This window comes from Anastrepha obliqua, chromosome 2, assembly GCF_027943255.1.
Source record: "Anastrepha obliqua isolate idAnaObli1 chromosome 2, idAnaObli1_1.0, whole genome shotgun sequence".
Taxonomy (NCBI): Eukaryota; Metazoa; Arthropoda; class Insecta; order Diptera; family Tephritidae; genus Anastrepha; species Anastrepha obliqua.
Window position 1 is genome coordinate 12406717 of NC_072893.1, and position 144179 is coordinate 12550895.

Genomic DNA, 144179 nt, shown 5'->3' on the forward strand with positions numbered 1-144179 from the left:
TATTAGAATTAAAAATTTGGGTAATATTTTTTTCCAAATTGTTTTTACTATAAATTTTTTAGAAGAAAAAATTGTGAATTCATATTTTTGCCAAAAACAATTTTTCTTAATTTGGCTATTTTTTTTTTGCAAATATATTAGATTCAAAAATTGTGTAAAATTTATTTTCGAAATGGTTTGGTTCTAAATTTAAAAAAAAAAATTAATTTTCATATTAAAAAAAAAATTTTTTTTTGAATTTGGAAAATTTGTTTTTTTTGCAGATATATTAGATTTAAAAATTGAAACACAGTTTTTTAAGAGATTTGTCAAAAAAAAAAAAATTTTTCATTTAAAAATTTGGGTGATATTTTTTTTCGAAATTGTTTTTACTAAACATTAAAAAAAAGAACAATTGTGAGTTCATACTTTTTGACAAAAAAAAACTTTTTTTGAACTTGGTAAATTTGTGTTTTTGCAGATATATTACATTTAAAAATTGTGAAAAATTTGTTTTCGAAATGGTTTGGTTATGTATTTGAAAACAACAAAACAAAAAATCTAAATTTTTATATAGCAAAAATTTTTTTTGAGCTTTAAATAGATATATTACACTTACAAATTTAAATAGGTATATTACGTTAAAAAATATATTACAAAAAAAATTGAGAATTCATATGTTTTCTAAGAAAAAACTTTTTTTGAACTTGGTAAATTTTTTTTACAGATAATATTAGATTTAAAAATTGAGACACATTTTTTTTAAGATGACTTGTCATATATTTTTTACAAAAAAGGGAATTTTCATATTTAAAAACTTTTTTTTGAACTTTGTAAATTTTTTTCAGATATATTAGAATTAAAAATTTGGGTAATATTTTTTTCCAAATTGTTTTTACTATAAATTTTTTAGAAGAAAAAATTGTGAATTCATATTTTTGCCAAAAACAATTTTTCTTAATTTGGCTATTTTTTTTTTGCAAATATATTAGATTCAAAAATTGTGTAAAATTTATTTTCGAAATGGTTTGGTTCTACATTTAAAAAAAAAATTTAATTTTCATATTAAAAAAAAAATATTTTTTTTGAATTTGGAAAATTTGTTTTTTTTGCAGATATATTAGATTTAAAAATTGAAACACAGTTTTTTAAGAGATTTGTCAAAAAAAAAAAAATTTTTCATTTAAAAATTTGGGTGATATTTTTTTTCGAAATTGTTTTTACTAAACATTAAAAAAAAGAACAATTGTGAGTTCATACTTTTTGACAAAAAAAAACTTTTTTTGAACTTGGTAAATTTGTGTTTTTGCAGATATATTACATTTAAAAATTGTGAAAAATTTGTTTTCGAAATGGTTTGGTTATGTATTTGAAAACAACAATACAAAAAATCTAAATTTTTATATAGGAAAAATTTTTTTTGAGCTTTAAATAGATATATTACACTTACAAATTTAAATAGGTATATTACGTTAAAAAATATATTACAAAAAAATTGAGAATTCATATGTTTTCTAAGAAAAAACTTTTTTTGAACTTGGTAAATTTTTTTTACAGATAATATTAGATTTAAAAATTGAGACACATTTTTTTTAAGATGACTTGTCATATATTTTTTACAAAAAAGGGAATTTTCATATTTAAAAACACAAAAGAAAAATTTTTGAACTTTTTCTAAAAAATGAAGCATGAACGGAGCTATCCAATTTAATTATTGTTAACATGAGTTTAATTATGTATAAATATGATTTTATGTACCACTTTTTTTCTTCGCTGAGCGTGTTTTGTATGAGTCGTTATAAAAATATTTACGATATACCTTTTTTCATCCAAATTCGTTATTTGGTAATCTCTCGAAAATTATGTGGCAGAAAAATAGTTCTGTGGATGTTCGGACTCAGCGACCGATTACACCAGATTAAGATCTATGTAGTTGTTTTTTGAAGAACTCTTCCGCAGGAAATCTTAACAGACCGCCTAATGAAAGGAATCACTTTGCGCTTGAGTTTTACTTAGCTTATTTACTTTATTTCTAAAGCCTTGCTGTATAGCCCGAACAGTGCCTTTATTGAAAAGTAGTACGGCTTAATTAGTAAGCAAATCTGCCGCATGTAAAGATCGGAAAACTCGCACGTGATCGCCAAGAAACAAACGCATTTTCTGAGAGTCATGTTGTTGCTGTTGTTGTTATTTTCATGACACTATATATATAGAGAATGCTGCTGGAGTGATGGTCCTTATATATATATTTTTCCCCCCCCACAGTTCCTAGGAGGAACTTAAAGCCTCAACAAAAAGGTAAAGTGAGGTTTATTTAGTGCTATAAATTTTATTTGTCGCCATAAAGGCCTGCCTGAAGCGCTTTTGTTTCAACTAATCGCGTCTACGTGATGATGATGATCTCCCGCGGCTGCGACTTCCTTGTGAGCATCAGTCTATGGGTGCTTTCGCAATATCTCTTTGAGGCTTCCGAAGTGTATGCCCAATCCATTTACATTTTCGTAGCCGAATATCAAGATAAACGGGAACCTGCTCCGCCAAGCTCCTGAAGTCAGTGTTGGAAATAGTGTTTGACCATAAAACGCGCACCATTCTTCGGAAGCAACGACTGAAGAATGCTTGCGGAGCTTGTTTCGTAGCCATACGGAATGACAGACTTCACGTTTGATGCGAAGATTCTTAATTTCGTACGCCTGGATAAATACAAAGATCTCCAAACTTTGTCTTCCGTGCCAAATACAGCGCGACCTTTTGCTATTCGATTGCGTAGGTCAGCTGCCTGCGCGCCAGTTCTGCTAATGATGCTTTGGAGATAGCAGAAAGCGTCGACTTGTTCGATGCTAATACTGGATATCTAAAAGATTCGTGGTTCTATGGTGTTGAGGTACATCACCTTTGTCTTGTCTCAATGTTAATCCTTAGGCCCAACCGCTTACTGCCTCCACCTTTGAGTGTTTTGTGTGAATTTGTGTGACAACAGACAGATGTCATTAGCGTAATCTAAGTCTTTCAGGTTGCCGTTCAAACCGCATGAAATACCACTATTAGACACTGAAGGTTGGCACATCATTTGGTCCCGCACTAGGTTGAATAGAAGCGGGGATAACACGCATCCCTGCCTTACTCCTGTTTTCATTTGGACATCCATTGCTCAGGATGTTTTCATGTCTAACTCTGCCATTTAGACTGCCCATCCTTGGCCGGATATAAATCCGGATCGCTCGGATAGCATAGAATCGATTGTCATGGGATCTCCAGAAACTGGTGGTTTGATGCAGTTTCTAGAGCCGTGGCGTCATTGGCCCATTTTGCTTTGAAAATACCACATTTCGGCCAACGGTGAACGCTACAGAGGTATGATTGACCTTTTTTTTTTGACCTGAATTGAAGACATGAATTTGGGTGATCTTTGGTTTCAGCAAGATGGCGCGCCATGCCACACAGCCCATGTCACAATCGATCTTTTGCGCGTCAAGCTCGGTGATCGGGTTATCGGCCGCCTCAGTAATGCCAGGTGGCCATCTCGGAACTGCAATTTGGTGACATGCAATTTTTTTCATAGAATGCGGTGAAGTAGCGATGTTGTGTGAACAATTCCTTAGCGTTTCAGGTGCTTAAGGCGAATATCTATTCGAGATGTAAAGCAAAAAGCCAACACCAGTGTCTGGGATGTGCTGCTGTGAAGCCACCCGAGGTGGCTCCATGAATTAAATCGTGTTCCATAAATTATGATAATATTTCCGCTTTCGAATACATTTTTCGAATTTCTTTATTAATTTTTTTGAACTCTTGAAAAGAACTCACGACATGGTCCACTCTGTACAGCGTCCGGCACTCGAAGTGTAATCAATTAAAAAGGAATTTATGGCCTTGTTTGGAAAATTTCTTTTATTGAATTGAAAGTAAAAAATGTCAGAAAATAATATAAAATTAACTTTTGCTCGATATGAGCACCTTTTCCCTTGACTATTGCCTTGAGACGGGCCAGAAACGAATCGCAAGCACTCTCGGACAATGGCTTTTTTCAGCGCCTCGAGACTGGTGAATCTTTTAGTTCGGCCTCGCTCTTCAAAATGGCCCAAAAAGAACTCATGTCTGAATTTGAGAGCCATCGTGTGGATGTTATGTAGTTCAGAACGTTGTTTCTTAGCCATTCTTCGTTCACTCGAGCTTTTAGACCGCTTTGGGCCAAACTCTGTGAAATCTGACTTGTTGCTGCTTTGGTGTGAGATCATACGGCAATATGCTTCCGCGCGCTTCTAAACAATACACGGGACTGTAATTTAGTCAACTAACACTTCGAGTACCGGACCATGTACATAGCAATTGGCGTGTCTAGTTCATGGTTTTTTGTTTGTTTTTTGTTGTAAATTCGTGTTTTCTGACACCTTAAAGAAATATGCCAACTATTTCCTGATGACACATTCATAGTCCGATTCTCTTAGCCAAATATTTTGCAAGAAAACCATGTAACTTGAAATTGCTGCTTAAAAAAAGTGGAACTGAGGAATTATTTTCCCACGCCAGCTGTGCAAAAAACAAGACAAAACAACACTAAAAACCATAGCTTCGCGAACAAATGACAAATGGGCCATCAACCAATAAAAGTTCCGCAATATGCCACAGGGCCAGTATAAGCCATTGGCAGTGTAGAAATACATATCCATATATGTATGTATTTATTACTCATACGAAAAATAGCTAAGAAAATAATCCGCTGAGCAGCATGCGCGAGCACTCAAAGAAAACGCCGACAATTGGGTTAAATTATGAACCCATTAAAAATCGCATAGTTCAAAATAAAAATAATGAATAAAATGAATGTGAATGAGCTGCATGGAGTGTCGCAAATGAGGTTGCAAAAACATACATTGAAACAATAAAAACAAACACGTTAATAAGTCTATGAGCGCAAATTTTTGATGTTTATGAATGGAGTAAAATGAAATGAAATCGGCGCAACCGCAAAAGCGAAAATATTTTTTATGATTTACAGGCGTCTGCTATTTGCCGGACATGTAGCGGAAATGCCAATGAAATTAAGTAATTACGCACGCGCAGTGGGTGGCATGCATACTAGGGCGGGTCGATTTAAAAATCGCTCATTGCTCTGTATTCTAGGGATCAAAATTTAGAAACTTTGCCGAAGGAACCATGCCTCTAAAACGAATTCTAATGTCCCCCAATTTGGGTCAAACGAAAAATGTATGATCGACCCCCACTAACTTTGCACCGCCGATCCACCCATGCCAGTGGCACACCCCCTGGAACTCTCCAGGGGGGTTCCTCATACAATCATTTTATAATATCACCATTTTTGGCCATTACATGAGAAAAGAAACTAAAAAGTTCGACCCAAATTGGGGGACATCAGAATTCGTTTTAGAGGTATGGTTCCTTCGGCAAAGTTTCTTATTTTGATCCCAAGAATATGATTTTCACAGAGCAATGGGCGATTTTTTTGCCTCCCTACAAATCGACCCGGCCTAATACACATATACACTTGCTCACCCACACACACACACACACATACACACATGAATATATACAGAAAATGTATTAATCACATATAAAGTTGATTACATGCAAAATGGAGCAGTTTTTTGGTTTTGTTTTTTCCCTCAACTAAAAGCCACAAAATGCACTGCGCTCGACCTGCACTTTGTCTGCACACAAAAGACTTAAGACACAAACGCGCTATGCGATGCTATCTGCATGCCTGCCGGCAATGGATGGTAGTGCAATTTTGTCACAGAAGTCATTGACTCTTGCAAACACGAGTTGGCATTTTGAAAAATTGACAGCATCAATGCAAATAAACAAAAACAAATTAAAAATGAAAAATGAAAAAAAAAAAAAGTTATAAGACCTGCATTGCCGCCAAATCACAGGCGCTTGTGCTGCTGATTATCCTTTAACACGTACGCCTTTCAGCTTTCAGACGCTGTTTCGGACACTTGGTTGGTGGTACACGGCATGGCGTGGCTCGCTGGTGTGGCTGACGCAGTGCTCCTTTTATTGCCAAAAAATACAATGAGCATGTAAAAACAAGAACAAAAACAACAATAAATACAAAATATAAAATTGGGTATAACAGCGCAAAAGTAACAGATTAAAAGCGACAGGCGGACAGACGAGAAGACAAAAGTCTGTGAGACGCGTAACCAAACAAATGCAAATAATAAAATAAAAAACAAAAACAAAAAATAAACACCGCAAAAAAGGAAAGAAAAAACCAAAAGTGATACCAAGTCACCGCCGACTCATCGGCTATGCCGTTAAGACGCACTCGACGGTTTAATCATTTAATAAAAGGCAAGAGTGAAGATGCGAAAATCCGTGACTTCCTTCGCTGCAGGCCAAAAGCGCAGTTAAGTTGTGCTAGTATGTGCTGTTGTGTGCTGGCTGCTTGCTGTCAGTAGGTATTACCAAGCCAACACTATTGTTATTTTTATTATTGTTGTGGCTTTTGATGTTGATGCTGATGCTGCTGCTGCGGCTGTCGCGGCTACCTCCTTAGCTGTTGATGGCTCATTGACTACATACATACGTATGCACATACTCGCATATGAGCATGTGAAGAATTGCAATAACTACCAACAACAATGCCACAATGGCAATGGCAGTGGCATTGGCAAGGCAGCCAAGAGGCAGAGTAACTGCCGGTGGTGTTAGCGGCATGGCGGGCATCGAAGACGACAAAAGGCCACCTCCCGCCATATTATTAACTTATTTATAACAATAACAAGGCGTTCGCCAGCAAAAGAGACCAAAAGGCGTGCATTCACACACAACAACACACACACACACATATTTACATACGTCGAAAGAGGCGAACATTACTTGCCGTGTGTTTCTGTGTGCTGCTGCGCTGTATGTCTGTCCGCCTATGCGAATGTGTTTCCCACAGCTATTAAAGCTGCACCACTCAGCAGAAAAAAAGAAAACATAATCAACACAACAACAACAAATAAATGATAGTAGGAAGCCTTAAATGCGTATGTGTGAGCGAGCGCCGCGATTTGAGCAAAAGGAAAAGTGTGAAGCTCTGAGTACTGACTCTGACTACAACAAAGTAAGCTAATGTTGGTGCACTGATGCGGCCTTCGGCGGTTTTTTTTACCGATCTGCCGAGTGCAGTGTTTTGCAAATGTGCAATCGCAAGGCAAATGTGGGAGCACAGCGGATATTTGAAGAAAGTTCGATCCTATTTTTATTAAACAATTAAAGGGCAATAATGCGGGGTCTTTCAAGTTTGAATCGGTTTTTAAAACTGCAGTAAGGAATAACAAAAACATTGATGAAAATCTTAATTTTCTAAACAGTCCTCTGGGAGGGTGCTGCTCACACTTACCCAGTTGCCCAAGGGTGATATTACTAGAAATTTCAGATGAACTTCACAACTGAACTGGACTACTTGGTCCTGACATAGTTTTATTAAGTTATTTAACATAAATATAAAAAAAGCCTTTTAAACTTTCATTCTAAATGGTCCCCTTTTGCCTATACATAAGCCTTCAAACGATTAAGCTATTCGTTCACCCATTGCAGCATGCACGGTTTCCATGGATATTAACGTCGCTGCTCGAACCCAAGATTGTTTGAGAACCTCAATATTTCTGTGAGATCTTCGACAGGCCACGTTTTCCAATTCTGACCACAAACTTTAGTCCAATGGATTCAGATATGGACTTACAGACGGCCAATATTCTGCGGCTATGAACCCAGGAATATTCTTTTTAAGCACTGCTGGATGGTTTTTGCCTTAGAAGCTGGAGCGAAATCTAGCTAGAAGATCCAACGCTTTCCACTGAAGAGAGTACTGCTCAACTGCTTTACCACGCCTTCTAAGACATCCACCTGGTACACTTTTGACCCTGTCTTAACACCTTTTTCGCAAAAATTAAGAGGTGTAACGCCTTTAAAGGCACTCCCCACACTCCCGCCATTACGGAGGCTGGGTGGTGGCCACGCTGAACCCTTGACACAACATTTTTTGCGTCTTTAGAAGTTTTAGCATAGATCTTTAACAGTGAACATTTTCTCATCTCTGAAAAGAATATTTTCATGGCCGTTGGCCGCGTGCCACCAAAGAAGCTGCTTGTATCTGTCGAGTATAATTTTTTTCAAGCGCGTTGTCAAAAGATGACCAGTTGAGCAATGGAAGGCTTTTATGTGGAGGTCATCTTCAATTAGTCTTCAAATGGGTCTGGTCGATACATTCATTTCCCTGGACATGAGTTTCTGCTTTCTAAGAGGATTTCTGCGCATTCTTTCTCGAACGGCTTTTATGGCTGCACTGGTTCGAATCCCGAGAAGACGGCCACTTCTCTTTCTGTCTGTTACTTCAGAAGTTTGAGGCAAACGATTGATCGTGCGATAAACAAATATTGTCAAAATTTAAGTTTTTTCAACAATTCGTAAATCTCACTTGCACTTTTCCACTTTTTTCTAATGCAATCATTGCAATGGAATTTTTCTTAGCTCCGCACTCCATTCTTAACAAGCGAAATTTGCCACGAAACTAAGTATAATTTATGAGTAGTCAAGGCATGTGAGCAGAATCAAAAATAACAGAACTTTTTTCTATGAATTTGTTCTCGCCGTATGTATTGTAAAATTTGTCACAGAATTTATGGCAAGACTAAATATACAATAAATAAACTCTCTACTCTAACACCTTCAGGGGTTTCCTGCAGATCTGCCAATATTTCAGTTTCCTTTAAACTGCTGAATGCTAGTACTGTTCTTCAGGCCTTTGTGGTCTTGCAGGCTAGCAAAGTGCTTAGGGATCGCTGTTGGGAGGGAAACAGAAACATTTTTTTCGATAGTCAAGCTGTGATCAAGGCCTTGTCGTCACCATTTTGCAGCTCTCTTCTGGTCAACTCCTGTAAGGAGGGGATCAAATGTCTTGAATGTGGGGGAAACATTTTTCTTATCTGGCTTCCAGAGCATAGAGACATACAGGGTTGCCCATATTCGACGGACCCGACGGATTTTGATGACTCTTTGGGCCCATTCCAGTCGACGTGGCTTGTCCGCAGACAACAATCTTTGCGTCAATTGAATCTTATACGGGAATAAATGCAAATCGATGCAGATAATTCGTTGTAAAGTGGTCCGAGCAATGCCCAACTGCTGAGATCGGCGATTTTGAGATGTCCTTGGCGACGCCTTGGTCGGTTTTGATTTGACCTCTTTGGATTAGAAAGAGCATCACCAGTCGAAAACCGTTCGTACAAACGTTTAATGGTGTTCTTAAAAGGTGCACTTTTCACATTATTTAATTTTTTATACGCACGTTAAGTTTTCACAATTTACTTCTTTTGTTGAATGTAAATTTCAACAACTTTGGAGCGCTTGCGTGGCGTGTACTGTTCCATGGTAAAAATCTGCTTAGACTGCCGCTTCCAACGCGGTATGTCATTAAGCGATCTGACGTTTCTGTCAAAAGATACAGGGTTGGTAGATGGGTCCGACGAATATTGGCAACCCTGTAGATGCAAATGAAATTGCCGATGAGCTGGCCAGGTAATGGTCGACAGCACCGGTTTAAGTTGGACCCATCTCAAACATCGGTGTTCGCTTGACCGTTCTTAAAAGCAAACTGCACAATTTCCTGCTCAAAAAAGCACAGTTGAGTAACTAAAAAAACACAACCATCAACATGAAGAATAAATGTTTAGAAGCTCCCCGCGTATATCCTCGCTTTTTTATCGATTATTTGTTGATTTTGGTGAATTTTATAACAACGTTTAGACATTATCATTAAGAAGGAGTGGATGGGGTACAACATTTGGAGACAGGGCATGGCAAGCATTTTCACGGATGGCTCGAAGCTGATGGGGAAGTTAGAAGGAGCTCCCCTTCAAGCTCAAATTTAGGCTTCCGGACCACTGTAGTATTTTCCAAACGAAGGTGGCCACAATTAAAGAGCCACTTTAAAGGACGTAAATAGCTACTACGACAGCCAAGCGGCAATTAGAGTCTGGGGCTTCTTATTTGTGCGTTCGAAATTAGTTGGGTAATACCTGAAATCTCTTTCCATTGCATCCGAATACTTCGATATTGGGTTCATTTGGGTTCCCACAACGCCATAGAGGAAAGCTGCCGGGCTGATTAGCTGCCTAGAAAGGGGACCCTGCAGACGGTTTCTGCGCAAAATAAGAGGATTGGTATTATCTTGAGAATCTATAGTCAGCTCCTTAAAAAATGGGACTTTGTAAAGTTCGCAAAGCTTTTCACGTAATCTCAAATCTTAGCATTCGGATTCGAATTTGGATTCTCCGGGTACGAAAATCTTGTCATCAGCATGTCCCACCTTAGCAAATTGTCGAAGCTGCGTAAGGTTATGCCTTTCCCCAACTTGATAAGTGAAAATCGCTCAAATGAGTATTGATAAGTTAAACACGACTCTGAGTCATTTTAAAACTTAAAATGCTAAGCGAAAAGATCTTATCAAATATTAGCAGATCGTTCTACCAACAATTTTTACTTATCATCCATCATTTTGCTAATTTTAGCAGTCTAAATTAATAAGGGGTTTATCTCGGGATTCCTATTATAAGCCCACTCACGCTTAGCGTACCTAATCCGGAAGATCGCGTATCAAATGAACTCATCCAGAAGGTTTATCAATTACCAGTTTTTCTTAAAATTGATCAGATTTTGATAAGTATAAAGTGCAACACTTATCAAATTTACTTTTGAAATGTAAAAAAAGGTTTATTTAAAAAGTGTAAAGTGACAAGTCATAAGACTTTGGCACAATAAGTCTCTAATTACATTGGCTATTGAAGGCTATTAGATTGCCAATAAGCTCGCAACGAAGAGAGTTTTAGAGTCAATCTTGAGGGTATGCAAAACAGCGTCGTCCACTCTTACGAAAGAAAAGGAAGAGGCTGGTATTGGAAATTTTACTGAGTTAATTGGAAACTAGCAACCGTAAATGCGTGAAGGTTTATATGGAAAGACATTGGAAATTTACTGAATATGAAATTTTTTCTAGTGAAATCTGCAGATTCTGTAGAGTAAAGAATAAAATTTCAGTGTCACAAACCAAATACCCTGCGTGACACAACCGACTGTACAATGTATTCCAGAGACTTAGGCTCCGTTCCAAAGTGCGGAGGCAGGATTCAAGAATATGTTTCAAATTTTTGAAATGAGCCTTACACAACGTGAAGTCCAAAATAAACAATTCTGAGCCAAAATAGGAACTACAAGAGCTTTGTTCTGACTACTTCAAGTTTATTTATTCAAAATCACCCTTCATTCAAAAAGTTCCCTCTGTCCTCGAAACACTGTTTTGTGCGATATAAAAGCTAATCGAAAGAGTGTTTCAGGTCGTTGACCGGAATGTCCTTCAGAGTGTCGGTACAAGCCTTTTGGATGACCTCTACGGACGCAAACGTTTTTCTTCCATAGCCAAATGCAATTTCCCGATTAGGTAGAGGTCACGGTGAGTGATTGATAGTTAAAATTTGATTTGTAGTCAAAAAGTCAGTCACAAGAGTGAATCGATGAAATGGTGCAATATCATGCAATAAGCGCCAGGTTCCTCCTTCGCGGTATTCAGGACGAATTCGACGAAAGCTATGCAACAAGCGCCAAGGCAGAAAATTGCATTGACGGTTTAGACCATTGTCCTTGTGGGCGATTCTCTGGGAAACGTAAAACAAATGGACATCGACTTGATTTTTGACTTCTCCAAAGGCGAATTTTTGGGTGGTGGCAGGTCTGGAGAATTCCATTGGGCACTTTGACACTTAGTTTCAGGTTTATGTTGGAAACTCCATGTTTCATCACTAGTTACAGTGTTGTTAAAGAAGTTCTCGTCTTTTCTCGCCTCTTTAAAGAGGTCTTTCATATAATGAATTCTAAGAAAATTTTGGCCCTCAGCTGACTTGTGCGGAATGAAACGTGCACAGACCTTTCGTAAGCCCAAATAATCAGTTAAAATGCAATAAATCGATATTTTCGAGATACTCAACTCCGATTCAATGAATTTTACAACCATCTCTGAAATGTGGTAACCACTCATAAACTCTGACAATCATCGCATAAAGTTTTTCATCAAATCAAATGTTTCGGTAAACGTTTTACCGATTTTAAAACAAAACTTGATATTAGCTTTTTATTCGAAACTCATTTTTGTACCGATGTCACAAACATACTGACACTTTAGACGCAATAACTTCGCTTCTACTGAACCGAATATAACCAAGTTTTCACTAGAAGTCAGCTAGGGATGTAACTTCCAATGCACTAACTCATTAAAAAGATGCCGCGATCAAAAACATTTTTATGAAACCAGTCTTCTTTATTGTGTTCTTCACCTTGTAGATCTTAAGACTGTAGTATTCTATCCCCAAAATAACAGTAATTATAATATGCCATAATTTATTGAACCTGGAATGGGTTGGGACTGATTAACTTGGCTGATCAACAGGCATCCCGTTTAAACCAGGACTTGTCTCCCTAGTGTTGTCATTGTTTAATGAAAATCTTGATGAACTATTCCACTTGCACTGGCCCACAACAAATAATACCATAGATATGTATTTGTAAAGCAACGGCTCTGTTTAAAAATCTGGAAAATCCCAAAACAATCGCTGCGTTTTCAAAACACTGTAGCCCATCACCGACACCGATGGTGGTGCCACCGATGACGGTAGCGAAGGTGGTTTTGGGATTTGATGCAGCCAACCAACAACTAACTAGCCAGTTAAGTATGCAGCAGCTCTACTCATATGCATATACACATACATATGTACGTGTGTGTGTGTGTGTGTGTATTTTAGCCCTTTGGCACATGGGCTGGGCATTGATTCGCATCGTCAATTGCGTTTCTACATGACATGTACCGACATGCACCCACACACACACGCACATGCATATGAGCTTGCGGGTGTTTGTATGCATGCGCTTGTGTTTGCATGCGCCGCTTTGCCGCCTCTCTGACAATGATGAGTTCACACAATACGCGCCACTAAATTGCAGATTTCTGGCGTCTTTCCTACATACAAACATTGCTTTAGCCATAGCGCACTTTTTTCGCCTGCGTTTTCGGACATCAAATCTGTTTTTGGTGTGCGCTTATTTTTTTCAAAATCCCTGAAGCTGTGCTTTTTTCGCTTCAGCGCCTCAGCATTTTTGCTTACTGTTGCCTTTGCTGTGTTGTTTTGTTTTTGTTTTTGCTTTTGTGTTTTTGGTTTAACTTTTTTGATGGTTGTATAGTTGGCGGTACGGTTTACTTAATTCGGCTTCATCAATCACCACATTTTATGGAGATGGCGGCAGTGTCGGTGGCGGTGTTCACTCTTCTTGCTATTGTTGTTGTTGTTGTCTTCTTGTGGCTGCTTTGTTTGCCTGCAATCGCGCCAGCCAGCCATTCAGCCATTCAGGCATTCAGGCAGGAAGGATGATGTCTTGCAGCGGTCGCCACCACTCGTGGAGTATCTTCATCGCACCAGCGCCAACAACAATTGCTGCGCATTGTGGCAATGAGAACGTCCAGCGGCAGCTTAAGCAAAGCAGTAAAATTAATAAATGGGTTTTGCGGTATGTTTTCCCTTGTTATAGCCGCTCAAAGCATGTTGTTATACGAGTAACTTTGATGTTACTGTAATTGTTATTGTTGTTGCTCTACTGCTGGTGCTGCTGCTGCTGCTGCTGTTGATGTGCTTGGCCGTCTTCCTGTATGCATTGCCGCTGACACGTTGTTACTGCAAACGAAGTTGCTAATTTTTTAATCACCGCCTTCTTCATTGCCGCTTTATTGGCAAAAATTTTGCAAACCATCTACCAAAAAAATATAAAAAAAAATTTAAATAAAAAAATGAAAAATAAAGAAAACTACAGTCGCTTGCTCAAAGCTAAATAAATATGTTTCAGGGTTAACTGGCGCTAGTGTTGCCTTTTTTGGCTGCATTTTTACGTTTTAATCTTATTAATCTCATATTTCAAATTTCCTCTTACTCAGCTGCGCGGGGCATAAAAAATATTTTATGTTGTATTTATATTCCTCGTGAATGCAAGTTTGTATGTTTGTGTGTATGTATGCGCGTATTTACATTTGTATGCGTATGCGTTGGCAAATTATTGGCAGTTATTAATAATTTCAATAATTTTATGGCCTTTGTGATGATTTGTTGGCATTAGTTTTCGCTGTGGCATTAGTTTTCGCTGTGAACGCCCACAAATGCGGTTAAGAAATTTCAAATTGGAATGTGTGGAAACTATTTGAATACCGAAAAATATTGCAAATTAAAGGTTGCTAAATTTCAATACAATTAGCACTGTGAGACATAATTCTTAAATACTGATAAGAGACGGGGATGAATTCGTAAGAATTTGGGAATGGGAATCTGTTCGCAGCAAGGCTTCAGAAGGAGGACCCCTAAAAGCATGATTTTGCAACGGACAGAGTGGCGCCGTATTTGCTGAAGGGCTACTTCCCATGATCTGGGTTCCAAGACATAGGAACATAGAGAAAAAATAAAAATGCTCATGAGCTTGCCAGGAAGGGAACTGAACTGGCCTCAGAGACCTCCTATCCGGTCATCGGCATCCCCTTGACAGTTGTCAAAGGGGAACTGCACAAATTATTTTTCAGGAAAGCGCAGAAAAGATGGAGCTCCATTTCTGCATGCACTATTTCGAAAACCCTTTGGCCTCAATACGATATACGAATGACTCAGAAAGTTCTTTGGACTCCTCGTGTTTACCGGTCACTGGACGATCGGCACACACGCGGAAAAGCTAGGGTTACCATTCAACCCCCATTACAGGAGCTGTGGGGACCTTTCTCTGTAAATGTCCGGGTTTGACAGCTGTAAGACTAAGGTCACTGGGAGCTCCTTTCTTCGACAGCCTGGGGCAGTGCGCCAACCTAAGTCCCATCAGACTTCTCCAATATATCAATAGCTCTGGTTGGCGTTGCTATCATTGCATTATGTGTTGCTGGGTTCACACATCTGCGGTGTATATAAGATATTATATTTATAAAACAGGTCCTAGTACACTGTCCTAGTCACCCATGAGTCACTGGTAAGATATCGGAATACTCGACTTCAAATCTTATATAAAATTTTCGATCTCTTATGTAGCTCTTCAAAAGTTCATGTTAATTTTGTGGAAATACTCGTTGGAGTTTGTGCAAAAGCCCTTTATGCCAAACTTTATCAAATCCTTTTGTAATGTCCAAATATACAGCTCCACAGTATATTTTGTTTTTGTTATTGTTAAGTATTTTGTTGATTTGTACCCTGTTTATTTGTGGGACTGTGGAGTGTTGCCAGCTAAATCCGAGCCATGAGGCTTTGTATCATTTTTTTGTCGTTAAAATTGGTTCTAGACGGTCAAACACTTTTGAAAGTATTGACAATTAAAGCTGATGGGTCGATATGAGGCAATTTCGACAGCATCTTTTCCGGGTTTGGGTATGACGATAATTTGAGCAATTTCCCAAAGTTGTGAGAAATATTTAGTCTCCAATAAGCAGTTAAATATATTTCTTATGAACTGCGATGCTATTTCAGATAAGTAGGTAGGTAAGATGGCAAGAGTACCCCAGATACACTTCAAGTAGTACTTACGTGCTGTTTTGATACCATAATGTGGACCACTACCTGTGAAAAGAAAGATTTAGGGAAGAGAAAAACCATCTACAGTCATCCAGTGCTGTTGATGTAGTGGAGGAGAGAAAAGGGATCTAGGCTCGAGAATTTCTTCAAGTCATCCCCAAAGGGCACGCTAAGGAATCTCAAACGCTTAGCCGCCAGAGCTGGACATTTGCAGAGAAAGTGTTCCACAGTCTCTTTCTCTGCAGGATCCCCACAGCTTCTCCAATAGGGGTTGAACGGAATTCCAAGCTTCTCCGCATGAGTTCCGATCACCCAGTGGCCAGTGAACACCGCAATGAGTTTGGAAATTGAATGGCGGGGGATTCCCATCACCTTAAGAATTCTGTTTCTGCCGTATTGAGGCCATAGTGTTTTTAGAAAGAAATTGTGTAGTTTCCCTTTAACAACGGGCAAGGGGACACCGATGTCAGAGAAGAGGACAGTTGAAACTGGTTCTGTCGACCCCTTCCTGGCAAGCTCGTCGGCAATTTCATTTCCCTCCATATTCCTGTGCCCAGGAACTCAGATAAGGGAAATGTTTCCTGCACGTTCGAGACGTTTGAGTTCCTCCATACAGCAGTTCACCAGAAGAGAGCTGCAATACGGCGACGACAGGGCCTTGATCGCAGCTTGACTATAGGAAAAAATTTTAATGTCTCCCTCCCAACAGCGATCCCGAAGCATTTTGCATGCCTGCAGGATCCCGAAGACCTCTGCTTAAAAAACTCTACTTGTTTCCGGCAGTTCAAAGGAGACCGAAATGCTGGCTGATTTAGAGTAAACCCCCGCTCCCACTCCAGATTCCATCTTGGATCCGTCAGTGAAAACAGAGGTATTTATATCCGTGCCGACTCTCCCCTCTTTCCAATTTTGCCTGCTCGGATCAGAAAGATAGCCCTAGCACAACCCTCAAAACACAGTTTGCGGATGAAGAGATCAGTGCGAAGAACAGAGAAGGAAGGAGAGATCTGCCTCAAGATGCTACTATGTCCTACAGGGAGTTGTTTCCAAAGGCCAATCTCCTTCAACCGAACAGCGCTCTGAGCAGCAATGGACTTAACCTGCAGATCCACAGGAAGTAAGTGCAGAATAATGTTGAGTGCAGCAGGACGACATGTTCTACAAGCGCCAGTGATGCCCACACATGCAGTTCTCTGCACTCTCTCTTGTTTAGAGGTGTTGTAGCCCTTCTGAAGAGCTACCCACCAAACTAGGCAACCGTATATCAAAATTGGCAGAACCACTAAGTTGTACATCCAAAGTACGACACGTGACTTGAGACTCCATTTTTTGCCGCACATAGATTTACAGGCGTAGAAGGCTATATTGGCCTTCTTAACTCGATTTTCTATGTGCAGCTATTTCAGGTAACTCTTTCAAAAATTTCCCATTTAGTAAGTCCTGGAGCTTTTTTATCGTTTAACCTTCTTACTTGATTTTTAATTTTACATTTTGAATATCGCAGCATTTTTAATGTATGCATAAAGAAAAAAATATTGAAGGGGAAAAATAGTATCCCTACCGCATACAGCTTTCTCTCGCACATATCGATTGTTCACCGACTATTTGGCGCCAAGAAAGCAATAAAAATGCATTTCAGCTATTGAAAATGAAGTGCTTCAGTTTTATTATTTTACAATTTTCAACAAAAAAGAAATTCTATTGTGTACAATAGGCGAAAATCATAATTTTATTATGTTTCTCAGCATTCCAAAATGTCGAACGACAGGAAATGCGCAGCAGCCGCACCAGATAAACACAGGCTTACAAGCAAAAATGGGTAAGTGTGTGTGTGTAGGTTTGTGTGTAAGCATTTGTGTAAGTATGCGTGTAAGTTAGAGTGTAAGTATGTATGTTAGTATGCGTGCAGCTAAACAACTTATTCACATGATCTAATAAAGTCTGTCAAAATACACTCAAAAGGCATGAAATCGATGGGAAAATATTTATGTTGGTCAGATACACCTATAAAATCACACTCACATGCACACACTTACACACATGTGATTATATGCATGTATGAGCATAAGGAATTATAAGTATAACAATAAAAATCAATATAATCCTTGGCTGACAATTCACAGTTATGTATGTATATTTTCACTTGTGAACGAAAGCCAAAAAAAAAGAGAAGTACAAAAAAACATCCTGAAAACAAAGGCGAAGAAGGTGAGCATAGTAACTATGCTCGCAGGACAATGAGCACCAACAAAGTAGCAGCAGCAGTGGTAAAAAGGAGCAGCAGCATGACCATGCGAATCCTGTTGTTGGACCCTCAGTGAAGACGCTGTGGGTGCCATTGATTGTGTCTTCATTGTGTCGAGAGTTGGTTGCTAGTGTGCGTGTGTGAGTTGGTGTATTGGTTTATTGGTTGCTTGATTGGGGTGTTGGCATTGGTGTTGGTGTCGGTAGCGGCGGTCGAAATGAAGACATTACAATGAGTGAATTATGGCCTTGTCTAAATGCGTGTAAAAACCTGTATTGCCGATAAGACTTGAAAGATTACATTGTGAATAGAGGAGGCAGAACGATAATGCACAAACCGTGTTGGCAGCAGGAGCAGCAGCAGCAGCAATTGAAGTGCAGCGAGTGAGCCAGTGAATAGCGAAGCGTAACCAACCAGGAAGCGACTGTCCTTAAGAATGAATGCGTTTGCTGGTGTTTAACGTTTGCATCCGCCTCCGCAATTGTTTGCTGCCTCACTACTAGCAGTGTCCTTTTTTCTGCTTCTTCTTCTTATTCTGCTTCTGCTACTTTTGGTTAGTTTTTTTTCACGCACAGCCGTTTTGACTGCCAATTCAGCTGTGTTCGCCTCTGCGATTGAAGGCTTTCACACAAAATGAAATTTTTTGTTGTATTTTTTTTTTTTTTTTTTTTTTTTGCTTTTTTGGTTTTGGTGTTTTGCTAACCCTCTTGTGTTTTGCCATGTTTTGGTATGTGTGGCGGCACGCCATTTACAAGATGAAAGCGTAATTATTGCATTTCAGCTACGCTTTGCGCGCTGCGTGGCAATAAAGGAAAACAGCAGTCAAAAAAAGAGGCACTTTAAAGGTCCCACAAAGAAACACACACACACACACGCACGCACACACATTCGTGTGGGGAAAATCAGTGTGACAGTGTTAATGGCTTTGTTTTTGTTATTGTTGGTCTGCCTAACTGCATGTTGATCGTGCAATTGGTAACTTGTTAGCACCGACGGCCAACGCCGATCAGGGTGGCAGCGAAAATAAAGTATATTTTTCGTTCCCTGCTGCTGTGTTTTTTCTCCTTCGCCTATTAGTTGGTGTTACTGTTGTTACCTATTTGTTATCTTGTGTGTTCTTAATTCCAATGAAATTTTTCGGCTTCTAAGTGGATTTTGTGTAGCAGTTTTTCTAAATTTTTTTCTTAATTTTGTTTTTTTTTTTTGGTTTTTTCTCTTTTAAATCAAAAAGAAATTACTTTTTCTTTATGATGCTCTTGTGTCCTCGGCTATCCTGGGAAATGGGAAATGAAATATCTGCGCATGTGAACCTGTGACTTACAAACTCATGTTCTCTACTATGTGTTTGTGTGTGTGTGTGTGTGCATGGGTATTATATAAAAATCTCAAATTTTATTAATTGGCGGACTTTTACTTGGCTGCACAACATCATCGTATTACCATGATATGATGCGTCTGTGGCTGAGACGTGACAGGAAATTTTAATGTCAACAAGATGCCAATAAATTATGCGCCCGAAGCGAGTTAACCATCTGACTAAGTGCGGCTACATAGGCGTATGTATGTATGTATATGCATATTTTGTGGGGTTTATCTGAAAGAAAGCGGAGTAAAATTTGAAACAAAATGGTGTGCTTAGATCACGTACAATACTCGAATAATCAGAAGTGCATAGATGCAAGTCATTTTTTTAAGTAAATAATTTTACTATACATATTTTTTTAACGCTGCCTTTTCGCTTGATAAGGCACTCAAATAAGCCGTAGATTACAAGCCGAGTGAGCAAACGCATTCAAATAATTTGTATATATAAATATAGGTTAGGTTTTTGTTTTTTTTTTGGCGGTGAGGTTGGGTTAAAAATGCCTTCGCACCATATAGTAACCGTCGCTACTACGTGTATGGTGATTCCACTAAAAATATCCCTCCTCTTCTCTTGGATTTTTCCTTCCACCCCGGGGCTGCTTCCGCATTGCTTCGAGGTAGAGGTCCAAGACGGCGTCCTGAGAAGAACACTTACTTACTCACCCTGCGTCCAGGGTCGCCTCTTTTGAGAAACCTATGCTCAATGCTCTTCAGCATAGCTTTCCATTTCGCGCTTCTTTTTCCGGATAATATACTCCACAAAATTTGTGAAGGCATTCCATTTTTCTTCGTCTATCATCATTTTCTCGATAATTTCTTCAGGTGTAAATACACCAATAGCTCGTTGCAGACCTGTTCTCTCTACGTTCCACCTCTCGCATTTAAAGAAGGTGTGCTCCGCATCTCATACTCAGTATCTCCATATATGCAGTTTGGTTGGCTCACTTTACCCATTCGCCACAAATACTTGCGGAAGGAACCATGTCCGGACAAAAACTGTGTGAGGTAATAGTTAACCTCGCCGTGATTTCTTTCTACCCACTTTTTTAGATCGGGTATTAGTTTCGCTGTCCATCTACCATACCGTTCAGAGTTCCATCTTGCCTGCCAAAGTTTGAGCGTTTGAACTCTAATATCGGAGAAACGTGGTACTGGGATTCCTGTTTTTTTTGCCTCCCATCTCCGTTTGAGCTCTTGTGCTAGAATATATATAGGGATGGTTCCGCTGATAACTCAAACCTCTAACCGCTGCTTCAGATACTGTTCTGTATGACGAAGCCACTCTGAGAGCACAGGTGCGTTGCACAGATTGCAGAATTTTCCGCCGGCATTGCACCCTTAGCGAATCTGCCCATATTTCGCATCCGTATAAGAGAACCGAGTTCGTCGTGTCCATTAAAAGTTTTCGCTTGTTCTGCGTTGGACCTCCAAGGTTTGCCATGAGCTTACTTAACATGCCGCTTACTTTGGCAGCTCTTGTGGCAGCATGGTTTATATGCGCCCAGTAAGTTAGCCTTGTGTCTAATTGCACTCCTGGGTATTTGACCACTCTTTTTGTCGATAAAGTGGCATCGAGTTCTTGTATGTCTACTTCTAATGGGATGCGTCTGTTCGTTAGAAGGATTAGCTCTGTTTTATCTGTGGCCAGCTTTAATGCATGGTCTTTTAGCCATGTCTGGACTCGGATCATCACCTGATTTAACTTCCTTTTGGCTTCATCGGTGTTTCGGGCGATTATTACAGCTGCAATGTCATCTGCGTATCCAAGTAAATGCACATCCTTAGGCATCTCTATTCGAAGAATTTCATCGTAGCTTATGTTCCACAGTTCAGGTCCGAGTATTGATCCTTGGGCCGCACCTGCTGTTGTTTGTTTAGTCTTACACCCTTCTCGCGTTTCGTATAAGAGCACGCGATTGCTGAGATAGCTACGAATAATCTTGAATAGATTATTCGGGATCTTGAATTTTACCTTTAAGGCTTCAATTACGTCGTCCCAGCTTAAACTGTTGAAAGCATTTCTAATATCCAGTGTGGCTAGTAATACTAAGCGTTTGGAGTATCTCGATTACCTGCCTGGGCATGTTCTACGCTAGCTATTACATCTTGGATGGCATCTAAGGTAGATCTGCCACTTCTAAAACCATGCTGCCAGTCGGAGAGGCCGCCACTGTTCTCTACGGCTTCGCTAAGCCTATGCTTTATCAGTTTCTGAAAGATAGAAGATTCTATAAGCGGACGCTAATGTTGGGTCTCCCACCCCTTACTGATTAGTACCAGTTTTTGTTTTTTCCATATTTCTGGAAAAATTCCTTCTTTTAAATATAGGTTAGGTTAGGTTAGCCTGGTTGGCATTAAGCCGACCTCTATGAATACTGAAAGTAGACATCATGTAGGATGTCAGCGTTTTTGGCGAATCTAAGCAGAGCTGGGAGATCCTTTTTTGAAACGTCCTTCAGACCCTCAAACAGTGGGGCTCCCAGGCACTGTAAACGCGTTTTTATCCAAAGTTCCTCAACATCCTCTCTGCATTTCCTGCATTTGTGCGTATTAGCAATCCCTATCTTGTACGCATCTGCAGCCAATAGATTATGCCCTGTTAGCATACCTATGATAGTTCTGCAGTCTTTTTGCGAGAGCGAAAGTACGAATTGAGGCAGTTTTTTGTCGTTAGTTCCATAACTTTTGCTGTTTTGCATGTGGTCCGAGTAGTCCACCTAGCTTCCACTTGCTTTTTCATGTAGTCGTCCATTTCGTTGTATACTGCATTTAGCGGTTTTTGCATGTCGTTCCTTTATTCAAATGGTAGTATAACAGCACTTTTTGCTATCTCATCTACTATTTCGTTACCCATAATGCCTGTTTGCGGCTACCCTTTCTATGATCTCCCTGCTCCGTCGAACATTTTTGGACTTAATACAATATGAGCTTATTGCTTTTATTGCTGCTTGACTGTCCACGTATATATTAATTATTGAGTTCTTTCTTGTTTTTGTGTAGGCTAGCCCCGCGCCTTTCCGCACAGCAAAAACTTCCATTTGGAAATATGCTCCGGTCTGGCAGCTTGATAGGCTGGCTTATCCCTAGTTTTGAGCAGTAAGTGTCCGCTCACACTCCGTCTAAATTTTTACAGCCGTCTTTGTAAATGTGAAAAGTCCTACGGCCAGGCTTTAGGCCTTTGTGCCATCCCTCCTCTTCAATTGCAGTACGAAATTTCCTCTCTCAATTAAAGAATGAAGTCATGTAGTCTGTGCAACCTGAACTCCACTTTCCTATTAAGCTGTGCCCGAAGGTTCTACAGGTAAATACTCCAGCAGCCACTAACCTTTCCGCAGATTTCTCTTTCAGATTTTCCGCCATAAGGTCAATGGGTGGTTGGCTGAGTATCATTTCCAGCGCCGCCGTTGGAGTGGTTTTCATCGCTTCTGTTAGGCACAGAGCAGCGGGTCGCTGAATCCTTTCCAGTGGCATTAAGTATGTCAGTTTTCTTGTCGCAGTCCACCATACTAAGGCCCCATACAGCAATATCAGTCTAATTACTGCCGTGTAGCACCAATGCATCAGAGAGGGTGATAGACCCCAAGTACCGCCCAGCATTATTTAACATGCCTTTTTCACCCTGTCCTTAACATTGTGCTTCCACAGCAGTTTACTGTCTAGTATTACTCCGAGGTACCTCGCATGATCTTTGAAAAGTAGCTCTTTGTTGCCTAGCTTCGGGAGGTTCCACGCCGGAACTTTGTACTTCCTGGTAAAAAGTACCATGCCCGTTTTTCCCGCGTTTATCCCTAGCCCTGCACGAGATGTCCATTTGTGTAACGTTTTCAGTGTGTTGTTCATCGCATTACTGGTGTCCAGGTACTTTCCCGTTTCTACTATAGCTATGTCATCTGTATATGCCACTAGTTTTGGTGCACCTCCGTCAAATTTCTTGAGCAGTTCATTTGCTACAAGTAACCATAGTAGCGGCGATAGTACCCACAAACATAAATAAATCTTTATATATATAACACATGGGCTGAAAAGTCCCTGGCCTAATAAAGAAAACACGCTTTTTTTTTGGTTCAAAATTAGCTTTCCCCATCAACCTAATTTCCATCAAGAACAACGCAAACATTCCAGCGCCCGCCGCTGTAACATTTCAATTCCCAATTTCTTTTGGAAGAACGTTTTATCTTTTGCCTCAAAATAGGTCTCAGTTTCAGCGATAACCTCTTCATTCGCGCGAAATTTCCGACCGGCGCACACTGGGGATTTAGCGGAAGAAAGTCAAATTTCCAACATACCACCTACGCAATGTTTAATGGTATTTCTAAATTTCAGAATAGAACCAACAATAAAATCAAAAAGAATTATTATACTCCGACTTACAGTTTTTTTTTATAGATATGTCAAAAGTATAATTTTTTTATAGTATTGAACTGACTAAGAAAAAACTTCAAAGCCCAAGGTGGTTTTTTTTTCTTTTGCTTGAGCCGACTTCCAATTTTTCATTTTTTATTTAGGGTACGATATTTTTATATATTTTAGCCGGAAGAACAAAGGCTGTGAAGCATTTGATAATCTATTTATATTATAATTAATTTTACGAAAAAAAAAAATCATATTCCTTCATATTCTTGGATCTGCAAGTTGAGCTACATTTACCAACGGTCAGAAACTAGTATCAACGTTTTGCTTAATAGCGTCTCTTTCAGTTTTAATCAATTGCAGGTGCCACCAGGCGCCAATGATTATTTTTCGGCAATGATAATAACTAAACGCTTTCTAGTGTGTGCATAATGATAACGAAACACTTTTAATTTTGTTTTGACATTTTGAGGGTAATTCAGAATTATGAACTTACATGTATCCTGTGCGTAAATATTGCCTGGCTTATATTAATAAAAAAAAAAAAAATTAAAATTTATGAATTTTAAAAAACATTGTTTTTTAAAATTTTTTTAAAAAATAGTTTTTAAACATGTTCTTTTCATACACAAATATATACAACTTCGTTAGTAGTAAACATGTAAATATTTTTTGGGATGTATACTTTTTTCCGCATCTCTGTACAAAAATCCCCAGTGTGCGGCGTGCATATCTTTTAGGTCTGCGAGCTAAGTCGCTGAGAGCGAAATCTGGCGAATGCGTTGGATCTGGGTGCAATTGCAATATTTTCAAAAATACTTTTAGAAGAAAATTGTTTATGGTCAGGTGTAAAAACAAATGAACGCATTAATAAAAAATTTCGGAATTAGAAAATTCGTTAAAAAACAAAACAAGAATTAAATTAAAAAAAAAAGACTTGAAGAGAATAGAATTTAAGCCCAATTGTTGTTGTACAAAATAAGCACAATAATAACTAAAAATAAAACGTTTCTCGTTTCAAGACCAATTATTGCAATCTTCAACCTTTGTTCTCCTCATACATATGCTCTTATTGTACTTCGTACATGTAGACTTGGTCATTCCGCGCTTTGTTTTTATAAAATTTTAAATTAATGTTAAATTAATGTTAAATTAAATGTCTATTAAGTTTTTTGAAACTCATTTTTCCATCCTGAGGTAGCAAAAGCACAAACAACACAATCTCTTTACCTTTAACCCGAGAACAAAATGTTGCTAGACAGAAGAATGCAAGTAAATGTAAATGTAAATGTGAATGCGAATGTTAATGTAAATGTTACTTATTAGGCGACTCGACCTAACACGAACTTCATAACTACATACAAAACAACAACACTTCCTGCAATGCTACTACTGCATACAACAAGATAACATCGGCAACTGAGATTACACGATAGCTTGAAAGCGATCGGCACAGTGAGAGAAAAACAAATAGTTTATATGAGAACTAAACTATGAGAACTAACTATAAAACAAACAAAAAGGCATGAAACATAAAATATAAAGCATAAGTATAAAAAATACGAAATTAAATATAAACTACGTATGTATGTAACGACTATTATTAGTTTAAAAAAGCCTTCAAATAAACTATGAAAGTTACTTAAGATATCCGAAGCATCAGCATTTTTGTAGACTTTAAAAAGCATGCCCTAGAATAAAACTCGATTCCAAAAATTGAAATAAATAGTGAGATATACATATGTACTTAAAAGTTCATATGTATGACAATCGCATTCAACAAAATTTTTCTAGGGATATTCGAAAATAGTTAGCACAATTTACTTACAAACAATTGAACGTGCATTTTCAGAGCTAACTACGAAGATTCTGCGCACAAATTTCATGGTAAATTATTACATTGATCTCTCTCTCGAATTGTAGGTTAAAATTCACCCCAGGAGTAACTTCACTCAAGCTTTTAATACGAATATGGATTGTTCGAAAAATGCGTCGGTTTCTGTATATTTTCGATTCGTAAAGTAGAATATGAGCAAAAAATTGCACTACTGCCCACGCATATGCCTATACACATGTGTAATAAGTGCCTATGTACGTACATATATACATACATATGTAAGCATGCCTCCCACTTTGTTGTCACTTAATTAAAGTCAGCTCAGTTGTCAATCGGAATTTAATGCGTTCGGTCATCGGTGAGAAATGGAACGAGCTCGCGGTCATCTATTCACTGTGCTAAAGAAAATTATTTATTTATTATTTATTTTTACAAGAGTTACAATTATAAATAACTGTCACACGTAAGTAGTAAGCGCTGGCTGCCAGGGCCTTCGGCTCTAAAGAAAATTGAAATGTAATAAATTGGTTCATAAAGTGCGTAAACGAGTGCAGCGCTGTGTTTAGTGCGTGCCAAATAAAATGAAAATTAAGCATATTCGTCAATTGTAGAAGAACATCAATAAAAAATTAAAGCAAAAAGCGAAAGTGAAGTAAATTTTACTTATCGTACTTAACGTTTGTCATAAAAAGAAGCCGAGTGTCGTGCTTGTTCGTCGTTTTGTTAATCGCATTGCACATATACATATATGAGTATTTGCTTCGATTCGTTGTTCGCGTTCGTATTTTGTTGAACAAGATTTTTCATGTCTCAAAATTCTAAACTACAAACGCATACTTACATACATATACAAATTATAATGAGGAATGTTCATTCTCTGTGGAGTGTGGCGGTAAGTTTTATTTTTTTAACTACATATATGTATGTATGTATGTATAGTATGCACATATGTATGCATCTAGGGATGTATGTGCGTGTGTATGTATTTACTGAAATTAGTACGCTAAATTAATGAAAGAGTTTCTTCAAAGAAGTATTCCTTTTGTGAAACAACAACAAAAACACACCACAAATAGGTGAAGGAGCTCGGCCAAACACCCAATAACGGGTGTAAGCGCCAATTATGTATAAATATACAGTCACTCAAACTTTAGTTGATACAGATACGATTTTTGTGTAAAGCGTTCATAATATTTTATGGATATGGAAAAATAGAGTATGCAGATATTTTATTTATTTTTTTTTTATTTCATTTCTCAACCACAAAATTCATTGTGCTCACTTTAAGATTAAGTGAGAAGTAGCACAACATTTAATTATGCACAAGGCAGATTTTTCTCTTACCTTAATATATATTTTTAAGACCATCTAATAAATCTGTCCAAAACATTTTAAAAGTTGTTTCTAGATAAGGCGCATATTTCAGAAAACGTGTTATCCCCCCAAAAAGTAAGTTTTACTTGCGATTGATTATCTGGCTATCTGACTTTTTCGACGTAGCTCACTCTTAAGGATCAATGACGTCTTCGGCATGAAAATTACATCTTTCCGTACTGTAATAGGCTATAGCAAGTCTCGAGAGGATTGTTCTCACTTCAGCCGAACAGATTCCTTGCTCAGTGGATACGATACTTGCGATACCCTATTACAGTTCGGAAATGTGTAGTTTTCATGTTTAGGTTTGGTCTTCAGCTATAAAAAACGAAATTAAGCGGGTAACATCGGCTGCGATAGCACCGGGTATTTAACAGCAGAATTCTGCCTGCTCTCTTCATATGTACGTATTCACTCACTCGTTCACGCAGTCGTTTTCATGCATTTTGCTTCACTTTCATAACCTTCGTACATAGGTAGTTGCCAATAGAATGATTGTAATATTTACTATATCAAGAATCCCACGCTTTTAACTCTAATTTGAATTACTCTATTTGTATCTTAATTTTTGTTATAATTCTGTTCTGAGGTAGTTGACTATAACTGATCTTTCGATTTGCTATTACTTCATTATAGGTCTCTTTCTCATTAAAATTTATTTTCTACTTTTTAGTTCGATAAGCAATAAAAGCGTGTTTTTTAGTTTTTTTTAACTATTTTTATTTCGTATATCCCCAACACAATCTAAGTTTTTTCGTAAACAAACCGCTGTCCGAACTGACCCCGGTTACGTCAGCCAATAAGCTGGTACTTCCAAACTCGATGAGAGCCCGTTAACGGTCTGATATTGGCCACACCTTCTGAAATTTTGTTACTATGCGGCTGAGCACTAGTCTCATAAATTATTTATTCGATTTATAGCCATTCTTGGTTCAGTCGGGCTTTGTGAGACGGTACCGAGTTCTGCTGAAACGCCCATGGTCTGCCACCGAATTGTTTGTCTGCCAACGGCCTCAAAGCAACCTCCAGAATGCTTTCCGATAATATTTCGCATTTACCTTGACGACAAGCTCGAGGAAAACGATTGGAGAGCGCCCATCTGCGGCTACAGTGGCTCAAACCATTACCTGTGGCGGGTGCTGCCTCCTGGTGGCCAATCGATGACTCAAATCCTCGTATGAACGGTCGGTCAAATAAGCCCTATCGTTTTGGGAGTTTACGAATTGCTCAATTTGAAAAATTTTCTCGTCAGAAAACACAATGTTCGGAAATTGACCGCTTTCGACCATGAAAAGCAACTCCTTCGCTCTCTCAAGTCTGACTTGTCGCTGCTTTGGTGTGCATCAGCTGCCCGAGCGGTCTGAAGGGTGTATGATTACTTCCTGCGGCTCCATGAAGAAACAAAGGGACACAAGGAATTCCTTCCATCCAGATCTGTTCTGCGCCAGTTTCTTAGACTCATTCTAGTTTAAATTCATGGCGCGCCTTTCCAAATCTTAAATAGTATCCAGGTGCTGGATGACCTTCCTCGTCTACGGCTGCTTTGGCGATTCCACTTAATAGCGGCCTCTGGTAGGTCACTACAATGTCTACGAAAGACGTGACCATTTCAACACAATTTTCTCTTGCAAATCTTAACGGCTTTGCTGAATTCTTCTCCACAAATCAGCATTCGAGATTGTGTTTGGCCAGACGGTTTTCAAGATTTTGAGAAGGCATCATATGTATATGAAAAGTATGTGATAGTAGGCATAGTAAGCAAGCCGAGTAGTCGCAGTTACCCTGTATATCCTATGAAATCCCCCTTCCAGGTGTTGTGGTGTTTTTCATAGCAATGCCCAAGAAACTGTTAAAGAGTGTAGAATCGGCGATGAAAAAGGGTGAAAGTATACTCCCTTGACGTACGCCTGCTTTATCCCATCCCATCTCTGGTGACCTGCCCGGTGTAAAGTGTTTCAACGAACTGGACCAGTTTCCGTGGGACCTCCTACACTCAAGAGCGTTAAAAATAGCTCGATGAAACCGAAGTAAAGTGGGGCCATTCAGTGGACTGTTCGATAGTGTACTGTAATGAGTCCGGCACTCGAAGTGTAACCAACTTCAGACTGCTCTCGCAGCTGATGCACGTACTAAATGCCAGTCCAGAGTATTGTTTACAAGCGCGCGGAAGCACTTTACCGAGAGTAAACGCGAAAAAGAACCAGTAATGGATTTCAAACGTCAAAGTGCGATTGCATTATATTTGGCTGGAAAATCACAACCAGCGATTGTTCGTGGGCTCGAGTACCTTAAAGTAAATAAAGTTTTTGTTCATCGCACCATTACTCGTTACAATGATACTGATAGCATCGCGAAACGTCATGGAGGTGGTCATCAAAAGACAGCAACGTCACCAGAAAAGGGTTCAAAAAGTGAAGAAGGGACTTGAGCAAAATCCCCGACGAAGTGCCAATCAAATGTCGAAAGAACTGAAAATAACTGACCGTAGCGTCCGTCGCATACTGAAAAATGATCTCAAAGTCAAGCTTTACAAGATCACACTAAAGCAGCAACAAGTGAGACTTGACTTGCTTCGCTTGGCCGAAAGCGGTCAATTTCCGAACATTGTGTTTTCTGACGAGAAAACTTTTCAAATTGAGCAATTCGTAAACTCCCGAAACGGTAGGGTTTATTTTACCGACCGTTCATATGAGAATTTGAGTCATCGATTGGTTACCAGGAGGTAGCACCCGCCACAGGTAACCGCAGATGGACGCTCTCCAATCGTTATCATCGAGCGCGGCGTCAAGGTAAATGCGAAATATTAGCAGAAAAGTATTCTAGAGGTTGCTTTGAAGTCGTGGGCAGATAAACTTTCGGTGGCAGACCATGCGTGTTTCAATAGGACACGAAACCGGTTTACAGAACTCGAGTGAACAAAGAATGTCTAAAAAAACCACTTTACAAACTTCCTAACGTCCACGCAATGGATCTCAAATTCACCAGACGCGAATCCAATGGGTTATTCTCTTTAGGCCATTTTGGGGAGCAACTAAGAGATTGAAAGTCACGAGGCACTGAAAGAAGCCGTTGTTTGCGGGTGAGCCAAAATACCTACAAGTAACATTCGGGCAGTTTGCGGTTCGTTTATGGACCGTCTCAAGGCCATAGTCAAGGCGAAAGGTGGTCATATCGAGCAAAAGTAAATTGATTCTTAATTTCGTATTGTTTTCACACATTTTTTACTTTGAATTGAATAAAAGTAATTTTCCAGACTAAATTTATGGCCTTTTAAAACATAACTAAAGAAACTGTGATAGGCCACATGTTATCATCCTTTCCAATAAATTTGGTTGTTTTGCTGGTTTCTTGTTATAGAATCGTGAAAATTTAGCCGCCATTTAGCAAAAACTAGAAACCAACTGTAATGCCGACGAAGGTTATTACCATAGCCTATATTTACTGAAGTGAGAGCTACTAAATTCGAAAGAGAAGGTGTCAGGGTAAACAGCTGGTGTACGCTGGCGTTTGATATAGCCGTTTTTTTTTTCTCTATAGCACCGACAGTTAGAATATTTTGCAGAAATCTCAAAAATATTTTTATACTCAGACAGTAAGTTTAATACTCATCCACACTGAAAGTTCTATCATATATATGTGTGTATGTATCTAGGAAAAACACCAGTTTTTTGTCCACTTTTCATAAACTTATACTAAATAATTTATAAGTATCATAATTGACCACTAATCACCAGTGATTCCTTTGTCAAGCACAAAAAATTGGTGGAACTATCATTTCTAATAAAGTAATAACCGCAATTATGTAGTTTTGTTGGATTGCATTGATAACGCGCAGCGACAAACTATGGCCGCTGTTACATAAGTGATCACTTTCATACGTAATACGTATTTTAGTGGTGCGCATTAAGCTTCTTTCCCATGGGTATGCGTGTATGTATAAGTCAGTAGCGCCACAGCATGGTGTCTGGCACTTTTCGAAGCCTCCACCCATTGTGCCATTGTACGAGACCCGAGTGTGATGCCAATCACCAAATCGCACATAAGAAAATTGCACAAAGGAATTGAAAAAAAGCATAAGCACAAAGCAAATCGAGGTCTGCAAAATCTTGCTACCAACACTACATATTTAATATATAAAGTTAGTGCAGTCACTAAGTTAGGTGGAGTTGAAGAATTCTGAAGTTGCAGTTTTTGTTACCTTTTTCATGGGGTTGACTTTAGCGCATCTTCAATGACAATGCAAACAATGCATAAATAAATATTACGCACGTACAATCAGCAGCAAACCAAAAGACAAATAACAAAAACATGTACGGCTACAACAACATCAATGTGTTTAATGTGTGGAATAAATGCAAGTTGGGCCACAATAAACAAACAATTACGGCTGTATGTCGCATCGCGGCCATTTGTATGAGCCCGCTGAGCCGCCATTGTGCACCCTCTGTGCCCCGCCACCCTCAAAAACAATTGAAAGGCTCCAAAGAAACACGAACAACAATGGCGTTCAACAAAAACAAAAAAGTGGCAACGCATATGCCACAAAAGATCGGCAATCGGCTAAAGTATGCGCGCCACAGGGTGCCCAGCCAACCAACGTCGTGCAACAACGTCGCTGCCAACCGTGGCAACTAGGCAACCAAGCAGCCAAGCAACCGAGCGCGCATCCAAACCATCGCACTTTACAGCCATCTGACTGACTGACTAAGTGATTGTGCGATGCACAAAGTGATATTGTGCAACATTCATATTTATGGTATGAAAAAATGCACAGCGCCCGGCAATATGTGCAAAGCGTGTGGCAATCGCTGAGCGGGCGACAGGCAAGGGGCAAGTGGCTTGTTGCATGCACAATGCATTCTTTTAAAAGGTGTCGGAATGCAAATTTTTTGGCACGCCACTGTTATGTTGTGTTGCACTTATTGATCTGGCAAATACTTATGGGCATACTTAAGCAAATAAATGCATGGAAGTGCGAAAAAATATGGACTGGCGCTGAGTTGAGCCGCGCACAGGGGGGCAATATTGCAAATTATTGTGGCACGCCGGCAACTTTGCGAGCATTTGATAGAACTTAAGGTGGAGTCTAAAATAATAAAAAACAACAACTTAACTCTTCTCATGTGGCTGCACAGTTTATGCCAATACCACAAAACTTCGCAAGTTGACTCTCTCTTTTCAAAGTGTGCGTCAGTTATTCATACCAAGTGTAGAAAAATCCTTCTGAGCTTAGTCCAGCGCTGGTTTTAGCAGCGTTTAATAACAGGTGGACTACTAAGCACGTCGATGTTCCCTTAACCGAGCATGCGGCTTCTTATGGGAATGATAACGTGGCACTGGCCTATTAAAGATGGGTGAGAGTTCCGCACTTCCTGTAAAAGTGTCCCACACTTCGAGCATTTATTTTTTTTTTTTTGGGACTTTGTTTTTTAAGGTGGTTAATATCATCAAAGGTACCATCGTACCAGTAATGTGTGTGGCATACTCCTACTAACACTATAATAATCCTCTTTCCCGGTTGAATTCCAGCCGTGGTAACATTTCATCAAGGTGAAGCCGCGTTTATGTCAACTGACAAAACGGGTACCTGCGTCCGCGTTCCTCTTACATGGGCGTATGGAGGTTATCGGCTACCGATAGTATTCACTGCTTTCACTTTGCTGCATAAATGGAACATCGGAAAAAACTTCGTAAGTATTACCGAAGTGTCTTGGTCTGATATCGTTGTGAGCTCAGGCGTCTGTGATTTATCGTCAATTCGTAAGAAGTCCGGCATTTTTTTTATATCATTCGAGCAAGTATTTGATGCGATTCTCTTGGTGATTATATTTTTTGGGCACACCTGTCCACCCAGAAGTGCGTCAAGTATTAGGCGATTCTCTCTGAAACGATCGCAGTAGAAGAATTCGTATTCCGCACTTTCAATCGCGTTGTTGCAGTTTAGGCAGAACGAGCTGTCCTCCAGCAAAAATTAAGGTACTCCAAAAAGCAATAGTGACCACTCAATACTTGAATGAAATACTAGTGAGCGTCTCCGTGTTTCCTGGCCACCCATTGACTAATACTTGAGATAAGCCTAACGCCCAGCATTGATATGACTTCAGCGTCCGTTAGTTGACGAGCCCCATCTGTCTTGACATTTTTTCATCGAATGCAGTCACTCTGCAGCTTTTTCTTCTAATGACGGCTTGGCTGGCCACCTGCCATAGGAAAGACTCCATTCCTTTGTCCAAATGTCAGCTGGTAGTTTGTCCGCAATAACACCTATTGCGTTTATTGCGTCTCTTGAGACCACGTTTATTGATGTTTTTATCTTTAAGAATAAACGTTTTTTCAAACTGTGCAGAAAAATAGATCTCTGCTAAGCCATTGCTTTAAGATGCACATTTGATAGAATGATAACTTCTAGATTACGCCGGTAAGATCAAATTCTTACAAAGAATCGGTACTTAAGTAAAGACATAAAAGTTTTTTCATCATATTTTGTTGTGCGTCTTCATGTTCGCAATTGGAGGACCACGTAGTTTTATGACGCTTTGTCAACTTCTTTCTCAGTTGAAATATTCATGCTTCTCAATATCAAAATCTCATTACTGGGTTGATTTGGGAAGGCATGTATGAAGAAATTTTATATTCTTATCCGGATTCATCAATGCCCATAGTGCCCATATGCTCTTTTAAGTGTCTGGAAAAGAAATATTTTTTACGTTCTTCAAGTCAGTAAGCATACAGTTTTGTTAAAGGATGTATATCTCTAGATGACATTGAGGAACACCGACTACTTCCCTCCACACAAATTCTACTAGTTTACCGCTCACCATTGACCTTCTCCAAGTAATCTTTGGCCGACCGCGACCTCTGCCCCATTGTGGATTCCAGTTAAATGTCTTTCTTGTGATGCTGTCTGGTGGTTTTCAAAGCGTGTGGCCTATCCCCCGCCACTTACTGTGTTCGATTTGCCATAGGATGGGCTCCTCATTCGTTGATGTCGACAACGCGTCGATGCTGAGGGTGTTCGGTCAGGATATTCCACAGATGGTGCAGAGGCGTTTGTTGACGAAAGATTCTAACCTCTGCGTGATGGTGTTGGAGACCAGCCATGTTTCACCTCCATACAAAAATACAAAATTCACACATTAGCTGAATGTTCACAGTTTAGTGGGCCTGAAAATTTGCGAACTCGCTCATACTGTATGCAGTACGTAGCAAACGCTACCCTTGCTTTGTTTAGTCTGCATTTGCTATCTTCATCTGACACACCGTCTTTCGTGGTAGTGAAGCCGGGGTACCACAAGCTTTCGACAAATTCCACCGGACACCCGTCAACCATTATAGGTCTTACTTTATTGTGGTTGACTCTCATAGCCTTTGTCTTGGCGATGTTGACCTCCAGTCCGACAATGCGTGCCAGCATGACTAGTCTATCCGTCTTCACTTGCTTGTAAGTGAGTTTGAGAGAGAGGAGGCAGATGTCATCGGCGACGTGGAGGTCCTCAAGATGTCTAGTGAAACTCCATACGATGCCTCTTTTGTGCAGGGTCAATTTGCTCATAACGTCGTCTAGGACGATGGCAAGGAGAACGGGCGACAGGTGATAACCCTGTCTTACGCCTGCGCTGGTGATTAATGGGGTCATTGATGTTGCTATTGTGGAGCTCTACAAGTTCGGAGATTCGGAGCAATGGACTCTGACGAAGCGAATTATCTTAGCGGGAGCTAACTTTCTACTATACGCTAGTCATATTGAGTCTGGTTTGATTATGGTTGTAATTCTATCATGGTAAAGAAGCGAAATTTGAAATCTATGAGTCGTTTCAATTACAGCTCAGAATATGAATTTTAGAAGTGATGAATCGAGTCCTACTCTTTATCACCTTACCAACTACTTAAGTGAAACACCAAAATGAGGAAAAAATTTTTTCTGATAGCGGTCGCCGCTGGGCAGGCAATGGCAAGCATCCGAGTGTATCTCTGCCATGAAAAAGCTCCTAATAAAAAATATCTGCCGTTCGGAGTCGGCTTAACCGTCTGTTGTGTTATGTGGCCTACGCAGGCCATTCCGAATTTTAGAGGGGTATATCTTTTTGTTTCGTTAAGTTTTCAAAAAACGGCGAAAATATACCATACAAGTCTGTTAGATGAATCTTCTGAAAATTGTATAACCATTTCCAGCGAAGTGATTATGAAAAAAAATACATTTTACACAAAAACTTCATATGTTAGGGTAAATGGCCTGCACAGGCCACCACTGTAATTTTAGTATAGTCATGCACCGTACTTGGTCTTCTGACTAATTAGAGTACAAGAAAGAGTGAATACGGTTCTCTCTCACTCAGAAGTTGAAACTTTAGTCGCTCTCTCGCTCTCACCGCATTTTCGACAGTTTTACTAGTTTTAGTAAAAAAAAAAAACACGAGAACAGGCGCCAGATATATGCCGTTAGAATTGCATTTGGTTCTATTTATTACAGGTGCACATTTTATTGTGTATGATTGATTTTGCTTTTTGCAATCATTTTTGTTTGAGTGAAGAAAAGTAAGTATTTATTAACAATTTAAATAGTGATCTGTATTATTCATAAAGTGTTTTGTGCGGGATCAGAAATGTCACTTTCAAACGAAGTAGATAGGGCTTTATTAGCTATCGGTAGAAGAAGTAATCGTCTATCAAGTGAGCAAATGCGCCATCACGAGGAAGTGTTGAGCAAATTTATTGCAGCGGAGGATGAGGAAGATGATCCGTTTGTCACCGACATCGTCGTCGGTGATGAGGATTATGTTCCTGTTGATGACGGAGAGGTGTCTGATATTGAGAATGAGCTTGAGGTTGAAGAAGAATTGCCTGAAAACGAAGAATTTTGTGAAGTTGAATGGGATGAAGTAATCGAACCAGAGCCTAGTGTCTCAAATCTTGCCAGTGGAGTGAATCGATTACTAGGTGAAAAAGAGCAATGTTACGAGTGCAAGATTGACAATATGTTTTGGAAAAAGGAACCGCCAGCACCTAGAGCACGCCATTGGAACCGATTTACCAGTACCAGAACCAGACCAGTGGGACCTGCTCATCGATTTCTGCCAAATCCAGTGTCTATTTTTCGTGACATAATGTCACCTGAAATATTCGATATAATTGTTCGTCAGACGAATCGGAAAGCAGGAGAAATGATCAAGGTCTGGAACGAGGCTAATCCAACATGTAAACCAAAAGAGTGGAAGCCCACAGACGAAATGGAAATGTATGCTTGGTTTGGATTGCTATTATTTTCTGGTGTGTTCCACTGTAATAATATGCAAGCAAAGGATCTATGGCATTCTCGGCATTTTGATATATATAATGCAACAATGTCGTTAGATCGATTAAAAATGTTGCTTCGGTTTGTTCGTTTTGATGGAGCTAATACTCGTTCTGAACGTATGCTGTTGAGTAAATCTGCACCAATCGACGGCATTTGGACTATGATGAATCACAATCTGCAAGAAGCATATACTCCAAATGCAGCAATAACAGTAGATCAGGAACTATTTCCGTACCGTGGGCGAACTAGGTTTACGCAGTATATTACGTCTAAGCCGGCAAAGTACGGAATAAAAATTTGGTGGGTCTGCGATTCTTCAACAAACTACCCTCTCAAGGGACAGATTTACACAGGAAAACTATCAAATGAAGAACGAGAAATTAACCAAGGTGAAAGAGTGGTACTGGATTTGGTAGAGAGGTATCGCAATTCCGGCCGAACGGTGTATTGCGATAACTTTTTCACATCACTCGAATTGGCCAAGTCTCATTTGCAGAAGGGATTAGCTGTCGTAGGCACAGTGCGCCCAAATAGAAAATTTGTTCCTCTATGCTTTCTGCTGAACAAAAAGACAAGGCCGTATAAAAAGAGTCGACCTCTATATCAGACTTTGTTTGCTTTCCTGGATGAAAATGTATCTATGTTATCATACGTTGCCAAAGTAGACAAATATATGCTAGTATTGTCGACACAACATTACACGTAAGCCACAGAAACTTTGCACAAATATAAACCTGCAGCTGTCTTAGACTACAATGAAAATAAGTCTGGGGTTGATACAATGGACAAAATGCTTTCTGGCTACAGTTGCAAACGCGCAACAAACCGGTGGCCATTGGCCATTTTTTTTAATATGCTTGACATTACTGGCTTGGCTTCTTATATTATATACAAGCATTTGCGACCAAGCAAGATGTCAGACCAACGAAGGGATTTTATATTAGAATTGGCTGAACAACTGACAATCCCCCTTATGGAAACACGTACAGCAAATCCCAGGGTATATGGTAGACCAGGAATTAAAATAACAATGCAAAAGTTCACTGTATTTTATGTAAGTATTTATACAAACATCCGAATTCGTACTGAAATATATAATTCATTTAAATAATGTATCTCTCACAGGATCCACCATCAACTTCGACGGCCCCAGCACAAAAAACTGCATCAAATCCCGTAAGCTCACAGTACCGGCCATTGTGCAAGCTATGTACCAAACTGGAAAAGTTTAAAAGAAAAACCCGATTTACTTGCCACATTTGCAAAAATGCAATGTGCTTAACTCACGGTTTAGAAACCAAAACCTACACTTGCAGCATATGTCTAGCTGCAGTAACTACGTCAACTTCATAAGCAACTTTTAAAATTTTATATTTTTATTATTTATTTATAAATTGAATTTTTCAAATCATTTTTAAAAAACAGTAAGAAGGATGAACCTTGATAAAAAAATTTCTTTTAATTAACACTAATCAATCTGTTTTTTTATTAATCGGTATTACACTTAAATTGATTACAGACATAATTTTCGTACCAGCCTATAAATAAAGCACGTGTTCTCATAGGTGGCCTGGCCAGGCCATTTTAAACAACGAAAGAATATAAAACTTTCACACAACGGACGGTTAAAACTGTAGGTCCCTCTGTGGAACAACATCAAAACGTACGACACAAATAGGGGGAGGAGCTCGGCCAAACACCCAAAATGTGTGTAAGCGCCAATTATATATGTATATATATATATATATTAAGTAGTTAAGTGAGAGTTTAAAACGCAATGACACAGTGTCCAGTCTACAACTCACGACATTTCTTCGCAACTCTTGATTTCACTATCGTTGATCCTATTTTTTCGAGACATCGCTATGGACAATGAAAATATTCTATCTTGCAAAAGGATAGCCAATTTCTCAATACTTTACTTTACTTTTAAAAATCTTCGCTTAGAAGAAACCGCTGATGTGTTACAGAATACCATATACGGACTATGGTACCCTCCTCCATTTTCCAACCGCACTTAAATACTAATTCAGTGACATTCGAATGGTCAAATTTCTTCGATCTGTTAGCCTTTGCGTATCAGAGCTCTACCCAAACTCTCACAAAAGTGATATACCAATCAGAGTGCGGTTTTGCATAATTCCATTTTCGCAAGTCTGTTCCAATTTCCAATCCTCAAGTGATATTGCTTATCCCCAACAGAAATCGCTAACCAGTCTCCCTTTCACGCAGTATGCGCCAACTAATGAGTGCTGATGGCATGCTGCGCGCCTGTTGTGTGGCAACACGTTTCCGCTTCTACTTAATTTGGCTGCGACACCCCCAAAAGTGCACATAACAAGTAAAAATAAATAAAGGAGCAATCTTATTTTGTGTAGTTTATTTACATCACAGCAAATGCGCCGCACGAGTCCTTAACGATCCAGCCAGCCAGCCAGTCAACCAAAGAACTCAGAAAGCAGTCAGCCAGCGAGACATCAATCGACCGGAAATGTGCCGCATACCATAGAGTCCACTTATGTGAAACGCGCGCGCCTTCGTCACTTACCTATACTTAAATCGTCATATATTTTACTTTTCTAGATCTTGCTACCCCTACAAGATCAACTTGGGGCAGAAAGCAAAGAAAAGAATGGTAAAGAACGATTCACCGCCACCGCCACCGCCTAATAATAAGACGGGTATCTGAATATCTGTCTTACGCGACTCGCGTCAGTTAAGCGGCTTGAAAGGATCAGATGAATGATCTCATGTCGTTTTATTTGGCCATCTAGGCACTTTTATTGCTGTTACTGCTGCTGCTACTTTTGCCGCTGCAGTTGATACGTAATTCCCTTTGTTATTGCTTTGCGGCTCCAATGGTGTGGGGATCGACGCTTTGTGGCTTGTCGTCGTAGTGTAAGGGCTACCTACATTGGCATCGGCATTGGTATCGACCTCTGTACGTGTGTGCTCAGCCTACAACACTAAATGAGATCAAATGCGATAGCGCCATTTTATGCCTATGTATGTGTTTTTAAGCAAATGAGTGTTCGTGTATTTATTTATGCACCTCCGTATGTGTGTATGTGTGTGGTTATGTGGTGGCCCTTAGCGTGGCGTTGAGGCTGACAATGAGCGACGGTGATGATGGCGAGCGCCTCGTTTCACGGGTTCCTGCTGTTCTCGCTGTTCATGCAGTCTTCATAGCCTGTTATGCGCCGTTGTTATACTCGCATTATAACTATGTGTAGTAGTTATTATTCTTGTAGTAGCTGCTGGCAATTGCTTACTTATTTGGTTAGCTCGTTTGTTCGATGGCTCCTTGCTTATTTTCGGTGGCTCTTGGCTATAATTCAAAGCTTGTTGATGACTGCGCTCCTACTTTGCGCTTCTTTGCTTTTGTGTCTTTCATCTAAATGCAGACATTTTACTTCTGGAGGCTGAGTATTTACATGTTTTTTTTTTGTTGAGTATTTCGGCAATATGATGGCGTTAACAATTTGGGTCTTCATAAATTCGTACACCTTTCCGTCTGCTTTGCTTTTAGTCTTGTTTTTTGGCATAGTTTTTTAGACTCTTCATTTTACAACATTTCCTTCAGTTAGTTATATGACATGGACTGCTCTCATAATTTTATCCCCATGTCCTTAGAAAAAGTTCAGTTGCTTCAATTCAAGAGAATATTTTTAGTTTCGAAATTTACCCATGTGTAGCATTGTGGAATTAACTGTTGTTTACATTACGAAAAATCTCTTTTTAATTTCATTCCGCTATCTCTCCGGAATCCTCAATTTCTTCCAAAGATTCTAATTGAAGAAAATAAAAATCAGTAATTGACCAATACTCTTAAAGTTAGTCCTTCAAAAAAGCTATCTAACTCCGTTGTAACATAAATCCTAAATGCATTTCTGGATAATAATAATGCTTAAAAAACTCAGAGACGAACGGTTCACTATACATGATAAGGCGCTTAAAAGCATACTGATTTACATTTCTTCCGAATGTGGCTCATTTTCTTACGCGCACAGATAGGAGAGATAGACGAACCAAACGACTGTCTTAGAAACGTGAGAATGTTATTGTTTAGTTGCCACTTTACGTAAATGGCGTATCCCTCAGCCTCATAGGTACTGCACAAAGCACCCGATTACGGATCCTGTATGCGAATCTAGCCTGCGACCAGGAAATTCTGTTAGTTGGTATTAAATCTCTGCTCATCTGGAATGATAATAAATATTTCATTGATTCCTGGTATGGAATTATATCCCTATTGAACCCTGATTACGTAATGTATAAATTGAATGGCAGAAAATAGAACCTTCTACGCTTTGGTCCAAAAAAAGTTGATCAGCATCATTCCTCTCAAGCAGCTCACAAAGAGTGTTAATTTTCCGAATGTCGGATCAGTGAGCTGAAGTAACGTACAAGTCTTCACAATACGATTTTCCTTCTTCCGGGACTCAGTTGAAACATTATTGGGGTGTACTGTTAGATCACATAGACCGAGTTTTGGATAAGCTGTTGCGGCAATATTAAATTATCAATACACGCTTTCAGGCGCAAGGCAAGATTGTCCTCTGTCGCCCCTTCTTACTGCCATCTTCCTAGACGACGTTATGAGCAAATTGGAGTTTCACCAGACATCTTGAGGACCTGGCCTTCGTTGATGACATCGGCCTCCTCTCTAACAAACTCACTGACACGCTGGCAAGCATTGTCGTACTGGAGATCAACATCGCCAAGGCCAAGGCTTGAGACACAATAAAACAAGACATACTTGTATAATGGTTGACAGGTGTCCGGTGGAAGTTGTCGAAAGCTTCTGCTACCTCGGCTACGCTATCACACCAGACAGTGGAGGAGATAAAGATGTCAACAGCAGGCTAAATAAAGCAACGGCGGCGTTTGGGCGAATGCATACCGTATGGGCGAATTCACAAATTTCAGGCCCACTAAACTGTTAATATTCAGCTCATGTCTGAAGTAAGTATTGTTGTACGGAAGTGAAACATGGCTGATCTCCGACACCATCACACAGAAGCTACAATCAATCACAATCGTCAACAAATGTCTCCGCATCATCTGCAGAATATTCTGGCCGAACACCATCAGCAACGACGCGTTGTGGAGATCAACGAATGAGGAGTCCACCCTAATGCAATTCAAACGCAGAATGTGGCGTTGGATAGGTCACACGCTTAGGGAACCACCAGTAGCACTGGTCTGGAACCCGCAATGGAGCGGACAAAGATTACTTGGAAAAGGTCGATATTGCACGAGCTAGCAGATGCCGACATCACATGGGACGACGCAAACACAACAGCCCAGAACTGCTTAAAATGGAAGAGTCTTGCTGGGGACCTATGCGCCCGAGCGGAGTGAATAAGGATATACAAAAAAACTGTTTTCAAATGACTTGTGCAGTAAAACGTTTGTCAAAAGTGACGCCTAGATATCGGTAATAAATAGTTGGTAGCCGGTAACTTCTTTAATGGCAACTTTGGTATTTGTCAAGTAAGCCGAATGAGTCGGTAATTCAAGAGTTGGTCCAGAAATTTCAAGAAAATCGTTCTGTCGCAGATAGAAAAAGGACTAGCAGGCCAAAAACTGAATGTTCTGTTGAGAATATTGCGGCTGTAGCGCACAGCCATCTTTCCGCTGCCTGTCAAACCATATGAAGGGCGTTACCTTAGCTAACAAAGAGGTCCTTGAAAACTGGCTTAACATCTTCTTTGACACCAAAGCAGGCGATTTTTGAGGCAACGGCTTGAGGTTGTAAACACTAACAGCGAATAACTAATTGATTAACTTATTGATATAATTATTGTTTTTTGTTTAAATAAAAGTCTTCGATGAAAACGCTACGATTTTATTCCCCAACCTAATAGTTGGAATAACGCGTAATATAGTAAAATATATATTGGAAGAAAAAATATGGGCCCGTTGGAGGTCACACTTTTTCTGGGAATCAGTTTGAAAGCCTAATGAAAGTTTCGGAGTGGCACTTTTTCGATTTTACAGATGTGTTGAAATTTTTGTTTCATATGTAAATATAAATCATAGGTATGTATTTGTGTGTTTGGCGGTATGGAATGTTTTTATCACCTCTACCCCTCCATTTCTTTTCACTGGCATCACTTTACCGATCTTTACGAAATTTTTGCAAACTTTTATTTTCAATTACTTTCGCGCAACAACATTTTTGTCGACATTGTCATTGGTAAATTTATTGTTTGAGGTATTCGAGAACCGCCAAAAATTCCATGGCTAAGCAAATAACAATGGCATGCGCGAAGTGCGATGCGCCGCTCCAACAAATCGATTGAGCTGACGCATTGTGAACGATTGTCTGCAAAAAACCGGGCACAAATTTATATTTGCATGTACAAAACTATGTAAAAATGTTCATATATACATTCCTATTTATATATATATAGTCAATACAAAGGACAAGTCCCATCACGCTCGCTGTCTACTGTTCCTACTGACTAACAGCCTACGAATGAAGCGATTTTATGAACCCTTGCCACTAGAGTTTCCTTTTCTTCGATTTTTTTGGGAATTTTTGAATGACGAACGATGGCGGCCGCTCGATCATTGTCGGTGCGTAAAAGAGCCGAAAAAATGCTGAATTAAATTCATGACACAAACAAGCGTAGTTCGCACGCGGTAAGCAAAGAGGCAAAAAAAAACAAAAAAAAGGGAAATATTTATTTTTACTCCACAGAGAAGCGAAAACCCTGCCAAAACATGAATGAATCTGTTGAATTGCTTGTAGATATTGTGTTCGTAATCAAATTGGCAACTCACATGCGCAGACAGCAGCGGTGGCGGCGTCGTCGATGGCGGTGTGATCCTGTCGCGCGTTCCTTACTCCTGCAAGTGTCGATCCATGCCGCCTGCCCACCACCGCAGACTTGTCTTGTTTGGGATTGTTGAATTAGTTGTTGTGGTTAGTAAAACATGGTGTAAATTTGCACATACTCACACACACACACACATGCATACATGCATACTCCTGCAGTCATACACCAAAAACCGTCTAGTTGACTGTTGAATTGAATCACTGCTTGGTCGAACGATTTTTTAGTGTGTTTTGTTAGGTTTTTTTTGGTTCCTTTTTTTTTTGTGACTGACTGACTGCCAAAAGTCGCCGTGTTTGGTTTGTGATCCAATTTTTATACCCGTTCATAGGAGCGACTCGCCGTTAAGCTCCCTTAGCCGCATTTTACACTTTTTCTCATTTCACATTTGCTTTTTTCATTTTTTTCTTTGTTGTGCTACGTGTGGCATTGTTTGTTGGATTTTTTTAATAGTTATTGTTGTTTTAACAGCCCAATCGTTGTTACCCCGAGTCGGTCGCGTACCAAAATTATCTGCTTATCTTGTCTCGGCTAACTTTTTGATCGAAATGCAACTGCTGTGCTACCTTTGGGATATTTCTCCTCGCTTTTTTTCACCATTTTGTTGCTGTTGCTTATTCATTTTGCTGTTGGTTGGCAACTTTGTTGCAATTGTTGTTGTTGTTTGCGCCTTTTTTTATTTTGTAGTTATTTAAATTTATACGCTTTACGTGACACTTGTTAACTGAGTGGCACCAAAAGCATCTTCAGCTTCACGGATATGCGCCGTGGATATGTGGTTTTGCGGTTGCTGTTGCAGTCTCTGTAGGCTCGTCGCTTGCACTCAAACGTATTTAGTAAATATGTAGGTATCCGCCTCGCATTTATATGTTGTTGCAGTTGCCACGTAAATTATGCTCTGTAGCACTTTGACGATTTTATGCAAATTTTGTTGATATTTTTGTGACATTTATGTGCGCACGTTGCCTGTCCACCCGCCTTCACCCTGTTACAAAAAAAAAATACTTCATTTTACTTTTGGGTGATTTCTACTGCTCATCTGTAACGTATTTTTGTTGTTGCTTTTCAAGCAAACATATTTGAATGAATTTTGAATGCAACGTGAAACAGGCTGTGTGCACATATAAAAAGTGATCAGATTGGAGGTACTTTTTCTAGTAGGGGTTTTTGACAGATCACGCGTGACTACTGTCAAACTAAATACATAATTTTTTTCAATATTTATTCACATTTCATCACGGAAAGACTTACGTCTTAACAACGTTTACAAAATCGACCAACCGTATTACGAAAATTTACGCTCTGTGAAAAGTGTTCACTCGAAGTGTTGGGACTCTAATTTCGTGCAGCAATGAAGCCTATTTTTGGTTTAATGGCTACGTCAATAAGCAAAATTGCCTTGGGCAAGGAAAGTAGAAGAGCAACCCGAATCCATTCAAGAATAGCCATTACACCTATTGAAAACAACCGTTTGGTGCGCCCTATGGGATTTACGAATCATCGATCCAAATTTCTTCGAAGACTAGTTGACTAGCGCCACTGTAACAGTGAATGGTGAAGGCTATAGCACTATGATAAACGATATTTTGGTCCCGGAAATTGAAGCCCGCGATCTCGACAACATTTGGTTCCAACAAGACGGGGTTACTTGCCATGCAGCCCGCGAAACAATTGATTTGTTGCGTCGTGGTTTCGATGGGCAATTTATCTCTTGCCTGGGTTGGCGAGCAAGGTCGTGTGATAACACACCTTTGGACTTTTAATTTGTGGGCGTCTGTAAAGCCTTAACGTTTTGTGGATAAACCAGCTTCGATTGAGGCATTCGATTACTAAAGTTATTCACGAGATATCGATCGAAGCCCTCCAGCGAGTCATTTAAAATTGTGTTTATGGATGGCAAAATAACTTACATGAATGGTTCTACACAAAAGCAATAAAGGTTGCCCAATCAATTTGAATTTTCGTTGTTTTATTTAAATTTAAAATCCACACACTTTTGAAGAAGTTTCGGATTGAAATTTTATTTAAATTTATAATTATTTTTTGAACATGTTTATGTAAAACCAAAGTGCAATCTGATGCTTTCCGAATCAGATTCCCTCTAGGGAGAAGTGGACTAAGAGGAAAATCTGGGCACAAGGCCCAGTTAGTCTTGTCACGGATGGCTCGGATATGGATGGATGGAAAGATTGGGGTAGAGGTATTCTGCGAGAAATCATTCACTAAGTGCATATACAGGCTTCCTAATCACAGGAGCTGAGATAACTGAGGCTGTTCTCTAGAATAGTAGCCATCGGGGAGTTAAATATTTATTCTTATTCACCGATTCACTGATTTTTCGATAGGAATCGGTCGAAGAATATCTTCACATCTCTTTCGGTCACAACCACAATGAGAGCGCAATAAACAGTATGGCTGATGAACTAAGATGGGCACACCTTCTAGTGTGCAATGAAAGTGGATATTTTTCTGGGTATCGAGTCAACTCTGAAAGAGATGGGCGAAAGCGTTCAACTGCAGATTTGCTAATCCCTTCAGACCGCAGGTAGATTTTGTCGATAAGGGAAAATGCCTGAAAAATAATTTCGTAAAATATTGTAGCTCTCCACTATCTATTTAAAAAAACTGTATGGGCTTTTCTTGTAAAAAAGGGTGCAATTGATCTATAAAAAGTGAAGCGAGAATGTTGAAACGTTATTATTCCTGCATAATGAAATAATATACATATCTATCATAAACCGACTTTTAATACCGACACTCGAAGTGTAACCAATTAGTAACCATAAATTTATTTGGGAAAATTACTTTTATTCAATAAGAAGTAAAGAGTGTTTGAAAATAATACCAAATTAAGAATCAATTTACTCTTGCTCGATATGATCACCTTTTGGATTGACTATGGCCTTGAGATGGTCCAGAAACGAATTGTAGGCTGCCCGAATGTGACTTACAGGCATTTTGGCCCACTCACGGACAATGGCTTTTTTCAGCGCCTCGAGACAGGTGAATCTTTTAATTCGTATCTTCTTTCTAAAATGGCTCAAAGACAATAATCCATCGGGCTCTTATCAGGAGAATTTGAGAGCCCTTGTGTGGATGTTATGAAGTTGAGAACGTTGTTTTTTAGCCATTCTTGCTTCACTCGAGCTTTGTGAGACGGTGCCGAGTCCTATTGAAACGTCCATGGTCTGTCACCGAAATGTTTATCTGTTCACGGCTTCAAAGCAACCCCTAGAGTACTTTCCCGATAATATTTCGCATTTACCTTGACGCCAGGCTCGATGAAAACGATTGGGAAACGTCCATCTGCAGTTACAGCGGACCAAGCCCTTACCTGCGAAGGGTGCTGCCTCCTGGTGGCCAATCGTGAACTCAAGTTCTCGTATGAACGATCACTCAAATAAACATTATCGCTTTGGGAGTTTACGAATTGATCAATTTGAAAAAAAATTTCGTCAGAAATCACAATGTTCACGAATTTACCGCTTTCGGCAAGCGAAGCAACCCCTTCACTCTCTCAAGTCTGAATTCTTGCTGCTTTGGTATGTGCGCCTTTTGAATCTTGTAAGGCTTGACTTTGAGATCATTTTTGAGTATGCTACGGTCAGATATTTTCAGTTCTTTCGCCATTTGATTGGCCCTTCGTCGGGGATTTCGCTCAAGTCTCTTCTTCACTTTTTGAACCCTTTTCTGGTGACGTTGCTGTCTTTTAATGACCACCTCCATGACGTTTCGCGATGCTATCAGTTCATTGTAACGAGTAATGGTGCGATGAACAAAAACTTTATTTACTTTAAGGTACTCGAGCCCACGAACAATCGCTGGTTGTGATTTTCCAGCCAAATATAATGCAATCGCACTTTGACGTTTGAAATCCATTACTGACTTTCTTCATTCGCGTTTACTCTCGGCAAAATGCTTCCACGCTCTTGCAATACTCCGGAATGTCATTTAGGTAACTTATGCCCGTGCATCATCTGCGCGTGCGGTCTGAAATTGGTTGCACTTCGAATGCCGGACCCTGTAGTGCTTCTTTCTGTTACAGTCAAAATTAGCGGTTTGGGGCTGTGCCAAGCTCAGCAATCGAAGCATATTTTTATCGGTGCATAATTGTACATAGCCTTAGGACATGATGATCTAAACACAGTCGTTGTATTTTTATGCGTTCTATATTATAATTTGAATGCCATTATAAAGCTCATGCGGCTTGTTAACAATTTCCTAATGATTGCCAAACATATACAAATATTTTATTTATTTATAATGCGCTAATATTCTGTAAACATTAAACTAAACAGAAATGAAATTAGAATTAAATAAAAAAACCTGGTTTGGTTTCCCATTCCCTTCTTCGACTTTTCTTCCTCAATACGTACCTAACCTGCCAGCTCTCCAAAATCGCACTTAGTCCACCGCTTCTCATATTCTATTTGATCTTCATTACCAATATTAGCTGTTGCCGGCTATTGCTTTATTAACACATCAGTAAACTTATAACATAGGCTACCACCAATACTGCGAGCGTATAACATATGGTCACCCTATAAGTATTAAGTAAAATGGCAATGACGGTGTCATCCGTTCAAGTCTTTTTTCTGTCACGATTAGATTTCACACGTGGCCCTTTTGGTTAGTCGTCCGCCTTCATTAATTTCCAACTCATTGCTTGCGTGTGACTGGCGCTCGTTGGGACGATTATAAGGTTCATATAACCTTATATTAATATCATCCATCGGTGGTGTTGATTGTTTGTGGTGGAAGTGATGTGGATGGTGATGGTTTTTTCACGTATGGCGCCACTTGAAACGCTTCTTGGTTAAGCGTTGTTGAGCGGTGTTAAATGACAAGTTCAAATAAGTGACGTGTGCAATTTGAATAGGGTTGCCAACTCAAGTGACTTCGGAAAATTACATATGGTGGCGCATAGCTATGTGCATAACGTCTTAAGAGCTTATTTTGTGTGTTTAGGTAAATTTCAAAAGGTACGCAAATTTTAAGAAGATTTGTACTACTTGATATAATATTTTGTAGGGTAACCTTAATGTTTTAAAGCTGATTTTAGCTGAGACTGCATAGAGCTTACAAATTTTTTGTTGTATTCGGCTGCTATTTTCTTATATATTTGTTCGATAAGATTACATATTTTCTGAATTACATTTTAATCAGTTAAGCCATTCATTCAGCCATCAGTTAAGCTTTATCAGTTTTCGATTTGTGCTTGGGGTTGTTGTATTGTCTAAATCGAAATCTATCCCGATTACCCAATTTTTCAGTACTTTGCAATAAATTACTTTTCAAGAAATTGAAATGCGCAGTCTTATCCACAGTTTTCTCTGTGGAAGTTAAGTCTCCGACTTCTGTAGCTGACATACAACTCCAAACCATAGGCAGGTTCTTCGGCTGCAGCTCTAAATTAGGTTGCATCCAGATAATTGTCTTTCCGTCAGAAAAAAAAGATTAAATTTGCTTTCGTCAACAAAAATAACGTAGTTTCAAAATGTTTCATCCTTATTGAAATGAATTTTAGCAAGCTGCACTATGAACTTCATATTTCGCACACCAACAGATGGTTTGTTTCGAGCTGTTCTTCCGTAAAAATCGGCACTGTAGATAAGTCTTCTTATAATTTCCGAATTGCAATACTTTCTGAGTACCCTACGAGTTAAACTTCATTTCTTTCGTCTACGCTGGTGCGCGTATGGTTGGGTTTTTTTGAGTTTCCTCCATATACATCTTTATCAGCCTATGAAAACATTTTATTTGGAGCCTCGCCACCTTCCTCGAATTCTCTATTTTCACGGCCAAGACGTTGTATTCTAAATATAATGAATTTTTAGGTGTTTCGATTTGCATTTTCTGCTGTCTTTTTTGACGAGTTACCATTTTTAAAGAGCCGCATCACTGATTCACGTGTTTCGCCAGACCTATGGGGACTATACAAACTCCGATCAAAACAATGTAAAGATCACTCAAAGAAATGATTTAATTAACATCTAAGTTTTATTTTAAATGCATCTCAAATTGAAACTACCACACATATTTTTTTGCAAAAAGGATTGAGTAGATACATAATTTCTTCTATGTGAGGTGAAGGGTGATTATATTGGAAGTATTTTTTCGAAGAGGTTTGTTTTTTCACTACTGTCAAACTAAATAAAGGGTTTCCAATAACAGGTGTTATTTTGAATAGCCCGCTATGTCATGGAAAAACTTCTAATGAAAACAAGCGACTTAGAACTCTAGGATCCTCCATTTGTGGGGCAAACTTTTAGATGTAAATTTGAGGAGAAGTTCGGTTAAACACCTCACAGGAAATATTCATTTATATGTATTTAACATAATATTTCCCTGAACTGCACCTAAAAAACAAAAATAATTAGTGCAAAACTTAGAGTGTACAATTGGCAACCCTACACCAACTGCATACAACGACCAATCAATCCTTTAGCTGGCTGGATTTGAACGCTTAATGAGCGAAACCTTACAAGTTTGCAAGTAATGCAACAACAAAAACAAAGCTGTGTCAAATTAGAAGCAGCGCCATTTTGTCCGACACCAGTGCGAACCCTTCTGCAAACACACTGACTTTGTTTTTTAAATATTATATTTATATGTTTGTATGTGTGCAGATTTCGTTATGCAAATGCATGAAACCTGCTGTGCTCTGTTGCGGTTTGTGGCTACATCATTTGCGCCATCTTTGCTGTCCTTAACATTTTTGTTGTGCTTGCTGTTGTTGTTGCGGTCCCATAGATTCGCCATCGTGTTCAGGTCTCTTGGCAGACAGTTAAAAATGCCACCAGCAGACATTGACGCGTTCGATTTCCGACTGTTCGCGACAGCGAGAAATCCACCAACAAGTTCGCTGCATCCCAAATTCTTCGCCATGTAGTGGTGTTCAATCGGTGTTTCTATGCAAGCAAGAGTCGAAGCACGAAGCATTGCACAGATGGAATTCTTGAGATTACACTAAGGCATATCCGCTCTCAAGAGCAAGCGCGAATATACTTTTACTTAATCACTGCGATGCAAAAGTTCGTATGCGTTGTCTGGCTATATACGCCCAGCTATGCGGTGCGAGTATGTGTGTGTGTGTGGGAGCACATGTGCATGATTATTTTTACTTACACATATGTATCTGTATCTTGTGTATATCTGACTGTGGTCTGTGCACCAGTTGCGTATGAATGACTTATTCCATTCTTAATCATCACTCGAGCCATCGGCCTGTAAACTTTCGTGAACTCAGCGGCTGCTCGGCGAGTCAGCGGCTTGCGATAGTCGCCCAACTACGCCACCAAAGGATCTCAAATCGCCAGTCTGTCATGTCTTCTTACCATTTTTATTCTTTGCATGGTTTTGCATTTGATTGAACTTCTCAATGAAATATGCAAGTTTCGATTTATTCCGTTTATTTTCACTCTTCGCCTGATTGCGCAACTTTTGTGCTTTTAATCAGTTCCTACGCCGGTGTGGCACATATGACACATGCGAACACATCTACGTATATATATGAGTATGTATATTCATGCATACATATTTCCGCGCTGTATTCACTTGCTCACGAATGCCAATCGCCAGGCGTCATATTACGTGGATCGCATGGCTCCTACGGCGGTGGAGCTGTTGTATGAGTTGAAATTTTTCGCAGGCCATCAGCTCAAATGTCCTGCTGGTGGGTCAAAAAAAAAAAAAGAAAGAAATAAATCGTTTTCTCTGCTTGCCGATTTCTATGGCTACTATCCACTGGCTACTATCATTTTTCGTTATTCATTCATTTGCAATGCCTCTCAGTGGTACAACGATTTTTTTTGATTTTTGTTATTTTTTTCTGTCTTTTTGGGTTTTGCATTCATCAAGAGTATTCCTGGCGGTGGTATGCAATTTATCGGATGCTGGTAAGTCACGATTTCGTTTCTTCATGAATTCATCGTTTGGTAAAAATTGTTGCTTCTACATAAATGCAAAAGAGCACATGTATGTGTGTATTCGTTACGTAAGAATGCCTGTGTATGGCCATATGCGGGTGTTCACATGCTTTTTACTTGGATTTCATATTATATAGGAACTTTTGATTTCATTTTTCCCATGGCGTACGCTGATTTCGTATATAGCAACTCGTCTGTGTGGTATGTGTTTATAAAAAAAATCTAAGTTATTTGAAAAAAAAACAAGAAAATAATATATATTAATATTAATAATATTATATAGTTGCTTGAAATCTTTTGGTGGTGATTGATTGATATTCGCTGTACCCAGAGTCAGGGGTAAGTGCGTTTATTGAGTCAATTCTGTATTTTTTACGAATACGTACTAAATGCCCTATTCCTTCAAACGAAGGGTAATTCAAATGCCTTCCTGAAACTTTGGTTTTTATAGTACAAAATTTTACAACTGCATTGAAGCAAAGCACATCGATATCAGTTTAGATTTTAGAAACAAAATATTGACCATTCCAGAAAGTGGGTTTGCCAATTTGGCTGCAATTTTGGTATTACTAAAATAGATCCGCAAAAAACTATAACCTAAAAGTATTTAAATATTATTTGTAATGTTTTTCAACAATTTGTTATTTTAGGGAAGAGACTGCAGAGTGATTGCCTACGCAGATGACGTGGCACTAATTGTTAGAGAAAATTTGTGGATACTCTATACAATTTGATGCAGGAATATCTGAACGTAGTTGTTAGAAGAGCAACGGATTGCGGATTGTCGGTGAATTTTCTCAAGACGGAGCTCGTCCTATTTACTAGGAAATGTAAAATAAATAGAGCTCGCCTAGAGTTGTTTTTTGGCTATATATTAGGTGCGCAACTAAGTTCCCGCTGTTTGTCAATAGATGCCGCCAGCAGTCAATTCTAACATAAGCTAAACGTCATTAACCCTGCTTCGATACATTAGTGATTTTGTTTTGGTACCATATACTTTTGGTTTTGTGAAAATGTCTGATTTCGTGCCGAATAATCGTCATTTGCGGAAAGTGTTGATTTTCCTCTTGCATTCAAAAACAATGGCTTCTGGAGCGCCTCGAGAGCTACAAAAAATTACGGAGATGCTGCTTTAAGTGAAACAACGTGCCGAGATTGGTTCCATCGCTTCAAAGACGGTGATTTGACGACCGTCCGCGTGAAGGAAGGACAAACCCCTTCGAAGACGCTGAATTGGAGGCATTGCTCAAGGAGGATCCATGTCAAACGCAAGATGAGCTTGCTTCAGTATTAGGAGTTACCCGTCAATCCATTTCCAAGCAATTGCATGCTTTGGGAATGATTCAGAAACAGGAGACTTGGGTTCCTCAAAAGTTAAAACCAAGGGATGTTGAACGTCGTTTTTTCGCCTGCGAACAACTGCTCCAGCGGCAAAAACGGAAGGGTTTTCTTCATCGCATCGTGACGGCTGATGAAAAATGGATTCATTACAGCAATCCAAAGAAAAGAAAGTCATGGGGACTGCCCGCTCGTGCTTCTACATCGTCGCCTCGGCCGAATATTTACGCTGCGAAGGTTATGCTATGTATATTGTGTGACCAAGTTGGCGTTATTTATTATGAACTGTTAAAACCAAGCAAAACCATCACTGGGGATCGATATCGACTTCAATTGATGCGATTGAGCCGAGCACTGCACGATAAGCGGCCGCAATACGCGGAGAGGAATGTAAAAGTGATTCTACAGCATGACAACACTCGGCCTCACGATGCCAAACTCGGTAAAACCTACCTGGAAACACTGAAATGGGAAATCCTACCCCACCTGCCATATTCTGCTGATATTGCGCCGTCCGATTATCACCTGTTCCGATCGATGGCACATGGTCTAGCTGGCCAGCAGTTTCATTCATATGAAGACATCAAAAAATGGCTTGATCCGTGGATAGCCTCAAAAGATAAACAGTCTTACCGCGACGGTATACAAGACCTACCAAAACGATGGGAAAAAGTAGTAGCCAGCGATGGACAATACTTTCATATAGGCTCAACCTTCCTTATGGGCACTCAAGCACCCTTAGACTCTTTGAGTTCATCCCCCAATCAACGGATCAATGTATACCCTTGCCTAGTCCAATTGGAGGATGGTTCGATGTGTAGAAGTCCACGCAAGTGGGGAAAGTTACTGATCGCCATTCACTTGGGAGTGGCCAGGACGATTCTTCTACATATGGTTCAAGCAGCTCACAACGGCCGGGATTAGCCCACGTATCCTCTGGGTAGCTTCCGAACACCCCTTCGGGAGTGAGCTAACGTGAGAAGGCGAAGCATTCCAGGATAGCTGGTTGTGCGCTGGGTTTGGGACCCGCCACTTAAAAATCCCCCCCAATTAAAAGAATTGCAAAGCCTCGGAGGAGAACTGCCTTTACTGATGACGACCCCTGCAAACGAAATAAGGAATATGATTTGAGGGCATGCACCTGCAATGTCCGGTCCCTTAATGGGGAAGGTGCCTCTGCCCGGCTGGTTGATGTCCTCGTGAGAGTAAAGGCTGACATCACTGCCATCCAAGAGATGCGATGGACGGGGCAAGGTAAGAAAAACATAGGACCTCGCAACGTCTACTATAGCTGCTATGTAAAGAAGCGCAAATTCGGTGTCGGATTTGTTGTGGGAGAGAGACTTCGTCGCCAAGTACTGTCGCTCACTTCGGTGGACGAACGTCTCTCAATAATCCGCATCAAAGCGCAATTTTTTTAACATCTCGCTAATTTGCGCCCACGCCCCGACGGAAGAGAAGGCGATGCAACCAAAGATTCCTTCTATGAGCGCTTGGAACGTTCCTATGAGCGCTGCCCCCGCCACGACATAAAATACGTGCTTGGCGACTTCAACGCCAGGGTGGGCAAGGAGGGAGTTTTTGGTCCCACAGTCGGAAAATTCAGCCTGCACAACGAAACATCCGGTAACGGACAGAGGCTGATCGACTTCGCTGGGGCCCGAAACATGGTAGTCTGCAGCATCAGATTCCAGCATACACCAAGCTACCTGGCTGTCTCCTGATCGAAAAACGCGAAACCAGATCGATCATGTTGTGATAGATGGAAGACACGCTTCTAGTGTATTAGATGTACGCATGATCCGAGGACCCAACATCGACTCGGATCATTACCTTGTTGCAGCCAAGCTGCGCACCCGCCTCTGTGCAGCAAAAAACGTACATCTACCTACGCAAAGAATGTTCGACATCGAAAAGCTGCAATCACAACAGAAAGCCAGAAGATTCGCCACTCGACTCTCACTCCTGCTCTCGGAGAGCACTGCCCAACAAACCGGCATGCGCGAGCAATGGAGCAACATTTCTCGTTCCCTACGTACCGCCGCCGAAGAAGAAATCGGATTCCGGCGAGCCCGAAAAAACAATTGGTACGACGAGGAATGTCATGCTGCCGCAGAAAGAAAGGATGCCGCCTATAGAGCCACGCTGCGATCGAGCGCAACGCGAGCCATGTGGGATCGCTACAGAGAGCTGAAAAAGGAAGAGAGACGTATTATCCGACAGAAGAAACGAGAGGCCGAAATACGTGAATGCGAGGAGCGTGAGATGCTGGCCAATAGGAATAACACCCGAAAATTTTACCAGAAAGTTCGGCGGCTTACAGAAGGTTTTAAGACCGGGGCGTTATCCTGTAAGAACAAAGACGACGATCTGGTGACTGACGTACAGAGCAATCTTAAATTATGGAGGGAACACTTCTCGAACCTGTTAAACGACCATGACGAGGTGAGAATAGCAATATCACGGCTAAAGAACAACAAAGCCGCGGGCGCCGACGGACTGCCGGCTGAGCTATTCAAACATGGCGGCGAGGAGCTGGTAAGGTGCATGCATCAGCTCCTATGCAGAATATGGTCGGATAAAAGCATGCCTGCCGATTGGAATTTAAGTGTGCTCTGCCCAATCCATAAGAAGGGCGATCCTGCAGCTTGCCAATTACCGCAGGATTAGTCTTGTAAATATCGCCTATAAAGTTCTAGCGAGCGTATTGTGTGAAAGGCTGAAGCCCTCCGTCAACCAACTGATTGGACCTTATCAGTGTGGCTTCAGACCTGGAAAGTCTACCATCGACCAAATATTCACAATACGCCAAATCTTGGAAAAGACCCATGAAAGGAGAATCGACATACACCATCTTTTCGTCGACTTCAAACCTGCATTCGACAGTACGAAAAGGAATTACCTGTATGCCGCGATGTCTGAATTTGGTATCCCCGCAAAACTAATATGGCTATGTAGAATGACGTTGCTCAACACCAGCAGCGCCGTCAGAATTGGGAAGGACCTCTCCGAGCCGTTTGATACCAAACGAGGTTTCAGACAGGTTGACTCGCTGTCGTGTGACTTCTTTAACCTGATGTTGGAGAGCATCGTACGAGCCGCAGAACTTAATCGCTCAGGCACAATATTTTATAAGAATGTACAATTGCTGGCGTATGCCGATGATATTGACATCATCGCCCTTAACAACCGCGCTGTTAGTTCCGCCTTCTCCAAACTGAATAAAGAGGCAAAGCGAATGGGTTTGGTGGTGTACGAGGACAAAACGAAGTACCTCCTGTCTTCAAACAAACAGTCGGCGCACTCGCGTATCGGCACCCACGTCACTGTAGACAGTTATAATTTTGAGGTTGTAAAAGACTTCGTGTATTTAGGAACCAACATTAACACCAATAACAATGTCAGCCTTGAAATCCAACGTAGAATCTCTCTTGCCAACAAGTGCTACTTTGCACTAAGTAGGCGACTGAGCAGTAAAGTCCTCTCTCGACGAACAAAACTAGCACTCTACAAGACTCTCATCATGCCCGTCCTAACGTATGGCGCAGAAGCTTGGACGATGACAACATCCGATGAAGCGACGCTTGGAGTGTTTGAGAAAAAGATTCTGGATCATTGCACGCTTTTTGGACCTTTGCACGTTGGCAGCGGCTAATATCGTAGACGATGGAACGATGAGCTACATGAGCTTTACGACGACATAGACATAGCGCAGCGAATAAAGATCCAGCGGCTTCGTTGGCTGGGTCATGTCGTCCGAATGGATACAAACGCTCCGGCTTTGAAAGTATTCGATGCGGTACCAGCTGGTGGTAGTAGAGGAAGAGGAAGGCCTCCTCTGCGTTGGAAAGATCAGGTGGAGAAGGACTTGGCTTCACTTGGTATGTCCAATTGGCGCCGGTTAGCACGAGAAAGAAACGACTGGCGCGCTTTGTTAATCTCGGCCAAAATCGCGTAAGCGGTTATCGCGCCAATTAAGAAGAAGAAGTCGAATTGGAACTTTTTTCACTCATATTCCATCAAGGGAAGAGCGGGCAGGGGCTACACTTAGGAACAGGGGCTGGTGAACTTGTTCACAGATGCACCGAAGTTGGAAGCAAAGGTTGTTGGAGGAAGTTTTGTGCAAGGAGCTCCCCATCAGACCCAAATTCGGAGTACCGGACCACTGGAGTATGCTCCAGGCAAAGGTAGCCACAATCAAGGAAGCAGCTGATTGGCTGCTCGCACGCGTACGAACAGTCAATAATATAAATATTAACTACGACAATCAAGCGACAATAAGGGCCCTGGGGTTAGTGACGGTGCATTCAAAACTGGTCAAGGAATGCCTGACCTCACTTTCGACTGCGTCCGAATTCTTTGACATAAGCCTCATATGGGTTCTTGGTCACAGCGACATTGCGGGAAACTGTGAGGTTGATGAGCTGGCCAGACAAGAGACATGTGAGGTGATTTCCCCGAGAAGGGAGAAAATTGGGATCTCCCTGACTACTTGCGGTATGCTCTTGGAGAGATGGGCTTCGCGCCAACTCAACGAGCGCTGGGCAAGTACACTAACTTGTAAGGTCGCGGAATCCTTCTGGCGCTCTCGGGAGGGCGTCTTAGGCTGACAGAATCTTATAAGGTTGCGAACCTCGTGGGTTCTTTCACAGGAGACTATGCATGAGGAGTTCATGCTGTAAGACTTGGAATTACCTCGAGTCCTTTTTGCGTTGGATATATGGAGGATGAGGTGGAATCATCTCAGCACATTCTCCTCAGCTGCCCTGCTCTGGCGAAACTCAGATCTAGGCATCTTGACTCTTACTTCTTTGCTGCTGATGTAGCTGGCATTGACTTTAAAAATCTGATGAACTTCATCAGCAGCATAAAGCGTTGGCGCAAAGACAGCACAGTCAGCGTTCGTAATCCACACACTCTTAACCCATCCTCTTAACCATCCCATCACCACCTCTCCCTCCCTCTCCTTTCATCCCATCGGGTTTCTCCTTCACCTTACTTCCTTAACAATGGTATCACAAAGGACGAATCCGTTTATCTTTGTCCAAGTGTGCCCAATCCTTGGGTAATCATTCCAACCTAACCACTATCTTTAAATTAAAAACAAAATGTCACATACCTCGTATTTGAGAAAAAACTAAGTGTTTAAAAAACTCTATTCCTCATTGATATGTTCCGTTACGCGAGGAATTTTCTATGTGTCGAGATAAGTGGGAGAATTAACTCAGCATACACTAATGGTCATAGCCAACTCGAAAAACTAGAAGACAGCGGTATGTTGCAGGAGGCGATATCCTTCTTTGTTTACTTAAACAAGAATTGTACAAAAAATACGGAGACGACCTTACTCTGTTCCTCATACAAAATTTGATCCAAATCGTATCGAAATTCATGAAGTATTCATCCAAGTATTTCAACTCCAATGCTAACCAGGCTAACTTTAGCCAAGGCCAAATTGAGCCATGAAGCTTCGAATTCCTCTATTCCAGATATGAATTTTCCTAATATGTTTTTTCCATGCGCTAAGCCAATCTATGTTGTTGATATAATTCATTTTCATTCATAAATACATAATTTATTAAAATCTTGACTACAGCGCCATTTATCGGATGTTGTGAACAATCAGCATGCCCATAAAAATATAATTGCGGAAATGTGACCTCAGTCGCTTAGGTCGTTCAAAAGTTACGCGATCACTAACACATTCGATTATTTACACAAACATACATTTACATATTCATCTAAAGATATATCAATCGCAGACTTTCGGAAACTCGTATAGTAGAAAAAAAACCAAATATCTATACTGAAGATTTGCAATAATCATAGAAACACACAAACAAACAGTCAAGAAATCGAAAAACCCATAATTAACGCCACAAACGCAAATGCACGCCACAGATACCCCAATGATGATATTATCAATCGGAGTCGACCGGCAAAGCATGGATGTACTTACACTCGTAGTTGTAATGTAAGTAAGCCGGTGGCAGGCAAAATCAAAATTTGATGGCTGTGGACGAGGGGCTGTGCAAGTGGTAGTAGTGGAGTTACTCCCAACGCCGTATCGCCTCAGACGGTTTGGAGTTTATTAATTGACATAAGTGGCACTTGTAGCGGCGATTTGCTGTACTTGTATTTACCTGCTCGTACATGCATATATACATACATACCTCTATGCGTCCTGGATAGAGTCACATTATTATTATTTGTTTTTACTGTTGTTAGCATTCGCAGATAGATTTTCAATTGCCTTTGTCTCTGCTTTGCTAACTACACACGTGAGTTGAAACAGCTGGCACTGACAAACGTACATACTAGGGAGCTTAATTTTTTGACTGCTTTCAAAAACTCGGCTGTTGGTTATTTGAGTGGTGCGGTTTTGCAAAATTTAAAGTGTTACAAATTAATAATGATCATTAGACGGGGCCGTGAAAGTAAGCTTGCCCTTACCATCTTAATTTCAAAGTTTACTTTGAGAGAATTTTATGGTCATACAAATTTGTGTCCTTGGCAAGTCCTAAAAGCAGCCTAAAACACTAAATTTTATAACGACTTAACTTAAGTTGTATTTATTAGGTTAGAAATTCAGTTATTTGAACATAGCAGTTTAAGAAGGAGGAGGAGGAAATAACTAAAATATTTAAAATTTTCTTTTCAATGCTAGATCGCATTTTGGAATCGAGTAATAAAAGAGTTTTGAAGAAAACGTGATTTTAGTTGTTTCAGTGACTCAACGGGAATGAAGATGTTTATTACCCTAAAATCTTAGTAAACTTTCAAACTAAGAGGAGAGTTTTGCAAAGTTTATGATATCGTATGGGGACGGACTCGATCTAATGGTTATATCAGGACCCCGCAAAATTTTTTTTTAAATGCATATTCTCTAAAAATATTAAGAAGCAAGTCGACCTATGATAACTTGATGCTAATTTTATATGAGTAAGTTTTTTGTCGAGACAACTAGCAAGTGGAGCACTCAGACACAATAAAGTTCATTGCACTGCACTCGGGTTCCCTTTTTAATATTCTTTAAATCTACTCGACCTCCGAAGAAATCTGAGTAGCTGTTGTGGTGCTAAGGAACCAAGCTGGTCGCTTCTTAACACATCAGTGCTAAAGACCTCAAGCCTGATTCGAGCCAATGTCGGGCAGACGCACAGAAAGTGGACCGCCGTCTCATCCTCCTCTCCATATGCGGGGGAGACTGCACTGTCTGAGATGCCAACCTTTTCTATGTGCTTCGCCCACAGAAAGTGTCCCATCATCAGTCCAACCAGGTGTCTGCAGCCCCTTCTCCTTAATGACAGGAGAATTTGCGACAGTTGATCGGGCATGATAGGTCACACCTGCAGCCTCTCTCAGTCCGTCAAGCTCGCCCATTTGCTAACCGTAGCTTTGATGGATTCAGAAGGGAGTGGCAGAACGGGCTCCATCCTAGCTAAGGACTCAAAAGTCTCGTGACCCATGATAGCCAGGTGTCCCGGGACCCATGTTACCGACATAGCTTAGCCTGGATTAACAGAACTCGACTACCCCTAATGTGGTTGGGGGGCTGTCTAAAGCCATGGGCGCAGCTTAGCTGTCGCTGGAAACACATATAGATCTGCCTCTTCATCTGTTTTCCGCAACAAAATTCATCGCTTCTTGAGCAAAGTGCAGTTTTGTCCTGCTGCACTCCACGTAGACCCCAGAGCCGGAGCCGTGCTCGGTCTTGGAGCCATCCGAGAAAATGCGAAAACAGGGTTTGCTGACCTCATTTTCAAAGTTTGACTACAACTGACCCTCTGGTAGCAACACACTGTATCTCTTTTCAAGTACGACTCTCGAATGCATGGAGTCAGGGGTCATGCAGGGAATCGTTGGATCGAAGTGCTTCTCTGTTTTCCAATGCCGGACAGGGCTGGTACGGCCCCATTATTTTTCAGGCTGTAAATGGCGCTTAAGGCTTCTGCTTGGATGAAGATTGAAGTGGTGGTAGACCAATCAGAGCATCTAGTGCCGGGTCTGAAGTAATCGGAAAAGCTCCAAAGTGTGGCACGGTCAAATCGCTCCATCCTTGTAGCCCAAACAAGTCATTGTTCGCTGTGTGAAGCATAGCGACGTCCAAGTCGTTCCATTTGGGTCAAACCAAATTGGCTGTCATTCAACATTTTTGAACAAGGGCGAACCCATTACTCCTCTGACCCAAATTCCATGCTAAGTAAGTTAATGGTAATACAGTGCCACCAGATGAGTTTCGTGTGGGTAAAAGTGAATCCATCGTGCTGCTCAGTCGTGTGACTAGTCATGGAGACTGAGAGACTGATAACAGATTTCAGAAACCCGAAGAAACTTAGCAACATCATTTCAGTACAGATATCGCACATTTTATCTTTAGTAAAATAGGAATGCAACTGCAACTACAGGTGTAAACAGTTCAAAGAGGTGGTGGAAGACACTTCACTTTACAGTTTTATTTTGAGTGCACCCCCTTTACCTGAAGCGAGTCTCTGTTGTATAAACCAAACTCTTTATTATTTAAATCAACAAAAAATGGCTTGGAAAAACCGAATAACTCACCGTAACTTTTGTGCTAGTCAGCATGCTTGCATAGGTGATAGCCTTTAGATTTGCTATTTATTCAATTGTGATTTGTGAATTGTAAAAAAGTGCATACATACGTACAATTGCGAAGAATAATTACACCAGATACAATTTTTTAGATATCACCAACAACCGCTGGCCACCGTCGCGCAGCAAGTTATTGCAGAGAAGCCTTGTAATTGCATAAAAAAATATGTATAAAAAATATTCAATCAACTATGTATGTGTGCATTGTTTATTTGTGTGTGTATGCGTGTGTGGTATTCATGTCAGCCAAATGCGGTAATGGTGCGTTTTAATAATACCAATTTATTTTTCTTGCGCATACAATAACAACATGAGGATATACATACATACATCCAATTTATATATGTACATATTTCCACAGACAAAATATACGGGAAATATCTATGACGAAGGTGAGTATTTACTCCATACTTATGTAGTAGAATTTGTGTTAACTTACGCATTTCATTCAAGCATTTCGCTAATCCGAATCTTTCTAATCAGACTATAAGGGAAGTGTTTATGAACCAATGAATTATTAATATTATAATAAATTATAAAATTAAAAGCATTTGAGGCTAAAAATTAAATATAAGACATTTATAGAAGGCAGGCTAATCACCTACCCCGTCAGAAATCAATAACAGATTAACGGAACTAACGCAAGACTGAGTCTTGTCGAGGTCATATGCTCCCGAGAGGAGTGAACAAGGAAAAGCAATTATAGAACCGTCTATCATATTTCAGTGATTTTTTACACGCGGATGCTGTTGGGGCTAGGAAAATAAAATTGTATATATTCATACGAACATTCCTCCAATTTGACGTATGAACAGATACAGCCCAGCAGAGAATAGAAGTTAATTTTTGTATGCTTTAAAAAAAAAAAAACCTTTAATTTATTTTGATACATTTTGAACAGTCATGAATAAATCGTAAATTTTTAGTTAATATTTGTAAAAGTGATTCAAGATATTTATTTTAAATCCTATTTCCAAGTTCAGTTTTGAAAATTTTTATTTTCAAAAAAACACTTTTACATGTATTTGTGCTATAAAACATCGAACATCAAAAAAATTTAAAAAATTTTAAATACGCCCATACGAAATTAGTGGATATCACAGATTTAAACTCAGTAAGAAGAACGAAAAAATACCACCCAACAGCCATTATACACCTCGAGCTTGATTTGTTTACAGTAGCACAGAAAACAAACTATGTGACATGTGACGCTGAAATTTGCCATGTAAGCTTATAACAGTCCTACCAAAAAAACAAACAATTTATTTTTGCCATATGTCATCCGCGGACCGTTTTATTGATAACGTCTCGTTCATATTTGAGCAGAAGCTACATTAGTATGTATTTTGAAATTTCTGAATATATTCCGTGAACCTTTGAGCAGGTGGTAAGTTCTCATCTTCAAAGTTAAGGACTAAGCAAATCTTAATCTTGGATTTACTACCGAAAAAAAAGTTTAACCTTTGTGACTATACGCATGTTCACGCATTGTGTTACGAAATGTTTACAGTACAAAGTCAATAATAACGGTAGTTGTTTATCCAGAGATTTCGTTATTTATTTAGTGCTATTTTGGGATCCCGAATACTTTGCAAAAATCGGTAGTTTGGTAATTTGGACTATTGAGAGCCTTCTTTCATTAAAATTTCATCCCTAATCACACATTTTTTAACTAAAAATAAATAAAATAAAATAAAATAAAATAAAACAAAATTAAATAAAAATAAATAAAATAAAAAAACAATTAAATAAAGCAATTAATACCTGGGCCATACCTCTTTTGACTTACTCGTTTGGAGTAATAAAATGGTCTCAAACTGATATTCTTCGGATTGAAACGCTGATACGCACCACATTTACTAAGTTCCAAAGCCATTACCCTCAAAGCGCTGTGGAAAGAATATCGCTTCCTCGTAACGTTGGTGGGAGAGGAATCATTAATATATCCCGTCTACACTTTGAAGCTACGTGCATATTTTCTAAGCAGCGAGTCTCATCTATTTAAAGCTGTGGCAGATAATGGCTTTACCCCGCTCAGTTTGATGGAGCAGTATTTCCCAGTACCTGAGGGGGTTAAATCCCCAGAAGAAATGATCGGAGCATGGAAGGTAAAAACAATCCACAATGCCCTTCCCCATTATCTTTAAATGGAAAGGAAAGACACACAATCATCCAATTTATGGTTGAAAAGAGAAAAACTATTTTCTGAAACAGAAGGTTTCGCAATTGCTATCCAGGACCGAGTTATTCCAACAAGAAATTTCCGAAGGTCGATACATGGCGAGGCAATAGGTGATAGGTGCTGAAGGAGCGGCATTTATGATGAAACGATTTACCATGTAATTGCTGGATGTAGCGTACTTGCCCCCCGTGAATATGTCATGGGACATAACAATATAGTAAAGATCCTCTACCAACAACTTGCGATAAAACACGGTCTCTTAAAAGAAAAATTCTTGTATTTTAAATATGAACCAAAGGCAATTTTGGAAAATGCAAATTTCAAACTGTACTGGGATAGATTTAGATCCACAGATCAAACAGCAGCTGCCAACAAACCTGACGTTATGTTGTTCTAAAATAAAAAAAAAAAAAATAAATAATTGGCGCGTACACTTCTGTTAGGTGTTTGGCCGAGCTCCTCCTCCTATTTGTGGTGTGCGTCTTGATGTTGTTCCACAAATGGAGGGACCTTAAGTTTCAAGCCGACTCCGAACGGCAGATATTTTTATGAGGAGCTTTTCACTAGCAGAAATACACTCGGAGGTTTGCCATTGCCTGCCGAGGGGCGACCGCTATTAGAAAAATGTTTTTATTAATTTTGCTTTCACCGAGATTCGAACCAACGACCTCTCTGTGAATTCCGAATGGTAATCACGCACCAACCCATTCGGCTACGGCGGCCGCCTTGTTGTTCTACAAGACAAATAAAACAATCTAAGCAAATGATATAGTGGTGCCTCTTAATCGCAACATCCAAAGCACATGCTCCACCAAAATATTAAAGTATGCAGCTTTGGCCATAGAACTAAAACGGATGTAGAAAGCGAGGGTAGTGAATATAGTTCCAATAATTATATCGTCCACTGGATTAGTGCCTAAGCATCCAATCAAAAATTTGAAGAAGTATGACTGTCAACACCTTTTAGAAAATATGCGACGTCGACCATACTGGACACATATGCAATAATTCGAATATTTTTAAATATTTAAGCAAAAGAAATCGCATGGGCGTAGAACTTGGACTACGTTCCACCAGAACACAATCCCTTCAAAATGTTATAAAATAAAATAAAACGGTACAACGGTATTCATGTCAACTGACTCCGGAATTTTTGGTTCATAAAATACATAGAATTCCGTGGCTTCTTTAGTAAATACAAGCAGTGAGGTGGCGCAAATTAATCAGCCTATCGGGAGATTTCTAGTTTGCAAAAATGATGCCGTATGCACCTCAAGGTAGGTGTAGGTAGACGAGATGCTTGAAGTACCAAGATGGTTGAAGCTCTTCCCAAGTGGCACTAAAGCGCCATTTTGATACCATTTTCATACCTACAATGCGCAGATAACTACAGGCAACCACAGCTGTTCATGTAACGCAGGAAGTTGATAGGACTTAGGTTGGAGCACTGCCCCAGGCTTTCGAATAGAGAAGTATCCAGTGACCTTAATCATCTAGCTGCCAGACCCGGACATTTACAGAGAAAGAGATCCATCGGCTCCTTCTAGGAAATAATCTCACAGCTTCTGCAATGGGGATCAAATGGTTAAGTTGGATTGCTTTTCTGCGTGAATGCTGATCGTCCAATGACCGGTAAGAACAGCTACAAGTTTAGAAATTGAATGACAGCAGTTCCTAGGATTATATGCGTCCTGTGTCTATTGTACTGTGGCCAAAGTATTTTCGAAATCGTACATGAAGAAATCTGATCTGCGCTTTTATGAAAAATAAGTTGTAGAATTAACGACAGTCAGGCGGATGCCGATGACCGGGTGGAAAACCTCTGAAACCAATTCAGTCGACCTTTTAACTGCTTGTATATTTCAGAGAGCAACAATTTTTCACATCTCCTAAAATGTTACTAGGCGGGCCCATGCGTATTGACACTTTTGGACTTCTATTGATTCACACTGTTTACTCCTTGCATATTTTACATGCTTTCTTTAATACCTCGAACATTACATAGAGTCAAACTAAAGTTCTTTGACAGTGCTGGGTTTGATGCAATCAGATGTAGATATGCAATAGCGTTCAACTAATTTAATAGTTTTATAATAAACAAAAAAAAGTCAGCTCTGAGAATATTAAATGGAAAAGTTTTATGTTTCTTAGTCGCACTCACTGCATGTATAGACTCAAAAGTCATTTTTTAAGTTTCTATATAAACTTTCGTATATAAAATCCATACCACAACTATCTCAAGTATCACATCAAAGGGAGTTTTTTGTTTAACTTAGTTTTCTTCTTATCGTCGTAGTAGTAAAAAACACCGTAATATTGCATCAGTTATAGTAGACACCAGTGAAGGCTTGAACGTGATTCCATAAATTAGATTTCTTCTAACTGTTCAGCGAAAGAACCTGAAATTCATATGACTCGCCGACGCCAATCAACCAAGGGCACATATTTTGTCATATTAATGCTTATACATATCCGAGCTAGAAATCATGCCCTTGCCTTTAGTAGAACAAGCAACTTCACAAATTTTATACATCAAAATATTGAACCCAAAAAAAGTATTACTACTAGTTAAACTACAACTACAATTCGAAGCAGTAGCAAGTAAAACACTTGGTACAAATAATATTCATACATACATATGTATATAGTGTATGTACACACTCGTATTTATATTTGTTTCTTCCTCGGCGTGTACGCCACCAAAGGCCACTTGTTAGCCATTCCGGTTGTAGTTTATTGTTAATTATATCAATTTCATACTACTGCCACCACTGCTGCAATAGCCGCTGGCCACAATATAAATAACGCCAGTGGCCATGATATCGACGTTATCAATCCGATGGTAGCTGAAAGCTTGGTTTTAAGTCTACAGCGCTTGATATGCGGCTTACTTCGCCTATGCATGTGGATTTATTACCCTGTGAGTATGTTAACGCACTTCAAGCTGATTGACAACTAGTGATTTTGGAACCATTTCAAATTCAACCTCTTTTTATTCAAATCAATTGTGGAATAGAATACATTAATTAAACTAGAGATGGTGCGCTATTGATGGCGCTAGATGCCGTGTGCTGCACAGGGATATACACTTTCGTTCCTGTTATTCCTCTTAGTAATAGGAGAGCAGCCTTAAGCCCTCTTCACAACTGCTGTCTTAAATGGACGAGGGCGAACACGCCACAACCACGCCTCCTGGCACATCGCCTAACCGAACTTAAGGAAATGGGTTTCGCGCTTCATCGAGAAGCTATGTCTGCCAGCTTTAAAATCAATTTTTACAAGACGAAGGAGATGAGTCTAGGAAATAAAATGGGTGGATGGAGATTGCAGCTAACCCTCGCGAAACAGTGGAGAAATTTACTTAACTCCGCAGCAAAGTTGACCCGGGCGGTGACATGGTTTTAGACATACGAATTAGAAATAACAACTTGAGTTCCAGTTAAAAGGTTAGGCTCTTCAAGTTGAATGCGCCGTCGGTACTGCTGTACAGTAGTTCTACTTGGAAAATCACCACCGCTATAACCAGTCGTTTACAAGTTTTTGTCAATCGCTGTCTAAGGATTCTATTCCGAATTTCCCCGCCAAAAATAATCCCAAAGAAGGAATTGTTCGAAAAAGTGAATATGGAGCCGCTAGACATTTGCATTATGTAGAAGATAGAAATGGAAGTGGATTGGTCACACTTTACGCAAGGAAGACGATAACATAGCGAAGAAAACAATGGAATAGAACCCACTCACAACGAGAGGAAGAGCGCCTGGTAGGTCAAGGAAAGCCTTTAAAAGAATTGTGGATCGCGAGACGGCTAGTAATCGGACAAGATGATGCGTTGGGGTTGTTGGTGCCCTATATCCCGTAGGGATTCGAGGAAACAATGATGATGGCGGTAGATAAAAGAGAAAGAGGGAAAGGCACAAATTATTTGTTACTAGAATGTACCTTGCGGCTCAGGGACTCCATAGTAGGGATCTTGCTCCTACAAGGACACACAAGGTTTAACGTTTACGTTTACCAATCGGTAATTACCAAGACATCACTTTCTAAGAAGTACAATGTCCGCTGTTTTTTATGTTTATGCAAATATTATTTTATTGTTCTAAGTAATTGATACCAATTGGCGGCGGGGCATGGACGCACTAACCGCCTTGGTAGGGCTCAAGGCTCATCTAAGCTTTTGGCATTCTATGGCTCCCGGCACCTGCTTGCACATCATCCAACATCCACATCAACCAAAAAGGATTTACCCGCGTTTTAGATAATAACCACAGCCACCATGAAAACTTTCCCGAAGGTCCAAGAACAAGTCAAAGCGAACTCTGAGGGCTCCTGTTTCCCATGGTACAGAGATTAAATCTTCGGTCAGACCTTGTAACCGAAGACACTACCAGTTGAGTTTCCATACTCCTCAGAGACTGGTAACCTTAGATATTAGTCGCCTTCTATTCCAATTTGTGGTGAGCTGTTTGCTTTCAATTAAAAATGGTTTCTATACCAGGTCTAAGGAGCAAACCATTTGGAAGTAGGCATACATAGGGAGTTTGAGTGAGCTCCCTCGCACATTTGTGGTGAACGTCTTGGTGCTTTCAACTATTGGAAAAACATACAGTTTTATGGTGGCTCCGGAGGTCTGTCATGGTATGTCGAAAAGCGTATAATAAACCCCTTGGAAGTCGAAATTTCTTTGACTATTTCATTAACTATTCCTACAGGGTAGATACTATGTGCATATTCATGTGTATGTTGAACTCTCAAACAGTAGTTATGGCAGTATAATGCGACTGTTGGAAGGATTGTGAATATGACAGTATGCATACGGGCTCTGTTCGAGTTTGATGGCATTATTAAGCGATTGATGTAAGAAGCAGAAATAATTCGCATTGATCAATATGTACGAGCATACGTACATACATACAAACGTTCAGATATATAAAAATATCCGCATGGATATCTCTGCAACTGCAACCGTCATAGTTAAGCTGCAAAAAATTGAATCAAATTGACCAAACAGCTGACGTGCATGGGTATAATTATCGATTGCTGATGTGGAGTATCGCAATAACAAGAGAAGACTAAATTCGGTTGCGATCGAGTATCCAAATACATACATACATACATGCACCCGTATGATAAGTAATATGCCACTGTACTTTTGCATTGTTGGTACAACGAAAGCCATGCAAAATGTAATGTAATCAGAGTATTGCGTAAGTTCTTATTACGAATGTATTTCATGGTTTGCTGTTTCAGAGGATTTCCTTGCTCTGATTTTTTTCCTCCAATATACTTGTACATACACGTTTTAATGTATGTATGTATTTCCCGTACGTCTAAGTGTAGGTGCGTGTAAGTGTTAGTCCCGCACTTGGAAAATTTTTGTTTGGTTATCTTAGATGTCTAGTACAGCACTGGAGTATTTCAATTTTGCTCACATAACTGATGCTGCATCAGAATCAAAATTGTTTTACGCATCTGTTGACCGAAATGTTCAGAGAGCAAAGAGGAATCGATTATGCAATAACTGTATGTCCCTTCAAGAAATGGAATAATTAGGTTAGTCGTAGAGAGGAAAGCAATTCATAGCGATCAAAATTGATCTACTACTGTAGTGATGCATTAATCTGCTATAACAAATCTTGTCTGGTCTTTATTCTTAGACAAGATTTCACTGGTCCACTTATTGCTAATAAACTAGGCAAGATGCTTTAGCAAAAGTTGTCCACCAATGAATGGAAATGTCGCCCAATTGAAAGAGTGCCGGATATAAACTTCGGTCTTTTCGGTAACCTAGAACCAACTCAAAGTGAAAATGAGTCTTCAAACCAAAAAATTGTCACTATGTTGATGTCCTCTATTAAAAAATATAAGAAAATGTGAGCATAGGCAAATTAATTTTGAAGTGGTAAATATTTCGTACACAAAATCACCTCGAAAAATATGCGGACACATGTACAAGTAATTGAGGAACGCCGGCTGGTCGATGGCACAAGTGGTTGAAGATAAATAGCAATGAATAATCGGATGCAAAAATGGCGAACAACGCTTAATGATGACTACTCAATTAAATTGAAATAACAATAGTTTGCCGGTGGTCGATATGTGAGTGATATAGGAAATAAGTGAGAGGGAAGTGATGACAGATGTTCACAATAAAAAATTTTAGCAATGAGTAAAAGGGTAACAGATTCCATATCAAAATGTGAATGTGAATTGAAAAAAAAAAAAAATGAAATATGGAAAGTTTAACCTTCAACCCATCAAATCCGCATTTAAACTCATTATAGACTATTGATAAGCATAATTAAGAGATTTAATGAAAGAGCGTTTATAAGAAGCAAAGTCAATCCCAATATATTAGTAGATAGTATTGATTTCGTTCAGAACTCTTATGATGCGAACATTCCTTGCATACAGAGTTCTTATACAGCCAATATGGAAAAAGTGTAAATTACGAAGTGTTCTAGCACACTTGGGGTCTTGAGATAAATTTGCTCCAGAAGGCAGCGGCAGCTTAAATAATATTAAAAACGAAAGATAAATTTAAAATAAATCACACAGACTGCGGAGATTTCAAATTGATTAGCAGGCTTCTAGAATAGTATGAATGTATGCGGCTATGAAAACGAAGGGAATGTGAAGCAAAACCATTGAAAATTTGTTGAATACATTAAACTCGAGTTATATGTATTATATAACAGGCATGAGAAGCTGTTTAGATGAAAGATGTAAATGATGTGTAGAAAAATTTAATCGTATAAGAACTATTTTGCTATATGATGGATGCAGATAGGCCCGATTGTAGTGAACAGCATTTACCAGAGATATTCCAATCTTTTCACGTATTCAGTAATATTACTGTCCATGACGAGGGGAGATTATCGATAACGCGGCTAAAGAACAACGAAGTCGCGAAGGTCAACGGACTGTCGGCTGAGCTATTCAAACATGTAAGCAGCATGCATTAGCACCTATGCAAAATATGCTCGGATGAAAGCATCCCTGCCGATTGGAATTTAAGTGTGCTCTGCCCAATCCATAAGAAGGACGATCCTGCAATTTGTGCCAATTACCGCGGGATTAGTCTTCTAAATATCGCCTATAAGGTTCTAGCGAGCGTATTGTGTGAAAGGCTGAAGCCCACCGTCAACCAACTGATTGGACCTGATCAGTGTGCCTTCAGACCTGGAAAGTCTACCATCGACCAAATATTCACAATACGCCAAATCTTGGAAAAGACCCATGAAAGGAGAATCCACATACACCATCTTTTCGTCGACTTCAAACCTGCATTCGACAGTACGAAAAGGAATTACCTTAATGCAGCGATATTTGAATTTGGTATCCCCACAAAACTAATCGGCTTTGCAGGATGACGTTGCTCAACACCAGCGGCGCCGTCAGAATTGGGAAGGAACTCTCCGAGCCGTTTGATACCAAACGAGGTTTATATGGGATGACTCGTTGTTGTGTGACTTCTTAAACCGGAAGCTAGAAATGATTTTGCAAGCCGCAGAACTAAATCGCTCAGGCACAATTTTTTATAAGAGTGTACAATTGTTGGCGAATGCCAAACAGATAGAGAAGCAAAGCGAATGGCTCTGGTGATGAACTAGGACAAAACGAAGTACCTCCTGTCATCAAACAAGCATTCAGCGCACTCGCGTATCGGCGCCCACGTCACTGTTGACTGTTATGATTCCGATGTTGTAAAATACTTCGTCTATTTACGAACCAGCATTAACACCGATAACAATGTCAGCCTGGAAATCCAACGTAGAATCTCTCTTGCCAACAAGTGCTACTTTGGACTAAGTAGACAACTGAGTAGTAAAGTCCTTTCCCGACGAATAAAACTAACACTCTACAAAGTTCTCATCACGCCCGTCCTAACATATGGCGCAGAAGCGTGGACGATGACAACATCCGATGAAGCGACGCTTGGAGTGTTTGAGAGAAAGATTCTGCGTAAGATTTTTGGACCTTTGCACGTTGGCAACGGCGAATATCGCAGGCGATGGAACGGATGCGCTGTATGAGCTTTACGACGACATAGACATAGCACAGCGAATAAAGATCCAGCGGCTATGTTGGCTGGGTCACGTCGTCGGAATGGATGCCACGCTCCAGCTCTGAAAGTATTCGATGCGGTACCAGCTGGTGCTAGCAGAGGAAGAGGAAGGCTCCCTCTGGCATGGAGAGATCGGGTTGAGAAGGCCTTGGCGTCACTTGATGTGTCCATTTGGCGCCGGTTAGCACGAGAAAGAAACAACTGGCGCGCTTTGTTAAACTCGGATAAAATCGCTTAAAGATAACCGCTTAATACAAGTAGAAGAGAATATTAGAAGTTTTTTAAGCCAATTTACCATAAAATGTGCAAACATCTGAAAGCTTAAAATAAAATTTTTTGTTTTGGCTTTTTTTCTCCTCTTTACCCAAATCCGTTGTTCGATAAGGTGGTTTCCTATGCGGATTTACGAATGTGCAGGAAGTTGGAGTTTGGTCCCTCCCCTCCTCCTTAAAATACTGCAGAGGTAAACTTTCAAAGCATCGATATACGCGTGACTCTTTTGTTGACTCTACCCGATTCCATTGCTGCAACTCTGTTATTTTGGAAAAGTTTGGTTTTTCCTTGTAACGCTACGCGAGAAATGCGTTTATTTAAAGAACTTATCAAAACCTCAAACTCTGTCTTATATTTATGTATTTAAAGAAAAAGTAAGTTTTTCAAAATCCTATTTTCGGCTTCGGCGGTTTTTGCTAGGGACAAAGAAATACAAAATAACCTATTATAAATGAACCTATTCTAGACTGGAACCCGCAAGAGAGTAGAGGCCGCGGTCGGCCAAAGATCACTTTGCAAAGGTCGATGTTGCGCGAACTAGCAGATACAGACACCACATGGGACGGCGCAAAAACAACAGCCCAGAACAGTGTACAACCGTGTGCAGAGTGAACAAGGATGTAAAAAAAAATAGTTTTTACTCTCACATGCTGCTTCATCTTAGATAAACTTAGTTAACTGGGTTGGAATGTTGTAATGAGATGGGAGCAAAAGTCCTTTAGGTCGAAGTGTAAACCTCAAATTATTCCATTAAATTCTACCTCACACGTTTTCGATTTGGAAAAAATACTACTTCTTGAAAATTTAGCGAGCTTGAAGGTGTGGTGGGAACATTTAAGTCTGCTCAGTTCTGCTCTAAATATCATACTTAGTAGGGTTTTGGATAACCTTACGCTTATATTAGTACTCCTAGAAAACAATATATATTTTTTCACCATATTATAATCTTAATTTTCGTACATATTTCTACACGTATTTTGCTTATGAGGACCATTCAAATATATTCATATTCATTCAGCGAAAGAAGGAGCTCAAAAGTATTCTGCATATCCTCAAAAGAACACTCATTCGCTACTTCTTCAACGTAAGACACTCGATACAACTATTCAGAGTACTCCAAAAAAAAAAATAAAATAAAATAATCAGAGGACAATGCGAATTCCAAAATTCAAAAGTGGAATAATATTTCATTAATCTAACAACGCTTATTGGCCGCACCATCTACATGCACACTAATATATAAAAATATGTAGCTGTCTGCCTGCACATTCATTTGTCTGCCAGTCCGACTGTCTGTTGTCATAGGGCATTGCCAAAGCCATCGCCGTGGGTATAATATGCGAAGATCTCAATTATCTTTTAATAAACTGAAATGTCATGATTTTTTTTCCTTCACACAAACACTTACATACATACATACACATACATATATAAGTGCATGCGCGTATTTAGGTAAAATAATGCGCTTCTTCTCGTTTTCATTTGATTGTCATATCTCATTTATTTTTATTTTTTTGTTCGACATATTTTCTGTCATTTACTTGCCGCTGCGTCTCTGTAGCTGTCAGCTCTTGCGCGCTGATCTAATCCGTCCATCCATCCATCCTATTCATCCACGTCCCGCCGGTCGATCGGTGTCCGAGTGCGGCGTCGCTGTATAGTATTTGCGATCGCATACCCTTTTCGAACTGCTGTGCGCCGCCGCGCTTCTTGTCAACTCTTCCTTAAATTGCTGCTGCTCTCCACCTCACTGCTGCCGCTTGCTGCTCGCCATCGGAATTATGAATTGGCATGTTTTACATGTGCGGGAGGTCTCAAATTTTTCAACGTCTACTCCTTCACTTTGTGATGTTACTTGTTGTTGTTATAATCCATTTATCAAAGATTGTTTTCATCCCAGCGCCAGTATCCTTGTTTTACCTGTTTATAGGCAATTCTTGATGGTTTATTATTTTTGTTAATTCTGTTTTGTATTTTTGCTTTTATTTTTGATTTTGGTTCATACATCCACAGTGTCTGGAATTTGAACCTGTCGCACGGCCTTAAATGCTGTGAAATCGTACACTTAAAACAAAAAAAAAATATAAAAAATTAAATAACATGATATTAATGATTAACGAAATGAAAATGTTGTGGCACATACCCACACACACATACACACACACACACACACCCAACTACGTATTGTATGTATGAATGAAAAAAATTGAAAACGAAAAGATATATCATTCGAAATAAATACCAATCACTCAACTCACTTACCAGCTTCTTTCGTCTTCACTACCTCGACGCGTAATCAGAGACGTGTTCAAATGCCACCGAAGAAGGTTGGGCGTTCATATAGGACAGTGTGAGGTCCTCTAATTGGGCTGCAAGAAGCAAGAGAATAAGTGTGAATATGTAGTTGTGCGCCAAAGTAATGAAAATGAGGGTGAGACAATGACCGCAAAGGAAAAAGTGCAAATGGAGCTGCGCCTTTATTATTTCTTCTTGTTTATTGGCGCTGTAATCTTTCAAGTGGTTTTTAGCCGGGCTCAGCAAATAGGGCCGCTTATATCTGCCTTCTATTCAAACAGGCGTCAATTAAGAATACGAAGTATGACCAAGTTTTACTTTGCTTTCCGCTCTTCTATGAAACGTAGTGCTGAATCGGATTCTGATGAGACTTGAACCGAAACTGACGGTATATGCTGACGATTTGGCTGTTATCATCTGAGGCAGGTGTCCACAAACGATGAGTGACATACTCACAAGGACACTTACAGAGGCCTACAAGTGAACGGAATTAGTCGGACTGGAAGTAAATCCAGATAAGACAGACTAAGGACCCTTTACAAGGAAGTACAATACTCCCAACTGGTTACCTACGACACTGGAAGGAGTTGAGTGGACACCAAAAATATCGACTAAATACCTAGGTATTGTTGTGGATAGCAAACTGTCATGGAGATTAAATGTGGAAGAAAGGAAAAAGAGATCCTCTAGAGTCCAACGCGCATGCAAAAGAATGGTCCGTAAGCCTTTGCGCTTATCTCCTTGACTCACACATTGGATATAAATACATGGCGGTCATTAGACCAATAATGCTTTGGTTTCGCTAGTATGGTGGACGGCGTGCGATAGAGTGGCTTACGTTAATAGAATGGAAAGCTTGTAAAAGATTGCAGGAATATGTGTACGGCGCTATGAGCACAACTCCAACAGCGGCAATAGAAAATCGCCGTAACTGGCATCCAATCAAACTAGTAGTAAAAAACTCAGCCGAAAGATCTGCTCTAATACTGAATATGTCAGGACAATTCTCACAGAGGCTTTTTGGTCTGTATTCAAACGGAAGGTCAGACTACCTAATTTCATAAGTCATATTTGGCAAAAAGCCTATCGCCATTACAGAGCAAAATGGATGACAGAAAGGTCTAGAATCCACATACCATTCTTACAATTTCGTCATAGATGGGTACAAAATGGCGGAAGGAGTACGAGCGGCTGTCTTCAGCCCGCAATTTGATCTCCAAATGTCTTTCAGACTCCCAAATGACTGCTGTATATTTCAAGCTGAAATATACGCCGGGACAAAAGCAGCTGAATTAGCTCCTCGGGCAAGTATTTTTATTGATAGTCAAGCGGCTATTAAACTAATTATGGATTCTTGCACTAACCCCGAATGTGTTTAACAATACAAATCCAAAATAGATAAACTTTGCGGAAACGGGCAGGCCACTGGATACCAGAACACAAAGGAATAGCAGGAAATGACAGAGCTGATGAGCTCGCTAAGGCAGGTGTTTGCCGAGTCTGAGCACGTTAGACATAAACCCATCACTCTCCTTTCTGAAAACGAAACTGAATGAGGAACGAGCTCTGGAAACGCAACGCACTCAACCTCGTACAAAACTGCCAAAATTATGCCTAGGACTTGAAACACCAAAACTGCAAACTTTATTTTATCACTGTCTAAGAAAGAATGCAAAATATTTGTTAGAGTACTGGCGGTTCACTATCTCATCCCACATCACGCAGCCAAAATGGGATTAGTCCAGAGCTATGCGTGCAACACATGCAACGAATCGAACGCTTGGGGTACTTGCCACTACCTTGCTACTGATCTGCTCTTTGTAGGACTCGACAAATGTGCCTAGGATCAATATATATTTCATCCTTGAAAGATATTGCTGACAAAAGGATGAACAGCTTGCATCTCGCGAAGAGGTGCATTCTGAATTACCTAAAATAATATCTTTGACTCCAGATACATAGCACTGTCAACACAATAGACCTTAGAGGTCTATGTGAAATCTTTACACTGATCAGCCTTCACTACCTAACCTAAGTCTTACTTCACTTGGTCTTTTCAAACTAGCGTTCTTCCTTCTCAACCAAATAGTAATCCATCAAATAATTTCAGGGCTGGAACATTTGCATTCATTATTCGCCCACAATAACACATAAGGTCCAGAAACCTTTCGGAGAATTATTCTCTTGTCCACTTCAAGTGTTGTTTCCAAGTACTGTGCGTCTTTAATTTATAGCCGAATTAAATTTAATTTCAAAAGTTGTGTTTATCCATGCTATTGTATAGACAATGGAACAGACGTGAGACTTATAAAATATAGTTTTTGCTGTCAAGAAAATACAAAAAGCAGGAGGGATTATCGATCATTATTTATGGTGTTATTTCTGTAGACATTTCTGCAAAGGTAGACAAAGTCCTCTCCAAAATCCTAACTGTCAACAATTACATAAGTGTCGAGATGTAATTACGTGTCGCTTCCGTTCTTGAACAGATCGACTGACAAAGCATTAACTCCCATGGCTCCAGTATACTAATAGAACATCCAAACCGGCTTTCACAACATGCTGATCGAGCTCTGCATATTCTTGATTTCTTCATCAATGAAAAATTTAAGTAAGTTTTGTCACCAGGCTTCTTCCTTTTCAACTCTTCACTTTTAACCATTCATTTCACTTTTTGATCCAAATAGTTCGAGTTGTCTCAGGTTGTGAAAGGGAGATACCTTCGTATTGTTTGGAGGTAACATTGCTCATCATAACAAGTGTTCTTTTGACCTCAGTGGAAAAGTTGTTGTTAGACCTGTCTATTGTCGTTATTCATCATCCTCATCATCACCATCATCAGAGTTCCAATGTGGAACATAGAGCCAAAACTAATTTCTTCCATTCGGGTCTGTTTCGCAGTTTTGTGTGCCATGAAATGTGTGATGAGTTCCAAATTGCTTGCAGAGAGCCAAATGCCGCCATTTTCTACAGCTGCCGCTTTCTTTATTCGGTTTTTGATATCATCGCTCGAACCTCCAAAGACCGTTGAAACGCTGCCTAATAGCAGAAAAATTGTACATCTTTGAGATTGAAGCCACAATTGAGGAATTTTGCGTATTTCCTGTGTTTATACGCATGACTTTGATTTTCTGGATATCGCTCTTCAAGAGAGATTCATCAGCTGCTTCTCGCACTGTCTGAGTCTTCGCTGCCATGTTCGGATAGCTGTGAGACAGAAGACACAAATGCCTTTGCCATTATTCGCTAATTTTCTATTGGTAAGTGTTGTCTTAGGAATCCATTTCGTCTATCTTAATACGAGGAATTTGATCTCTCGTATTTCGTTTAACGGACTGCCAAGTATATTGATTCTCTTCTTCACGCTTGAACCCCTTGCAGGTTATCATGTTTCGGATAATGGCGACATCGAACAGCATCAGTCTATTAGCGGTGATTTAATCGTGGAGGCTAAATGTTTTTTGTTTGTGGAAGAACGATATTTTCTTCACATATTATACTTGAAGTGAGGAAACCGTCATCCGCAATTTTTATATCATGATAGAGCAGTGCTTGCAAAACCGTTTGCACTCATCGAGATAATCATTGGTATATGAGCGTTTGTGACCAAAATATTAATGAGAAAGCTACATAAGTAGAATTTTCCGAGGTTGGACTAAGGTAGGTTCAAGCTGTTGCCCACTATGGACACACTCAGGCCCAAAGCCCATTGCGATGTCCCTTGGGAAACTTGTCCTTATCTCTGCTAAAACCAGTTTGTATTTTTCACAAATTTTAGAAGATCCTTGTAGTACTTCTGTACTTCTGTACGGTACTGAGATCTTCCAATTAATTAAAAAATTGTACACCTAAAATGTTAAATCTACGTCTCGCCATCGAGCAATACGCGGTCATAAGCAACGCTTTTTATACTGTATTGTCACGGGAGATGAGAAATGGTACCCATACATCAATATGAAGCAAAGAAAGGAGGGGATGGCTTCAGAAGATACGCCAAAGCCAAGAGTTAAGCCAGATCTTCATCTAAATAAGACCATGATATGTGTTTGGTGAGACTGGAAGGGCTGCTGCACTGGCAAATTTTGGAAAAGAATGCGACGGTCAACAAGAAGCTCTATATTCTCCAGCTATATCGCGTCCATGAGGCTATTCGACTGAAAGATATACTCCTCCACGATAACGCCAGACCAATATGAGGGTACAAGTTGTCAAAGCCACACTCCAAGAGCTCAAGCGGGAGGTCTTTCAGCATTCGCCGTATTCTCCGGACCTTGCACCGTCCGATTAGCCCAGGGTCAATTCAAGACCTCAGAGATGAAATTCGTGAGGCTGTCGAGGACATAGGGCAGCCACTTGCCCACTTTGCAATTCGGTTATGGAAAATTTCAAGATATTGTCCTGTAAGCTTGATCGTGGTGGTGATTTGCCTGATGTTATTTTCCACTATTAACGGCATACCTTCTTCTTTATAATGAAATAGACATCCTATCATTTATATTAAAAAATAGAATTTTTCTTTGAATATCAAAATAACACTTCTGTTTGGAAAGCCCATTATAATGGATTAACTTATTGATATAATTATTGTTTTTTGTTTAAATAAAAATCTTCGGTGAAAACGCTACGAACTTATCGCCCGACTTAATATATTGGTGAAAATCTTAAAGTATGTTTATTATTAAATTTTATAATTCTGATGCAAAATAGTACCAATTGTTTTTTGGTATGACGGGCAGCGTATCCAAGTGTTTCTCAATAAAGGTTATATAATAGCTTTAGCTTAGAATTATAGAAGACTTAGGAACTACAACTGAAAAGTGAAACTCCACCAGCGAAGTTTAGTTATTCCTTTACTAAAATACTTTGCCGAATATTACATAAAAATAATAAACGAAATGACGTCACTTTTTCTGAGGGAAGAGCACCTCCAGTGTAAGGATGCCTTAAAAGAGTTCATCAAAGAAGCCGACATTTGTTCAAATGTGTATACAAATAGGTGTATGTATGTATGTGTAAATATATGAATAATCATAAATGTGTCAATTGAACAACAGGAATTTTGATTCCCAAACGTGCATACCAGCACAGTACGCAAGCACATAAACCATATGTGGAAATACACAGCCACCTAACTACAATACTCACTCGTATAACATATACATACACACATGCGCATGTGAATATCACACTTGATCAATGAGTTGACATTAATCCTCACACTAATCTCGGCCGGCAGCATACAATAACACCAAAAGCCTGAATAAGAATACAAAATACAGAAAAAAATAAATCTATCAAATGATTTAAAGATATACATGAAAATCAGATATTGATCTCTTTCAATAATCACCCACATAAACATATAAGTATATACAAAAATAAGAGTGAAGATTTTGTGTCTTTTATGAGTTAATGCGTGTCGGTGCTGTAGCAAGGAATGTCGCTGGAAACAGTGAACAATTATTGAAAAATTAAATAAGCGTTTTCGAGAGTTCAACCCTCGTAGCGTTGAATGATATGTTTGCGACCTAAGGTTGCATTACTGATATCTAACACTAATTGGGATTCTTAATTTTGGTATAAGTGACACCCCGTTTCTTTATAGTAGGTGTTTTAGGGTTATCCCTGGAAGAAGCAACAGCTGGAAATTCTAGCTATAATTAAATTTCATGTTAAAAAAGTTAATATGTCACCATAAAATTTGAAAAGATATCATGGGTTCCGAAGGAATTCTGCACCTTCATATGCAATGTTAAAAAAATGGGAGGGCCTTTTTCAACAAGGAAAAGAGATGAGTGAAAGACCCCAGCACAGCTAGTGAGCATTACTTACAAAAATATCCAAAAGTTCGACAAATCAATTTTGGCAGAACGAATTATTAAATTGCGGCAGATAGGAACAGAACTAAAGATTAGTAAATAATAAATTGGAAAAATATGACTTAAATATTCGTTCACCAAGTGAACGTAAAAAAGCAAAGTAAAGATTTCCATCACTCAAAACTATTTTATTTTATTTTATTCAGTAAAAAAATTATTCAAAAACCAAATTGGATGATTAATTTTGCGCCACCTTGTACAATACTTATTACCCACCTAAGCGCGGATTAAAGATTACGTTGAAGTTTAAGTCGTATAAAAAAAGAGTATTCACCCAACTCAGTCGGTGTCAATATTGGTAGATGAAATCGAGCCATCCAGAACAACCATTCGTTTAGGGTAATGGTATAGTATATTTCCTGCTTTTCAAAATAACTCACAGAAAAAATCTAATGCATCAGGCCTTAGGAGTTGCCCACATTTCTGTACAGCAAAATTCGTAAATGTTTGATAATGCATTTTTCAAAATGTCTATGTCTTATGCGTGCTTGCTTTTCTGTATGACTTAACCTCAATCTTCACCCGTGAAAGCTGTTAAAAAGCACTGAATTAAACCTTAATAGCCGTGGCCGAATGGGTTGGTGCGTGACTACCATTCGGAGTTCACAGAGCGAACGTCGGTTCGAAACTCGGTGAAAAACACCAAAATTAAGAAAAATATTTTTCTAATAGCGGTCGCCCCTCGGCAGGCAATGGCAAACCTCCGAGTGTATTTCTGCCATGAAAAAGCTCCTCATAAAAATATCTGCCGTTCGGAGTCGGCTTGAAACTGTAGGTCCCTCCATTTGTGGAACAACAACAAGACGCATACCACAAATAGGAGGAGGTGCTCGGCCAAACATCCAAAAAGGGTGTACGCGCCAATTATATATATATATATAACCCTACAATTTAGTACAGAACCATTAGGCAGGTAACAGCACACAACCGCAGTGTCAACTCTCCTCTCCTCCTGTCAGCTATCTCATTTGTAATCAAACACGAGCCCTTCTACGAGGAGATCGATCTTCGACAGTTTGGGGATATAATTTTTGGACTTAAAACCGTCTGTTTTTACTTGAAGGCAGTGATGGATCATGCCATACGAAAAATCTGAAAAAAAAACGATTTAGGTAATTTAAGCGAATAGAGTTTAAGTTGTGCAAGAGGTAGAACCACAAACCGTCTGTAAGGTCTGAAATTGAGCTGAGTTACAGCGAACCCAGCTAAAATGATCACTTGAATGAAATCAACTTACATAAATAGTTCTTTACTTTCTACATATTACTGTATATACATTTTTTTTATATTTTATATTTTACTCTATTTTAGTTGTGAAGGGACACTTCCTTTGAACCTCAAATCATGCATACAATTTTTTTCATTACTTTTAATATTTAAATTTATTCTCATATTTAGCACATATTATGGATGTGCATCCATTATCTTCTTATTTAAATTATTTGTAGATATAAAATAAATGAATTATTGCGCGGTATTCTGGGTACATAAAAATGCTCTGATATAAGATCCTGCAATTTTTGCCGTAATATTTATTTTATTTCAAAAATTGTGTCCTATCGATAGATTAAAAAAAATTGCACACAAACAGAATGTCGCTGATATTTGTCAAACTCATTAGCTAGAAATTAAAATACGCACTTACATATGTACTTATGTGTAATATACAACATAAAAACCTTATCGATTGACGAGCATAGATAAAGGAAGGTTAGGCGTATAAAAGCTCCCGCTTACCTGGTCACTAATAGCAGTTTGCATGAAATGTGCCTACGCGAAAGTTTGTTACCGTATTATAATTTGACATTAAGCAGGGAAATGTGCTCAAAAATAATAACAGTTAATAAGAGAGGTAAACAACATAAATAATAAATTTAATTGAAAGTTGGTGATAATAAATAAATAAAATAAAAATGAAAAATTTTAAAAATTAGAAAGTGAAAATTTAATTAAAATTAATATCGGAAAATGCAATAAAAAATACATAAAAATTACACTAAAATTGCAAATAAAATTTTAACTAAAATTAATATTAAAGTTAATAATAACATTAAAATTATAATTAAAATTGAAATTAAAATAAAATTCAAATTCAAATTTAAATTCAAATTCAAATTCAAATAAAAAATAAAATTAAAATTAGTATTAAAATTAAAATTAATAATAAAAAAATTAAGATTAAAATATTAAATTAATGTTAAAGTTCATATTAAAATAAAACTGAAATTAAAATTCAAAATTATAGTAAAAGCAAAATTACTATAAAAATTAATATTAAAAATTAAATTAAAACTAACATTTGAATTAAATCCAAAACTAAAATTTCTATTTAATTTAAAATAAAAATAAAAATTAAAGTTAAAATTAAAATTAACATTAAAATTATATTTAAAATTAAAATTAAAATTTAAATTTAAATTAAAATTAAAATTAAAATGACCATTAAAATAAAAATTAAAATAAAAATTTAAATTTAAATTTAAATTAATGTTAAAGTTCATATTAAAATAAAACGAAAATTAAAATTCAAAATTATATTAAAAGAAAAATTACTATAAAAATTAAAACTAAAATTAAACTAAAATAAGATATTAAAACTAAAAGTAAGATTAAAATAAAACAATAATTAAAATTAAAATAAAAAATTAAATTTAAATAAAAATAAAAATTTTAAATTATATTCAAATGAAAATTACTAAAAAAATGAATATTAAAATTAAAAATGTTAACATATTTCAAAATAAAATTAAAAATGTATTGCATGTACTTTTTGTGTATAACTTAAAAAATAAAATTAATAAAAAAAAATAAAATTGAAATTGAAATTAAAAATACAAAATAAAATTAAAATTAGAAATAAAATTAAAATTAATAATATACAAAAACTAAAATTAATATTATAATTAGAATTCATTGTAAAATTATTAATAAAATAAAATTAAACAAAACATTTTAAATTATATTAAAATGAAAATTATTATAAAAATTAATATAAAATTTATAATTGGAAGTAACAAAAAAACCTAAAACTAAAATAAAATAAAACTGAAATTAAATTTGAAATTTAAAAAAATTTTAACTTATTTAAAAAAAAAATATTACTATCTGCATTTTGTGCGTATGTGTGCGAGTGTAAGCAGCACGAGACCGGAATGAGTCAACCGGCTAGCTACGTAAATACTTTTACGGAATTTCGCCACCAGCAAACTCCACTTTAGTTTGTTGATACATTGATTTATTTATTCTGTTGTTTTATTAATTTTTTTTATTATATTTTCTGTTGCGGACAGCTGTTTGTAGTTCAAGAGTTACTGTTCATCGAGCAAGTAGCTGCTTGACATACCCACAACTACCCGTGGCGTACAAACTCACTTAACCGTTTATTCGTACGCGTTAGTACGAAGTCAGGCACCTTTCACTCCATTCTACCACATCTTCACTTTTACATGTATGCGTACATATATAATATAAAACAGAATTCTCTTCAAAAGCCTAAAAATTACTCTTTTGTTTCATGAGTAAGTGGACAGGCGTGTGAGTGAGTAATTTGCGTTTGTGTTAGTATTTTCTAATTTCGCAAATTGGCAGTATAACAAAAGTATTGAACGTGTTAGCACTTGTTAGAGCCTGTGCAGATGTGGTTTATTTGTAAAAAAAAAAAAAAAAACAAATAAAGTTCTTTGAAAAACAAAACTTAAGACGTCTCTTTTTAAATAAATGAGAAAGAGAAAGTGAGAATAAAATTAAATAGAAAACTTTTAAACTCTTTATTTACAAAAAATTTGAAATAAGTTTTAGACTGAGAATGAAAATCTTATTTTGTGTGTTCGTGCATAGTATTTTGGGTTAATTGAGTATTTTCGAAAAATAATTACATAGTTAAGTACCAAATAGCTGACAGCCGTCATGGATACTGGTGCGTATACGTTTTTTTTTTACTTGTTTTATTTTTTTGTGTGCGAAGAATAATGAAAACAGTTTTGGGGATTCAAACATTGCAAATAGTTTTTTCGAAATTATGCAGTTGATACATATACAGATAATTGACGCTTACACCCTTTTCGGATGTTCAGCGGAGCTACTCCTCCTATTTGTGCTATGCGTATTGTTATTGTTCCAGAAGCTCCTGCAGTTTTAAGCCGACTTCGAACGGCAACTATTTTTAATGAGGAACTTTCTCATGGCAGAAATACGTGGTAGTTAATACAATTTCATAATAGTCTTAATTTTGTATGATCTTCTTTGACATAATTCACTTTTTTCCACCAAGTGATTTTATCTAATTAAAGAAACGGCTTGTTCCAGTTACAAATTTTGCTGCGGGAAACTATAAAGCGCGCTATCAAGCAAATTCAAGTGCTTACTTATTTGACGTGGCCACGTCAGTGTATGCAACTCTTAGCTTCGGCATTATCACTACCACGTCGTTTACCTTAAGCGATCAGAAGTGTATTTTAGTAACCAAGTGATTTATTCAATGAACTACCATTATTATTATTACTTGTTATCGCGCCGTCTTTGTGCGCATAGTGCCGAAACAAATGCTTTCCAATATTGTCTACTTCTCACTTTGGTCTTAATTTGGATCCATGAGAGAGATTCGTCAATTTGTAAAAATTCTTTATTAATGTTACGTCGCCAAGATCCTTGTGGCCGTCCCTTGCGGCGCGATCCTTGTGGGTGCTAGTCTAGTGCCGTTCTAATTATGTCGGTACCATTGGCAGTTCCATTTACGCTCTCGTATTTCAATATCAATTGGTTCTTATCTGCTCCGACTGAAGAGTGGTTCGTTTGAAATCCAATGGTCGGGCCTACGTATCTGGTTACGGAGAATTGTTGTTGTTGTTGTAGCACCATAAACATTCCCCATACATAAATGAGGAATGCTGCTGAGGTGACAGTTCTTGGCCGGATATAGTCCGGGTCGTTCCGGTAACGTAGAGCCGACTGTCGTGGGAACGACGGAGAATTGCAGATACAGACACCAACCACGCTTCACAGCCATTGGATGGATTTAACATTCGAATTAAAATTCGTAGTTTGGTAGTTTTGGTGGCTTGCAAAAGCTGCTTTGGCTTTTTTGATTCTCGCATCCATATCGCTTTTTGCCCCACTGCCCAAGGTAATTTGGATTCCTAGATAAGTGAAGCTTTTTACAGTATCAATGGATTCCACTAAATTGTGACTCTGTTTTGTAGCAAGGTGTTGGTTTCGATGGACTTAGTTTACCCGACATTGATTCGTAGTTCAACGTCTTTGGTTTGGGAGCTTAGGGAAATAAGTTTGCTCTGCATGTGTCCGCCATTCCGTGATAGGAGTGCGAGTCAAGGTAGTCTGAATGTTCCATATTGATAGCATTCCGGAGAATTCCCTGACCTGAGCTGGTATCAAGAGCGCTGTTTAGAACATCGTCAATAACTATTATAAATTGAAGAGGGGATAGTATACACCCTTGTTTGACAGCAGTCACAGGTCCAATAGGCACGGAGAGGGCACCGTCGAGTAGCACTCGGTATTTGAATTTCAAGTATTGGGCTTGAATGATAATAGAGATTTTATCTGGGACTCCCTGTCGTCTATCGCGATTCGTAAACTTTTATATAGAACTCGCAGACCTCTATAGTATTCGGGCATATTCTGCTCTCTTTTTTTTCTCCCTTTTTAAAACTCTCAAGAGCTTCATACTTCATCTCACCTATGGTTCTGGTCATTTCATTTTCTGCATTGAGAATTTTAGATTTTGGCATCAAACGGTCAGATGGAAATTTACACAGAACATAAAATTGGGCGTGGTTTCTCTGACTTCAGTAACATTAATAGCCGGTTTACATATATAGCTGAGCCCTCTGTGATACGGGGAGCAATACGTGAGTGTAGCACCATTCATCCATCCATCGGGGCAAATATGAGAAAATTCTCAGGACTAAAAGGTTTGAAATTGCCAATTTTTTGTAAATTAATTAATTAATCGGTTTTATTTATTATTATAGTTAATAATTGTACTTAATTTTAAGTTTGAAACTTTGATTTACACGACATTTGTTGCAGAATGGAACTTTGTTTTTGTAAAAATATAATGAACTAAACAGCCACCTAAATCCAATCAATCTCCTCCATTATATCAACAGCTCTGGCTGGCTGTCTGATATATGTATGACTGTTGGAGAAGTGAGAAGTGCCAGACCGACACTTCAACCATTTCACCTACCTACCTAAACGCCACCGTAGCCGAATGGTTAGTGCGTGACTACCATTCGGAAGTGCGTCGGTTCGGATCTCCGTGAATGAAAGACCAAAATGAGAGAAACAGTTTTTTTGCTATTAACTGTCGCCCATCGGCAGGAAATGGCAAAAAAAAAAATTGCTTTGTAGATAAAACTACATACAGAAATAATCGAAGTTGACTGGCAAAGATCGACCATAAAACAGTTTTACACCATTTCCGCAAAAATCTTATGAAAAAATGGATTTTTTTCCTAGTTAGCTACCTCGCCTTCAAATAAAGTTTATTTGTTTCTACCAACAATTTTGAATATGCCAATGGAATCAAATGGAATAATTGGAACAAAAATATTATTGACTCATCACTTAAGGCACAACAGTGTCAGAAAATTGCATAATTACATCACAAAAATGGTAGAATTTTCCCTTCTAGGCCCATCGAACGAACTCTATTAATTGGCACGTCTTAATTTAACACAAAAACAAAAGCAAATAAAATAAAAAATCCCGTATAACTCACTTGGCAACTAAATCAAAACAAAACATCTAGGCTAAGTCTCTTCAACCGGCTTTAGCCATAGGAGTTGACAAAAAACTCGTTAGAATAGCACAGCTGTCGAGTTATTATTAGTAAATATCTGAAAATTCTGGTTTTTAACCGAATAAGCCAAAATTTATTTCGTGATGGCGACATTATGTCTGCTAGTGAAATATTATAAAACCAAAAGCAGCATTTAGCATTTGGCATTAGCATTTATAAAGTGAGAAAAAAATAACAGTATGCAAAACAAAAATTCGCACTTCAGAAATTATGACGTTAAACACGCGCTGGCAATTAACACACAATTTTCTCACTAATTTGAAGCAAAAGTCACAAGACTATTTTACATATTTTATTCTGTGAATATGTCATGCCTCGCGGTTAATACTTAGTTTTAAACAATTAATATTATCTTAAATAAATGACAATTATTTCGTGGGGAAAATACTTGTTTTAAAATGCTAAGACACTTATAAGACACGGTTTCATGCCAGCTTATTATTGTTGCTCACAAAGTTGCTGCGACAGGTGGACGCATGCCAGAGAATTTCACCAGTAGGTGTAAAGTTCAGCTGGCTGGAAAGTTTTGCGCTAGTGGCAGTTGTTCGAATAGATGACGAATTTTACAAATATTTATTGGTGCTGATCGCCCACTTTCGTTATCATTTTAATACATACACACATATAAGTATGTATTTATAAGAAACTTATTAGTTCTCGTCATGTTTTTGTAAAGAGTATTGCAGTACTAACATTTACGCATCGATTACGTGCCTTCAACTACTGGCAAGCTACTCGTATGGCCTAGCAATAAACGAAATCAGATTTTAATCACTAATTGGACTGACTAGTAAATCGTAAAAAAATGTACATATGACGTCATAAAGTGAAATTAAATTACTGCTGTTTTTGGTCAAAATGTACTTATGTATACTTTATGTATATTTTTTTCTATGTGGATTTTGTAATACCTGAAAAGTGTTGGTGATTTTACTCAAAAATCATATCTATGAGGCGTTATGAGGCGTTCTTTCACTTCGTTGGCTACATTAATGAGAAAACTGCCGTACTTAGGCAACCGAAAAGTTACACTTAGTCTTAAAGAAGCCAACATGTCCTTAGCGTACGACAGTTTGGGCTTTGTTTTCATTGGGCGAGATTTTTACGTGGCGTGGTCCAAACCCAGCGCACGCCCAACTATCCTGAGTCGTTTCGCCTTCTCACATTAGAAGATACTTGGGTTATGTCCGGAAGTTGTAAACTGCTTGAGTTATATGCAGAAAAATCGTCCTGGCCACTCTCAAGTGAATGGCAATCAGTGACTTTCCCCACTTGCGTGTATTCCTACCCAAGAAACCATCCGCGTTATGGCCCGTTAACCGCTTACGCGATTTTGGCCGAGTTTAACAATGCGCGCCAGTCGTTTCTTTCTCGCGCTAAACGGTGCCAGCTGGACACACCCAGCAAAGCAAAGTTCTTCTCCACCTGATCTTTCCAACGCATAGGAGGCCTTCCTCTTTCTTTGCTAACACCTGCTGGTACCGCATTGCATTCTCGTACATTCAGAGCCGGAATGCTTGCATCCATTCGAACGACATGACCCAGCAAACGAAGCCGCTGGATCGCTGCACATGTCTATGCCGTCGTTAAGCTCATACAATTCATTGTTCGATCGCCTAAGATACTCGCCGTCACCAACGTGCAAAGATCCAAAAACACTCCAAAAATGTCTCATCGGATATTGTCATCGTCCTCGCTTCTGCGCCATACGTTAGGGCGGGCATGATGACAGACTTATAAATGGATAGTTTTATTAATCGAGAGAGGATTTTACTACTCAATTGCCTACTTAGTTCACTTAGTAGCAATTGGTGGCAAGAGATATTCTACATTGAGTTTCAAGGCTGATGTTGTTATCGGTGTTAGTACTTTGTTGGGTTTCCGGCCATATGGAGTAAAGGGATATAAAATAGTGGATGAGTGTGCAATGAAAGGCTCTGAACTGTTCCTTCAGCGATTGGTAGAGGTCATTCATTAGCATTCCTCTAGGCTAATTGTACACTGCGATTGACTTGAGCGTTATCGCGGAAACCAATAGAAGGTGGTTTCCGACTACTAACTTCAGGGTCTCCAAAGCGCTTTGAACTCAACTGAATCTTAAAAGGACAAAATATCTGTTTGAATTCAATGCGTCACTGAACTATTGGCATCTTAGCCACAATGAATTCTGCAGGAGTTGTAGAGATGAAGAGAAAATTGAGTCGGTACGACACCTCCTGTGCGAACGCTCTGCACTTCAAAGAAGCCGTGCAAAATATCTTGTCGATTATTTCTTGAAGACCTGGAAAATTTGCAAAATATTTCTGTAGAAGATCTTCTTAAGCACCTTAGTTGGGGGATGAAAATCAAATGCAGATATCACAAGATCCTTAAGGCCACCGACTCTCTTTTCTTTGACAAGCAACGTGGCTAAGCTAAGCTAACCTAGTACTGGTTCCTAGATAAACGAAGTATCTTACAACCTCGAAATCATAACTTCGAACAGTGACGTGGATTCCGATACGCGAGTACTCATACACCAACTGTTTGTTTGATAACAGAAGGTACTTCGTTTTATACTCATTCACCATCGGACCCATTCGTTTTGCTGCTTTATCAAGTTTAGAAAAGGAATAACCAATAGCGCAGTTGTAGCGCTCTAAGTTCACAAATTTTTAATTCAGCCGTTTCCTGTGTATTGATTGAACTCCACAGAACGGTTATTTACTCCACTAGACTTTTCTAGAGTATCGTAGTTAGATCGATGTTATACTGGCAAACCATTTCCTTAAACAGATTGAAGAGGAAATAAACAAATGATCTCATGTGCTAAAAAGCAAAAAATGAGGAATGTTTACACCATTAGGTGCTTTCCATGCACGTCTCGTAGAGAACCTTCGCTCTAAGTATAAATATTGTTAAATGTTACTAAACAGATCGAAATAAATAAATGGATAATATCAAAAAAAAATAAAACAAAAATACTGGCAAACCAGATACAATTCGCGGTGATGCTGACACTATTCACAGTCTGCTCCAAAATTAAGTAGTCATGATAAGTTAGAAAACTTTTATAAGCACTCTCCTTATTTTCGGATATCACAAGAACGTATGGGCACTGGAAACGCAGTCTCTAATCGAACTTCAGGTTTCGTAATATAGGCCCTGATAGCTGTATTTCTAGCACCTACATTACGATTACTTCCTACAAGCAATTTAAAATTAACTACCTAAAACCAGTTTGCAACATTCCCTAAAAGTTTTGCTTGCTTTATACCTGCCAAAGTTTGCCCCCACTTATCCCACTCCGTGCAGCCCCACTTTCATATTTATTACTCTCCTAGAGGTACATCAGCTAAAACTACGAAAATAATTCTAAATGCATATACAAGTAAACATACATACATACGTGGCGTGACGTGACGTGACATTAAATTATTGTCAATATTTAACACCTTCTCGGCCAGTAACAGTTGTATCTTTTGTTCATAAACACTTCGCGACGTATGACGCAAAATCATATTGGAATACGCTTAAATGCGCGCAACACGTCGATGGTTAAATTTGATACGAAGAGCAAATAAAGATCTCCATATACAGTTATGTTTAGACACTCTACTCTGTAAGTAATGGAAGCAATACTTATTGACCGGTTTAAGCCGTCGAAAAATTACTTTGGCTTCATGCCTAGTTAGCCACAGTCTCTTGACCGTGCACAAGTGATTTATATATTATATAATATTTATTTAGCCTACATAAAACTAGTTTTTCTCTACGCAATCACATATGCTAATATACATTTTTGAATAGCTAAAAACTAAATGCCAATGTGCTAGGTTTTCGTAAAATCATTACCGGCATCATTGGTGCCAGAATAACCCTGCAGTTAAACCTACCAGTTCTGAACTACTTTAGTACTAGTTTGCTTTACAACTAAAGTAGTTTCGCTATCTTTTTTCGTTTCAAGTAACTGTCAATTGTTGCTCAGTACAATACCCGTTGATAAACTAGTTCATTATGGATACGAAAATATCTAGTCCAGTCGGTCACCAGTTTTGGAATAGTTAAAAAAGTACTTAAATACTGATTAAAAAATATTTAATTATTGTACATTGCACATAACTGCTTCGCCGACTATGACTTTTGTCACCAGTTTTGGACTAGTTGGAAAAGTACTTAAATATTGACAAATATAAATGGCAAAATTTCAAAATTATTTAATTATAAATTACAACATTGCACATAACTGCTTCCTACGTACAAGTTTGTTGTTGGGCTCTATTTAATTTTACTTTAAAAAATTACATCATCATAATCATTTGGCGTTTCCGCTCTGTGTGAGCTTTTGCCTGCTGCACAAAACGTCTTCATTTGGCCCGATCCTTGGTTGATTCCTTTCAGTTGTTGATCTTGAGTTTCACAAGGTCGTCTTCCAGTTCGTCAATCCATCTTGATCTTGCTTTCCACCTTCTTGCTTTCGTTGCAAATGTTTTAGCGTCAATTATTTTTCGTTGAGCTCTCGTGAGGTCCATTCTCATGGTATGGCCTAGCCATCGTAGTCTTTGAGCTTTGATGAACAGCACAAAATTTTCCCCTCAAAAGTTGGTCCTTGGTTCATGGTTCCAGCCTATATGCCACTCGCTGTTGTCTTTAACTGTACCGAAGATTAGCCTAAAATTATTCTCTCGAATACTTGGAGTTTGTTTTTATCTTTTTCACTTATTATCCAAGACTCCGATCCGTAGCAAAGAACTGGTCGGACTATATGAAGATTTATATAGTACAGCGAAATTTCGCAAGGGCTCTTCAGCAGCTTTGATTTAAAAATGTTTTCTATGCTGCTTCCAATCTCTCGTCAATTTGGATGCTCTTTGCGTTGTCGTGGCTTAGTTTAAAGTACGGTTTTCACCGTTTCAAATTCATATGCCCCGATTTGGATTGTACAGGTACCACATCATTTTCTCTGGACGTCAACATATATTTTGTTTTTCCTCCTTAACTCTCAATTCAATTTTACCGGTTGCTTTTTCTATATCATTGAAAGCATTTGAGAAAGCATTAAAGTGTTTACTGGTTATTTAAATTCTGCTATTCTATTACTATTAGTATTTTATTCAAGACCACAATTTTTTTTTAGATTGCCTTTCGATTAATTGATCAAACAATATTGACAGAATAAATACATATGTTTTTAGCAGAAAATTAACTCCATGCAGAAGATTGACTGCATTAGCATTTATTTTCGTCTAATCCTCATTGCGTGCATTGCGTAACGTGAGAAGCATTCGTACTCTGCAAAAAATTGAGTATTTAAAATAAGTACTCCAGTATTGATGTCCACGGGGTACAATTGAGTCTAAATTCGACAGCTTCGAATCGCTTTTACGAAGTTCCAAAGTAACAACCCTTAGAAGAAAAGCCAATTTCGAGTCGCTCATGACAGCAATGGGATAATGTAAAGACCATAAAATTGAGTCGGTACAACATCTTATCTGTGAATTCCCTGCACTTCAAAGAAATCGTGCCAAATATCTGGGCGATTATTTCTTTGAAGACATGGTAAATTTGCAAAATGTCTCACTGGAGGGATTGGTTACCTTCTTGAAACAATCTAAGTGATTTAAGCAACTTAGTTATGTGGTAGTACGCAGGTATCACAATGGGCTTTACATGCTGCCTACATATGACCACCATTGGCATCACTGAGGACGCGATTTGCCTATCTTGCTTAAAGGAGGCGGATAGCACTGAGCATTTTCTCTGTGAGTGCCCTGCAATTGCTACAGCCGTGCTGCAAATTTTGGGTTCCGATGTCATGAGAACGAATAAAAGTCGAAAGATATTTTCAGATTTACCAAAGAATCTGTAAAATTCTCACAGGTCTAACATCCTCTATGTTTCTATTCTATCCTATCTTTTCTTTCTGTTACTTCTCTCCTCTTCTCCTTTACAATCTACCTTTTCATTTTCTTGAGCTTTATATACAATGGGCTTCTTGGGTCTGAGTATTTTAGGTGTTACCTAATATCTCGGTGCTTCTTAGCTCCACTTTTTATTTTCAATTAAATTTCAGTTTCTTCATAAGACACGCTGAATGAAAAGAGAACAGCTCATTCCATTTAAAGAGGTAAAAAGTGGCACTAGTTCTTTTGCCTTTGTCCGGCCACATCTAGGGCAAGTCGAATTTTTTGCTGCGTATTTATGGTATCAGACTATTATTCGTTTTACATTCAGTTATAATTACTCATTTTGCAACTGGTACAGTTCTAGTCCATCTCGTACTAGTACGACTTCTTCCTCCAAATACCAGTTCATGAGTTTTTACTGAAAGAATACAGCAGTGATGACACACAACGCACACACAAAGGCACATTTTGGGTAATAGCGCAATGAATTATTCAATAGCTAAGCAAAACTACATTACTTACCAAATAGAATGTTGTATTTGTAGGAGTTGCTGGTGTGCTGCGAAAAAAAAATCCCCGAAAACAACGGCCGGTTGCACAATTACTTACGCCACTGGCAACGCACATTTAATTACTTATTAATTTTATTGCTGTTTTGCCAATATATTCGTGAAGCCACATACTTGCACACATTCCAAATTGACCCCTACCAACTGAAATCTTGACGTTTGACGTTTGGCGCTTGGCCTGACAGATCATTAATTGTAAGCGGTGCGCGCAAAGTCGCAAAAATCGCGCGCACGGAAAATCCCTGCGCCATTGTGGGATTTTCCCCCATTCGGTGTTCACCTGTTGCCAGCGGCTGGCTGTTAGAAATAACTTTTTGTTTTTCGCTGTGTAAACAACGTTTCAGCGTTCGTAATTAGTTGCAAATTAAATGCAAAAATTGTCAGAGTCGCGTGCGGCTACTCCACTCTAAGCTGCTGCGCAAAGTATTTTATAGAATTTCGAAGTTATATTGAATTGTGGTTTGATTGCAGTCATTGGTGCGCAACTCGCAAGCATTACGGGGCGGTCTGATAAGTTGGTGTCTGGTGTTCAATCGAAAATGTGTCTAGCGCGTACAAGATCGCGTATCCAGAAGCAGCAAAGCAATGGCAAAGTGACAAGCGCTGCCACGGTGATAAGCGGCAATGAGCAGTGCGAATGTGTGCAGTTGAATACGAGAATTCCAGCAGCAGAAAGTTTGCCTACGAATGCCGCTTCTGATAGTTCTGCAAAAGTTTATGCACCAAAGGAGTGTCGTTCAACCTGTGCAGGGCCTTACACTTGTCTCATTTTCGAAAACTTCCTGCTATTCACTGTGACTACAATGCTCTTATTCGTCTTTGTGTTGCCTGTCTATGGATTGGTTGCAGCAGCGCCCACCCCTTGGAGTAACACTTGTGGCATGTATGCCAGTGCGGATGAACAACTTTCGTATGAACCGCTTCATGGCGTGGAAAGGGAGAGGGTAAGTCAAATAAAACAAAATATGCCTATTAGTGTTGAGGAAGGTGGTGGATAGCTAATAAATTAAATTGAAAGCTTTTACGCAAAGGAAACTTTATGAGACTAACGATTTAGTGCTAACTACAGCTAACTAAAGATATAAAGAAAAAAACAAAAATTTAAATAAATAAAAATGGTTTATATACACTGCGTTTAACAACTTTAACACAGAGACTAATCAACAAATTTTGACAATTTATTTTTTCTTATTTAATTTTAGTATTTTTTTTTTAACTTACAAAACTCATATAAATCCAGTTTTCAAACTTTAGCCCAATTTATTTATTTATTTGTTTGTCCATCAAACACACAAATTAAAAATTAAAAAAAAGTCCAGAATGCAGTCTTATAGCCCAATTATTTTTGGTGTAACAAAATGGCTTAAAAATTACGTTGGGTTCGGCAACTTTTGCTTTTTTAGGTGTTTTATTCCACATGAAAAAAAATTCGAGCATCCGTTGTATAGAGAAAATACACAAGACAAGCAGAAAAAGAATTGTGAAAAATTAACGCGATTTTTGAGAAATTTTAAATGTGCCCAAAATTTAATGTGCTATAAAACTGCTTACTTAATATTTTTCTAAAAATAATCGCGGTCGCCATAGCTGAGCGGGTTGATGCATGACTACCATTCGGAATTCAGAGAGAACGTATATTCGAAGCGAAATACCAAACAAATATCTGCCGTTCGGAGTCGGCTTGAAACTGTAAGTCCCTTCATTTTGTGGAACAACATCAAGACGCACGCCACAAATATGAGGAGGAGCTCGGTCAAACACCCAAAAGGGTATCGCGCCATTCATATATATATATATATAAACATTTTTCTAAAAATACTGATTAAAAAGTTTAAATTTTGATCGACCTTTTTTGGAATTTTCCACTATTTTGCACAAAATTTGAAACTTGAACTTATGCGGTTTTTGTGAGAGAATTAACTATATTTTAATAAGAAAATTATAAGAATTAAATTAGAAAAAAATAAATTATAAAAACTTGACAATATGTCCTTGTGCCATGGGTAAAAGAACCAAAGAAAATTATCGATGCTACAAAAGTATCGGGGGGAAGTACTCGATTCTTATACATTTCGGATTCATTCTGAAATTCTTTCAAGGGAAATTCTTTGCTACTTTAAAATAGATTGGAAATATTAAAAGGCCCTCTTTTATGACGGCTTACCCCTTAGGACTGGCCCAGCGGGACGAGGAAAATAATGCATTCGCGGTAAGCCATGCCTGTTGTAAGAAGCGACTAAAATCCGACATAAGAGGAAGAACTTGGCTCGAAAGGCCTCGTATACCCTGAGAACTTCCAGCCGCAGGGCTGTAAAGCTCATCAGGATCGAAACCAGTAAGATCCTGTTCACGGCATACTGAAAAATATTGAAGAGTAGTATTCTGCCACCACTGATGAAAGTAGTATTCTACCACTTCTGTACAGGAGGATGACACCTCACTGAAATGACTGATAGGCTATTACTATAATCGCTTCCGTCCGGTTAAAACTCTGGGAAGTCTTCAGGTATGTTCCTCACACGTCACCATTAAGTTGGAGGTGCAGGCTCCGTTAAGAAATCTAGACTAGTCCCTGTCCTGGCTCGAAACTCTATTGCAGTACTATTACAGTATAGTCAACTAGTGTATAGTGAACCCTCGCATGGCCTAGATAACGGCATAGATAACCATGGAGGCACTTGGAGTAACTTCACTTTCATGTAAGGATAGTAGCCTGAAACGAGAATTGAAAATGAATATCCAATATCAAAAACAAACCACCGAGCAAAAAATAGAAGAAGTTAGCAGAGATGGTCGAAATGACAACGTGGATCCAAGAGCAGCCTTCAGAAGAAGTAGCCTACTGCTAAGATCATCGCCGGCAAAAAACGCAGCCATTCTGAGTGCAGCTGGAAGTGGACCAGCCCGCATTGCGTTCAAAAATGCCAGCATTGTAGGGCTACAACCAGCGCAGTGTACGCCAACTAGCACAAAACGGCTCGTCACTCTCACCACAGCAAAAGCCAAAACGGAAACGATTGCCACAAAAAGAGCGCGTCAATCCTTGCAATGGAAATATCTCTTCGGCTTGAGCTGATTAAAAACACGAGGAGGATGGAGAAAGATGTGATCTCCTAATGCAAGTTGATGATAATGTCTGGAATTCGGGCCATTTCATATCTCGAAAGTTCGCCAGGATCTTTTCCGTCTTTTTTTTTTTGCCCTTTGGGATCTCGTGCAGTTTTCAAAACTCATAAGTCATTGCAATGCCATTCTTCGACTCCCTACAGCCTGAAGCATTGAGAGCTTCAATCTTAGCAAGCCTTCTATCCTTGTGAGCTGCGTTTTGAATAATCTACGGAATCTTTGAAGCAGGGTTGAGCGTAGTTCACGTAATGCAATAAGCGGATAGTTAAAACACTGAAACACTACAGATTTAATGATAATGGAACCCTTATTTTACCTCAACTAAAAAATTAGTGGCAGTGCAAATTTAGAGAAAGTGCAAAATGTCCAACCCTGCTTTCAAGTCAGCATATTTGAATCTATGGTCCAAAGTAGTATTAAAAGTACTATAGAATCATGCTTGGCCAATTTGATTTTCTAGCCCCATATTTTCAAAACAAGATCTTTTTTAAAGAAAAGAGGGTGCTGCCTGATAGAACTATAGAGAAGTTGTAGGAAGTATCGGGCATTTTTTCTTACACTTAGGCATTTCATTTAACGCCTAACGGACTTGAACAACAAATATTCGCAATTTCCAACGTTTCTTACAAGAAATTGCAGTGAAGTTATGTTAGGTTGGGTAAGTTGGCTGTCCACGGAAGTAGGACAGGAAGTATGAAACCGTCCCGTGTAGGACCATAGTACCAAAAAGAGGAAATAAAGGAACAAAAACGATGTTCCAAGGAAATGTGGTTAAAAAGATGTTACTAGTACCAGTAAGAAAATTCCATAGCGGTAAAAGGCCAATATCCAAACCTGACAGATCCTCAAGTTTAGTGAAAATGTAAAATCTAACAAGTCTGGACCTCAACCTCGCAAAAGCAAATAAGCTAAGAAGTGTACCTATGCTGATATGATTCCATCCTACCAGCTTCCAGATAGCCATCGTACAAGGAACTCAAAGTTATGTTACTGAATTTCCATTGGATGGTGTCTGAATAAGGTCTTCACCACGAACGACGGTTGCACTTTTGACAGGCTTATAGGAGTCTACCCTAGAATAACCTCTCCACCTTAGACTACAAGTAGATTAGATTAGATTCATTGTGACCTCATGGGTGTTTTGTGCCCTCTACTCATCACAGTACCTCCTTCAGATCCAGTTGCATTTTTATATATGTATGATGGAGCTGATTGGATTGAGCGTATGCGCCTTTCTCTTGAAATGGTCGCAGAAACGACAAAAGTCCGTAGACCAAATCTCGATCATGTACAAGTGACCTCGCAGCCTAGAGTGGCCTGTGGGAATGCCCGCGAGCATTATTCTTAGGGAAGCTTATGAGTTTTCTAAACTTCTTTTGGTTGTTCCCTGCCAAGAAGGATTTCTCCTGGCGTAGCCTCATAGTTTGACGCCAGCTAACTTCCTTTAGTATTACCTCTTCACTCCTAAGATTCTCCTTGATGGTGTGTTGTGCCATAGCAAGGAAGGGATCGGGGCCTATTAGAGGCCAGACCGCAGCCTACCCCTCGATCTTCAATATCAGCACTATGGTAATGCCGTCTGAGCTACTAAGGCTAAAAAGAGACTGCAATTGAATGCAGCGCAAAATAACGAAAATAAGGTGCATCACTGTCCTTACAAAAAAAACTCTGTATTTTCAGACATCCTCCAAAAAACGGTGCTTTAGTGCTACTTGAGGAGTGCCAGATCGGCACTTCAACCATTTCACCTACCTACCTACCTCCAAAATACTTCGGAAAAATATTATAATTTCCGTAAGGTGGACTGATTTGAAGGTACCTCTCAATAAGGAAAATATAAAAGTTGTTATAATTCTGGTGGGAAAATATAAACTTTTTTTGGTGAAGCATACCTATTTGATTCTAGCTGTTTTATTTTTATAACTCGATCTCACATAAAAAAGTCTTATATCAAATTTTTATTATAATTGTAATAAAATGGATTATAATTATTAAAATGAGTACGAGTACAGATATAATTAATATGTAAAGTACCACATTGGAGTAAAACACTGCTTAAGTTGAAGTGCTTGAGTTGAAGAAAGGGATAAGTTTACTTAAGTTGTTTTACATAGATATTTTGAATTTAAAAATATCCGGATTTCTTGCATTCTGCGGGTTCTTATGGTACAACCCCCGCCGTAACACTTTTAAGAGTATTGAAGAATTATTATTCAAATTGCAATTTTATAAATTTTTCAACTGAACTTACTTTATTATTAACTATCTAACCATCATTTTACACGCACATATTTTTTTCATTATATTTGTAGGTGCTTTGCGAGCTACGTGGCAATCTTACAAAACAAATCAAGAGTCTACGTCGCTTCATGGGTCCACAGAATTTCTCAAAAGTTTGGGTCAAACACAACAAGTCATATGCATTTCTCAAAGTGCCGAGAGGAAAAAATGTGAGTAAAGCCATAACATAAACATAAACAGCTCTTATTGCTACAAACATATATATATATATACACAAATGAACACGTTGAGCGTCTAATGGATTTGACGAATATATTTATCAAGGACCAAGAAGCTGTTTTGTTAAATAGCGATGTGAGAGTAAAATATATTAATTTCTGAGCGATCGCTAATGCGCCTTTTTATATTTTTTTTAATTTTATATATTATTCATATATTTATTTTGCATATCCTTGTATGCCATGGTCCTGCAAGGAATCGTGAAAATCATCACGACACTTAAAAATTGGATCAATTCTCTTTTTTCAAATTCTAGTCTACTCTAAAAACGTAAGACATTTCATGTAGTCTCATAGCTATGCGCAAGTGCCGTACGCTTCAGTTCGTCGTGGTATCCGATGAAGTATTAGGTGTCGTCCAAGGCGTGGCACTCAATGTGGTAAACTGGCATTTGTTTTGTAGATCTGCATAATAACTATTTCATATTATGTATTGATATTTAATTAAATGAATGCACTTAATTCTGAACTGTCCTATTCTGCATATAGCAATAATAGCAAAGAATTTTACCATTTTTTTTACAAATGATTTTACAAAATCATAACTTATACTACAACAAAATCCATATAACGTAAATCTTCATATAAATGGTGGTTGAGTCTCAAGGGCCGGTGTTGATTTTAAATCAAATACAATTTTTTTAGGAAATTATTATCATTTTCCTTTATTATGATAATATTGGTATGGTTCAATTACGTATGGAATAAAATATTGACCAAATGACCGCCGCGGCCTTGGCGGCACACCTCCATCCGATGGTCCAAATTTTCGATGACGCTGAGGCATAATTGAATTTCTATGCCGTTAATGTGCCGATTTATCTCATCTTTTAGCTCTTGAATTGTTGCTGGCTTATCGACGTACACCTTTTCTTTCACATAACCCCAAAGAAAGAAGTCCAACGGTGTCATATCACATGATATTGGCGGCCAATTGACATCGTCGCGAAGTGAGATTATTCTGCCATCAAATTTTTCGCGCAAAAGAGCCATTGTTTCGTTAGCTTTGTGACAAGTGGGACCGTCCTGTTGAAACCACATATCATCCACATCCATATCTTCCAATTCGGGCCATAAAAAGTTCGTTATCATCTCACGATAGCGAACCCTATTCACAGTAACTGCCTGACCGGCTTCATTTTGGAAAATATACGGCCCAATGATTCCGCCGGCCCGTAAACCGCACCAAACAGTCACTCTTTGTGGGTGCATTGGTTTTTCGGCAATCACTCTTGGATTATCATTCGCACAAATGGGGTAATTCTGCTTATTGACGAATTGACGCTTGAAATGGTCAAGAGGCTTTAGTTCTTGAGTCAATTGCACCTTGTAAACGTGTAAATGCAAGTCTTTATGCATAATGTTCATCAACGACGACGACTTGAGGTGAACGGCTCTTCAAAAAACTTTAACGCGTTGCCCGATTGTGTGTCTTTCCATGGTTCAAATTGAGTTAGTCTGGGATTGAAAAATGTCAAAAGAATTGCAGAAAAAACTTAACGTTTAGGGGTGGTTTACATTCAACATCGGCCCTTAAAATTTAACCACCCTTTATAAAAAAATGAAGACATTTTGTATAGCCTACTAAACTTTGGTGGCTCAAATCGCGATTAAAATTTTTGTTTTTTCCTAGCTGTCTTCTACATTTAATCCATCGTTACTTTGAACACAGGTTTATTTTTACCAAAGTTAGAGGAAAATCATTATTTTTTTAAATTTCAATTCAAGAATTCAAAGAAACTTGATGAATTTCAAATGAAAAATTTCTTATAATAAAAAGTGCACTTAAGGGGTGCAACAAAACTTACGCCCATTTTTACTCATCTACCTAATCAGTATAAGCCCCCAAGTACTCAGACCTTTGATTAAATGTTATACGAGTGCGTTGAGATTAGAAAATATCAGCTGTTTGTTAAAGTTATTAGTGCCTCCTACTTGACAATCCACTGAATGTGTTTTTTTATTGGTTCATTGAAGGAATGATAACAAAAGTCACAAAAGCTCCATCGCTTTCCCGGAAAAAAATCGCTCATTAATTATGAACTTTTGTAAAACTGGTATGATATAAGCATGCAAATAAATTTTTAATGAGTCGTAATTGTTACTGACCTGCGTCAATAACTGTGAAAGCTTGCAATGTAGTGGTTCATTCATGAAATGAAATACTATGCAATAAGAGGGAAACACTATGACTAACACATAGATTGTCAAACAGCAAACACAAATAATATTAAATCTATATATATAAAAATGAAATGATGTTCGTTTGTACGCATTTTTTTGGGCCGATACGAGGCCAATTTTATTCGTTCTTTTTTCATATTATAGGGATCCACTAGGGGAAGGTTTTTAGCAAAAAAAAATTTCTTTTAAATATTTTCTTCATATAAAAAAAAGAAAAAATCAAAATATTGTACAAAACAAAACTTGCTCGATTCTTAGATTAAAGTAAGTTTCGAATCGACATTCATTTTATGTGTACAACTTTTTTTGAATTTCTCGTTATTGTATACAGAAATTTCAAATGATTCGAATGAAATTTTTTTTTTTTTTTTTATTTCTTCCATAAAATATAATATTACACCTGTCGTTAGACAACAAGTAATTTGATTTACAAAAAGATGGAATGAGAGTGATATTGAAGGGCCAATGCCCCCAAGCTCATTTAGAAGAAATATATACATATTATTTAAAAACAAGTGGTTAACAAACAATGACATATACGATTAATTGACAATTGATTACAAGGATTTTGCAAGATCTGTTGATGTTTGACGGTTAAGCCGACTTTGGGTAGATTTTTCTTTATTTGGTAGTCTTCTCATCATAGGATTTGTATTTATGTGTTTTCTGCTAGCGCTTTGTATTGTTTCATCAATAGTATCGATGTCAAGGTCGCGATGAATATCTGCGTTAGGTATGTACCAAGGTGCATTAGTTAAGGTCCTAAGTATTTATGAAAATAATGTTTCAATTCAATTCAAAGAAAGCATTGACCAATTCTATATGGAAATGAATGCGTTTGCAAACGCTGTTTTCTGCTATGAACAAATGTTGGAATCGAATGAAAAAGGAAAGAAACGCGAAATGATAAAAAAAATTCTTTGAAAATTTAAAATGAATGGTGCTTCATTGGAAAAATTCAAAGGTAATAAGAACATACACAAGGTAAAGTTAGAATTCGAATTTTTAGATTTATTTTGTTTATTTCTCATTTTTTCAGAAGTACACCACACAACAACTCATTCCAACTCTGATTTTGAAATCCTGTTGGAATTGGTGATCGATAATTTTGTCACTATAATGGTCAATGGAAATTTGCGTGTATCAGACCCTGCATATTATTTATCATATCAACTTTTTATGGAACATATGGACCAAATGAACACAAAAAAATAATTTAGTTTTGTTTTGATTTTTTGCAACATTTTGGTTTTCAGTTAATACAATAAAAACAATACTGTTTTTTCGTGAACACAAAATTCTAAATTTATTACGTTGTTTGTTTAGAATTTTTTTAGAAAAAAAGTAAATTTTTTGGTTTTGAATACCACTATGACACATAGAAAACATTTTTTCAAAGGGGTGTTTTTCAAAAATTATAAAAAAAATTGTTTTCAAAAATTTTGAAGAAATAAAGTAAAATAAAAAAATTTCGAAAGCATGAAATTTTTTCAAAACCAAATTTTCCTCAAAAAGATAAAAGAAATTTCTTCGAAGAGGTGTTTTTCTAAAATTACAAAAAAAAAATTTCAAAAATTTTAAACAAATAAAATAAAACTTTTCCAAGGGTATGAAATTTTTTCAAAACAAAATTTTCTGAAAACCAAACAAAATTAAAAAAAAAAAATAGTGTTTTCAAAGCATTTCATATTCCACTATTAATAGAGAATACATTTTTTCGAGGGGGTGTTTTTCAAAGCGGAAAAAATCTTTTTTAACAAATCAATTTAAACTTTTACAAAAGTATGAAATTTTTTCAAGAACAAAATTTTCTCAAAAACGTTAAATTAAAAAAAAATAGTTTTTTTCAAAATATTTAATTTTCAGCAATTAACTGAGAAGAAATTTGTTAGAGCGAAGTGTTTTTCAAAACTTCAAAAAACACTTTTTAACCAAAAAAAATAAACCTTTTTTCAAAAACAACAGGAATGATAACATTGCCTAACAATTTCTGCACTTTTGCACAGTCTAAAGAGGCATTGATACAGAGTGTATTTCCAAACATAGTTCAACATTACAAAAACCATGATTGACTCAGCGAAAGAGCAGTTTTAGCTGGGAAAAATAAGGACGTCAATGATATAAATTCAGCTATTTTAGATGAAATACCTGGTGACATAGTTGCGTATAAGTCAATGGACACTATTACTGATCAAGATGAGGTCGTAAATTATCCAACTGAATTCTTAAACTCACTCGATTTGCCAGGCTTACTACCTCATAATTTACGATTAAAAATTGGAGCACCGATTATTATGCTGCGGAATAGTAATGTGCCCCGACTTTGCAACGGTGCCAGACTCGCTGTGAAGAAGCTAATGGGTAACGTTATCGAAGCAACAATTTTGAAAGGGAAGTACAAAGGAGAAGACATTTTGATACCCTGAATTCCACTGATTCCGGCGGATTTACCATTCGATTTCAAATGTTTGCAGTTCCCTATTCGCCTTGCCTTCGCTATGAGAATTAATAAGGCGCAAGGACAGTCTTTACAAATGTGCGGTATTAATTTAGAATACCCAATTTTTTCTCATGGACAATTGTATGTAGCTTGCTCACGAGTTGACAAACCATCGTCATTATTCACGCGAAAGATGAAAAAACCAAAAACGTTGTCTACCAAAAAGTGTTACAATAAAGTTCGAATGAAATTGTATCAAAGAATTTGCTTTGTTTCGTATTAATTTTATTCTCTTTCCGCAAATCATTGAATTTATCGTCCAGCGAAGCGGGCGAGGGTACGCTAGTAATTAAATAAATAAACACTCCTCCGATAGTCGGTTCTACGTTAACAGAACGACTCGGGTTTAATATACTTATATTATTATATATTTATATCCGGCAAAGACTGTCACCCCAGCAGCAATCCCCGTACATGTATGGGGAATGTTTTGCTGCTACAACAACAAAAATAACAACAATGTTAAATAAACTAAACGCTTATAATGATTATTGAGTACTTTAAAAAGTTTAATAACCAATGCTTATCAAATTCTTCGTAGGTTAGAGGTACCATTTAACTGATATTTACCATTTAACTGATCGGTGTTTATTTTATACAAATAGCTCAATTAAAAAATACAAAATTAACAAAAAAGCTTCAACTTATTTGGAACGAGCCATAGATAGACCGATTTATTGGTCCTAAAAGAAAAAGAAACGCCGGGCATAACGTCTAAAACAATAGAAATAATAGAAAAGATTTTTTCTGATAGCGCTCGCTTCTCGGCAAGCACTGGCAAGCCCCCAGTGTATTTCTGCCATGAAAAAAGTGCTCATTAAAACCCGTCTGCCGTTCGTAGGCAGCATAAGACTGTAGGTTGCTCCATTTGAGGAACAATCTCAAGACGCATGGCACAAATAGGAGGAGGAGCTCGGCCGAATGGTCAAAGATGTGTGTGGCCTTGCATTGCCATGATGGAATACAATACCTTTTCGATTTGTCAATTCGGGCCGCTTTTCTTCAACTGCATTGATTAATTTCGTTAGTTGTTCAATGTAGACATCAGAATTGATCGTTCGGTTGGGTGGTAAGTGTTCAAAGTAGACAATTTCTTTGCATTCCCACCAAACAAAACCTTCTTTTGATGAATATCAGCTTTTGATGAACTCCTATAAATAACTGTCATTTACAAATTATTTTGACATAAAATGAGGCGGATAGAGTAAGAGTCTTATAAGGTACAAAAAGCATGTAATTTCTATCTCTTTATGTATGTTTGGCAGGGCTCCTTCTCCTATTTGTGGTGCACGTTTTGATGTTTTTCCTCAAAAGGAACGACTTATAGTTTTACACTGCCTACGAATAGCAGGTTTTGTATTAATATGGATAAGTTCGTGCGGTTTTACAACAGATGGCGTAACTTGATTATTATTCCATCGATCCACATTTCCAAACATTCATTGGAGAGCTACTGTCGTAAGGCACAAACGTCAGTATAAGTTTTTTATTTGAAGCGTAAACAACAATATTTTTACCACACTTGAAAATGTCGAATTTCGTGCCAAATAATGTGTTTTTGCGGGGAATTCTTTAATATGAAGAAAAAAGCAGCCGAAAGTCATCGTATCTTGGTGGAAGTTTATGGTGAGCATGCTCTAGCTGAGCGAACGTGCCAGAAGTGGTTTGCACGCTTTAAAAGTGGTGATTTTGGCCGCGCCGCCAAAGTTCATGGATACCGAATTGGAGGAATTGCTCGATCAAGATCCGGCTCAAACGCAAGAAGAGGTTGCAAAAACTTTGGGAGTTGATCAATCAACCATTTCCAAACGTTTAAAAGCCATGGGAATGATCCGAAATTCAAATTTCGAAAAAAAACCGCACGAACTTATTCATAGTCCTATTATATAAAGAGTTTTTTCGTACATCCACGCTGAGGTTTGCCATTGTTTACCGAAGAGCGACCACTATCAGAAAAAAATTGTTCTATCAATTAGTTTTTTGTAGCTGGGACTCTGAACTTCCGCATAGTAGTCACGCACCAACTCGTTTGCCTTACATATATCTTTTTAATCCAACTCAAAATTATAACAATCAATAGTGGCACAGCTTCCGAATCTCAAATGCGCTTACCTATCATCGCCACCTAGCACCTAAGCTTTCTTTTTCTTGCTTTTCTTTAGTACGCTCATTCGCCCATAGGTGGCGTTGTGTCTAGCAACTTTGTTTATTGTAATAATTGACATCTTATGCTAACCTATACTTTTGTAGATGACCTAATATCGATTTTCCTGAATTTAGCAACTTGTATTTATTACGTTTAATATTTATACAATTAATTGCTTGTATTTGCGTCCATCGGAATTCCAAGTACTTACATTCTTGCGAGCACCCATTTCTATGTATTTATTCATTCGCGCCTAGCTCGCGCTTGCTTTCCACGAGAGAAATAATGCAAATAGGAAATTCTGCAGAAAAATGAGAACGTCCGTGACAATGTGGAGATCGCACGCCCCACCAATCACACGCCCCATACGAATTTGCTGGGTGGTAGTTAGTATACGAGAATACCAGGCAGGCGGGAATTTCCAGTCGGAATGTGCTGAGACACATCATGACAGCATGAACCTAAATTTAACTGATTGCTTTCGTATCTGCCCAATGCAAATAAACAAGTAAATATGAAAGAAAAGCAACAACTTGAGCAATGATAAAAGCAATCAACAACAACAAACAATCAACTCACGATATTATTATACTTAAATTACTGCAATTGCTTGAAGTACACTCCGTACGCCGGCCACCGGCCACCAGGGCGTATACACATCATCGGCAATTCGTAGAATATCATCATTAGTTAAATTTACGTCACAAAACCGGAGCAAAAAACAAATATTCGACGAATTTGAAGCGAACCGCATACAAGCGGTCTAACGCTGATATTCATAAATGCTAACTAAACACGCTGCGCGCAGCTGATCGTTAGTCAGTTTTTATGCAGCATTTCAAGCGTTTCAACCATGCCGAAGCGTTCGAAGCGCTTACGTCGCGCGAGCAATACATTTCGCGAATTTCATTTCGAGCGCATGAATCATACGTCGTCTGCTGCGAAATATTTACGATCGACGTGCCGGTGGAATCCCCGACAGTTAATGGGTGTGGGGAGAGCAAGTGGGGCGGTGAGCGACAAGGTCGACGTGCCGGCAAATAAGCGCATCAGTACGTAGCGTTTAATTTGCTGTAAAGCTCTGCGGTTGCTTTTTTGATATTTTGTTATTTAATTTTGTTATTGTTGTTGTATGTTTTATGTACGCGCGAAAAAGAGAGTGCGCATACACGTATACGATATACCTACTCACATAAGTGTGTACGTGCCTACTATGTGCTTCCATATATGGTATTCGTATGTATGTAAGTGTGAATGTAAGCACTTAAGAAATATGGTATTATACAATAATTTAATGAGCCTGAATGAGCCGCTATGAAAATGCCACTTTTCAATTAAAAAGCTTTTGCTTGTAGCAGATATTTGCTTAATGTCTCAATATGTCGTAGAGTAATTTCAGTAAAAATCCGTTTAAAGTAGTATAGTTGAAAAAGTTAAATAGTATTTTGCGCATTTTGATACAAGAGTGAGTTGGATAGGAGGACACGCACTGAGGCGTAAGACATCCCACCCAATGCCTACGGCGTTGCAATTTCTTTACCCATAACCTCTACATCCATATCGTTATCAATATATCGTTAGAGATATTTTTGACGTGATAACGTCTTATAATTCGATTTAACAGGCTGCACGCACGAAAAAATGTGTCGTTACCTTGCTCATTACTGTTCATATGTAGTTACCTTGCTCATATTAGTGTTACCTTGCTCATTGCCGTTACCTTGCTCATTGCATTGAATGAACTGCAAGCGAAAGGGCGGAACGAACGACAAAGCAAACAAAGCAAACGAACGGCAACGTTCGATATCTTGCTCTCTCCTACTTAAGTGAGCGTATATATGTATGTATGTATATGCGCAAATGTACATATATAAATTCACGTATTTGTATTTGCATATGCCTTCTTATTGATTATTATTAATTTGATTCACTTGAAGAATTTAAAATAAAACCAAGTTTGTTAATAATACCTGTTGTTTTAATGTTATAATTATTAATTTTTTTATTATATATGAAGGAAAAAATGTATGGTAATATTTACCATATACCTTATAAGATATGTTGTCTATACTAATATTATAAAGAGGAAAACTTTGTTTGTTTGTAATGAATAGGCTCAAAACTACTGGACCGATTTTAAAAATTCTTTCACCATTCGAAAGCTACATCATCCACGAGTAACATGGATTATATTTTATTTTGGAAATAGGGCTCGAGATATAGGTCAAAACGTGGACCCGGGTAACCTTCGGATGTGTATGTACAATATGGGTATCAAATGGAAGCTGTTGGTGAATGCTTTAGTCCAGAGTATGTTTCATGCTGCTCCGTGACTAGGGTCTCGAGATAGAGACCAAAACGTGGACCCTAGAATGTGTTTGTACAATATGGATATCAAATTGAAGCTGTTGGTGAATGCTTTAGTACAGAGTATTTTTCATGCCGCTCCGTGACTGGGGTCTCGAGATATAGGTCAAAACGTGGACCCGGGTAACCTTTGGTTGTGTATGTACAATATCGGTATCAAATGAAAGCTGTTGATAAGTGCTTTAATACGGGGTAGTTTTCATACCTATTGATGACTAGGGTCTCGAAATATATGCCAAAACGTGGACCCGCCGTGTCTTTGAACCGAATTAAACCAAACTTACACACATTGTTAAGTAGGTATTGAAGATGATTTCCGTATAGTTTGAATACCTATTGGTAGATAGGGTCTCAAGATATAGGTGAAAACGTGGACCCGGGTAACCTTCGGACGTGTATGTACAATATGGGTATCAAATGAAAGCTGTTGGTGAATGCTTTAGTACAGAGTATTTTTCATGCCGCTCCGTGACTGGGGTCTCGAGATATAGGTCAAAACGTGGACCCGGGTAACCTTTGGTTGTGTATGTACAATATGGGTATCAAATGAAAGCTGTTGATAAGTGCTTTAATACGGGGTAATTTGTTATGTTATGTTATGTTATGTTATGTTATGTTATGTTATGTTATGTTATGTTATGTTATGTTATGTTATGTTATGTTATGTTATGTTATGTTATGTTATGTTATGTTATGTTATGTTATGTTATGTTATGTTATGTTATGTTATGTTATGTTATGTTATGTTATGTTATGTTATGTTATGTTATGTTATGTTATGTTATGTTATGTTATGTTATGTTATGTTATGTTATGTTATGTTATGTTATGTTATGTTATGTTATGTTATGTTATGTTATGTTATGTTATGTTATGTTATGTTATGTTATGTTATGTTATGTTATGTTATGTTATGTTATGTTATGTTATGTTATGTTATGTTATGTTATGTTATGTTATGTTATGTTATGTTATGTTATGTTATGTTATGTTATGTTATGTTATGTTATGTTATGTTATGTTATGTTATGTTATGTTATGTTATGTTATGTTATGTTATGTTATGTTATGTTATGTTATGTTATGTTATGTTATGTTATGTTATGTTATGTTATGTTATGTTATGTTATGTTATGTTATGTTATGTTATGTTATGTTATGTTATGTTGTGTTGTGTTGTGTTATGTTATGTTATGTTATGTTATGTTATGTTATGTTATGTTATGTTATGTTAAAGTATATTATGTTATGTTAATGTTAACTCATTCTCTATATCCATACAAAATATCTATCAAACAAATAAAATTAAAATTTTCTTTTGAAAATGCAACCATTCAATCAGTATTTTCTTATGACGTTATCACGTTAAGCTATCGTCAGTAAAACGACTTTACAGACAACCTCTTTTTTCTTTTCGAATTTATACAATAAGAAAATAGTAATTACCGATCAGGTTTCCTTTTAACCTAGCACCATAATTCTCTCGCGCTCCGTCTCATTTCCAAGGAAGCAACTAATGAATTTTACACGAATATGTTTTGGAATGCCTAAATTGTCCCCTGTTTTATCACATTTCTAATAGTTAGAACTTAGTGCTAAACTCGGCAGATGAGAACTATTACGCACTAGAAACCTTTTTAATAGTTTCGAACCAGAGTAAAATTAACGAATTACGTACACTTATGAAATAAAGGGTGGTTAAGTTTCAAAAGCCGGTGTTGCTTTTGAATAAAATACAATTTTTTAAATAAATTGTTGTCCTTTCTCTTTATTATGATATTATTGGTATGGCTCAATTACGTGTAGAACAAAATATCGTCCAAATGGCCTTGGCGGCACATCTCCATCCGATGGTCCAAATTTTCGATGACGCTGAGGCATAATTGAGGTTCTATGCCGTTAATGTGCCTTTTCTTTCACCTTAACACATTTTCTTTAGGTGTGGTTCACATTCAATATCGGCCCTTAAAATTTAACCACCCTTATATAAATATATTCTAGCTCGCGCTCTTATCGCTATCGACAACGGGTTGAGTAGTTCATTGGCTTGCCATTCATGTCGTCTCATCTAAGGGTTACATACTTCCGAAAAACCCAAAAACTGTGCAGCTTATTTCAATTCGTCATTTATAAAAAATAATTTATAACTTTCTAAGATGAATTTCATCTGCATATCAGTGAAAGTCCTGATAAATTCTGTTCATCCATTCCGGAAATTAACGTTTTCAAATCAGCAAATACATAGACAAAGGCATTTTTTATTATAATCCCCGGATGCATAATGTAATTTTTCCCAAAAGGGTGATTTTCGATTTGTGCGGTTATAGATTGCGTTCATAGAGACGTCGAGACTTTGTGAGGGTAACACATACAAATTTGGTTTCTAGGGGCGAAGAGTGATCATGACGGCTTCCTTTCTTTTGTATGACACTGGAAATGTTCATCAACCAAGCTTGGTTTCGTTTAGACGTTATAATAATGTACACCTACAATGTAATGAACACGGTGATGCTTGAGAAAATAAGCATCTCATGATGTTCTTTTTGTTTTCTAATTTGTTTTGTTCATACATATGAGAAGGAGCTCGGCTAAGCACCCAAAAAGGGGCCAAGCGCCAAATATACATATATATAGGTGTATTGTGCCAAGTCCTGGATAGTAATAGATAGTGGGGAGCATAACTAGGTATATGATGATTTTGTTTTAATATTTAAATACTTTTTTTGTCAGTTAAAACTTACTTACTATTTTTGTACCTTTTTTTTGAGATACTCTTTTTTCTTTAGTCAATACCATTTAAATCAAATGTTCATGCTTTGTAAGAATATAGAAAAATTCAAACAAATTCATCTAAAATTTCAACATTTCAATCTGATGTTATGTGCAAGTGCAAAAAATAGGTTGTATTTTTAGTATTTTTTATGGTTTTGTGCACTAGTTTCAAATAGAAATGAATTTCCCGTGAAATAGAATGCGCAAATACGTTTCCGAAAAACAAAACAAAAAACAAAACAATTATATAATCAACTCCAGACTTTATAAGTTGCACCGGTTATATGAAAAAAAAACCAAATCACCAAAGTATATTTTAAATAGCGTGATTTTCATGACGCTTGAATAATGCACATTACACCAAAATTCAAAGGGCTATAAATCTGAATACTCATTTTTTTTAATTCAGATTAAAAAGTTCAAAATATTAAGGGAATTTTGTTGAATTTTTCTAACTCTTGTATGAAGTTTGGAAGTTCGAATTATATGGGTTTGGCTAAGAAATAATCAATATTTGAAAAAAAATTGTGTCTTGAAAACCAATGTAAATATTAAAGAAAAAACTGGGATGCACTCATATTTCTCGCTTCTGTATGCATACATAAAATTGGCGGGCCCTTCCTTTTTATTGGGTCTTTGGCCGAGTTCCTCCCGCTAATGTTAATGTTAATGTTAAAATTTTCAAGGCCTCACTCACATAATATCGCATTGAATTGAGCAATCTAAATCCGCATGTTGTGTTTCAGTTCCGAAGAAATGTTTCAAAAATAATACAAAAATGATTAATGATTGCCTAATTGTAGAGAATGTCGATACATCGGTGTTGTTCAGCCACACTTTGCGCCACGGCAGCAATATTTTGAACAGAACAGCCAGTTTTTGGTCTCCCAGTCATATTTATATCCTCGATATTACCAGTTTCTTAACATTTTTTTCAGCAACCTTTGAATTGTCAATTCATTTGATCGACTATTTCCACTAAAAAGTCTCGAATTATGTGATATGTTGCTCATAAAGATCGACCATTTTCGTATAAAGTTTCAATAATTGTAACGCGTTGTTTTATAGTGTAAAATTGTACATCTGTCCAGTTGTAAAATGTCAAAGATGACATAAATAAAGGTAGCGTTTAGAAATTATTCACAACTGATATCTGAATGTCAATTTTAAAGGACCTTTTATAAATAAAACACCTTATGATTTTGAAATAAGTCATGAATCTTCTTCTTACTCTATAGAGCTGGATACACTGAATAACATTTATCATACCTAAGATAGCCGATTACTATACTGTTTATATCGACCAGCCCCATTATTTGTTGTTACAATTGACACTTGCCTCGAAAATTTAAAGAGTCAATATTTTTGGTACCTATGCTTAGCAGCGATTAAATTTCCCGAGTGCATATTTACCAAGATAAAATTTCTGAAAACCCGTCAAGCATGACCTTCTATTTATAGAACATCACACAGTATAAAATATGAATGCGTCAGTCTTCAAAGCTCCAGCAGCACGCTATACACCACTTAGATATGCATACATACATCTATACATATACGGGTACTTAACTAATCTATCGTCAGCATCTATAAATTTTAGCTCCCATTTGTTTAAATGATATAACGTCCAATGTTCAAAATTTCACGCATCGCATTAACAAAAACAACAAATGACGCTATGACACTTTTCGGTCGCTTTTTTGCTCATTTACATTATTGCAGTTATATTATTTTTGTTATTGTAAGAGCTGTTAAGTGAGATTTTGAATGACTTTGCGCAAAAAATGTAAATAAACACTCAATTGTAGAAATTATCATTTAAAGAAATAAATAAATATCATTGCTACTTTTATACGTGAATATTTATACAGCGTACAGATTGTTCAATTATTTATTCATCAATTGTTTTTTAGTAAAATGATAAAATTGTTGTTGTTTTGAATAGCTTGAAATTTCGTTTTGTACTTTGCGCCTACACTGTTTGTAATGAAAATAGGCTGTTATAAATAACGCTGTTATTTCCCAATATGAACATAAATATTGTACTCTGAAAGCTTTCAATGTTCATCCGTTAGATTTTGGGAATTTTCTGCGATTTCTGATGGACTATAAATTAATTTCGCTGTATGTTCTCTGTTACTGCGTTGGCAAACCATTTTGTAGTACATTGAATTAATCAGATATTCCAAAGCTAGCAAGCTATATAAAATGCCTTTAGCGTATGAAGAGTCAAAGCGTGGAGCCACAGCTTGACAATATCAAGTAAGCGCCGCTCAATAGCAAGCATAAAGAATTTGAGTCAAAATGGACTGTACATATGTACATATTTTCGAAAAATCTCGAACCGAGGGCCTATTAGCAGTTTAATTTTTAGCAAAAATATGATTTTCCTAGTGGATAACAAATGGGGTAAATGGTTTGTATATCAATCATATTTGATATTTGTGAACTAGACAGCTACAGTATCCAAACAGAGAAGCAATGGAGGGCTATACTCCGGAAGTGCGTGAAATAAATTTGTTGACTTTTTTGACCAATAATCAGTCGATGGTGTGGGCGCTGCGTGAATATCGACATCGATTTCTTAATCGTGTCATGCTAATTGGACAAACATTCCGGCGCTTAGCTGCGCGACTTGAACAGACTGGAACCAACAAGATGTCGCATGGCGTGGTCGCCACCGGACTGGTCGCTGCGAACGAAGAAACGGACGCCGGATTAGCAGCGATTAAATTTCCCGAGTGGTCATCACCAGACGGACCCTACAGCAAATTTTATTGAAATACTAACTTTTGAGTAGAAAATCATAGTGAGTGAGGTGCACTTCCACTTAAGAATTTACGTCAATAAGCAAAATCTTCCTTTGTGGGTCACTGAAAATCCCCGTGTGATGCACGAAAAGCCATGAAATCCACAAAAAGCGACGGTGTAGTGCGGTGCCCACATGTGAGGAGTGATTGGGCCGTAATTTTTTGAGAACATCATCGTCAATTCGGTCAGCTCTTACTGCCGAAATTGGATGAACGGGACTTAGTGAACATGTGATTTCAAAAGACAGCGCTGGCCGCAATAGATATTGTGAAGCAAGCGTTTCCTGGTCGCCTATCTCTTGGCATGGTCAGCAAGATCGCTCGATTTAACCATCTCAGACTTTTTTGTTTGGGGCTATTTGAAGTCATGGGCTTATGCCAAGAAGCCTCAGACAGTTGCAGCCCTTAAGGAGAATATTCGACAGGAATGCAAACGGAAACCTTCAGTCTTCAGTCATAGAAAATGGAATAAAACGGACACAAACTTATGCGTCAGCCACAAGACAGATATGATTTCTTTTGTACAATAACTGATTTTGGATCAAATTCACGGCATAAGGGCTTAAATTTGTTACTTCAACTTTTTATAGTGGCGGCTTCATCACCTAAAGTCAAAATAGGTTTAGCAGTGTAGTCTTGCCTCGATAATCCATTTTAGCATAGGAAATTTTTACATGGAATGTTTTATGAAGTAATTTAATTTTTTCCAACACACAGCTTTCAAGCAACAGTGTATTGCGCCGGTGTTGCCCATTTTCGCCATATTAAAAAATTTCACGCATTTGTTATAGGGAGAAATTTATAACGAAAATATTTATAAAATATCAACGGGATTTTTCAGCAACTTCAAACTTGCATTATACTCTAATTTAATAGCTATAAAACAGCATACCAAAAATCTTTCCCGAAATTCTAATTAAGAACCGTGGATTTGGGATGAAAAGTTTATGGAACTTTTCTATTTTTGCATGAAATTCTAAAATTAGATTCGTATGGTTTTTTTTACAAAAATAATGAAGAGTCATTAGAAAATACCAATTAAAAGTAGTCAAAATTGGTCAAAATGTTGATGTGTTTTCAATTTGTCGAACCAATTACAACAATTCCTACGTTAGCCGGCTGGAGAAAAAATTATAAAGATCCAAGTAAAGATTTCCATCACACAAACTTATTATTTCTGTTTTTGGCTTTTATTTAGTAAAAATATTATTGAAGAATATAATAGGCGATTATATTATAAGCAGCCAAATATCTCGAAACCGTATCGTGATTGGCCTATTCTGTGGCCAGATTAACATTCAGCACATGGAAAACCTTGAAGAAGATTTTGTCTAGTTGTTGGTTTATAAGGCAATGAATTTTTTTTTTAAGTTTAATACAATAATAATTTCTGAACTAAATATTCTCAATTCTGGTGTTTGAAAAGAATCAAATCATAGCTGTCCCCAGTACTTGAAATGAAAAGATAATAAAATGGTGAAATAAAGAAAAATATTAAGTATTACTTAATTGTACATTAATTGGCGCTTGCGTGCTCGAAACGTGCTGCGCATACATAATTAATTTCATTAAAAATAGCACCGCCACAAAAAAGCCCCCAGCAAATTACAATGCAGTGCATGAATTGATCCGACATAAATTGATATTGTAAAATCCGCATTTGTGCGTGCTGATAGATTAATAAAGGTTTATTTATTTTATTTCATTTATTCTACAGCATTTTATTTAATTAAATAAAACTTATTAATTCATATCAAAGCTGATTATTTTGTAAATTAGTATATTTTAAATTTATTTATATTTATTTTACCAACTATTGCTTTCGAGAAAAATCCCAACACTAACTTTCCTACAATTATCAGCTCTCATCAATGCATTGAGATGGAGGGAAAGTTCTGTCGTATTTGAAAGAAACTATTTCAATTCATTTGAAAAATATTAATCAATTATATATGTTCCGTTATTTGTTACAACTTGTTGCCATCTTTCAGGTAACCTGTGAATTCCTGCTTTGTAGAACTTCTGGTCCTGGAAGTTAAAATAATCAGCAACTGTCTTAGAAAGACTTTCAAAAAACTTGACTTTCCGTTAGATTATTTTGCAGAGATCCGGGTAATAAGACGATAGGGTAATGCCAGGTGATTACTGTGGGTGACTAAGGACTTCCCATCCTAACGCATTCAGTTTTTGTTGTGTCACCATTGCAGTATACGGTCGAGCACTATTCCTTTTCTGAACGCTAATGCTGACATTTTTTCTTTGATAGCTGCATTCAATTTAGCCAGCTGTTTACAGTACAGATCTGCGTTGATGGTTTTTCCTTGTTTCAGCAAGGCGTAGTACACTGGACCTTTCCTGTCCGCCCACAAGCAAATCAGTACTTTTCGTTGATGGATACTCGGTTTTGGAACTATTGCTGATGATGTTCCTGGTTTACAGTATGATTTTGTTGTCTTAATATGCTTGTAAAGAATCCACTTTTCATCTCCAGTAATCAGCTTGTCCAAAATCGGTTCCATATTGTGTCTAATCAGATGTGATGAAGACATTTTTATACGATCAGACGAACTCTTTTTCGTTAATTCATGTAGAACCCAAACTCTTTGCTTTAACACAAACCCAAGAGATTTAATATGAGATCCAACAGTTGCATGAAGAATGTCAAAATCTTCTGCAATATCTCGACTTGTTAAATGTGGATTACTTTCCAACATTTGAATCGTAAAATATCATTAACGATCTTGGATGGTCGGTACAGGAACCACAGTCTGAGCCACTCATTTGGGATAGACATGGAAGGTGACAGTCCCAAAGAAGATACTCATACGGTTCCTGTACCGAGAGCCCATGACATCAACACTGGCCTCATCCACTCGAACCATAAGAGAAGCCCCTTCCTTTCCTTCCCGGTTGCTACTCTTGGCGTGCGAGAGGGCTTGCCAAAGCCTCGTGTTGATGCCCGGATTCTGGGCACGCAGGCAGGACAGGACATCCGCAGTGGACAGATCGGGATCTTGAATCCAGCAAAGGATACGCTCTCCCCGCTGTAGACCGCGAAGCAAGTGGTCCCTATTGAGGACATGTTATTGACAGCGGTCCTGATCCACTCGAAGCTGACCAGAGACGCTCACGTCACCCTTACGGTACCCTACTTTGTCTCATAGCCCTTCGCGTTGGCTTCAGGATCGGAGAGAACAACCCAACGCATCAGCTGGATTTTGCAGTATTTAATTTCTGCATCAGTCAGCAGATGGTCAGACCCCAGTTTACCCAGGGGTCACCCCCGTCACCTCCAGGATACGCTCTCGCTCATAGACTTGGGTAATGGTTGCGGCCTTCAGAACCCATGCTCCTGCCCCTAGCCAGTTTGGTTCCCTAGCTGATGCCTTACTTCGTTTTTGGAATTCATACAAAATTCAGTGTCGTAAATGCACTTTATCTACTGATATGTTTTTCACTTTAAATATCACAAATAAATGATCAACGGTAACGGATTGTGTATTATACAGCAGGTAAAAAGACAAAAATAGCACCCAATGACTCGCAAGCCAAATGTGTTTTTTTTACTTACAAGAAAAATTACCTGCCTATTTAAAATACGACAGAACTTTAGCTCAACCCATAGAATAGGCAAGAAAAATCTTCCAAGTAAATCACCACATCCACATAGTACATGAATTTATATGCATAAAATAATATTTAATACTTCTCCCTGCCCAACAATTTTTCCAGATCACTTTACGCACTTGGCACAAACAGCTACAAGTCTATGTCGCCGTCGCTGATCAACTCTACGAACGCGCCTACAATTACAAAACTTTACAGCAAAACACATGGATTAGCTCACACGAACAAGCCAATAGGATAGACGAAGCGCTCAAGCGCCTGCGACATCTTATACTCACAACACGCAGCATTCTATGCGATCTCGAGGTGACGGCCAACTTACTGGCGAAGCGTCATTTACCAAGCAAAGATTTTACAATCGATACCGCAGCAATGCAAGCATACATACGGCTCAGATCGGATAAGCGTTCGGCTGGGGAAGGTGTGGATCCTATTGATATTAATATGCTTTATCAGAGACTCCGGAGATCCCTATTGCATATGCGACAGACGCTGAAAAGCCGATGTGGTAAGGGCAGGAAAGGTATAAAGCGGCGTGGAGAGAAGAAGAAGCAAGGCGAAAAGGCTGTGCAGCAAGGCGGCAGGCAACAGGAACAGGAACAAGAGGTCATAAGGAAAACGAAGAAGAAAGCAAGAAAACAGCATGGTGATAAAAGTGCATCAATCAATCAGCAGCGCAAAACACATAAACTGCGGCATCAAGAAAAGCGGACACTAAGCCCGCTAGGGCAGTCATAAATTTATATTTCGGAATGCAACTCAGGAATTATTGAATGTTGTTAAATTTAGGGTCACTTATCTAGTGCATGAACAGTTTTTAATATGCATTTTCTTCTTTTTTTTACCACAAAATTGGCACAAATTTTTAAAACAAAAATGGTAAAATTTTTTAGAGCAAAAATGCTACATTCTGACATACCAAACGACATAATTAAATAGTGCATAGATACATATCATTCGTTTGCGGAAAGAACTTCAAAACTCAAGCACACTTTTTTTAGATAGTTATGCAGAAATGTCCACAATACCTTCTTGTATGCTGTGTAAAAAATTCATGGCGATATTTGTTGACAGTATCCCTATCCTTACTTTGTCTTACTACTACTACTACATAGGTACTGTGCGCCTAGTGAATTGCAAGCTTTCTCACCGTTTTTCTCGAATTTTTTATTGTTTGAGTGGAGAAGCTCCTCCCGCAAACGAGCCACATATACTAAAGGCAACACTACTTATACTTTCTAAGTCATTTCCATCAAAAATTTAATTTGCGAATAATTTGGCCTACCCTAATGTAGTGACAAGCACATCTGTTTCTCATCTAATTTAGTCATTAATTGGTTTAGTAGTCACTTACTCGTAAATCATTAATTTGTCGTCAATTATATCCTACCAAGTATTATATTTATTTAATCTGTCTCATTTGTCGTGCTCAATATTTTAATTCATATAGTAAACGTAAATATTTATAATGTCATAATAATTGTTATGCTGTGATATTACACCATGATTTTGTACACTATGTAACATAATTATGTAATTACTTCAATATTGTATGTACTTATTTATACTTTTTATATGAAAATAAATTAAACATTTATTAAAAATAATATACAATATGTATATGGAAAATAAATGAATGAAATATTTGTAATGAATTTGAGAATTTTTTTTAAATCCATTTATTTATTACAATCTGTTCTTTTCACATTCAGCACTTGATTTGTACTTAAGACTAGGGCATTATACTAGGAATGCACGGAAAGCGCCCAGTGGTGCAACCTTTCCTAGATTTTTGCTTCTTAGCATAATAAAATCGTTGTTGATTTCTTCTCTAGTCTGTATAAGGGAGATGGAGTTAAGATTTATTTCTGCAATTTAAGGGTTTTGGTACGATTGGAGTCTTATATTGTGTGATGTGGCAGCTTTTTATTTTTTCAGATATTGTGGAATTTTTCTTAATTGATGGTATCGATATCGAAGATGAAGAGGTACCCTATGGTCAGAAAGCACCGGGAATGTTTAAATAAAACAAAACCAAAGTTAAATTTAAGGCAAATTTATTTGATCTCCTTCAAAATATGACCCGTCTGAAGCAACACACATGCACCAACGTTTAACCCAGTCCTCCATGCACCCCTGGTAGGCCGACGAAGGGATGACCTTCCGCTCCTTCGTCGTATTCTCTTTAATCTCCTCTATCAACTGAAATCTCCTTTTACGAAGTTGTAACTTCACCTGGGGAAACAAAAATAAGTCGCACCTTGCCATATCAGGTGAATACGGTGCTTGCATGATGGTATTTACTTGGTATTTGGTCAAATAATCCAGCACAATTTGGACTCAGTGCGATGGCGCGTTATCATCATGCAATATACAAGAATTGGTTTGCCCAAATTTTGGGCCGAGTGCTACGTACAGCATCTTTTAAACGCTTCTAAACGGATAAATAATATTCTTTATTGACTGTCCGACCCGATGGAGGGTACTCATGGTACACTACGGCTTAGCAATCGAGGAAAACAGTCAACATCACCTTTCTCGGTACATTTTGATCATGGGGTAAAATCTTGCTGCTATTTAGGCAGCGTTATATCGATCTCTGGAGGCTCGGGCGTTGATATCAAAAGTCGAATAAAGAAAGCTGTAGCGGCATTTGACTCTCTGTAAGCGATTTGGAACTCCATCACACATTTCACGGCGCACAAAACTACGAATTTTTATTTCCAACGTAAAGTCGACTTTACTTGGTGAATGTGAAACGTGGAATACGACGTCAGCTGACACATGCTAATTGCAAGTTTTTGCAAACAGTTGTCTTCGAAAAATTCTCAAAACATTCTGACCAAATATTATCTCGAATGCTGGCTTGTGGGCCAAAATCCAGTAGAAGCCAGAAGAATCCGAAAGAGGAAAGGGGCCTGGATTGGTCATGGTCTACGCAGAGGAAATGGTCAGTCAACAAGAGCCACCATTTACTGGAACCCCCAAGGACAATGCAGACGTGGAAGACCAGCGAATATCTGGAGACGACTGCTGGAGTCAAAAACCAGCAACATACAGCTCCGCTGTATTGAAGTTAAGAGATTGGCGCAAAATCGACGCGAATGGAAGAAATTCGTTGTGGCCCTATATTCCACACTGGAACATTAGGAATTTATGATGATGATGGGTGGGAGATTTGAGATCACGATGGATTTGGGCGCTTATAATATGGAAAGTTTGTAATCATTCTGGGATTTTTCGCTGAATTACGTGTCGAAATTTCAAGCCAATCAGAGCAAATGAGCAAAGTTGAGGGAAAATCTTTGGAGTATTTTGAAGTTGGAACTGTATGCCGTAGGTCCAACATGGCTTGAGCTTGAGCTTGAGCTTGAGCTAGAGCTTGAGAGCATGAGAACTACGATTAAGCAACGAGTATAGATTTCGGAACCTGATTCCATGTGCCTTACCTTTAGTGAAAATATGTATTTAGCACGTAAGCTTGAAAAGCTAGGCATATAAACTAGGAAATATAAAAAATTTGGATGCTCTTATGTTTTGCACCCCATAATTAAAACTCAGTAAAATAGTAATGAAAATGGATTATTGTTTCCCAAAATATTCCCCCTGCAAATAAACACATGCTTCTGCATTAGCTTGAACCAATTCCCAAAGCACTTCTGCCACTCAGAAGTGGTTACCTCCAAAACGAGCTGTTTAAAAGCTTCCACACAATTATTAGGCTTTGAAAAGCGTTGCCTCGCATTTTATTTTTGATATTTGGGAACAAAAAGAAATCTTTAGATGCAAAATCAGGGCTGTAAGGCGGAGTACTTATTAATTCGATCTTCTGAACTACAGCTCATCAACGGTAATGTTGCAATGGCGCAAAATTTAAAAGACAGCACTCGTATTTGCTTATTCGGGTTTTTTCCAACCGCAAAGACGACCTACAGAGATTTCAAATTTCAGCAATTTTCCGAAGTATACAGCACACAAATATCTGCTGAAAAAACCTATTGATTGTATCTAAAGAAACCATAAGATGCAAATTTGGCACTCAGCAAAAAGCCGAAAGAGCAGATTCTTGCATTTGCCTATCTCGGATCCAGAATCATCAGCAATAGAGATCTAAGAATAGAAGCAAAGCAAGCGGCAAAGGAAGAAGTATCGCTATCTGGCTGTATAAGAACTGCTGTATGGAGAAAAAAGCACATGAGAACCGAAAACAAAGTAAGAATCTATTCGACCAATTCTCACGTATGCTGTGGAAGCAAAGGCGAACACGGCTGTAACCGAAAAATGGCAACGGTTGAAAAGAAAAACTGCCGGCAATAGCTGGGTACACCATCTATGACCGAAAGACAAATGAAGAAATAAGAAACATTTGCAACGTTGTAGAAATAACGAGATGGGTCCGAACTCGAAGAAAGCAAGGAGAGACCATATCCAAGGAAAGCCGTGTGGGCGCATAGCGAAAATAGCATTAGACGACAAAACTAATCGACGTAGGCCACCAAAACGCAAGACCGCAAAAACGTTGGCATGAGTACTGGATCCTACCTCGGAGAGGACTAACCCTATCGTCTCGACGATTACTTTCAACAGAAATTTTGCCACTCTCATTCCATCTAAGGAGGAATGAAGTAAGCGATTCTCACTAAAAAACTTCAACACTACAGTCTATACAGATGGCTCTAAAATGGTGTTGGAGCAGATATAAAATTGAAAAGTCTGTACGTCTTCCTTATACTTGCAGTGCCTTCAAGGTGGAAGTACCGGCGATTGGGGAAGCTTGTAGTTTACTAATCCCTTATTTCACTTTTAAGAGCAATATCACTATTCTTTCGGATAGCCGAGCTACAATCCAGGCACTAGATTCGGCAAAAACAGCCTCTAAACTGGTGGAACAAAGTAGGAATAGCCTTGCCACCTTGAGTGAAAGCCATAAAGTTACCTTAATCTGGGTCCCAGCGCATCAGAACATTGAAGGTAACGAAAAAGCAGATGAACTGGCAAGATGGGGATCTGCCATGAACGGCTTTGTTACAGAAACGGTATTTACACCACTGAGTTCAATTAAGAATAAAATTTCCTCAAAGCACCTTCGAAGCGCGGATTGTAGATGGAGAGACCAGACGACAAGCAAAATTGGCAAAACGTTATGGCCGTCCTACAACCTCAAACAATCGTCAACATTGACAGGCATGAAACGGAGATTTACGGCAGTCATAACGGGCTTTTGGTCTGTCGGAGAACAAGCAGCCAAAATGGGCATCCCTCACAACCCACACTGCCACAGTTGTAAACAGTGAAAGAAAAAGGAAATGATATTCCATTTCTTCTTTGCCTTATGGAACGATAGAATGTTAACCCAAGACAAATCACTGTTCGAGAGTATCGAACAACTGCCCGGCTTAGACATCAATACTCATGCCGACTAGTTCGACCATTTTGAATGTTCAGTTAATTATTGACAGCTGCTTTGCTTGCACCTACTTAAAAAGATGGATGAAATAACCTGTATCAAATTTTGCGTGAAAAACGAGATTAAGTGCGCGGATGCATTCCGAATACGGAGAAGCTATTTTGGACCAAAGCAACGTTTATCGGTGGTACAAAATGTTCTCAGAAGGCCGAGAAGATGTGAATGACGAAGAGCGTGCCGGACGCCCGAGCACTTCAACAACAGGCGAAAAAATGATGAAGTGAAGAAAATGGAATTGGCCAATCGTCGGGTCACTTCTATGGAAATTGCTGAGGACCTAGACATAGACGGCATTGAAGGAGGAGCTGAATGAGATAAAAACAAATGATTTTTTGAAGAGCTTCGAAGATTATAAAAAACGTTGGCACAAATGCATAATATCGCATGGGGATTACTTTGAAAGGGACAAAATAGATATTAGTAAATAAATAAATAAATAATTTTTGAAAAACACAAAATTCGCGATATTTTTTTAACAAACCCCGTTGTCAGGCTTTAAGTAACCGTTAAACCAGTTGATGCGGAAGCGCTAGTAGGATTCTGTATGAATCACACTTTAACCCGCCAAGTGGATCCTAAATAACCGATAAAGATGAAGTTTTTTTCCAAAAGAAATTTTTTTAATTTATAAAAAACTAAGATATTTCACCCGCAGCAAAATTTTCAAAACTGACTACAACCCAAAATTATAAAAAATTGTTTCAGTTTACTTCTTATTTTATTCAAACCTTGTCTATTGTCCGAAATACTTGGATCACCTGGCATGGAATCGCGCAGCACCTATCGCATTTTTGTCGATATAGAACACAAAAAATTGCAGCTAAATCAAAAATTTGTTGGCCTGAAAGGTGTACGGTTTGTGTAAAAAATGTGTTACCTTCAAATTCACAAGCAAGCAAATAACCAAAAATATAAATATATTTAAAGTACAGTCACAAACACAAACATTCCACGCGTTTTCACAGCCGCGTGGCAAAAAACAAAAAAAGAAAACAAAGTAAAATAACATTGCAACATAAATCTCGAAGAGTTTTTCAATTCAATTGCCATTGACGCGCCTTGGCCACACAGGCGCCAGGAACGTCATTTATTTATTTGCCGCCGCATCTTCTGCTCTCTACACAACAATTGTTTGCCTTTTGTTATGTCCACTCGACTTGAGCAAGTATTACACCTTTGCTGAATTTCCACACAACGCAGCCGGACAGACTGCTGCAACAATCACGAGTGCATGAATATGTTTATGTGATATGTATGTATGTAAGTATGTGTGCACATGTATCGCTATGCGAGCCCGAGTTGCAAGCCAACAGTTGCCACCTCAGCTTGGCCTCTTCAAATGCTCGCAATCATTTTACTCATAATGAGCGTTATAAATCTGCGTGACCTTTATGCTGTCATAGGGAGCCTAGCAAAATAACAACGCTAAACAACAACAAGTAACAATAGACAACATACCTCAAAACAGCAGTTGTTGGTCGATCGATCGATCGATAGTTGGGTCACTCCATTGACAATTAAAAATCGAAATTGGTTTGTATTGGTTGGGAAATGGGAAATGCGAGTGAAGAGGTGGGAAGTAGAAAAACAGTGAAGAGAGTTTTCAATATGTTCATTATCAGTTGATCGTATACTAAGTACAATTGTAACAACGTCAGGATAATTGCAGCCAAAATATCATCTGCCTTTATGGGCGAGACGTGTCACTTCTGGTCGATATGCCTCGTATGCCACGAAATCATCAGGGGGTATACGTGCGATGCATTTAAATTTATTTGTGTGCGTATGTGTGTGTATCTGTAGGTATTTGATTAGAAGTAGGCGCAAAAAATGTGAATTTTCACGCCTTTGATATTACACCGACAATCGTTGTGTTCTCGAGCAGCGATTTAGTTTTATTGTCCTTTGGACAATGGAAATATTTTGAGTGGACACAAAGAAAACGAGTGCAATTTATTGCTTCTTACGGCTTTGTCTAAAAAAATTGCTACGAAATTCACACAGTCATTGGTTTAACAATTAGAAATTGAATGCTGAACTTGGAGGTTAGCAACGCGAACAAAAAGAAAGAAAACAGTTATTAGTTAAAGAGGCATCTGGCCTATTTCTGATTTTTTTTTTACCTTAAATTGATTTGCACCAAGTACAGTAGGCCTAGTTCGCCTAGGCGCAATTCCTTTCGAAAATTTTAATATAATTATCTTTCCTTTTGATTTATAAAATGGATACTCGGCCAGGAAATCATTAATAAAGATTCGAGATGAAGCGAAATGAATGCCCATTGCGCGTCAGACCTTAAAAAACAAAACGGAAGAATGAATTAGCAAAACCTCCACCCGTTTTGCTAATTCATATTAGAGAGATATTACGCGACTAACTCTTCTCGAAACGGCGTTGCCTGCTTGATAAATGTGAGAAGTTTGGCGAAGAATAGAGATCTTTTCGTAAAACAATTCAACTCTGCGCCTCCTTAGTCTAAATTAGTGCAATTAAGTAAAAGGCTCTGAATTGGCAACCTCCAACCGTCCGCAGCCTTATATTGCTTTATCGATAATAACTATGATGACCACGACCCATGAGGCAGAAAGCGGAAAACCACAGTTCGTCAGGATAAATTGAACATACGACAAATCAAAAAGGATCCACTGAGCACTTCAAAGGACATACAAAAAAATATGCAAGTAGAAGTGACAAGTCGAATAACCAGATATATGTTAAAAGAGGCAAGTTTGCCGGCAAGAAGTACAGGATGTGAACCACGGGCTACAAAAATAGTTTAAATAAGACCATGCTTCCATTTGCTAGAGAGGCGACGGCTATAAATTGGGAGTTTATGCACGATGATGATCCCCAAACATTCGTCAGCGGTTATTAAGGCCTGGATGACTCAAAATAGGGTTAAGGTTTTGTAGTGACCTTCACAGTCACTAGACCTTAACCCTATAGAACGTCTATGAGGAATACCAAAGAAAAAACAAGATTGGGGGATATATAATGCGTAGAGAGTGGTAGTCTATATCCCCTGAAAGTTATGCTAAGCTCGTCAATTCCACGCATAGCAGATACTTGGAAGTAATAAAATATAACAGCGAACCAAACTGGCTAGGGAGGAGTCCCGAACGAAAACCGAGAACGGTAATGGAAAACGAAGGATTGATTACTCCAGGTGGAAAAAACACAAGTGGCAATCCACCCGCGTCGGCGGCAGGAGCATGGATTCTGGAGGCCCCAACCATTACCCAAGTCTCTCAGTTGTATGAACGAGAGCGCATCCTGGAGGAGACGGGGTTGGTATCACAATCTCCTCTTCTTCAGAGACTGAAAAGGTTTCCCGATTTCGGAGGGCCTGACTTGTGAGGCTGCTTCGGTGGCGGCACGACCTCCCAAAGAAGCCGGGAAATCGAAGAGCGTGGCAAGAATGCGGCGGGCAAGGCTCATGCGGGAGAAATCCTTATGCACCTCTGTCGGCCCTTCTGCGTCTGTGTCCCCCAAAAGACCTCGATCGGCGGAAGTGACACCCACAGAAGCCACAGGGTCCTCGGTGGGCACTGGCGCTCACAAATTGTCGGGCTCTCGACGTAAGCGGAGGAAGACGGTGGCTGAAAGCAGCACACCTTCCTGCCCTGAGGCTGATATCCGCGCCACGACCCCCGAAGGTACGAGCGTGATATCGGCGACAGTCATTGTTGCGGACGATGGTGCCACTCAGCCGCGTTCTAACCACCGCCTCGACAACAAATCCAACTCAGCTGTCTGCCCGACGAAAATTTCGTCAGGGGAGGATGGCGAGCTTCGCCCGAGCACATCCAAGGGTGGAGCCAAGCCATCGTATAGCGAGAAGGCTGCTGGGCCACGACCTGTGGCTGTGATCGGAAAAGTGGGGCCTGGCCATCAGCTGACTCATGCAGAAATCAAGTACTGCAAAAGCCGGCTGATGCGACGGGTTGTTGCCTCCAGTCCTTAAGTCGAAGCGAAGGGCTGTGAGACAAAGAACGGCACCATAAGGGTGGCGTGCGCGTCTCAGGCCAACTTCAATTGAATGAGGACCGCTGTCAATTATGTGCCCCCATGGGGGCCACTCGCTTCGCAGTCTACAGCGAGGAGAGTGTACCCCTCAGGAAGGTCATCTGCTGTATTCCAGATCCCGATCTCTTTACAGCGGATGTCCTGCCCTGCCTGCGTGCCCAGAGTCCGGGCATCAACACGAGGCTTTGGCGAGTCCTCTCGTCGTTATTTTAATTATCAAAAATCTTTGGGGAACCTATAATGATGATAATAATAAATGAATTGAAAACCTAGATTTCGGGTTGGATTTTGTTACTGATGGGAATATGGAAACTACTGACTATAATATTGGGTTGAGGAATAAGTTCATAGCATTTTTATATTTTCTTTTATTTGACAACGATTTGTTTGCTGTTTGGCAAAGGGTAAGAATTCATTCGATGGAACTCTTTCTGCTCTACGAAAGTTCGCGAACGCACGTGCCGCAGCGGAAGGCCTTCTGAATTCGATGAAGAATGTCTCAAAGCACTTTTGCAGAAGAAGGGTAGCCAAACGGTCGTGAATTTGCGGGACAAATAAATTGCATTTATGATGGCCTTCGATTCCCAATCAGCTTCATTCAATGCGATTAACCAAAAATTGGGAACTTGGGTGCCTCACGATCTCATAAAAAAAAAAAAAAACAAAGAAAATCGCCTTCAAATTCCTTCTCAGCATCTCGCCCGCCATTGAGCAGGACGAGGTCATAAACAGTGCTTTTTATACTGAATCGTTACGGGCGATGAGAAATGCTGCCTATACATCAATATGAAGCAAAGAAATGAGTTGGTGACTCCAGAAGATACACCCAAGCCGAGAGTCAAGCCGGTTCTTCATCCATAGAAGATTATGATAAGTGTTTGGGGGGAATTGGGAGGGCATGGTGCTTTGGAAAATGCTCGAAAAGTATGCCACGGTTAACATGGAGATCTACATTGTCCAGCTACACCAGGTCAATTAGGCTATACGACTGAAAAGACCTGATCAACATGGTCAAGCAATACTCCTTCACGACAACGCCATGCCCCATGTTGTACAAGTCATCGAAGCCGCACTCCGAGAGCTCGAATGGGAAGTCCTTGGCATTCGCCGTATTCTTCAGCCTTCGCACGGACCGATTACCATCCTTTCCACTCCTGTCAAACCATATGAAGGGCTTGACTTTCGATAACAAAGACGTCCTTAAAAATTGGCTCAACAATTTCTTTGACACCAGACCAGGCGATATTTGGAGGAACTGGATCAACAAATTAGTCGGGAGGTGGAAAGATATTGTAAACAGCAACGGCGAATATATAATTAATTAACTTATTGATATAATTTTTGTTTAAATAAAAGTCTTCGGTAAAAACGCTGCGAACTTATTCCCCATCCCAATGCATTAAGATTTTAGCTGTTTTCCAGTTCAAAATTTATGATGGAATCACAAGGTAAATTTGCAATACATCAGACAGTCGTTACCCTTCTGACGCACACACAACTTCAAGTTTGTTCCACTTCTCAACGGAAATCTGCCTAGCTGTGAACGCAAACTCAGAATGCTAATTCTACAAGTCAATGCATTCTAAACTTGACAAAGTTCTATGAGCTTCAGTAGCGTTAAACTTTGCGCAAGACTGTATTTTTGCTGCTTTGCACAATTTCACACCCATTTCGACAGTAAAAAAAGCAGTGTTAAAAGTTTTTGTTTGTATCATCTATTAAGTGCCTCATTTATTTATTTGAAATAATTTTTAGAACACTTCAGCAGTCTAGACCGGTGTAGAAATATCGTCACAAACTTGATTGCCACACCGTTGACATACATACACCTACACTCTGGTGACAGCTGAGCGCAATTGCGACATATCGCTGATGCTTAGACGCTTGGATGCTAATGCATGAAGGCATAATGAAAAAACTCAGCTTGGCTTGAGAAGTGGACAAAGCAAATCTTGTTTACATTTGGCATCAAATTATTTCCCTAGTGAAAATGCTGCGCTGAGCAGTAACAGAAGCTTGAGAAAAAAAATATGCAGAAATGCTAGTGTTGTCAGCTGCTGTCCAAATTTAATTAATTGACAAATTTATTAATATTTTTTTTTGTATAAAATTCAGCAGAAATTGTCAGAAAAGTGGCTGTGATTTTTCATCATTCTATTATATTTAGAGCTGTGGTAAATGTAAACAACAAAATGCTTGAGTGGCTGTGAAAGTGAATTCGCTGCTGAATTTTTAATAGCAAATAAATATTTACACACACGACTTGCGAAGCGACAACTGCCGCAATGTTACAAATATTACATACAGGGTGTAGCGCGATTGAGTTAGCACATTTCCGCAAATCACTGAAGATGTTTATAAATATTTTTTTTTATTGTGGGAATGAAATGACTAACGCGTAAATATACTTTGAGCAAAAATACTCGTAGAAAATATGGTATTATAGGCGATATGTGCGAGTTAATTATTTGTCGATCGGTATGCAGATGATTCCCTTCCAATCCCACCCAATATTCAGCAAATCCTTCTTGGCCGCAAATCCTCTCTTTCGATTGTTTTTCCAGTATGTGACCCATTTTTCATATCCAGTTACCAATCGTTTCATAAATTTGTCGATTTCATTATTAAGGGTAATCAAATTAGCGGTATCGGATTTTAAATTGAAATAAAATAACGAGAATTCAAATTGATTTATTTCTAAAAGATAATCTTTTTGAAATGTTGACCGCAACTGCGCCGTATTTCCGCCTTCCGTAAACACCGATTTTGAATGCCTCGCGGCTCACGCGACTTCACGGCTCGCGGGACTTCGGTCGGCGTCTCGTGAATAATTTTAGTAATGTTGGCTTTCAATGCCTCAATCGACAATGCATTTATCCAAAAAGCATTTAGACTTTACATACACCCACAAATAAAAGTCCAAAGGTGTGTTATCTATCACGAGATCTTGGTGGTTAATCCACTGGTCCGAGAGGAGAGATAAATTGCTCACCGAAACGACAGCAAACGACGCAGTAAATCCATTGTTTCAAGAGCTGTATGACAAGTAGCGCCGTCCGCCGTCTTGTTCGAATCAAATGAACTTCAATTGTTAACCGAAACGACGGCACGGAAACGACGTCAAGTAGCGCCGTTGTGGTCTTGCTGGAACCAAATGTTGTGGAGATCGCGGACTTCAATTTCCGGTATCAAAAAGTCGTTTATCATGGCGCATTAGCATTCACACTTCACTGTTACATGGGCGCTAGTCTCGTCTTTAAAGAAATATGGGCCGATATGTTGTTGTCAATGGATGTAATGGCTGTTCCGGAACGGCCTCGGGTTGCTGTTCAGCCCAAATATGGCATTTTTGCTTATTGAAGTAGCCATAAGCCGAAAATGGGTATCATCGCTAAACACCATAAGTTGGCCTGAGCGCCCGATGAACACTTTTCACATAGCGCCGATTTTCGTAATTCAGTTGTAAGATTTGTAAACGTTTTTGAGGCGTAACTCCTTATGAAATGTCAATTAATACTAAAAAAATTATATATTTATCCCTTTCCCGCAAATGTTGGCAGGCTCCCGACGACTCTGATCTTTGAAAGTAGTACCTCTACATGAACAAAATTGTATCGTGCACATCCCTGATCCCAACAGATTTTATGGCAAATCAAATGGCGGCCTCATTCACCACAGATCTGTCAACCTACCACTCATGCCGAGAAGGTGTAGCAGCTCTGACAACCGACTCTATCAATAAGGGTTGTTGCCGGCTAACGCTTAACTGATTACTTGGAAAGTGAGATTCCATCAACAAGCTGAGTGTCTCACTTTGCCGCTCCGTGAAGAAGCCATCAGATTTCCTAAGTGACCCCAGCTTTGCAGTTGGGTTCCTTTTCAGGATCCTAACTAATTTCGCCGTGTCAGTCAGAGATTCAATACCGCTGCAGAATTTCCTATAGGAACATCCCTGTGTCACTCCCAGTCCTTAGCAAGGTTAGTCTTGAGGGCCCGGTTTAGAAGTTTTCTCGACTCATGCCTCAACATCTGGAACTCTCGATTCCACCAAGGAACGGGAGTCCGGTCAGGGAGAGGTCGAATTGGACAGACTGACTCAAAACCTTCAGTTGCTGCCATGAGTTACACTGGACGATAATTGTAAATTTGGATTATTCTTTGAGCGTTACAGAATAGTTTCGGTCTCAAGGCTGAGAAAGAACTCTAAAACATAAAGTTCCGAGGTCATGCGGGCAAAGCGTGTGTCACTTGGGAAAGCTACTATGATTGAAAAAAGATGAGCTGCAACTCTCGACAGTAGATGGTATGCTAACCGAACATTACCTATTAGGTATCCCCGAAGTGAAACTTAAATAGCTTCCAGTTGTGTGGTGTACTAAAACTCCTCTTTTCGATTTCCTACTTCTTAGCACTTGGAGTAACCATCTAACTTAATGGAGCCTCCTTAATACTTTAACTCAAAACTTGGTTTACTGACAAACGCTTATAAGTTGATACTCCTTCCGCAAATAATACAAAGACATCAAATTCTTTATCATCAGATTTCATGAAGGGCTCCTAAATTTGACGAATTATGCATTCTCTTATTTTCTCAAAAATTCAATTCATAAAAATTTGTTATAAAAATTCCCCATTCCCCTTTGGAAGAACCCTTTATACTTAATTATAAGTAATATTTTTTTATGAAAACCTATCTTCGGCGCCTTAAACTGTTCCACAGCCAAGTGCTAACTAAAATTTGCATAGACAAATAAAACCAGATGCCTTAATGCGAGAGTATTTCACCGGTGGCAACTACTTATGGATTATTCATCTTAACATATTTTCCTCCCATTTACGCGCTTAAGCAAATTGGCTTGTATGCATAATAAAAAAAAAATGCTAATTGGCCCACCCGTAAGCAGCGGGATAGACTACTTATAGTAAATTTTTATTTACTTGATATTTGTATACCTACAGGTGTATTTATCAGTGAGACCTAAAAGTAGGAAGATACAAACTGAAATAAGCTTTACATGATAAATTTTGTACTCAATAATGTATAGATTAGGGATGAAAGTCCCGATTGGGATTACAAGATTACGAGATTTCGGGATCTCGATGTTGTTTAAGCATTGTAAAACGCAGTATTTAAAGTAAAGTGTAGTAAAAATTTGGAGTAGAATTTTATTGAAAAAAATTTGAATTATTCAAATATAAACTTTACTTGATTGCTCGTTGGTAAGTTTTTTTCGTTAAAAGACAATTTAAATAAATAAATGCACGAAGCTTAATTTAAATAAAAACACTTTCCAAAATATATATAATAAATGGTGTAGCTTCTACTTAAAGAATTCTTTGCTTGCGCTGTTAGCTACTCAATTAAAATTATTTGTTTTTAATTTTCAGCACAATTTTTTTTTTTCATATAGAAGGTCAAGTCCAAAATAAACAAGACTGGTGTCTGTAGTGATGATTTTCTATCTCGTGCCAGAGTTCATGAGAGGTTTACACGTTTCATAGATGGTTGTGAGGACATAAATGACAATGAACATACGGGGCACCCAAAGTCAGTAATCACCGAAAACTCCATCGAAATTGTTCGTAAATTTGTCAAAAAAGAACCGAAATCATTTTTAAAATTCATGGAATCGGAGTTGAGTATCTCCAAGACATCGATTTATCGTATCTTAACTGATCATTTGGGCTTACGAAAGTTCTGTGCACGTTTCATTCCGCACAAGTTAACTGAGGAACAAAAATTTCTCAGAATTCAAGATTCGAAAGACCTCATTAAAGAGACGAGAACTTCCTTTACAACATTGCAACTGGTGAAGAAATGTTGTATTTCCAACATAAGCCTGAAACTAAGTGTCAAAGTGCTGGATGGAAGGCCCCAGACGAGGAAACTACCAAAAAATTCCGTTTGGCGAAGTCAAAAATTAAGTCAATGCTGATTTGTTTTTACGATTCAAAGGGAATTGTGCACAAGGAGTTCGTGCCAACGAACCAAAACGTCAATGCAATTTTCTATCATGGCATTTTGAAGCGTTTGTTACTTCGCATTCGTCGAATTCGCCCTGAATACCGCGAATGAGGAAGCTGGCGCTTATTGCATGATAATGCACCATCTCATCGATCCACTCTTGTGACTGATTTTTTGACTAGAAATCGCATTTTAACCATCAATCACTCACCGTATTCGCCTGATATGGATGAAAGGAGACTGTTTTGCGTCCGTAGAGGCCATCCGAAAGGTTTGTACCGACATTCTGAAGCACATTCCTGTCAATGACCTGAAACACTATTTGGAAAATCTTTTAGGTCGCGCAAAACAGAATATCGAGGCCAGAGGGGACTATTTTGAATAAAGAAACTCGAAGTTATCAGAACAAAGCTTCTGTCGTTTCTATTTTAGCTCAGTCTTGTTTTTGTTTTTGAACTTCACCCTGTACATAGCTTCTGCTCAAATATGAACGAGACGTTATCAATAAAACGGTCCGCGGATGACATATGGCAAAAATAAATTTTTTGTTTTTTGGTAGGACTGTTATAAGCTTACATGGCAAATTTCAGCGTGATGTGTAACATAGTTTGTTTTCTGTGCTACTGTAAACAAGTCAAGCTCGAGTGTGTTCTTCGAATTTAACGATGGAAATTCAAGTTGAACAAAGAATTTGTTTGAAATTTTGTTATTCCAACAAAACAGTCCTACCAAAAAACAAAAAATGTATTTTTGCCACATGTCATCCGCGGACCGTTTTATTGATAACGTCTCGTTCATATTTGAGTAGAAGGTATATAGCAACATGATGCCTCAACATATTTCTAGCCTTTTTCTTAAACCAAAAAAGGGTGCGTTGCATTTTTACAGAGGGAGTTATGTTTTGGGATCAGTCCCGACATTCCGGGAATATATTAGAAATATTCCAAAACCGTTAAAAGTGGCTTCCCTAATGTATATATATGTTTCGGATTTTCGGGACTATATTAAAAATACTCCAAAAATCGTTAAAAGTGGCCTCCCTAATATACTTATAAATTTACCTACTTACGTATGACCCATCATCAATTGCAACTGTTAGTGGACATCCAATATTTTTCAAACTGCCATCTTCTTGCTCATCAGCGATCGACGAACATTTCATTGTTACATTTTTTATATCTAATCGAAAGTGACATTTGCGTCACTCCCACACGCAGCAATTGATGTATTAATAATGCGACACTGCTGTCACTGGATGCCATCAACACATGTTGCGATATAGAGGCAACCGACAACAACTCTTGCCACATGGCGGCCATAAACGCCATCACCTAACCTAGAAATTTTGATTGATATGCCACCAATGTGTGGCAAGTGCGCGTGTGCATACACACCATTCATACATATTTTTGGTAATATTATAGCGCACCAAATGCATTAACGAATTTCTACTCGACTAACACCTTGCCGCTTTTGCTACCCTTCTTCGCGGTTTCGTGCGACAATAAAGGTAAATGACATTTGATCCTTTGCATGTCCGCATCACAAAGACAACATCAAAAAAGACTTTGGCGTCAACCAACCAACCGCAGGCGCTTGTAGGTGAATTTGATATGCTCGCATATGTGCAACAAAACTGCATTTTTCTATGTTATATCTGCTTTTCGTTGTGGTTATTTTGTCTTGCAATATGGCGTCAGTGCCATTTTTAAATGGGAACTCCTTCGAACAACTTTTTATGAGAGCACTTCAAATTGTGGTCTATGCGGGCAAACCAGCTATACCATAGTTCCTGATACGAAGTATTGCAAAATAAGTTCTACCCGATGATTTTCTTGAAATGCTAAAACGAAATGAAATGTTAAAAATTTTATGTTTTTTGGAATTTTTTTATTGAGAATATGAGCAATTGGCTTTCGGGTACGGGATATATAATTTCTCTTGTTTATTTTGCTCAAAACCCTACGCTATTGACTATTTTTAAAAGAAATTACCGATTTTTCCTACTTTCACACAAAAAATTAGTATTTGTTTCAAATTATTAAATAAAAAACCTAAAAAAACACAAAAGTATTTGATAATAAGAAAAAAACATAGCGGTAGAATATTCCTGAAAATTTTGTTTATTATACTTCACGATAATTTTTACTATAATATTACACCGTGCGTCAAAAATAATACTTATGCTCAGGCTTAGCGAAAAAAAAATATTGCAAATTCCGAAGAATTACAGAGGAAATGCTCTACTGATTCATCCTCTTCCTCGTCTCTACAACTTTTACAGTATTCACGGAAAAATACTTCTAGACGAGAAGAGTGCCTACCTAACAGCCAATGACCGGGGACACAAGCTAAGACCTTCGAGATGCTCTCTCTTGAGAGGTTGAGCAATTCTCCTGATCTTTTCTTATCTATTTGCGTCCAAATTGGCCTGGTTGTAACACATGTATTTTCTTCTCTGCATGGCCTATTGGCCTCCTGGGGAATATAATTTTTTGTTCTTAATTTGCTAGTGGAATTTTTTATCCTGAATTTGCAAATAGAAAACCTAATAGTGCCTCTGTTTTCAGGCAGTGTAAGATTGGTACCTTTTTAGATAAGCTGATGACTTGAAATTTCCTTCAATATCTCTGTGTCCTGGAATCCATGTAAGACTGACCTTGAAGTCGGTGCTAATATCTTTTAGAGCTGCCTGGCATTCTTGAGTAACCTTTGATCATAGTATAACTGCTCCCATTGATTCGATAGCCGCCGAGAAGATATTTATCGTAGTTCTTGTTACGGCGTGTGTGTTAAGGTGCACAGTTACTTCCTTTATGGCTAAGACTTCTGCTTGATATACGCTACAGTAGTCCGGAAGTCGGACCGACAATTCTAATCGTAATTTTTTTGAAGACAACTTCATAGCCTACCTAATTTTCTACCTTGAATCCATCCGTGTAGAAATTAAATTCCTTTCTTCTCCACGGCTTTTGAGTTTGCCACTCTCTTCTTGACGGGATGTTAGTCTTGAAGAGCCTGTCGTGTGTTTAAGGTCGATTTAAGGAAAGAGTAGTTGAATTCTTGCTTGTAACTACTCATGGGACGTAGTATCGGCGTGGCCAAACCGCCGTCATACTACTAAGTCTACCGAAGCATAAATCGACCGACGTTTGCCTGGTGAAACTTATTCTTCATATTAGGTTTCCACGTAACTTTCCGTTCTAATATGAGTTCTAAGTAGTTAAGTTTATCTTTCAAAGGAATCTCCACGCCCTTGAAAATTAGGAGGGAGACTGTGGGCATTCTATGTTTTTTTGTAAAGAGAATTAATTCAGTTTTATCGGGGTTTATTCCGAGTCCCTTACTCTCTGCCCAATTACTAAGCGTAGCCATATTAGAGCGCAGAATATCCATAAGTGTGCTGGAATACTTGCCTTTAACCGCGATTGCCAAATCGTCAGGGTAAGCTGTGACGTGGCAAGTCCCTCTCTTTAGGGTCAGCAGCAGAGAGTTCACTGCCAAAATCCAGAGGAAAGGGGGAGAACCCCTTTCTGAGGAGCACCTCTGCAGACCTGTCTGCTTATTATTGTGTTGCCTAATCTTGCAGTTACCTTTCTTCTGTCAAGTGTAGTCACGATCACAGTAGTAACATTAGATTCGACTTCAAAATCTTCTAGAGCGCCCGCTATGGCTCCTGAATTATGTAACATAATTCATATTGTTAGAGGCTCCTTTAATGTCTACAAAAGCTACCAAAGCAAACTATTTTGCTGTACGGCTCTTTTTCACGAACTCGACAAGCGAGTGTATAGTGGAGAGAACTTGTCGATGCCCTATGGGGTTAGGGGTAGTCAGAGGAATGAAAAAATTATGATTTTCAAAAAAATTTTTTTTTGCGTCAATTGGTTTATTGTACAAAAATCATATTTCGACTTGATTTTAGCAAAATTTAAAAACAAAATTAATAATTGTAAAAGTTATCGCTGTTTGAGTGGAGCCTGTTTCTTCTGAAGCCCCTTGCGGTGATCATCACAAGTTTTTGGAGATTCATCTAAAGTCAATCGGACAAGAGAAATTAGTTTTATTAATAGATAATCTTGTGCCTGATTGAAAGTTTTTTTTTTCAAAATTAACGAAATGGTGGCCTTAGGAAATATTTTTCAGATTTTCGAGAAAAAACCTACAAATAATTGTTTAAAAAAATTGAAATTTTGAAAAAAAAATCCTTCGATATTGGCACGAGTTTTTTATGTTTTTCAAAAGCAGTATAAATTTTATTGAAATCTACTAAGTGGGTTTTACGGGGGGAGCCTGCTTTAGAGGCTTCAAAAAATCAAAAGTTTTTTTTGCATAAATGTCTTTCCAAACTATCCAAGAATATGTCCTCAAAATTTCAGAAGCAAATTCAAAATATTTGCGGAGTTACAGAAGAAATTGTGAGCAAGCGTCGAGCAGGTATAGGAGCGGCCGGATCGCTCGAAGTGCGATTTCTCGCTTTTTTATTTTTACGATTTTTCCTAATTGTCGGGAAAGATAAGAAAAAAGTGAATCGTGCTATCGAAACGAGATAACATTGATTGTATTCGGAATTAAATTCTCTTCTAGTTGAACCTAAAAAACCTTAAGAAAGTTATGATTAACCCACTTTTTAAACAATCTAAAGTGAATTTGTTTTAAAAACGAAATTAATTTTTTTTTTAATTAGCGAAAAATTGTTGAATTTCTCACTTTTTGTTTAATTTTCTTGGTTAAACTAGAAGCTATACTATACTAAAATAAAAAATTTTTTGGCTTTTTGGTTTCAGATGAAAATTGAGATCTGCATCTTGCCCACCGCACGACACATGCACACTCGAGGCGCCTCGGCAAAATATATAACAATAAAACCTCAAAGTTTCATTTCAATCGAATATTTCTTTTCTTCCCAAGAAAAACACGAAAAATCGATTTTTGAAGCCTCTCCTTAAGTTAGAGTAATCACCAGTTCAAATAACATATATTAGTTTTGAAAAAAATGCATTTAAAGTTTTGCTGTCCACTCCGGAGCGCCCGAGCGCCCTTTGTTAATTATTGAATAACTCGAAAAGTATTTGTCGAATTCACTTCAAACTTCCACAAAAAATTTTAAGATTTTATACTTTAATAAAATGCAAAACAATCCAATTTTTTGAATATTCTGACTACCTCTAACCCCTTATGTTCATTTTGAATATTTTATAATTTATTCATGTCTACATATATTGTAAATAAAGGGCAATCAGCGTACTCGAGAATTCATTCTCACATTCAATGTTGAAATTTTCATGGTTGATGGCGGGCATGAGCAGGTGGTGTTAAATAGAAATAACTTAGTAAAAAGGGAATTCTTTTTGGCATAATTTTCAACCACCAAAACAGCCACTTTTAATGGGGCACCCTATACTTATTCCCATCGACCTACTTTCCAACAAGTGTTCTCCTATTCTAACATTTACATATGCATTTATGTGCGTGGGTATGGTTTATGTATATGAAATCGAAATCAAGAATGGAATATTTTAGTGGTTTCTCAAGCTTATAAACCAAACTGGTTTGACCAGAACGAATCAACACATGGCATTTAAAGCATTTATTTTTTTTATTTTTGACACCGAAATAAGCCAAAATAATTAATCATACGTCTACACTAAATCAATCAGCGACCCAAATTTTCAACTTTAATCCATTGACAACATAATTTATTCTCACATCAGCTCATGCATTCACATATGCATTGTGCATTTGTGTGTGTGTATTAGTATTGCCACATCGAAAACTTGCCACAATTTGTATGAACATCTACCAGTGTGCAAATTCTCTTGGCATTCACTGTCTTTCGCCACATTACTGACGAATGATGCACATTTCATCACAGCCAATATAACTGCCGCCTGCAACCGCCAAGCATGCAACTTGCCACTGCTAATGCATCTATTGGCATGTATTATATTTGCCATGCACAACACGTACATACCTACATACGCACATACACACATGCGTACGAGTATAATAAATACCGGTGCACAGCGTCCAGTGGTGATTATAACCGCCTCTCGATTTCGCACACGATTTTCATACCTTGCCTTTCATTTTCCTTTTCCATGTCGTTCCTTTCCAATTTGCCAATTGCCGCCCCAAGGAACCGTACGATGCAGCGTATAACGAGGCATGCTTACACACTCACACACACACAAACATAAGCATAAACACATTCGCACTCAATCACATAGCGATTTATGTATACGTGCACGCATTATAGAAGCCACACAAAGCCACCGCGCCGCGCGTTATTCCACGCCTTGCCGCGCCCACTTGATGAGCGACAGCGACAGCGCAAGCGTAGCCGTGGCGGTAGTTTGGCGCAAAATTATGAATGACTTTGGGCAAAGTGAGATCTCCATGCCTCAAACTGTGGCAGCTACGACAGACAAAGCAACAACAGTGCATTAGGAAAGGAAAAAAAATAAAATTAAAAAAAACAAGGAAAGGCCAACCAGCAGCAGCGCAAAAAAGCCACTCAGCCACAGCTCAAACAGATAGCAAGCAGTTGCCGCTTCAATTGCCGCAGCGGCCGCATTTGTAAGTTGACACGAACTGTTGCACTCAATGAATCTTGCGGAACAACATACTTCATCATAAATATGTGCAAAGTATCGGTGGCGCATAAGCAGCAACACCGACGGCTAGCAGCCACTTGAACGATGTGCCACAAATAGCGGCAGGGCAACACAATAGCAGTGGCAGCGACGGCGCTGGAATTGCAGACAAGAGCTGCAATTAAGTTGCGGACAGCGGACGGCGGGCGGCGGACTGCACGGACTAGTCGCTAGCTGTTGGTGTTCTTGTCGTGTCTTTTATATTTTTCATCGGCCGCTGAAAGGCGAGCACTTCACCGCCAACACTGACTCTGTGGCAACCGCCGCCGCCGCCGCAACCGCCACCACAATGTGGCTGGAGTGTTGAAAAGTAAAGAAGCTTTAACAAATTACCGCCCAGACGCATCAGCGCAACGAATGGCTGCTGCACAATACTAAAACCGCCAACAGAAACAACAAACCAAACACAGTATTAATATAAAATAACAGGAGTAGCTACAAACGTACACACACACACACACACACATGCATATAGTCCCAGCAGCAGCCAAGTTAACAACGGTGCCGACATCACCAAAGTCATCACCATTCGCGTCAACAGCAACAATAACGTCAAGCTGTTGCAAGGCAGTGTTCAAAATGGGCAAATGCGTGGTTAAAAAAGTTGCGAATTAAATTTTTTTAACTAAATTTTAGATGGCTGATTTTCATTTCAAAAGTTTTGCTAACTAAAGCTGGCAAGACCTCTACGACTACCTCTTGTAATTGCTGGTAACGGTGAAACGGCCCAAATATGTCTACTACTTATGCATCGTTATTGCAGGACTCTCTCTCTCTCTCTCTCTTGGCTTCACAGTCTGTGGTGGACCATAGCTTCATCAACAGTCCTGCTCCAATTCAGTCTCTCTCTTGCCTCATTTCTCCAATTACGAACGTTCATCGCTTTTAAGTCTGCTTCTACGTCATCAAGCCATCTCTTTCTTGGTCGGCCTCTCTTTGTTCCTCCAATTGGACGCAAAGTAAACACCCTTGTAGGACTGGGTCCTGTTTTTTCAACGAAAAAAGAAATTAAAATACGTCATTATTTTTTAAAACAAAAATATAATTATTGCACTATTCCGTTTTAATCGAGCATATTCGGAAGCCAATAAGCAGTTTGCCCTTCATTAGAGAACATCCAGCTTCTTACAAGAAAATTTGATGCAACTAACGCCTTCTGATACCAAATGACTTGCCTTCTCACTTCTCTATCGAAGAAGCAAGAACGGGCCAACCCACAAAATACTTAGGTCTAAACCTGAATTATTCACGCACTTAATGCAGGTGGACCCGAAAAAAAATAGAAGTGCACGCTACCTTAAACCAGCAGTCCGGAAATCGGTTAAATTTGTTGGTTGATTAAGCTGGTGATTCATCTAGAATCCAACCAGCACCTCCGCACCATTTTGTTGCCACATCCTCGTTACTACTAATGTTATTTAGAGCATGACTATATCCAGACTGTGCGGTTCAAGAAACTTATTGGGCTGTTGACATCTAAGCCAGACAGTTACTCGGGACTCTCGAACACCAGTTCGCCCAGGGTTAACATTCTCTGCTTCCATAAGGCAGGACATTCACAGAGGAAATGGAAAATCGCTTACTTTCCCTTCGGTTGTTTCAATTATGAGTATGCGTTGTGAGGGATGCCCATTTTTGCTGCTTGTTCCCAGACAGACGAAAAGCCAGTTATGACTGTCGCGAGTCTGCCGTCGTTTCATGTTCAAGTTTGTGTGGGCAACAACGTTAATTTAAAGTACTATAAGTTTTATGAACGTAATCGAAAGTTTAAATCGTGTTGCAAGGTAAGTCCGTGGGATGCACCGATAACTCTATGTAAGAGTTTAAAACCATCCACATAAATAAGAACTTAGAGTAAACTTATAATCCAATGGAGAATCTCTCTTTTCAACAAATGCTTCTTTGGACTAAGTAGGCAACTGAGCAGTAAAGTCCTCTCTCGATAAAGAAATCCACCACTTTATGAAGCTTTCATCATGCCCGTCCTGTCATATGGCGCAGAAGCGTGGACGATGACAACATTCGATAAGCTGAGCCTTGAAGTGTTTGAGATAAAGATTTTACGGAAGAGTTTTATACCTTTGCACGTTGGTGACGGCGAATATCGCAGGCGATGGATTAGCTCTATGAGCTTTACAACGACATAAATACAGCGCAGCAAATAAAGATCCAGCTGGCTACGTTGGTTAAGTCATGTCGTCGGAATGGATACAAACACTCCGGGTCTGAAAGTATTCGATCCAGTACCAGCTGGTGGTAGCAGAGGGAGAGGAAGGCCTCCTCTGCGTTGGAAAGACCATGTGGAGAAAGACTTGTCTTCAATAGGTGTGTCCAACTGGCGCCTCATAGCCCGAGAAAGAAACGACTTCTGCACACTCTGTTAAACTCGGCCAAAATCGCGTAAGCGGTTATCGCTCTAATCAAGAAAAAGAAGAACTTGTAGAACTCTGCCCTTCAGTTTGTAATTGATTGTTATATGGTGTGGCAGGTGGTACGTAATCCTGTGCTTCGTGATATCTGGAAGTATTAACACTTCTGTACTTGACCGAAGATTTCCTCCCACTCAAATAAACGTCTATTCGTATAGGGTTATGAAGATTATGAAGGGGCTAGAGCGCTAAATACGTTTGGGATTATTTTAGCTATGCTTGAAAATTCGAGTTATCTTCAGCTCGAGGCTTATTGTTACTTTGAAAAAAAGACTGCAAGAATGGCGTTAAGCAATTTTTATGATTGATACCAAGTTAATAACTCATTTCGAAAGCTCAACATTTGGTCTGAATATAAGACTAAAGTTTGCTTTAATGTGGCCGCCGTAGGCGAATAGGTTGGTATGTGATTACCTTTCGGGGATCCGTAAGCTTGAATCGCCGCGCATGAAACAGCAAAATGACATAAAACATTTTTTCTAATAGCGGTCGCCCCTCGGTAGGTAATGAAAAAGCTTCTCATGAAAAATAATTTACCGTGAGGAGTCGGCTTAAAACTTTAGGTCTCTTCCTTTGTGGAACAACAGCAAAACGAACAGGAGCTCGGCCAAACACCTAACAGAAGTGTATGCGCAAATTATTATTATTATTTTTTTTTTTTGTTAATATGAATTTAGATCACAAAGCCTAACTTAAAATAAAATTTGAGTAAACTGTTTTAAACAAAATATCTAGTCAAATTACGGATTTATGTAAACAACAAACCAGTTTATCTAAAAAAAATATTCCTCGCCTGACTCACTGTACCAACTAGACAGACAAACGCCGCCGGACAAACAGGCGATTGAAGAGGCGGAGAGATAGCGGCTGAATGGTGCATTTGCGCCTATCGGCATAAAGTGGCCACGCCGCGTTGAAAGCGACCGAGTGACGAACCGACCAGAAGACTTACAACCGATTTATTGCTGAGTAATTGCAGGAGATATTTATGCGAGGAAGCGTTTCGCTGCCACTATCGCCACAGCAAAGACTTCAGGATGATTGCGGTTGCAGCTTTAGCTGTAGCTGTAGCTGTAGATCTGACCATCGCTCGGAGTCGTCGCATAACAACGCATACCGCAACAGAGCGGCGTATTTGCTGTCTTTCGGAATGTAAATCATGCGCTAAGTGCCCGATTTAGGCGACCAACCGATCGACCGACCAACCGACAAATGTCCGAGCTCCACCGCTAAAGCTGTAAATTTGTAAATTTACTCATGCTCTACAGGGTACGTATATTTGTGTGTAGATACTCGTAAGTACCAGTGCTTGGCAGTGCTACGCATGCGTGCAACGCAAATGCATCAGCTCGCCGGTAGTATAGCTTTACAACAACCACACACACGCACTGACGAAAATGTAATGCGCCGAACATAACTCATCGCACATAATGAGACTGCAATAATTCATTTGTGCAACACAAACAACAACAACATTTCACATCAACGCACATCATTTTGCAGCGCATCCGCCGAGGCACAATTGCGCTGTGGCATCCACATGTTAACTGCATTCAACAGTTGCACGCATCTGCTCATCTGCTGGTGCTGCTTCGGTGACACTAGCCAGCCAACAAGGGGCAGTTTTTACGCTTATTGTCAATAGCCAAGCTGCAACTCAAGCACACGTACCACACGGCTGTAACGACACACATCGCCGCCGTTTTAGTTGCATCTCGGTACGCATTGTTGCTTTATTGGTGGTGGCTTTTTTTTGTACATTTATTTTTTTCCTACGCAATGTATTCGCCTTCGCACAATATCCTCGTCGAGTTAGCTGAGCGTTTTGCTCGCCACAACGACTACAGTACGGTTGGCGCGGTAATTAAGTTTAATGAGCGTAATTGCTAATGTACTCGTACTCGTTCGCATGCGTACATACCACAGCCACATTGTGCTGGTCCATGCCACATGCATTGTTCGATTGCCACACAGTGTGTGAAGCGTGCAGCATGCGGCACGGCAAGACAGGTAAATCGCAGCCGCCGCCACATTACCACATTGCCACATTGCACTCGTTCTCAGGCGAGTATAAATGAGCGAAATTAAAATGTATGACAAAGTGCGTGCAATAATTCGTTCAAATATTTAATGAGGCTGACCGCAATGTGGGTATTTGTCGTCAAATTACGCCGATATGATACTTTAATTGAGGCTACGCCGAAGCAGCTGTGAGCTGCTCGCCGGGATTGAAGTTGGCCATAGGCACTGCTAATGCGAATGACGGTTTGCAAGTTGATAGAAATTTGTTGTGCGAAAGTCGAAAGGAAATCGATGTGCTCTGTTCTAGAATGAAAAAGCAGGTTGGAGACGTTGGAAAAGTCTAATTTCTAGACTTAAAGTGCAGTCGAAACTTTTAAAACCATATTTTTTTAAAGCGAGTACTTGAACCCCCTTATATAGGGTGGGCCATGTAAAAAAAAACGAATCAATATTTTTTCAAACTTTTTTTTTATTTTGAAGATTGAACATTTTGATTTATGAATGAAAAATAATATCGTTCAAATGACTGCCACGACTGGCTTTACAGTAGGCCATTGGATCAACCCAATTTTTAAGCACATTTTCGATTGTTTGGGCTCCAATTTCATGAAAGGCAACTTCAATTTCGGGTTTTAAAGCATCAATCGTCTCTGGATGGTTCGCATAGCATTTGTCCTTAACGGCTCTCCACAAAAAATAGTCCAACGGGCTTAAATCACAGCTCCGAGGTGGCCAATTGATGACCACGCCACATAACTTTTTAAAGCCAAAAAGTTGCACGATCCAAAGTATCCAATTCCTATGTAAAATCGAAAGCTGAGTGCAAAAATAGAGTA

General features: G+C 38.6%; 1 protein-coding gene across 1 annotated transcript; it reads left to right on the forward strand.

Moving 5' to 3' along the window:
• The first annotated feature begins 25912 nt into the window (after positions 1–25912).
• Positions 25913–118202, forward strand: LOC129238542 (uncharacterized). The gene is made up of 3 exons (XM_054873599.1): positions 25913–26255; positions 98166–98303; positions 116884–118202. Exons 1-3 carry the CDS (start codon positions 26169–26171, stop codon positions 117514–117516), a joined length of 858 nt encoding a protein of 285 aa, XP_054729574.1. The 5' UTR covers positions 25913–26168; the 3' UTR covers positions 117517–118202.
• Positions 118203–144179: the final 25977 nt, after the last annotated feature.

Excerpts from the sequence above, each read along its gene's own strand:
- LOC129238542 (XM_054873599.1), top strand. The coding sequence starts at position 26,169 with ATGTCTCAAAATTCTAAACTACAAACGCATACTTACATACATATACAA. Across the intron at positions 26,256-98,165 it reads ATTCTCTGTGGAGTGTGGCG|GTGCTTTGCGAGCTACGTGG; the intron begins GTAAGTTTTATT and ends TTATATTTGTAG. Across the intron at positions 98,304-116,883 it reads AAGTGCCGAGAGGAAAAAAT|ATCACTTTACGCACTTGGCA; the intron begins GTGAGTAAAGCC and ends CAATTTTTCCAG.